The 141,271-nt window shown below is 48.1% G+C and overlaps 4 protein-coding genes across 5 annotated transcripts; all 4 read right to left on the reverse strand.

Moving 5' to 3' along the window:
• Positions 1-633: 633 nt before the first annotated feature.
• On the reverse strand, positions 634-70,843 carry ARHGEF12 (Rho guanine nucleotide exchange factor 12). Of its 2 annotated transcripts, none has more exons than XM_033081683.2 (41): positions 70,349-70,843; positions 40,016-40,039; positions 39,254-39,342; positions 37,870-37,926; positions 31,612-31,710; positions 30,916-30,965; positions 30,109-30,166; positions 29,247-29,425; positions 28,815-28,892; positions 28,553-28,672; positions 27,936-28,070; positions 26,627-26,698; positions 24,935-25,027; positions 24,213-24,323; positions 23,704-23,802; positions 23,031-23,073; positions 22,795-22,900; positions 22,190-22,327; positions 21,564-21,596; positions 20,676-20,790; positions 19,879-19,984; positions 19,024-19,236; positions 18,517-18,646; positions 18,174-18,209; positions 17,441-17,595; positions 16,770-16,916; positions 16,061-16,146; positions 15,143-15,268; positions 13,646-13,760; positions 12,639-12,739; positions 12,144-12,221; positions 10,944-11,019; positions 10,401-10,568; positions 9,841-9,928; positions 9,028-9,117; positions 8,807-8,883; positions 8,244-8,471; positions 5,332-5,796; positions 3,130-3,449; positions 2,253-2,325; positions 634-1,449 (listed from the first exon to the last, which is right to left on the reverse strand). In XM_033081683.2, exons 1-41 carry the CDS (start codon positions 70,378-70,380, stop codon positions 1,439-1,441), a joined length of 4,620 nt encoding a protein of 1,539 aa, XP_032937574.1. In that variant the 5' UTR covers positions 70,381-70,843; the 3' UTR covers positions 634-1,438. The 2 variants fall into 2 exon arrangements, with proteins under 2 accessions (XP_032937574.1, XP_032937575.1); XM_033081684.2 differs by lacking the exon at positions 70,349-70,843 and adding an exon at positions 51,695-51,874.
• A 5,640-nt stretch (positions 70,844-76,483) lies between these two features.
• Positions 76,484-82,512, reverse strand: LOC117008193 (TLC domain-containing protein 5-like). The gene is made up of 3 exons (XM_033081858.1): positions 82,420-82,512; positions 79,908-80,112; positions 76,484-79,588 (listed from the first exon to the last, which is right to left on the reverse strand). The coding sequence occupies exons 2-3, from the start codon at positions 80,104-80,106 to the stop codon at positions 79,050-79,052; spliced, it is 738 nt and encodes a 245-aa protein (XP_032937749.1). The 5' UTR covers positions 80,107-80,112; positions 82,420-82,512; the 3' UTR covers positions 76,484-79,049.
• Positions 82,513-85,730: 3,218 nt separating this feature from the next.
• LOC117008139 (TLC domain-containing protein 5-like) lies at positions 85,731-89,463 on the reverse strand. The gene is made up of 3 exons (XM_033081740.1): positions 89,409-89,463; positions 88,218-88,417; positions 85,731-87,682 (listed from the first exon to the last, which is right to left on the reverse strand). The coding sequence occupies exons 2-3, from the start codon at positions 88,411-88,413 to the stop codon at positions 87,180-87,182; spliced, it is 699 nt and encodes a 232-aa protein (XP_032937631.1). The 5' UTR covers positions 88,414-88,417; positions 89,409-89,463; the 3' UTR covers positions 85,731-87,179.
• A 3,410-nt stretch (positions 89,464-92,873) lies between these two features.
• On the reverse strand, positions 92,874-137,585 carry POU2F3 (POU class 2 homeobox 3). The gene is made up of 14 exons (XM_033081756.2): positions 137,378-137,585; positions 133,356-133,409; positions 132,701-132,769; positions 119,074-119,108; positions 106,633-106,737; positions 105,448-105,550; positions 102,273-102,355; positions 101,140-101,322; positions 100,095-100,236; positions 98,978-99,114; positions 96,695-96,856; positions 95,688-95,754; positions 94,603-94,735; positions 92,874-92,961 (listed from the first exon to the last, which is right to left on the reverse strand). Exons 1-14 carry the CDS (start codon positions 137,583-137,585, stop codon positions 92,922-92,924), a joined length of 1,521 nt encoding a protein of 506 aa, XP_032937647.2. The 3' UTR covers positions 92,874-92,921.
• Positions 137,586-141,271: the final 3,686 nt, after the last annotated feature.

Below are 141,271 nucleotides of genomic sequence, written 5' to 3' on the forward strand. Positions count from 1 at the left end.
CTCACACACCTCAGGAACAGCCCAGTGACATGGGGACAGCAAGAACTCATCATCACCCTCCTCTGATAAACAGCCAGGAAAGCAAGGAGGTGCCCAAAGGATGGAGAGGGGCAGTGCAGGGATGCAGAATTGCTGGAGATCCCTCCTGTGTGAAATCCAGCACGGGGGGAGTGGAGAATCAATGGCAAAGGGCTCAGGGCAGAGGCTGTGCCCAGGGTTCCCCCAATTCCCATCCTGGCAGCAATCCCAGCAGCAAACCCCACCAGCACAAGGTGCTCAGAGCTGCTCCAGCCCTCTGGGGTTCCAATCTCCCACATTGGCACCAATGATTTAAAAAAAAAAAGGAAAAATTCAACAAAAAAAACCATCCCCACCCCAAAAAAAACAACCCCAAACCCACCCCAAGCCCTCTGCAAGACATACTCCAGGTACTAAAACTTACTGGCCCTATAATCAGCAGTACCTGTGGCTAACTCATGGCAGCCCTTTTTCATTCAGTAGTGAAGCAGGGGCACAGCTGCCCCACATCTTTGAAACACTTCTGGGTTTGCATTTTTTCTCTTTTTTTTTCTTTTCTCTTTTTTTTTTTTTTTTTTTTTTTTTTTTTGATCCAGAGAAGAGTTACAAAAGTGCTGCAGGTCCAAGTATTTTTTTATCACTTTACAAAGGAGACAATGATCAAAGCCAACAAAGTCAAGGAAAAAAAAAAACAAAACAAAATTCAACCTCTTTCTCCTCTCCCAGCAAAGGAATGGGAAAGGGGAAAAGGAAAATTTGCCCATCTCAAGTGCCTGGCTGTTTAGTGCATGGAAAATTCCTGTTCCACATGTGGTGACATGAGCAATTCCCATGCAGTTGGTTGGATACAGACAAATCCCAGCCATCAATTCCATCCTAACACCTTCATGAGTAGCTCTTGGTAGTCTGAGTGCCAGCAGGGAGTGCAGAGTCCAGTCCAGTGAGGAAACTCCTGCACTCAGGTCCCCCCTGTCCCCTCACCACATGCAGGGGGCCAGAACTGTCACTACCCAAAAACAGAACCAAAAAAAAAAGGCAGATTAAAAAATTAAAATGTGCTTTTGATACACGGAATGAAGTCAAATAAATACATTGATTTTTTTTTTCTTTTAAATGTCTAAATACATTTTTTTTTATATCCTACACCCAAAGCTCTGTACATTTGGTTTGGTTTTTTTTTTTTCTGTTCTGAGAAAAAAAAAAAAGAATTTCTGGTAGCAAGGAGAGGAGCAGAATAGAATAGACTCCCTCACTGACAAGATAGTGCAGATGCCCCACAGGAAAAGCACCCCATGCCCACTTTTAGAGAATGGTTCCTGTTTGGATGCTCCAAACCCTCATCCCAGAGTCCACAGGGGAGACAGCAGCTGCTGTGTCCTGAATCTCTTCATCCAATCTTCAGCCACTCCTGGGAACACGACTAGCTTTTGTCTGAAGGAGGAGAAAACGGGAAAAATAAAAAAAAGGGAAAAGGTGGTGAGAGAAAGGGATGCACTGAGAGAGGATTTCTGAGCACCCCTCCAGAGCTTCACTCCCATTCCACCTCCAAACCCTGGGCAGCAGCTCAGCAGTTCTGGAGGGTCCCAGAGCCAGGCTCAGCACCCAGGGGAATTCCCAGCACTCTGGAAAAGCTTCCCCTGGGATGGAGGTGTGGGGCAGCTGGAACCAACATTTCCAGCACAAATCCCAGCCTGCCCACCCATTGCACCCAGGCTCTGCCTGCCAGGTTTTTCAGCCCACTCATGTTTTGTTAAAAATGAGTAAAAACCTTTTCTGGGCATGAGAGAAAGGCCAGTTGGATCTCTGATGCCTCAGGATTTCAGTTTTTCTATTTCTAATCCATTTGTAACCCTGCAGTTCTTCAGTGTAGAACTCTAAACTCCAGATCCAGTGTCACTGCTGCTCTCCCATTTTGGGCACACACAACAATTCCTCTCCAGGCCTGGCAATCAAGGACACCTCACTGCCTCAGGCCTGAGAGATGGAAACAAAAGTGAGCTGGGGGAGCAAACTTGGGGTCAGTGACTTCATTAGCTGGAGCTGGAATTGGAAGATGAACCCCAAAAATAAAAATGGACCAAACTTATGAAATTGTGAAAACCCATTTTCCATTCTGGGTGTAGCCCCTGGGGGGCTTTACCTGAATAATTCAATAAACAGAACTGCTTTTATTCTCTGAATAAAACCTCCAACACTGGACTTTGTGCTCTGGGTTTGATTTTGGGTGCTCCTACCTGAGTGCTCTCCTGTGGAGGCTGAGCCAGCCAGCCCCTGGCGTCGCAGAACGCTGTAATCCTCCTCAACCTCCTGCAAAACAGCAACAACAGCCCCAAAACTCAACTGGCTCTCCAGGGAACAAGCAAACAAAGAGGGTTTCAAACAGGAAAAGAGAAGTTCCACCAGTGCAAACAGCCAAGCTGGAATGAGCCCTCTCAATTCCTTTATCAGCAGCTTGATTTGCAGGCAATGTTCTGGTTTCAGTGAAATTAAAGGTTGGCTACTGGATGTTTCACACATAAAGAGAATCCCAATTGGATATCCAGAGCCTGAAAACCTCATTATTGGTCAGCATTGACACCAAGAGCAGCAGCACACAGAGATTCCACAGAATTACCAAGGCTGGAAAAGACCTTTGAGATCTGAGTCCAACCTATGCCCCAAGAGCTCCTTGTCACCAAGTGTCACATCCAGTCTGTCCTAGAACACCTCCAGGGATGGGCACTCCAGCCCTCCCACCTCTCTGTGAACAACTTCTCCCTAATCTTTTCCAGGAATCCACATTCCTCAGGGCAGTGTCCTGTTGAAAATTCCTTTTTCAGGTTTGTGCTATCTCTCAGAAATTTCTCCAGATCACAACCAAAGCATCGAGAGCCCTCCAGTGCAGCAGAACTGCTGGCCTGTTGTGAGCCACACCTCAAACAGCAAAAGAGCAGATGATTTAAAAAGGTTTCCAGGAGTAAGAGCCAGATCTGGCTGTGTTCCTGCCCACCCAAATTATTGCAAAGTTTTTTTCTAACCCCAAACTTCCCAGCTATGGAAACAGTGAAACGCTCAGGTGATGATCCAATCTCCTAATAATAAAGCCAACAAAACTAACACAGAACAACTCACCTTTAGCTTCTCCAGGGCATCCTGGATGTTGTGGATGTACTGCAGGAGCTGCACTCGGATCTGCAGGGGGAGCTGGGGGCTGCCCAGGAAGGGACAGGGCTCCTCCAGCCCCGGCCAGCGCGAGCCCAGCAGCTCCTCGGGGAACGGCGAGCTGCCCCCGTCCGAGCGGGCGTCCCTTGGGGACAGGGGCTGCTGCTGCTGCTGGGGACAGTCCAGGGGGGCTCTGCTGTGGGAGGTGCACTGCAGGACCAGGGCTGACACCTCCTCGTCCGTGGAGCTCTCCTGCACCGTTCCGTATCCGTCGAGGATCAAATAATTTCCTGCGGAGACAGCGGGGTTTGGTCACAGCATCCCCTGGGGATCCCAAAGGAGCTTCAGGGCTAGGGAGGGGGTTTGAACAGATTTCCAGAGACAGAAGTGGGCATGTCCCACAGCCCAGCTCGTGAGAAAAACCATTTGGGAAAGCTCCAAAGATTGGTGGTGATATCACACTGAAATGGGCAGGACCTGCACTCAACCATCTGGGAAAGCTCCAAAGATTGGTGGTGATACCAGACTGAGATGGACAGAACCTGCACTCAATCATTTGTGAAAACAAAGATTGGTGGTGATATCAAACTCAGCTGGTTCTGAACAGGCTCAGAGATCAAGGATGTTTTTTACATTTTACATTAAAAAAAATCCTAATTAAATGGACAGGACCTGCACTCATTGATCCTTCTGGTTCCTCTCCAGCTCAGGATATTCTCTGAGCTCATCACCTCCCTTCCTACTTGCCCAAAATCTCTGTTTCTATGATAATATCTGAAAATCCTGCCCTTGCACTAATGGCACCTGACAAATCCAGCTGCTGGATTTCCCCAACTCCACTCTCCAGCCCTGGCACTGAGGATGCTTTTAGATGGGGAGTTTAAAACAGAATTTGCTGATTGCTAAAAAGAGAAGGTAATTACAGACAGAAAATGCTTTCACAACCTGCACCCAGCAATAGGAGTCTATTTAATGAATTTTTCTGCAATATTACAGCAAAGCCAGCACAGGGGACTCAGAACTGACTAAAAACAGATCAATCTCATTTTGATGTCCCCATACAGTTAAAAAAGTAAACAGTGGAAGAGGTGACAAATAAATTAGATGCTTCAAGTTGTTGGCTCAGTTTTAATAATTTAAAATGTCTCAGTGAGAAAAATTATTTGCAATATATAATTGGAAAGCAGCATTGGGGCAGTCACAAATTGGCTTATGCACGTGGATATAATCCAATTTCTAAATAAAAGGATATTTATGGATAAGAGACTTCTGTGGGGTGTTGAATCCACCTGATAGCAGCTGCTTCTACTACAAAATGCACATGGGATAAACTTCAGCTCCTGTGCTAAGTTTGGTGTGCTCAGGTAGCTGTCAAGTAGTCCATGTGCAGAATAACAATAAAAATAATAAAATAATAAACTTTTAAGAGGTTCAGAGTGTGCTAAGGTTACAGGAGACTATTACAGTGTAAAATTAATGTCTTGAGTTTCTTTCCTGAAGCTTGCTCAGGAAAAGGGCTTTAAAAAGTGCTTTGCCTCCAGGGAAAACCTTTTCCCTGCAGGTCCCTATAGGCAGTAAAGAGATAAAATGGTCCAGGGCAGGCACAGGGGGTCAGGCTCTGCAATTCCAGCCTGGCACAGGTTGTGTCCCTGCTCCAGGACAGCAATTCCAGCCTGGCACAGGCTGTGTCCCTGCTCCAGGACAGGCACAGGGGGCTTGGTTTGTGCCTCTGCAATTCCAGTCTGGCACAGGCTGTGTCCCTGCTCCAGGACAGCAATTCCAGCCTGGCACAGGCTGTGTCCCTGCTCCAGGACAGCAATTCCAGCCTGGCACAGGCTGTGCTCCTGCTGCAGGACAGGCACAGGGGGCTTGGTTTGCCCTCTGCAATTCCAGCCTGGCACAGGCTGTGTCCCTGCTCCAGGACAGCAATTCCAGCCTGGCACAGGTTGTGTCCCTGCTCCAGGACAGGCACAGGGGGCTTGGTTTGCCCTCTGCAATTCCAGCCTGGCACAGGCTGCGCCCCCCTAGCATTTCATGAAGAATTAACCAAGCTTGTGTTTGCACATGGCTAAAACAACATGTTGAGAGCTGGGAGCTGACTGCCCTATGCCAGCTGAGCAGAAGGTCAAGGGGAAAGTGGAGCTGGCCCCTGGGTGAGTGCCCCAGGCTCACCTGAGATCCGAATCTGCACCTCCTCCTCCTCGTCCTTGCCGTGCAGCAGCTCGCTCTCGCCGGGGTTCTCGTCGCCGTGAGCCTCCCGAGCATCGAAGAAATGCTCCCCGCTCTCCTCAGCCCCCAGCCCCTCCAGCTCTGAGCTGGAGCCCTCCAGGTTCATGCTGTCCATGGGCAAAGTGCCCCTGGCACCGGGCTCTGTGCCCAGCAGCTGCACGTCCCCCGGGGCCGGGCACTCGGCTGCAGTCCGGGGGCTGTGCCCGGCCGTGGGCTCTCGAGTTCTGCCGAGGCTCCCGTCCTCCCCAGGCTGCTGCACTTTGCTGTCACAGGGCTGCAGCTCCTTCCCACTCTCTGTCTGGGCTTCCTGGGACACGGTCCTGAACCTGGGTGAGCGCTGTCTGTCCTCCAGGGTCCCCTTGTCAGCCAGGCCGAGCTGCTGCACCAAGAGCTGCCTCAGCAGCCCCACTGCAAGGACAGGAAAGGTTCAGGTGAGAACTGCACAGTGACATGGGCAGGAGCTGCACTCATCCATCTGGGAAAGCTCCAAAGATTGGTGGTGATACAGGACTCAGATGGGCAGGACCAGGACTCAATATTTTGTGAAAACTCCAAAGATTGGTGGTGATATCAGACTCATATGGACAGGATCTGCACTCATCCATCTGGGAAAGCTCCAAAGATTGGTGCTGTTATCAGACTGAGATGGGCAGGACCTGCACTCAGCCATTTGGGAAAGCTGCAAAGATTGGTGGTGATACAGGACTCAGCTGGACAGAACCTGCACTCAAACATTTGTGAAAAGAAAGATTGGTGGTGATATCACACTCAGATGGACAGGACCTGCACTCATCCATTTGTGAAAACTCCAAGGATTGGTGGTGATATCAGACTGAAATGGGCAGGACCTGCACTCAATATTTTGTGAAAACTCTAAAGATTGGTGTTGATACCAGACTGAGCTGGACAGAACCTGCACTCTACCATTTGTGAAAACAAAGATTGGTGGTGATATCACACTCAGATGGACAGGACCTGCACTCATCCATCTGTGAAAGCTCCAAAGATTGGTGGTGATATCACACTCAGCTGGTTCTGAACAGGCTCAGACATCAGGGATGGTTTTTAGACTGTACATTAAAGAAAAATCCTAATTGAATGGACAGGACCTGCAGTCATTGATCCTTCTGGTTCCTCTCCAGCTCAGGATATTCTGTGAGCTCATCACCTCCCCTCCTGCTTGCCCAAAATCTCTGTTTCTATGAAGAAGTCTGGAAATCCTGCCCTTGCATTAATGGCACCTGACAAATCCAGGCAATGCTCACAGGGTGCAGAAGGGATTAAAGCAGACACAAAGGTCACCCTCTGACAGAGGTGTGACTCCTCTCCTTGCTCTTGCTTGCAAAAACAGGGATAAAAATAAATGTATTAAGGGCTCCAGCCTCACTGCCCTGTTTTACCTTACAATATGTCAGGACATGTTGCATCTCCTTGCAGAAAAGCAAAGAAATTGTCTCCAGGAATTATCCTGAGTTTTACCCTGCAAAGAGCTCACAGCTGAGGTTACAGCAGGGGATTCCCACCTCAAGGAAACTGGGAATATTCCACTCAGGTTTGAAATGACAGAGCAAAGAAAAAGAAGGAAAAAATCTAAGAAACATTTTTTTCCTAAAATTCAATGCAAATTTATGCCTGGTTGAACTTCAACCCACATTCCTTTAGTTCCCAAATTATCCCAACCAAACACTTCATAATAGGGACATATTGTTCCAAACAAAAACGTGCTGCTGTCAAGAGCCTCAGATTGTTCCTCCTCACCACAAAATGCTCTTGCAACACCCAAAAAAAGCTGTGATGTCACCCAGCAGAGCTGTCACTCAGCTCAGGCTCTTGGCACAATGTTGGAGAGCTGCTCTTTTAACCCCCAACACTCAGGAGATGCTGCAGGGTCACTAAAACTGTCCTCACACACCCCCAGACCAAGATTATTTTAGCTGTGGTTTCTTAAAACAAGTACCAAGAATATCTGTCCAATATTCAGAACTAGAAATGAACTTTAAATCCTCTAAGAAGGAGAATAAATGGATTTAAAGATCTGAGAACTCTGAGACTGCAGAGAACTGTCCTTGCTTGGACACAGAGATGGAAGAGGCAATTTTGGCCAAGGATGAGAGAGTTTTGCATTTTGGTAAAAGCAAATATTCCACAGACTCTTCCCTCCAAGTACAACTCAGGGACTTTGTGTCCCTTCCAGAGTTGCCAAGGAGAGGTCTGTGGATTAATGAATTCATTCAAATTTTAGGGAGTTATATTTAGGAGTTGCAGTGCCAGAGCAGGTTGCAGAGCCCTGCATTCCTCCTCTGAAAGGAGAGCAGGGGAAGGGATTAAAAACCTTAAAAACAACTTCAAACAATGATCTGTCCATCAGGAAAACTTCTCAACACACACAAGTGTTGATCTAATTAGACCCAACCACCAGGAAATCTGAGCCTGGGCTTTGGATGTAAGTGAGCTTAACAATTTGCAGGATTTTACCTAATTAAAAAATAAAAAAAAAAAGGAAATTGTATTCTGGAACAAAAGCAACATCTCCAGTTCTGCTCCAGTGCTGTGGAAGTGAGTCCAGGGCTGACTGCCTTGTCTTTAAAAACTGCTGACCAGCAATGGCACTGTGCATTAAATCTGCAATAGAATTTTGCCATCAAAGCACTCCATGGATGATAAAAATTCATTCTCATCCTAATTTGACCCATAAAACCCAACAAAACAAGGAGATGCCTGAAGCCCAGGCAGGGAGCAGTGCATGGATGCAGAATTTGCTGTGTGAGATGGGCACAGGGGGAGTGGGTGATGAATGGAAATGGGAACAAAGTGCACCCCCAGCCCCACCCCAGGTGCTGCCCATGGGTACTCACAGTTCCTCAGGGCATCCTGTGCCCACTGCCCCTCTGGCACCGAGCCTGAGCTGCTGCCTGGGTGCTCAAAGCAGCCAGAGGAGTCCTTCAGGGCCAGCTCTGCCTGCTGCACCTTCTCAAACTGCCCCTCAGCCCCCAGCAGCCCTTCCACCTTGGCCTTTTCTGACATGATGGGTGAGGAGGACTGAGGGTTCAGTATCAAGGGAGATTCCAGGCCCAAATCTTTATCTAGAAGACAAAACAAAAATTCAGATAAAACAAGTATAAAACTGCAGACAATTCCACTCTGAAAAAGCTGAAATTCTTCAGCACAGCTTTGGTAAAAGGCCAGTTCTTCCCAGGGTTAAAAAATGACTCTCCCAGCAGTTTATGAATCAGAAATAGTAAAGGTGGATTTCCAAGAGGTTCAGCATCACTCCTCTGAATGGCTGGTAAAGAAAGCATCCCTTTCCCTTTCCAGGAAAAACCCAAAGCTGCCCTAGGATCCCCAAGGAACATGGCTGGGCACATCTGCTCTCTGTGCAGCAAATCTCCTGCTCCCAGCCCTTGAATTCCTTTCTCACCTGGACTTTGCAGGCTGCTGGCAGGAATGTCATGCTGCTCTTTGAGCTTCTGCTGCTCCTCTTCTTCACGCTCCTCTCTGCAGGGAGGGAAGAACAAACACATCCTTTCAGTCATGCTGATCTGCAGGAGAATCCAGGCTGTGGAGGGCAAGTTTTGAGCAGGAAAAGGGGTGCTGGAGACAGAAAAATCAGCTTTTCTCCTTCCTGCAGCTTTGACTTACTCTCCAGGGCCTGACTGAGGCAGTGGGATCACTCTCCTGCTGCTGCCCATCTTCACAGTTCCTGCCATCTGAGCTATGAGGTCCTGCCAGCTGCAGCAGAAACAGCAAATAAAACCATGCAGCAAGTCAAACCATGCAGCAAGTCAAACAGAATGAGCATTTCTCTATTTAATCCTCTTCAATCCAGTTGATATTATTACTGCTTTTTTTTTTTTCCCAAAAAAAGCCTTTTTTTAAAAGTTCTGTTACATTCAGTCCCCCCAGGAACACCCTGAAAGCTCAGCTCACCTGGATGCTCTTCAGCACAGAGAAATGATAGACAGGGCCTTAGCACTTGTCAGATCAATCAGTTATTTGATAAATAAATACATAAAAAGCATTATTTCACACATCACTGCAGTGTAATACATGCAACAGTCATGTACCCCACAAACAAATCTCTCCTTGTATATTCTTTAGGAGAAAAGAGTTTCTCCCAATAAAGCTTTTAGCCATGGAATCCAGTCCCTGCACTGATGCCAGAATGTAAATCTGCAAAGATCTCTGGTGCTGCATGTAGATGCAGGATGATTTCTGTGTCTGATTTGGCAGTCAGGCCCAAAAAACCAGAATTTTAAGGGTAAAGAAACCACATTTTGGAGGTCAGGAAAGGGTCTGGAGTGAGTCAGCTGGGAGGGATTACCCATGGATGCTTCCTGCAGAGACCACCAGGTTTCCAGCTAAGTTTGGAGAAGGAACTCAGGGAATTCATGGGGTAAAGGCCCCTCAGGTCCAACAAAGCCAGCAGCAGCTGGAACTGAGCCCAGGACTTACACATTCTTCTCAGAGACAGTCTGTGCCACCAGCTCGTAGATGTGAGCCCCCGTTGCTGACATGGAGATGACGAAGAAAGCTTTGTTATCTGCACCAACAAGGGAAAGAAAGGAGCACTCAGACAGGGCTGCCCAAAACCAGAGCATAACCCCAGCCCAAAGCAAGGAGGAAGCCCATGAGATCACTCTAGCACTGATAGACACACTGACCTTGTCCTAGCAAAGAAATGTGCCCTCAAAGGAACAAAACTCATTTCAACCCATTTTGAAAAAGCTCCATTTCTCCTCTTTTCCCTTCTAATAACTTCCAGAGTGCTTTTCCTCTAACACAATCAGAGTACTTTCATTTAGAAGTCTATTTAAAACTCAAGCTATGCCTATTACTGATGCAAAGAAGTTAAACAGCTCATCCATACTAAGCACAATGTTGGACAACCAAGAATTAAGCCTACGCAGTTTTCCGTGTTCTGCTCTGCAAATCTCCACAAAAATCATCTTCCTCAACTGAGCTAATCTTTATTTTTGGCTTCTCTTCTTGCTTTCTCAGTGGGCTGCACTGACCTGTGGCCACCTGGCGGACCAGCACAGTGTTGAGTTTGATGATGGGGCTGAAGGTGTGTTTGCTGTCAGCTGTGGATGCCAGGATCTTGCTGTGGCACTTCAGCACCAGTTTGTCATCTTGTTTCTGCAGCAGCACCAGGATGTCCTCCAGCAGCAGGGTGTACAGATCTGCCCAGAGTGCAAAAAAAAAGCCCAGAATGAGTTAAAAGATTCCAAGCAGAAAGCTGCATTTCTGATTACTCATGCAGAGGCAGCAATCAGTGCTGTGCCATCCCAGGCAAAGCTTGCAAATCTTGCTGGTGAAAACTCCAGCAGAAAGCTACAGATGGAATTGGATCAGCTCATGACTGACTGCTGTGTCCCTGCGTGGCCCTAATGATGCTCCAGCACATTTCAGAATTGACAAGAATAATTTAATCAGCTCAGAGAAGCACACAGGCATTATTAGAGGTGGCAGTAAGAAGCATAATTGGGAGCTGCAGCAGAGCTTTTCCCTGCACACTCACCCAGAGGCAGGGCAGGGAGGGGATGGCCCAGACTCACCGATGGTTTTGTCACGATTCACTTTCCAGGTCAGGGGCCCCTCATGGAGCATTTTCCTCTTTGTTAGATCCAGGTTCTGTCACCAGGGGAAAGAAAAAAAAGAAATTTCTGTAGAAGCAAGTCATGATATAACATAGGGATGCTGGAGACTCCAGTTTGGAGCTGAGCACTAAACCCAAAAGAAACACAGAGCAGGGAACCCAAAATCTGTCAGACATTCTGTTAATCGTTTTTCCACATGCCAGGTGCCACAGAGTGGGGAATTCTCCCTCCAAGTCAAGCTCCTGGGGCATCAGGATGTCACCTGTTTCCTAGGAGGAGTTTTTCCAACACCCCACACTCAGTTCCAGCATCACAGCTGATTAATGCTGCAGCACTCAATTTGCAAGTCAAGTGTGCCTACAAATTATTTACAAATCATCCCCACGATCTGACGGGACTTGTAATGTCAATGGATTCTTCAGGCACTTCAGTGCTTGTGACATTTAGATCTGCAGGCAAGCAGAAGTGACAATTTTCACAATTCACCCCTTCCAAGTCTCAGAGTCTGCAATCAATGACAGTGAGACTCCCTAGCTGCCAGGAAGTTCTTCCTTTCCTCACTGAATGCTTGCAGGTTTATTTGGGGAAGGATAAATGACACAGTTTTACAGAAAAGATTTTTTTTTTTATTCACACCAAGCAACCAGTAGGTAACCAGCTTCCAACAGAACTACAGGGATTTGCAGGAGCCATGAAACAGAATATTTTTAATACTGGACTTCAGGCTTTATTCAGCTGTGTGGATCTCCCACATTTTTGTACAAGAGCTCCTTTTAAATTCCACTGTTACACCTCAGGGCTCTCCAAGGCCTCCCCAGTTCCAACAGCATCACTTCAATGAGATAAACACCCACAATAACCTCATTACCCATCAGATATCTCTCTGGGATACAGTGCTTGAGCTTGCAGGCCATAAAGGTTTGTTGCACAGAGCTGACAAGCTTCAGCAGCACCATGATGTGCAGAACTGGGCTGTTAGAGCCACAGAAATCTTCAGGAAGGTGGCAAAACTCACATTTCTGAGACTAATTGCCTCCATTTTCATACAGAAATATTTATCTCCAAAGACCACTTGACTGTGCATCAGAAACAGCACAAAGTGAACGACAGGGCTGTAAACTCAACCCACACAGGGCTGCTTTTAATGCTGCCACTCACCCTGAACTCATCCATCATGGGATCCTCCGACTGCTTCAAGTAGGAGAGGTCGAGTCTCCGCTGGTAATCCTCCAAATGCTGCAGGAAATGCAGAAAATGGGAGCTTGGAGGGAACCTGGAGCAGCAGAACTGTCCAGGAGGGAACCTGGAGCAGCTGAACTGCCCAGGAGGGAGCTTGGAGCAGCTGAACTGCCCAGGAGGGATCTTGGAGCAGCAGAACTGCCCAGGAGGGAACCTGGAGCAGCAGAACTGCCCAGGAGGGAACCTGGAGCAGCAGAACTGCCCAGGAGGGAACCTGGAGCAGCAGAACTGCCCAGGAAGGAAAGGAGGGAACCTGGAGCAGCAGAACTGCCCAGGAGAGAACCTGGAGCAGCAGAACTGCCCAGGAGGGAGCCTGGAGCAGCAGAACTGCCCAGGGTGGAGTTTGGAGCAGCAGAACTGCCCAGGGTGAAGCTTTGCTGCTGCCCCCAGCCCTGCTCCCTCTGCCTCTCCCACCTGTCTGTTCTCTGACTCTTTCACAGCCTGGTTCACGTGGTTGAGGATCTGGCGACAGTGATCTGCTGCTTTCTTGACTTTCTCCTTCTCCTCAGGCAGCTCTGCAACAATAAAACCGAGTGGGACAGTGCTTACAGCAAAGGTTTGAGCTGTCAGCCCTCCAGGGCTGTTTGCTGCCCTCAAATCAGACAAAGAGGAGTTAAATTCACAGAGCAATCTATCAATAAAAGCACTGCACTGCAAAAGTGATAAAAATGAGATTTCTGCCCTCGAATCAGACCAAGAGGAGTTAAATTCACAGAGCAATCTATCAATAAAAGCACTGCAAAAGTGATAAAAATGAGATTTGTGACAGGAGAGAATTCGCTGTGACCTGCAGATCATTACCATAATACAATTGTTACTCTCCCTTCTTTAGGGCCTTGTGACAACTATTCTGAATAATCTGAGAAATTTCAAATCCTTCCAAAGAGCACAGGCACAGGTGAACCCATCAATCCTCAGCAGCCCAGCAGCCACAGTGAGAATTCAGTTAACAGGAACATAAACCAGTACATCAAAGATAATGGAGTATCACATGCTTTCCTAATTAGGATTACAGAGAACTTGTAGCTGCAGTCTATTTTTATGAGTAATGAAATGACTCTGCAGCAGGTATCAGATAGTAAAGCTGGGAAGGCTTTTTGTGCTGTTATTTATCACGTTTTTACCTGTTGTGCTGAAAGCATCTTCCAGTGTCACACCTCCTAATTAAACCCCACCCTCTGCAAGAGCATGAGGACATTCTGTGCTGCTTTAGAGGTTTGACAGATTCACTTATTTTACATGAATTGCCTTTTTATTTTCCTAAGGAGCAACAAACACTGGATTTTTCCTTTTATTATTATTTTTTACAGAAGGCAGCAGTGAGGTCGCAATGAAACAGAGAGAGACACATAAAATCCAAGTGTTGTTTAACACATTCACCTAAAAAAACCTGCTGCAAAAAGCCCAGGGAAAGGCTTTACCTGTGTATTTAGCAATGTTGTCCAGCAGAAGGGGGTATTTGGTCAACCTCTGCATCTCAGTGGGGATGATATCCTTGAGCTGCAGCCGCCGGCACAGGGGATTGCTCTCTGCATCCTAAATTTCAACAGCACAATATCTGCATTTGTCATTTTTATTAAGGCCATAATTACCTGAATGCACAACATCTATTCATCACTTAAACATCTATTACTTCACTTTCCAGTAATTAAATACAAGACAAGAGATGCCAAGATCTATCACCCAGACAACACATCCCCTCTCCATCTGCAATTACCCAGAGGAAAAAGCTCATCACAGCAGCAGTGCCTTCCTCCCCTCATTACTCCCCATGGGCTTGGGCCCTTCCCCAATCAATCTCAGTCAGCAGCACCCAGGGAAAGCATCAGTTTGGGCTTTCACAGCGCAGCAAAACACAGGACATTTGTCAAGATAATCTCCCCCTGTTCTCCCAGAGCTCCTCCCAGCCTGAGCTAATGGAGATCATGTTCTCCTGCAAATGCCACATGGAGCCAAGCCCCATCCTGGCAGGCAGAGCAGCTGTGCAGCATCTGTCTCCTGCCCCTGGCACTCTGATTTTGGCATCCCTGGGCAGGAGGGAGGGGGCACCTCCTGCCTGGGACACCGTGTGCTGCCCTGCATTCCATCAGGACACCCTGAGCTCCTCAAAGCTGAGGACTCCTCCCTCCAGAAACCACCAGGAGATAAATACAGTGCTGGAAATGCCCAGCTGAAGGCAGCACTAGCCATGATGTCATTAATTACTGTCATTAGTTATCAGAACTTTATCTAGGAGGAATCTCTGGGCTGTGCTGAGGCAACTCAAACCCTGGTGGAAAACGCAGAGCCTGGTGGAGAAATCTCAAAAAGTCTGGGGGGAGAAAAACTCCTAAGAGCCTGGTGGAGAAAACTCCAAAGCCTGGTGGAGAAATCTCAAGGGGTCTGGGGGAGAAAATTCAAATGGTGGGGTGGAGAAAAACTCAAAGGGTCTGGTGGAGAAATCTCAAATGGTCTGGTGGAGAAAAACTCAAAGGATCTGGGGAAGAAAACTCCAGAGCTTAGGGAAAAAAAATTCAGTCTGGTGGAAAAAAAACTCAGAGAGCCTGGTGGAGAAAAACTCCAAAGAGCCTGGTGGAGAAAAACTCCAAAGCCTGCCTGGTGGAAAAAAACTCAAAGGGTCTGGTGCAGAAAACTCAAAGAGCCTGGTGGAGAAACTCAGAGCCCTGGGGACACACTCAGGGCCCTGGGGACACACTCAGAGCCCTGGGGACACACTCAGGGCCCTGGGGACACACTCAGGGCCCTGGGGACACACTCAGGGCCATGAGGAGAAACTCAGAGCCCTGAGGAGAAACTCAGAGCCCTAGGGACACACTCAGGACCCTGGGGACACACTCAGGACCCTGGGGACACACTCAGGGCCCTGGGGACACACTCAGGGCCCTGGGGACACACTCAGGGCCCTGGGGCCAGCTCACCTGCACGAAGGTCTGGAAGCGCGAGTCCTTCTTCTGGCGGGACTTGATGACCTCCAGAGCAAAGGGCTGGTTGCTGCAGAAGGTGGCAGTGGCAAGTTTCAGCTTCTCCTCTGCTGCTCCACTAAACTGTGCCAGGAAGCCAAAAAAAGCCAAGTTTAGACAGGGGAGCTCAGCATGAGCCACCCTCAGCAGGCAGAGCCACATGGGACTGAGCTCAGCAGGGAACAAAGGAATTTTTGACAAAAATGAGGAGTCATTTCTGCCCTGCTTTAAGGCTTTGTCTTCCCTGAGGAGACCTTTACACCTCAAACTCTTCAGTTCTCCTGAATCCACCCCTCCCACATCACAGAATCCCAGACTGGTTTGGGTTGAAAGGATTTTAAAGCTTGTCCCCACCATGGGCAGGGACACCTTCCATAATCCCTAAACACCCTTGAACACTTCCAGGGATGGGGCAGCCAAATCTTCCAAATAAAGATCTCAAAAGTGAAGCCTGCACCAGCACTATAAACTCCAAATTACACATTCTAAGATTAGAAATCAGTAATTTTAACCATCTTTTAACTGCACCAAAGGTAACACCAAGCTCACATTTCAGTGTTACTGAAATAAATCGTGCCACTACATTTTTCAAAATCCCACTCTCACCTTCATGTACCCAAAAGTACCTTTCTATTCTACCCACACATCCTAAGGAAATTATTCCTGTGCCTTAAATGACTCCACTTTCCAGTCAGATGAAAATCCTCTGAGTTCTCCCTGCTTTCCTTCCCCCCTCATCCTCCAGCTCTGTTTTGGTTGCAGAACTCCCAGCCCTTCAGCTCCCATTGCTGGGAATTATCTCCTGCAACCTCTGGCTCTATTGGCCATTCTATGACACATTATTTTCAAATAGAAGAAATATTAAAAGAATTTTACCCAGGAGAGCAAATCTTCCCCAATTTGGCCAATGACAGAAGTCTCGTTCCTTTTTCGGACAGATTTCATCTGGTCATTCAGTGCAACTTAAAAACAAGGAAAAAAGGCAGATTTTATTAACTTGGCTGGCTTAATTTTCAGCATTTAACATAAAAGCTATTCCAGGAGAAGATATGAAGTAATTTTAATTGGCTAATAACCAACTTAATAAATTTAGGATATCTAATAAAATGTGACTCCTTTGCACTCGTGTCTCACCTGTCTTCAAATGATCCCTAAGAACCAAACTTATCTTTCCTGAGGCTCAATATCATTTTTCTATAAACAGGAATAATGCAGAAAACCACAGAACTGATTATGCAGTGGCTGAAATTCCCATTGTGAGCAGTCCTTTCCTTAAACACCCTTCAGAAACAAATCAACATCAATCTTTATCAATCTGTTCTCTGCTCTCTTCAGGAACAGTTGTGCCATCTCAAACACTGGCACATAAATCTCATTGCTCCTTTTATCAAGCATGAATCAACACAGATAAGGAAAGGGAACACTGGACACATGATTCCTTATCAAAACATCTTTGTGAATCAGAAATGGAACAAGGGTGAGAAAAAGCAGTGTCCTGAATTCTGCTTTTCTCATGTTCCAGAGTTGTTCTGCTTCAATTTTTCAGCCACTGAAAGCCACAATTGCAGAGTGCAGCTGCTCCTACCATGCAGCCCAAGGATATCCTCCAGGTTGGAGAAGATTTTCCTCTTGTCACTGGAGCTGAGGATGCCCTCCCTGGTGACCCTCTGGTAGAAGACGTTGTGCAGGACCTTCAGCGTGCGCACGTGGGCTCGCTCCGTGTAGAACAGCTCTGGGGACACAGGGACAGCAGGATGGCCACTGAGGAGCCAGAGGGGAGCTCACAACGGGTCCCTCAGCAGCATTTCCCTCCCTGCTCCATATTCCAGGCTCTGCTGCAATCCCATGTTTGAATTGTTTGTGAAATTCCATCTTTTACCCCACACCAACAGCGAGCTCTGAGCTCACAAATCCACGCAGACACTTCTGCAGGGGCTGCAACTCAAATCTGCTGAACTTTCCATCACCTGCTTTCCAAAAAAACAAGCTTTTCTCTTTTATTGATAGAACATATTTAAAACTGCCTTAATATTGTTTAATGATCACTTGGTATTGCTTGTTTCTCCTCTGAGGATGGATCAATCTCACCTCAGGATATTTCTCAGTAGCAAGCACAGGTTTCACACCTAAGAACTCTTCCAACCAAAAGTTCTACAACTCTCCAGCCACTCCTTCACAAAAAAGCCTAATTGGAGATTTTAAGATCAAAGGTTTCACCTCTGAGCTTGGCCAGGTAGGAAAGAACCTCCATCTCACCATTTATCACTTCTTGGCGCTTGATCTCGTAGGGTTTGAGCCCCATCAGCACCTCCCTGCTGACGAGCTGCTGCCAGTTGGGAGGGTCCATGTCCATGTCAAAGTCATAGAGCTCATCCTCACTCTGCACATCTGCAAAGCCAACACTGTCCATCCTGGTGGGAGGAGAGAAAATGTGAGCTGATTCCCATTTCAGAGAAAAGCAGAGTGCAGAAATCAGCTTTATGATGACACTGTCCCTGCCAGCTGGAGGCTGTTTGATCCTGAACCTCTGGGCACATTCTCTAATTTTGCCCTTTACAGACTGACTGCCTGTTCTGGGAGTGTTTTCATAACCCTCCTGTGAGTGACACAGATCAAACCATTTGCAGTCAGGTATCAAGGCAGTGAAAAGGGCAGGTTACAGTTTCTTGCCTGTTTATCTGCAGGTACACAACCAACAGTAAGAGGTTGAAAAGGAAATCAGGGATATCTGCCCTCCCTAACCCAACTCCCATCCATGGAAATCAGTGGATACAGCAATCACTGCACTCCACTCACAGATCAAAGGGGTTTTTTGCATATGATTCACTCCACCTGCCCCACAAATGGCTGCCAGTGTCTGACTTCGTGTTCTTAAAGAAAAAAAGATCATGCAGACAACTGTGCTGGCTCAGAACAATGAGCACTGCTGCATTCTGCTTCATAATCCAAACAAATTCAGTGAAGTTCAAACACTTCCAAGCACACTCACTTGCGAAAAGGCTTTGGCGTTCCCATGTCAACCATCCTGCAAGGAAGGAAGGAAGGAAATCATTAGGGAAGCTTGTGCCTGATTTTCTCCCTGCTCACACATTCAGCATGACTTTAGAAAGGTGATCTGAGCTCCAAACCAGAGCATTTTGTTCCCTCTCCTGACAGTTTTCCCTCACAGCACAGACCAAAGTTGTTTACCAACAATGTTTAACAAACAACATCATTATAATTTTATGCACTAAATTTCCACAGCCACTGCCACACTAATAAAGGATTCTCTTTTCCAATCCATTCCAAGATTTCCTGACTCTCTCAAGGCTCCCTCAAGCTCCCAGAGTTACCTCTCTGATTCTCCCTCCTCCTCCTGCAGGTTTTCCAGAGGAGATGGGAACTCAAAGGTGGTGTTGGGGGTACGAGGGGTGCCATCCATGGAGTCACTGGCAGGTGGAGCTTCCCCAGGCTGCTTCAAACCTGGCCACAGGATAAATGGGAAAGGTGAGGAACCAAATCAGAGGACATCAGAGAACTCCCCAGCCTCTCCAGAGCCTCTTGATTCCAACTTCAGAGCTGGAGGAACTCGATTCCCAGGCTGGGAAGAAGAAATCTCAGTGACAAAAGCTTCAGGTGACACAGGCTGGGTTTTTCCTGTTGGATGATCCAATGGCAGAACCCACTAACAACCACTGCTGCTCATGGCAACATTCCCTAATTGAGGAAAGCTGATTAAGGTGAGGAAAAGCAGCTCTAATGACATCAACGCATTTCCCAACTGGCCCAGCTCATTGCATCAGTGCTCTGCACATCCTGTGCACAGCACAGACCTTAAACCACTGCTCATGCCACCCTACCTGTGTCACTGTCCTTGCTGCCCTCTGGAGAGGCAAAGGGCCCCATAGCCAGGGGGGACATGGGGTTGGCAGGGGGGTAGGGGCCGTCGGTGCCGTCGCTGGAGGAGCCGCTCTGCCGCAGCTTGCCGGACTCGGGGGGCTCGGGGCTCACAGAGGAGGCTGTGGGGGAGTGCTTGGGGTGCCTGGGCTTCTGCATCTCCATGGCCCTGCCAACTGAGCAGACAGACTGGAATGACTTCTGCAGTGCTGGGAGAAGCAGCAATTCAGAGCCAGACGGGTTTGTGCATCTTCAACACCAGATTTTAACAACAAAGTTCAAATCGCTCAATTTTACTGAAAATCAATCACTCAATCCTAATGAAAATCACTCAATCCTAATGAAAATTACTCAATCCTACTGAAAATCACTCAATCCTACTGAAAATCACTCCATCTGACCCCAATGTGCCTCAATCCCAGCCCAAAATTCGATTCCACAGCCCCTCAGGGATGGAAGGGAATTGGGAGAAGTGAGATCCAAATTCTCCCAATGGATTTGAGAGAAGTGAGATCCAAATTCTCCCAATGGATTTGAGACAAGTGAGGTCCAAATTGTCCCAATGGATTTGAGACAAGTGGGGTCCAAATTCTCCCAATGGATTTGAGAGAAGTGAAATCCAAATTCTCCCAAGGGAATGGGGAGAAGTGGGGTCCAAATTCAGACAACTGGGATTGGGTGAGGCAGGATGGCTGGGAGGAGGTTTAGGAGGGGAGGGATGGGGGAAATAAGGGTTCCTGGCAGGAATTAGGGATTTTTCAAGGCAGCAGGGATTTTCTGTGGCTCTCAGGGCACAGGGGTTTCCTGGGCTGACGTACTTGCACTGCTGTCGTGTCGGCTTGGCCTCCTTGGGGGCCCCAGAATGTTGGGGAAGCCTCTCCTCTTCCCTTTCTCCTCTCCTTCCTTCTCTTTCTTGATGCTTTGCTGCAGGTAAAGAAGAGCAAACTCATCACTCACTGCCTCAAATCCAGCTGTTCACTGAGATTTTAATGAATTCTTTAAAGCTGCAGAAGGGAGAGGACACAACCTTCAAAAAGGTTTCACACTGTTTCACCTTTTCACAGTTGGTGCAGAACTGCTTGAAACTCTCTTAATATATCAAAGGAAGCTGAAATGCTGATGGAAATATGGAGCTACTGTGACCAGATACACCCCCATGCTGTGGGAGACAAGGGATCACACCCACAGGGATGAAGTTTTGGTGGAAATATTCATTATATAACTGGAAAAGTGGGGGTGGCAGGGAAAAGAGCGTTCCTGCATTGCAAACCAGGAGGGTTTGGGCAAATTTCTCTAGAAAAAAACCTGAAGTAAACAAGGCAGCAGCTTTAATGAGATCCTCCCATGGTTCAAAATTGTGTTGTATGAAACATTCCTCCCCCAAAGTTTTAATAACTGTGAAAAACAAGGTGAACTCAGGGGTAGAGATAAAGGAAATAATTCCAATTATTTCCAAATCTCACATCTGCCAACAGATGCTCAACAATTTCAGCCCTTAGCTTTGCTGTGCAGCTCAGCAATCCCAGCTCTTCTTGAAACAGTGGAAAAATCACAATGATTTTTAATTTTTTTCCTGCAAATCTGAGGTTTGAATTGCACACAAATCCAGCACTACCTTGATCTTTGGCAGGAATCCGATCCGGCCCCGCTTCTGCTCCAGGTTCCGAGGCTCCTTCACTTTGACCCCCAGGTGCTTCATGTAGGTGAGGATCACATACTGCATGGTGGAGCTGCCAAACACAGAAAAACCACTGAGGTTTAACAGAAATATATTGGGAAAATACTCTGAGTCAATAAAATCAAGGTCAAGTGCTGAGGTTCTATTGAGAAATTAATTTTTAAATGAAAGTATGAAATGAACGGAAATAAATTCCCATGGATAATGGGAAGGTTCAGCCAACACCAGAATTTATCTTTTTGTAAATTATGGAGTGAATAAAGATGGGTGCCCAGAGGAGCTGTGGCTGCCCCTGGATCCCTGGAAGTGCCCAAGGCAGGTTGGACAGGGCTGGGAGCACCCTGGGACAACGGAATTAAATCATCTTTAAATCATCTTCACTCCCAACCCAAATCATTCCATGACAAAAGGCACAGAAGCCCCAGGAGGTGAAAATACAATTTTGAGAATTACACAGAAGGTCCTAAAATTCTACACTAAAGCCACATTTGATGTCACATTATAGATTTGAGTTATGGCAAAAACAAGCAGCAGTAAAAGGTTACTGCAAAGAGTGGAGGAAAAGCTGCTCAGATAAAAACTGAGCAGGACAAGGCACACACAGAAAATAAATGTTAGAGCAGATTGAAGCAGTTACAGCACAAAACAAAAATAAACAGGAACTCTCAGTGACAGTAATTTTTAAGATGTGAAACACAGGCAACAAATATCAGCAGAGAAGAGGCTGCTGCTCTGAATTGCAGTGATTTGTGCCAGGGGATTGAGGAGCTGAGAACAGCCAGGAGAGGGCTGTCGTGTTCCACAGCTCAGCACAGCTCCCATTACCTCTTGTCTTCTTCCAGAGGCTGAGATGTCATCCTACAAACAAAAAAGGGTTTTAAAATGAAACTCCAAACCCAATTAACACCCGGTCCCATCCCACCAGAGCATCAGTAGTTGTGTTGAAGTGTCCTTTAGAATGTTCAGCAGTCCCAGCAGGGGAAAAAAAAATAAAATCAAGACTCGAAAATGAAGGTTCAGCTGTGGAAATTGGATTCAGCCCACATTAAAAAGGAGAAAATGGCTTGTGAAGCTGTTGTTTCTACAGGAAAAGGGCTTTGATGTAATAATGCACAAGCTGACAGTGGCAGCATCCCCTGCACTGTTCCACAGCAGCCTCCTGGCCAGAGCAGCCTTCACTCCCTGCTGCCTAATCCCACACCTTGGGGTGGAATGAGAGGCTTTCAGGAGATAAATAATTATTTGTAAGCAGCCCCATGAAAAGGAAACAATTCTTTTTGCGTTTCTCCATTTATAAATGAGGATTTATCACCCTCAGCCCTGCCTGTCCCTACCCAACAAACCTCACAGGGCAGAAACCCCAACACAGCAACACCAATCCATCCCCCAATCCTTTCACCCTGCTTTCCCCACACCATCACAGTTATTTTCTCCTCTTTGCTGTCACTTACAGGACCTCCTCGATTTTGGCAATGATCTGCTCTGCACAGCTCCTCTCCTTCTCCACGGCGTTGCGGTCGCGGAGGCGCTCGGCGTCCAGCCGGGTCAGCTCCCCCTCGGCCAGGGTCAGCCCCATGCTCCTCTTCTGCCTGCAAAAGGGCACAGAACACCCAGCCTGCAGCTGGACACTGCCCTGGGACACTCAGGGTGTCCCACACAGTCACAGAGGGGCTTTAGGGTGTTTGGTTTTTAGGGATTGAAATCATTCATTGCTGAGCTTGGTGAAAAAGCAAATTAATTATCAACTTGTACTCCATGCCTGTGACAGCTCTGTAAAGGGGATTATTCCCTGCCCAAAGGGGAGAGGGAAGGAAAAAAAAAATACAAGCTGATTATAAACACTATCAGTAAGAGATTTATAACAATACCAAGGAAAACACATTTTCACAGCTTCAAGGAATGAAGAACCCAAGCTCTAGGATTGCAAGTGATGACTTGATTTAAAGATTGGCCACAGGGTACATTTCTGGTGTATTCCTACCCAATCTAAGAGGAATTCTATGTCACTCAAATCAAATATGAATTAAATGGGAACTCCACAGGGAGCTTTTGGTACCTGAAATCTTCCAGGTTCCTCTGAACCTCTGGGCAGACTTTGTCCTGCATGGTTTGGATGAACTGGCGGTGCAGCTCTTCAGGGAGGAGCTCTGGCCTTCTCCTGTCTGTCAGGCACAAAATTCATCAATTATTCCTCTGGGAACAGTCCCCACCTTCAATAAATGACTTCATTAAAGTCATTTCCCTGAATTAAGCCACCCTCTGCCTTTCACTGCCACAAGCACACCACCCTACCTAATTCCAAGGAGATCTCATCTGGAACTGGGACTTTCAGGTTCTGCAAAAGGAAAGAAAGGCTGGGAGAACCAACAGAGAAACCAGCACCCCAGTAAAAAACACAAATCCTGCCAGGGAATTCCCTCAAAACCCAAAATCATCCAATCTGAGCTGGTTGGAAAAGGGGAGACTGCCATGAATATATTCAGGATTATTTCAGATGAATATCTGGTATATAAACCTCTGTTTCAGTTTCTGGGAGTCTAATTGATGACAGCAGAGAATTTCCTCAGCTTTCCAACAGACACAAAATTTCCCAATCCCTGGAACAGCCACATCAATACCCACAGCAATTATTAACTAAAAGCAATGTAGAAGAGCCAGAACTTGCTTACCTATCACTAAATTATTTCTCCTATCTCCACCAAATCCCCTGGGATTTATTTTGTTACCAGGCATCTGAAGTCATTAATTTTCCTGCTAACACTTCAACAAAAGCACTTAGAACTTTTATTACATTATTACACTTTATGAAGTTATTTATTAAGCATCATTCAGATTTTGATTTTTAAAACTATTTCTTTTGGAGGGATTTAACCCCCCTTAGCTTTTTGCAGCTCAGGTGAGTGGAGAAAGGTCAAAGTCAACTTGCTGGATGTGTGTGAAAATGAGGACAACAAGTGGAACCTACTGCAGCTCTGTCCAGGAAGAACTGGTAGAACTCCAGGAAAACACGGCGGGTCTCTTTGGAGTTGGTCTGTTTGTACAGGTCTGTGTAAAGGTAGCACAGCTGTGGGGAACAGGAGGCCAAGAAATGAGGTGAAAACCATGAAAACTCCCAAGTTTTCTTTGCAGTATTTCAAGGAATTCAGCAGTGCTGGGTTGAAACCTTTCCTTTCCTGGCAATGGGGGGAGAGGGAAGAGGAGCACACAGAGGTCAAACCCTCCCTGAAGACAACTAATCCCACACCTTGGGGTGGAATGAGAGGCTTTCAGGAGATAAATAATTATTTGTAAGCAGCCAGATGCAAAGGAAACAATTCTTTTGGTGTTACTCCATTTATAAATGAGGATTTATCACCCTCAGGTCTGCATTTCCCTCCTTGCCAGGTGATGGCAGTGAGTGCCACACAAAATCTGGTAAATCCTGGTGAAGATTCCCAAAATGTGAGCCAGGGGAACAATTCCAGAGCTTCTCACCAGTGCTGCAGGATCAAACTGGGACACCACGTGGTGCAGGAGAGCAGCCAGGTGAGCTGGCCGCGATTTCAGGAGCTCGATGTTCTGGAAGCAGCTGCACTGCCCATTGATCTGCAGGGACACAGGGAATTGCATCTGAATTGTGCAGGAACAAGGGAAAGGACAGCTGAAATCATCTGCAGGGACACAGGGAATTTTATCTGAATTGTGCAGGAACAAGAGAAAGGACAGCTGCAGGGACACAGGGAATTCCATCTGAATTTTTCAGGAATAAGAGAAAGGACAGCTGAAATCATCTGCAGGGACACAGGGAATTCCATCTGAATTTTTCAGGAATAAGAGAAAGGACAGCTGCAGGGACACAAGGAATTTCATCTGAATTTTTCAGGAAAAAGAGAAAGGACAGCTAAAATAATTCAAGAGTCAATGTGTAGTAGCTCTGCTGCTGTGACAATAATTCAAGATTTAAAAAAAATAAAGAAAATTAAATAAGGCAAATTAATTCCTAGTAAGCTTGGAGTTTGGAGAAGACAGAAAAATAACAGACTCAGAGATGGATATTGTCAAACTCCCCAAATGTTTCTATTTGGAAAGTTCAGCAACAACAGGAATCCCATTCCCAAATCCTTATTTCACCACACAAGAAATGAGCAGAAACAGGGGAAGATAATTCTGGATGCTGGGGAAAAAAGGCTAAAAAAGGAAAAAAAATCCATTCCCACCTGCTCCTGCTCTGTGTCAAAATCATCATCCTCTGCTCCAATGATCTGAGTCCCCACTCGGGACAGGGGACTCCCAACACTGGACTGGGAATCCTGGGGAAGAGAAGCAAGAAAAGCACAGGGTGTGATTGTCCCTCCCAGTGCAACCTGGAGATCTTCTGAGCACTTTAATTCTTCAACTCCACCTTGGATTCCCCTCCCAAAAGATTCTCCCAGGATTCAAATACAGTAATTTCATGATTATAAGCCGCACATTATAATAGAGGGTGATCAAAGGTTTCTGTTCTATCACCATCTGTTGAGGGTGGGGCAGTGATCCTGATCTCTGTGGGAGATATTCTGCTAATGGGCCATCCATTGAAACCAGCTGGGGCAGTGTTCTTTATCTCATGGGATATCTCCTGTTCATGGCCATGGTTTATAAACCAGCTGGGGCATTGTTCTTTATCTCATGGGATATCTCCTGTTCATGGCCATGTTTTATAAACCAGCTGGGGCAGTGTTCTTTATCTTTTCACAGCCCATCCTTCCTCCAGCCAGTCATTTTCTGCTCATGGCCATTGAGTCCCACTGTGGGACTGATAAAATTACTGCATCCCATTGGGAGTTGCTCCAGCCAGGGGGAAGAGCCCAACATTTCTTACCAAGATAAAAACAGAGGTTTTGGGACACTAAGGGAGCCCCTTTCTCCACTGGACTCCAGAGGAAAACCGGATTTCTCCACATCACCACTGGAGCTCCGGAGGGAAACTGCACCTTGTACAGGAGCACTGCTCCAGCTGAGCCACATCTGTCACTGCAGGAGGATGCAGCCACCATGGGATGGGACTGCTGCCAACACCCTGCCTGACGGGTGTCAGGCTGTACTCTGACTGTGTCAGGGTTTGGGGTTTGTTCTTTGTAGTGCTGTATTTCTATTTTAATTTCCCTAGTAAAGAACTGTTATTCCTAATTCCCATATCTTTGCCTGAGAGCCCCTTGATTTCAAAATGATAATAATTTGGAGGGAGGGGGTTTACATTCTCCATTCAAAGAGAAGCTCCTGCCTTTCTCAGTAGACACCTGTCCTCCAAACTAAAACAGCAACTTTTCATTCTTTGTCCATATAGAAGCCGCACCTGATTATAAGCCGCACTTTGGGTTCGGACCAAAATTTTAGTCAAAATGGTGCAGCTTATAATTGTGAAATTACTGTACTCCCAAACATCAAATCATGTGGGTCAGGAGCAGCAGCATCACCTTGGAGCACAGTAAGCACACAGAGGGGAACTGTGGCTCAGGGAGCACAGGCAGGAGAGGGGAGGGAGAATTCAGGAGCCATGCCAGGGATGATGATGTGTTCACACATCCACAAGCTGCACTTGTAGCCCTGCTGGAAATGGCAGCCCCCAAATGAGTGAACATCCTGAAGAAAGGTTGGACTCAAGGAATAAACCACGTTCAAGTGCTCTCCTCATTCCAGGCCCAGCTGTTTCACTGCTGGTTAGGTGCTGCTTGCCTCTAAATGGCCCTGCTCTTAAGCTCCATAAACATTTACTCAGCTAATTAACTTTCCCTGCACCACTTTAATTGCATTTTATTTTCTAAAGCAAAGTTCAGGCATGCTCCATTTAGAAAGTGGGGGAAAGCAGCAAGATTTTAATGGGGCTGTTAGAGGAGATGCTGGTGTGACACTTGATGGTTTGTACTCACAGTATCTTGAAGCTCAGCCTTTTCTGGGCTCTCATCTGGATAAATCCTCTCCTTCAGGCCACTGCGAGGACTCTGGGAAAGAGGGAAGTTCAGTTCTGGTAAGTCCCAGCAAATCCAGGAAAGGGAGAACTGCACAGTAAAATTTGCCAGCCACAACAGGCAAAAACTTCTCCTTTCTCACAGGAAAAGGAGGTGTGAAAAACCAGAGTAAAATCTGTGTCCTATGTGCACAGTGTAACAAAAAACCCCAAAACTCAAGTGAATGCAGAAGTTTTGGTGAGAAATCTGGAGACAGTGAGCAACAGCAGAGCTGTAAAACCCCCAGCAAGGATTTATCCTTGTTCTCTCCACCTTTTCTCACAGCTCTCTCTCTTCTCCCATCTGCCAGCAATCCTCTAGCTCAGGAAGCCCAGCAGAGCCTTATTTGCAAAAACCTCGTGCTGCTGCCTCATCTTCAGAGTGTCCCAAGGTTTTTCCAGCCAGGACACTGCTCAGGCTGCTGCTTTCCCAGCTGCAGAACTCCTTTCACTTCCAAAGGTTTCTTTCACCCCTGATCCTAGATTTTCTCAGAGCTGGATTGAAAAGCTGGAATGTTTGATGTGCCAATCACCTGCTCTGATCAAATACCATCTCCAGTGCTGACAGGATGATGATTATTAGGAAGATTATGATGAATTTTGTTGTGCATTTATTAAACACAAGTACTGAATGGGATCTGGTCAGATTTGGAGTGGAAATGTTTCAAAACAGAGTGGTGGATGCTCCCATCTCACCCACCTCCCTTTCACTTCCACCTGCTGGGACAAATTTAGCTCTGACATCCTTAAGTTAATCAACAAACTTAGGCCAAATCCAAGCAGAGAGTCTCAATTCCCCTGCACTAATCAGATAGAGACTTAATTAAGGATTAGGCAGCAAGGGAGAGCACAGGAGCACACAGATTGATAACTAATGAGTGAGCACACCAAGAGTCCTTGCTGGTGGCAGGATTGAAGCTGGCTTGGTAGAGGAAGAATTTCAGATTCCCCTTTCAGGGCAAGCTGCCTGGCTCTGAGTCACGGTGCTGCAGCTGGAATATTCCCTGCAAAGATGCTCTAATTGGCAAATGGGTTTGAGCAGGATGCTGCATCCATCTTTCTCTGTCTGGTTACAGGGATTAATGCCAGGATAATCCAATCCTGGAAAAAACCCCAACATTTATTCTCTCCCAGTCTCTAACACCAGCAGGGAAAAGGTTCTGAGCAGTGATGCAGAGTAACCCAGGACAAGACACACAAAGAAGCAGAGCCCTGGGGCTGCTCACACTCACATCAGCAATGTCACTGTTGGGTCTGGAGGGGCTGTCACCACTGAAATCCAGTTTGCTGCCACTGTCCCCACTCTCTGCCTCCCCCTCGCTGATCTGCAGCGACTCTGACACCGACCTGGAGGACAGGACTCCATCCTGCAAACATGGCACAGCACAGTGTTCAAGAGACCATCCTTCAACATCAACCCAGCTAGCTCACATTGCTCATAAAACCTTCTCAATTTATCTAGAAACAGCTGCAGTGCTTTTCTAAGAGAAAACAACCACATTTTTAACCAAAACAACCAAATTTTCAGCACTTTTAACACAAGGGAAGAGGGGGAAATGACACAGCCTACATTTTTTTTTTTTTCAAACAAAATTGTTTAAAGCTTCCAAGAATGACATCATGGGTGTACTTTGAGTTGCACTGACAGATAACAAACACATCATTGCTTGCACTTGTTCTTAAAAGCAGGTTTTTCAGAGAGGAGCTGAGAGCCTGCTGTAAAATCCTGGCTGGATGTGCAGTGCCAGCTTCAAACCTCAGCCTGCCTGCCCAAACAGCTTGTCCAGCAGTTCATGAACCCCCAGGGCTGTGCCTGGAGCACTCCCCAGCCAGGCTGGGCCTGTGTTACCTGAGAGCAGCCCGTGGCCTTGGACAGCTGCTCCTGCAGCTGAGGAATGTGTTTCTTTGCCTCCTGGATCTCCTTGAGCCCACGGGTGGAGGGGGCTCGGCTGTACTCCTCCTGCAGGAACTGCAAAACAATTCTTGGTGTCTCTTCAAAGAGCACCTGCACATCTGCACAGCCAAGGAGCTGCTACAGAGAGTCTGTTCCACACTGCTCTGCTAATAAATTGTGATTTAACTGCCCCTCTTTGCATCACTTCCCCCAGTACCTGCAGCCTCTCCTGCTCCTTCTGGAGCATCTTCCTCAGAATCTCCACCTTCTGGTTGTGGACAATGTTATTCTCCTCCTAGGAAATAGAGAGAGGTTAAGGTTGGGTTTGTTGGGGGAGCTGGACAGGTAAGGAAAATGGGCATGCACATTTTTCACCTACCTCCTAACCATGGGTTCTGAAAAGCTCTAGGAGAACCAACTCAAATTTCCAACCCCATCCTAGGCATTGTTCCCTAATACTGAACAGTCACCAACACTTGAAAAACCTCTATTTCTATTCTATCAGACTGGATATTTTTACTCACAAAATGCTTTTTCATAAGTGAATAAATACCCACTGACAGGACAAAAATCCCATTGCAAAAAACAAAAAATTCAGGCCAAAACTTGACTCCATTTGTCCTTTTGGAAAGGGATCCTCAAAGCTTACCCCCATGAGCACTGGGCTGGTGATCCTTTCTGCATTCCCTGACGTGCCAGGCGAGTGGGGGGATGCCATGATGGGAGACATATGCCCAAAAGCTGCCAGATCCACGTCAGAATCCGCCAGGGGAATCTGGGGCGACCCTGGAGGGCGCCCCTGGACAGTGAGAGCTACATAGGAACCTGCTGTGGGACACAAGGACAGGCACAGGTCACACACAGGGACATCTGTGGGACACAAGGACAGGCACAGGTCACACACAGGGACACCTCTATGTTCCTCTACAGACAGAACTCACACCATCCCTCCTCCAAACCAGTGCACCTGGGTTACAAATCCGTTTAAATTTCAGATATTCCAAAAATTTTCATGACCATCAACCCTTCTGAAAGCAAGCAATCTGATTTCCAGCCCAGCAGGTTTCATTTCCAGTGCACACACACAAAATAAACCACACCAGGCTGGAAGGAAGCAGCACCACCTCCTTCTTCAGAGAAGAAAATGCAGCAGAAAATGCAGAAAATACAGGAACCATTTCCTGTAGTGCTGTGCAGGCATCACACAGCATTTCACATCAAGTGCCAGCCCAGCTGGGGTATTTAAGGCAGAAATAAAAGATGGGCAAGGCTTGGTGGCAATCCAAACATTAGGTTAAGGAGAAGCTCCAGGAGAATGTATCAGCTTCAGGATGTCAAAATAATTTTGATTTCACTTCCCTGTTTCACACACTCCCTCGATCTGTCAGTGTGGACCTCACCCTTGTCACTTGGGTGACACTTGGAACGTCACTTGGGTGACACTTGGGCCCTTGGAATGATGCCTGTCACACACTTTCAAGGTGACACAAGAGCCACCTGCCTTTACTTACACTTGATCAGCTTGACCACCTCCAAATGGTTCGAGTGTGTTACCAGAGTCCCGTTCACCTGGGCAGGGAGGGGACAAAATTCAGTGTTTTCCTCCTGGTTTCCAAGCAATTCCACACATTCCACAGAAGAACAGCAGCATTTTCTTCTCCCCCATGTCCCTTACTGCCTCTTTCAAGGCATTACCAGATAAATTATTTATCCTTCTAAAAGTTTATCTCAGTGAGCAGAGCTCTGCAAGAAGAAAACTGTGCACACTCCAAAAGAACTCGAGCAAGAAGACAAACAAAAACAAAAACAAAAAAAAGGCAATCCATCTCTGCCTGGGCAGAAAAACAACAGGGTAGCTAATTTAATTCATTAATTTCAATGCCTGGTTGAATTCCCAGCTCCATTTGTGTCAGGAGCTGCTGCAGCATTTTGCAGTGATAGTTTAGAGTCTTTTAAGATACTGACTTGATTTCTTACTTGCTTGGGACTAAAAAAGAACAGGGATGTGGGAGCAGTTAGGGAGAAAACAACAATTCAGGCAGGCTGGTTATTTACAAGTCATTATTAACAGCTCTGCTTTCATTCTCTTCCCTGCCATTTCTGGTTTTATTGGATTTGTGATACTTGAAGCTGGCAGGATGCAGAATTTGGCCATAAAATCCTGAAATGAGGATCTGGAGGAGAGTCATCCCCAGAACAGGGATGCTTAGACTCTTCCTAATGCAAACACCACAGCAGACACAGCAATGCCATTTTTTCCACAGAAAGAGCTCATTTAAAACAAAGCACCCATGTCCCTGACAATTTCAGTGCCTTACCTTGATAATTCTATCACCTGTCTGCACTCCAGCCCGCATGGCTGCTCCATCTGCAGAGGCAAGAAATCACTTAGTTCCTCTTTCAATACAATCATTTATAGTAAAAATGGTTTTAAGACTTCTGTAAAACATGCAAAACACTGCTGCACCCAGCCAAGCTTCCTCTGCCAGTAAAATCTCTGGGCATCAGGTGTAGAACAGTTTTGCTTTCACCTGGCTCTGGATACAGCAGGACACGATCCCACCACATCCCAAGGAGTCATTTCCTCCCCTGGGCCAGCTCCAAACCCACAGGATCACAGAATGAACAGATCAGAAAAGAACTCTGAGATCATCAAATCCAACCTATGACCCAACACATCCTCATCAAACCTATGACCCAACACAGCCTCATCAACCAAACCATGGCACTGAGAGCAATATCCAGTCTTGCTTTAAACACCTCCAGGGATGGTGACTCCACCACCTCACTGTGCAGGTGATTCCATCCCCAATCACTCTTTCAGTGAAGAATTTTTTCCTGATGTCCAACCCAAACTCCCCCTGGCACAGCTAAAGGCTGAGTCCTCTCCTTCTGTCCATAAACTCCCTGACCTTGCACATCCCTCCCCAAGAAGAGTTTGGGATCTCTCTGCTGTACCCATAGCCATTTCCAGGACCCCAGGGGGAGCTGGCAGGGCTGGGGGATGCTCTCACCTTCCTTGACAGACTGCACGAACACGGGGTTGTCCCCGCTGACCGTCAGCCCGAAGCCGTTCTCATCCCTCTGGATCACCACACACCTCTGCACCAGGCCTGGGGACACAGGGCCACAGCAACACAAAGAGACACAAGCCAGGCATCAGTCCAAAAGTTTATCCTCCCAGAATCATCACAGGGCACTCAGAGGAACGGGGACAACACAGGGAAAATATAGGAGAGACAGGAACAGGGCAGCAGTCCAGAAATGGAGAGGGATGTCAAGACAGGTCAAGCTTATCGCTCCAGTTACACAAAACAGAGATGCAGACAGCTCTGGCACACCAGACAACCTGAGGGAAAAGCAGCTTTTCAAGAAGAGCAGCAGTCCCCACACCAATGAGCAGGATTTCTTGGGTCTGCATTAATGGTTCAGAGGGTGCTGGGTGCTGCTGCACCACCAAAGCTTCACAGCTGCTTCAATGAAACAGCTTCTCACAGCTCACAGCTCCTACAAGCTGCTCTAAAACAGAAGCACAAATCCCTCAGTGTGACATGAAAGGGTTGGGCTAAAACTGATTTATTGATCAGGAAATGTTCTCCCAATTCTCAGCCAAAATCTCCTCCTGGGGCACCTTCTGGCCCAGGTGAAATACTGCACAGTGCAGAACAGCAGAGGTGAAAAAGCCACACTGAACTGTCCTGAGCAGAACTTCTGAAATAAAACCAAAATCCCAGGAGATGAGCTTGAATGTGCCCCTCCTTTAATTTGCTGTGAGACATCAAAGGCAACTTGTTTTGTTTCCTGGTACACTCAGTATAATGTGAACACAAATGCTGAGATAAATTCATTTAGTAGGTGCAGCATTTGGACCAGGTGGAATGCTGGGGATGTCTTTTGTTCACCTGGAAATGAAATAAGGGAAAGTAAAAGCACAGGCAAGCAGCAGCCTGGAATTTTCCTTGCCAAGCACTTCCCTAGGAGCAGCTGCAAAAAGCCTCCCACAAGGGAGCCCTCATCCTGAAAAGTGACTTCAGGAACTCTGTAAATGCTCCTCCAATGTTCTTTTATTTCCATCACCCTTATTTCCAACAGCTTGCTTTGCTTTTCCATTTCTAAAGGCACAGCAGGCACAATTCCTACACTGGCACCTCGAGAAGGAAATCAGAGCTCTCCCAAATCAGATTCCAGCAGCTCAGTTTGGTGTGGAGGGAACCCAGGAGTTGGGAAGGTGCTGTCCCAGCCAGACTGGCTGGTCTGGAATGAGCTTGAAGGTGTGAATGGGAACAGAGCAGGAATCATTCCTGTCTCACACTGCTCTGGAGCAGCTCCCCATGGAAATGAGGAGCCTCCAGAGCCAACACTGCCTGCCCAGCCAGTCCTGCTCTGCTCCAGTGTGGAAAAACTACTCCAGGATTTCTGCAGCACCATCACATCCCAGGAATTCCCCTCCTGCCAACAAAGCAGGGGCAAAGCATGGGATGGCTGGCACCTGCAGGGCTGGGGGAGGGATGGCAGGAAAATCCCCCCACCTCTCACCCCAATGAGAAGTGAGGGTGGCTCTCCCTGCTGCTTTTACAGGACCCAGCTTCTCCAGGTCTCACTTCCCAAGAATGATGCCCGGGGCTGGGGTGTGGGACCTGCTGCTGTTGCAGGGAAGCTGCTGCTCTGCCAGCCCCATCAGTGAGCACTAAACTCAGCTTTTCATACCAGCACTGGCCTTGTTTAAAGCCACAGCAGAGCCCTGAGTCTCCCCTGCTACTGGATTTCTTTTCCTCCACAAGCAATAATCCTTGGATTTACTGAAAAACTTCCTCCTTGGATGAGCCTGATGCCAAAGCAGTGCCCATGCAACAAAACTGACCTGGCAGAGTATAAATGACTTTAATTCAAGTTTATTCAAGTTAAACTCTTTCACTCCACAAGCCTCAATTTCACCCAAGACCAACCTGTAAATTTAGAATGGAGAATCAACTGAAATGAGGACAACTGGACCTGAAATTAGTCCATGATTGCCTTTTCCTGTACTTGTTTCCTTCAGATAAGGGACAAACTCTTAACCCTTCTCCTAATCCAATACAAAAAGCTGGAATGAGGTGGAGGAGAGACCACATTTGACTGAGATAACTTCATTAAAATCACTACAAAGTGTATTTGGAATTTCCTGGAGATAACACAGTGACCTGCAGAACTGGATCAGCTCTGAGAGCATCCCCTGCCTGAACCACCCCTCCAGTGCTTTTACTCTGCTCACTTTGAAATGTCCCACCATGATATTTCACTTTTTCCAGCTGAAACTCAGTGAGTATTAAAAAGTCAACAGAATTCATCACTGACATTAATCAAAATTAAATAAATTATCATATTTTTCCCAGTTTTGCTTTCCTTAACAGATTCTTTATGTTACAAAGTGAGGTGACATCACTTAGCTATGATTTAAAATGTTTGTGTCTTGAGTGGATTCCTAAAATTCTGGAGGAAAAATAATCAAAATTCCCCCCAAACCCACTGGTGTAGCCTCAAGCCAGGAGTGCAACAAAGCAGCCAAACCTGTGCTGGAGTTAAAGAGGTTAAAAAGAAAAGTGAAAGCAGAGAGGAAAACTGCAAGGCAAGCTGAGAGCAGCTTCAGTAGGTGGCACTCGCCCCTCTGCCTTCCCCAGCCCTGCTCCAGGAGCCTCTTTGGGATGGTGGAAGGGCAAAGTCTGCACTTCTCAAGGTCACTGACACCCCAAGGCCAAAATCATTGTCTGCAAAGCCTGGCCAGACACAGCTGGGCTGTCCAGCAGCTTCTTTGGGAAGCTCATTTTTATTTTTTTCTCCTCTCTACATCCTCTTTGTAAGTTCTTTAACAAATTAGGGAATTTCTTTAGCAATAAGCAGAGCAGGGCTTCACTCTAAAAACCTGAGTGAGAGATGAGAGGTGAGGATGGATGGATGGACAGGGAAGTGGAAGCTGTCCCTGCCCAAAATCATCTTTAAGGATTCTGCCAACCCAAACCAGCCTGGGATTCCATGGGATGTGAATTCCATCTCCCAAGAGCTGAGATTTGGGATTTTGGGAACTAAAAGCTCCCCTGGGGGCATGAGGCCACCATAAGAAAATGCAGTTTAATGGAGGGATTTGAAATGAATCATTCCATAAACAAAAAAAACCCAAAACTCCTTGGGGTTTTGAGAGTGGCCAAATGTTTCACTTCATTTGGGAAGCTTTCTGTTCTATAAAATATTGTCAGAAATGCTGCTCCACAAAGATAAGCAGGATTTTTATATAGGTGAATTTCTCTGGGGAAATGGTGGCCACAACAAAGACACAAAGCTGGTAAGGACTGCAAAAAAAAAAAAAAAAAAAAACAAAAACAAACCTGGGCAGAGTAATTTTCAGTTTTAAACCATCTCATATCTGGGGTTTCAAAACAAAAACCAAAAACTTATCACAAAGTTGGAGAAAATATGTAGAAGGGATTGTGCCAAGTCCAGGCTAATGTTTAGGCCAGAAATTGATGATTGCTAAATAGAAAGGGAGATATTTTTGGAGAGCAACCAAGTTGTGAGGAAAAGGAAACAGAAACTGATAGCTCACCTACCACCCTGAAAGGAAATTTCAGTTTTGAGTTCATTTAAGAGATGAAAATGCTACTTTGAGAGAAAGAGATTAAATATCATGGGAGATGATCCTGGCACTAATTACCAAATCACAGCATAACAAACCACACTCATTCTCTCTCCTGATAATCTGGATTTTTTTGAATATACAAATGACTTTATTAATGCACTGAGAGCTTCATGCCACTATAAATTAATTTCTCTACATCAAAACAATTTCCCTCCCTGACCACTCTGCCCCCCCAAGCCACTCACACACTTGAAGAAATTCTGGCTCCTGAATTAAAACTTTCAAGAGGTGAGAACAAACAGCCCCCAAAGCCACACCTCCTGCTCCTGCTGTCATTCCAGCCTTCCCTATTATTCCCTTCCCAGTGGCCAGCCCCCATCCAGTCAGCAGAGAGGAAAATATCAGTGCAGCATTTCTACTTGGAGGGTTTGGAATAGTTTGGTCCCTTCCAAAGCAAACAGCAGAGCTGTGCACACACTGCACAGAAACCTGGGAAAAGCAGACAAAAGGCAGGGCAAGGCCACTGGAAAGGAAGGATGAGTGGGAGCTGCTCCCAGGGATCCTGGGCATGGGGACAGCACCTGCAGGAAGCCAGAGCTCACTTGGGAAGTTTTTTGTTCCTGGCACACGTGGAAAGCCAGGCTGGGACAGAGGGACAAACACAGAGGTGTCCCAGCAAACCTTTCCTGTCATTAACCCCCAGCAGCAGGCAAACATGAGCACAGGGCTCTGCCTCTGCTGACTGACCTGGCTCCAAAAGCACAAAATCATCCTCAAACCCCTGTCCTGACTAACCTGGCTCCAAAAGCACAAAATCATCCTCAAATACCTGCCCTGACTAATCTGGCTTCAAAACCACTAAATGATCCTCAAATCCCTGTCCTAACCTGGCTACAAAACCACAAAATGATCCCCAAAGCCCTCTCCTGACTGACCTGGCTCCAAAAGCACAAAATGATCCCCCAAATCCCTGCTGCTCCAGCCTTTCCTGCTCCTTCCCTGTCCCTCTGCTCCAGCCTTTCCCTCCCCCTTTCCAGCCTTTCCCTGCTCCTTTCCAGCCTTTCCCTGCTCCTTTCCAGCCTTTCCCTGCTCCTTCCCTGCTGCTCCAGCCTTTCCCTGCTCCTTCCCTGCCAGGGTGGCAGAGCAATGACAAAATCATCCTCAAATCCCTGTCCTGACTGACCTGGCTCCAAAACCACAAAATGATCCTCAAATCCCTGCTCCTCCAGCCTTTCCCTGCCCCTTTCCAGCCTTTCCCTGCTCCTTCCCTGTCCCTCCTTTCCAGCCTTTCCCTGCTCCTTTCCAGCCTTTCCCTGCTCCTTTCCAGCCTTTCCCTGCTCCTCTCCAGCCTTTCCCTGCTCCTTTCCAGCCTGTCCCTGCTCCTCCAGCCTTTCCCTGCCCCTTTCCAGCCTGTCCCTGCTCCTCCAGCCTTTCCCTGCTCCTTTCCAGCCTTTCCCTGCTCCTTCCCTGTCCCTGCTCCTTTCCAGCCTTTCCCTGCTCCATCCCTGCCAGGGTGGCAGAGCAATGACAAGCTGCAGCAAGCCAGCTCTCCCCCAGACAGCTTTCCATCCAAAGCTGTTTACAGCTCTGAAGGAACACTCTCACACCCTGAGGAACGTGACTATCATATTACTCTGCTTTTTTTTTTTAAAAAAAAAGTGTGATTCAAAATTCCAGGGGAAGTGAAGAGATCTCACAGAAAGAACAGGACACACCTCCCCAGATTGCACCAGCTTTTCCTGACATGCCTGTGTTGGTTTAAACTCTTCAGGGCTGGTGTTGTTTGGTTATTTTTTAGCGTTTCTTGCTCTGACAGCATCACTTTGTGTTCCAGAGGTGGGTTAAGAAGCTGGAGCACAGCCATGAGCGCCTGGCAGTTTTATTCCAGTGGAATGATAAACCTGATGATTCTGGAAGAGTCACTGCATCCAAAATCACACAGCAGCAATTTTCTGAACAGATTAAAATCAGAGAGTGTCACAGGCTGCTTTAAACATGAATTAAAATAAAAAAGGGCAGTAAAGGAAAAGGAAGGCAACCCATGGCTGGAGTCAAGACTTGCACACTTGGAAATAAAAAATGCAGCCACATTCAGCCCAAGCCCAAGGGGCTGAAGATGCTGACAGGATCCAAAAAACAACTTGGGAATATTTATTGCCTTCTAGATTCTAAGGTGTGAGTGCAAATATCCCCAGAGACTGGAAGGGGAGTCATTAGAGCAGGGCAGTGCCACAGAGGGGACAAACAGGCCAGGGTGTGTGGGGACAGTCCCACCCCAAACCTGATGTGGGGCATTTACTGCAGGAGTGCAGGGACAGAGAATGGGGAAGTCCACATCCTCACACCCAGTTCAATTACTCACAGACACATTTTTCCATTTCTGTCACAAGGATCTGACAGACAACACCTACAAATGATGCAGGAATGAATTTCTTGCTCCAAGCTCCAAAGGTGGCCCAGCCTTTCCTGGCAGCACAACCCCTTTGGGAGCTGGCTCCTCTCTGTCCCATCTCCCAGAGCCAGCACACTACAAGCTGAGAACTGAAGCAGGAGGGAAGGGCAGTCCCTGCTGCAGAGCCCATGCAGATCAGGGGAGGGGAGAGCCTGGGATTCACAGACAGAAAAGCAGAGCTGCCCAGGGGGAGCTGCAGGCTTGGCTTACCATACGTCTCGGATCTACTCTCCTCAGAACTAGACTTTGTCTTCTTGGAGGAGCTATCTGCACGAGAGCAGGAGAAAAGGAGAGAGAGATATAGAAAATATGGAGACCAAACATGAGGAAAAAAAAAACAAACTTCATGAAAAAAAAAAAAAAACAACAAAACAACACAGACTTGGATTTATCGGGTTAAATCGTGCAAAACACAAATAAGATGTGAACAAAACACAGGTGGAGCACTTGGAATAAGGGGTGAATAATACATGGAGACACAGGTAACAGCACACAGAATCTGTTACAGGAGCCAGGACACAACCACAGGAGCTCTCTACAGATAAAAACCAGTCCAAGCACAGCGACTCTGGCAGGGTTTCTCCCCAGAGTCAATAATCAGCACAGCATTTCAGCATCCTGAATCCACCCCTCAAAAAGAGAAGGATTTCTGCAGCTGCAGAGTTCCCCTATCAAAGCACAAGCACAGGCCAGCTAACAGCTCTCAGCACTGGAGTGACTGTCTGCAAATTCAGATTACAGGATTCCTGGAGTTTGTTTCTGGAGAAATTAAATTCCTTCTACAAAACGAGTTCACAGCCTGGGACCTCCCCCAAGCTGAAATAATTTTACATTACCCATCCCAAAGGGCAAAGGAAAAACAGATGAGAACTAAACCAGTTTTTTTTTTCCCCTTACAGGATGTTTTGAGCTGGCATTTAAAGCCCATTTTCCTTTATTTTGTGCACACTAGAAGGACTCACACAGCCAGTGGCAGGAACCATTTATAAACAAAAAAAAAACCCCACATCCCACAAGCTGTGCCCCCCTTCCCTTCACCTCCCCTGTGCTCCCCAAGCCCCAGGGAACAGCCTGAATGCACAGCCAGGAAAAATGCACCTTGCATGGGGCCTGGCAGGAATTTCATGAGCAGGCACTGGGTGAGTGTTTAGAGAGAACCAGAATCCTGTGTGCACCCTTTTCCCTAATTTAACTAAAATAAAAATAAACTCAATAAAAGTAGGATGGCAAATCCTTTAAAATGAGGTGTTCAGCTTCAAATGAGTCACAAACTCACTCTGCAAGTGGCAGAGAGGGATCAAAATCTGCTGAAGGACAAAACAAACCCCCCAAAATTAAAACCCAGCCCTGGCTGAGCCCAGACTTCACTAAAGAACTCACAGCTAAATTTTTTTTATTTTCTTTGCCTCTTTACTTTGCTGCAAGTGGAAGTTGTTATAATTATTTACTGATACACTAATCCAGGCTGATTATGAAGATGTTTAAAATTCATTTCAATGCCCACACTGCCTTTGCAGAACAACACATTAAAATCATTTTTATGCTGCTTCCCAGTGCTTTTTTTTGTTGTTGTTGTTGAATTTTAGGACTTTACCTGTGGGATCAAAGTCGTGGGTGCTGCTGCAGCGTTCAACCTTCTGCTTCTTGTCAGCTGGAGACTCTCTGCTCAGAATGCTGCCGTGTCTGGGGCACAGAAAAACACAAAATCCTCAGCCCAGAGCCCAGGGGAGCAGCCTGAGCGCTCACACAAACCTCACCCAGCTCTGCCTGCCCACCAGAAATTCAGATTAAAACCCAGGCATCGAGTTCGCGTTAAAAATTTATTCCCAGGCTGAATTGGAAGGGGAAAATGATCTCCTCTGAAATCTCTGGGAGAGGATCCAAGGTTCCAGAACACTCCTGGTAACCTCCAGAATTGGTAACAGCAAGTGCACTCTCTTTATCACTCAGCATCAGCCCATATTTTATCTTAAAAGCCAAATAAATTTAATGGGAATAAAAAAAAAGCCTCCTGAAATCTTAACTCTCCCAGCAAACTCTAAATATCTCAGCATGGCAAAATTAAAGATTTAGAAGATGCCCAGAAGGGAAGCACCTGTACATCCTGTCCCCTTCCTTCCATGGCCATCTCAAATCTCAGGTAAAATGAGCCCCCAGCCAAGGACACCAAATAAATCTAATTTTGGCACCTTCTTCCCATCTGGATATTGATTTCCTCACATCTGTAATGGCTCCTACAGCCTGTGTTTGTATATGTGTATATACATTAAACTTTTAAAAGCATTCCCCCTGCAAAAATGCTGCAGCATAATTTACAATACAGATTTTTAAAAAAAAGCAAATTTCAGGAACTCACCTCGAAGGTTTTTTGAGAGGAAACCTGAAAAGAAAAAAAAAAAATTAATGAACTTTTATTTTTCAATATTAGGTTTGATAGCAGCATTAGTGTGTTTTTTTTACAGGTATTTTACACTTCTGTGGTACCCTCAGAAAAAACAATTTCCATTTTCATGGAACTCCATGAACTTGCCATCTTTAAGACAAGTGCAACAAAGCAGAAATTAAATTACCTATTCCAGGTAGGGTTATACAGGTAACAAAAGTAACACAATGTGAAGGGAGAAAAAAATATATTTGTATTTTTAACTGAGGAAAATGCAGAATTTATGAATCCAGGATTTTTTTTTCCTTGAATTCCTGACAGAACAAGGTGGGTTCCATCCAGTTCAAATCACCAAGACTTGTACTCTGATAAAACACAATTATTTCCTTCTCACAAGCTCAGCTCCATTCCTACTCCATTTATGTTTTAGGCAAAACTCACATTTAGAGCTGTGTAAAGCAAGAACAGGTAACTTAAATCACTTTTTTTTCTAAATGAAGACTCTACAGATGGTTTATAGCTGACAATTTCCCCTATATATATATATATATATATTAGTTATTTTAATGTGTTTTCTCTCATTTATATACATTTTTCAAGAAGTGCTGGGTTGAGGGATTAGAGGGAAGAAATTCCAGCCCACACAATTCAAACATCACAGAGGTGACCAGGGTCATAAATGACCATTTATTTTTTATGTTTTTAGTTAAAACACAGAAATTTGTTCGTGACCAAGAGTCCCCAGGTCAGGATTAGAAAAGCACAAAGGGACAAGGAGCAGTTCCAAAGTCTCAGGTGGGAGGAGGTTGGGGACAAGGAGGGTTTGGGATCTTCCCAAATGGGTGAAGGATGAGAGGGAGCAGCAGCAGGAATTTCTGCAGGGAAGGGTTGGAGGTTTGGAGTCCCCATGCTGTGACATTGCTGTGACATTGCTGTGACATTGCTGGGACCCTGAGCTGAGCAATCCCCACCCAGCACACAGAACCAAACCCTTCTCCCAGCCTCTTCCACACAACCAAACCCCTGAGTGGCAGCACAGAACTGCCCCAAATGTCCCTCCTGTCACCTCCTCCTCTCACCTCCTCCCCTCTCCTTTCCTCCTGAAGCTCCAGGAGCTCCCTCCCCATGAGCTGAAGAGCAGAAGTGGCAGCACAGAGCCAGCCTAACCCCTCTCCATGTGGTCACACCCAGAGCTGGCCAGCTCCCACACGCCATCCCCTGTGCAAACATGCACTAATATGGAGCTCCACGGGCACCTGATGACACATTAGGCAAGGGAAATTAAAATCTTGTCTGCTTGTTCCTGGAAATAATTATCCACAGCAAGACACTCTCAGATAACACCACTGGATTTAGCTGAACTACAACAGCAGCTTCCAAATGAAGGGAGTAGACAGGGTCTGTGATTGCATAAACAGTAAAAAGTTAATTAATTGAAGGCAAGAGGTGGCAGTCCTTCCTCCTGCCTCCAAAATCTCTATTTTCATCTTAAAGGTCTGTAAAATCCACTCTGATTCAAATAGGAAACATGCTCTCCTTGTTCTGCTCTTGAGCATCCCATCCTCCCATTTACAGATTTCAGCCACTGAAGGAGGTGCAAGACAGCCTGAATGCCAAAGGAGAGCAAACCAAAGTCACCTCAGGGCAGCCAACCCTGCCTGAACCCCGAGCAGGCAACAGATGCAGTAATCAAAAGTTTCACTGAAAAGCAGAAAAGACAAAAAAAAAAAAAAAAATCCAGGGAAAGACAGGAAATGATGCTTAGGATGAATTACATCTCATTTTTTTATCTGATGCATAAAAAACCCTAACACCACTGGTAAGTATTTTAATGAAGCATTTTGGTGACAAACTCTGTCCTCCAGAGGTTCTTATCAGCAGCCAGAAGTGCAGGCTCTGCTCCTGCAGCTCCTGCAGAGTTTGTAAAACACCCAGTGAGTTCCCTGCTGTACCTTTTGGGCTGGTTCTGAGCCCTTTATTACCTGTGAAACACAAATGTCCCATTTTCCAAGTCCAGAAGTTGTGTAAAACCTTTCTGCTTATTATACCTAGGTTGGAAGTAGTGCTGAAAACACTGAAATTTTTTCAGTGCTTTGACTTTACCAGTGAATATAAAATTGCTGTGGGGTGGGAGCCCAAATCCCCTTTTCCTAACCCACAGCTGGATGGTACCAGGGGTCAGGATCCAGCTGCCTCTGGAGAACCCTCCTCCTTGGGAAGAGACCCAGCCCAGGGCTGTGTCCCTCAGTTCCAGGAAGGGCTGGAGCCCCTTGGCCACCCTCCAGCTTCCTGAGGTTCCTTCTTGTCCCAGAAAAGCAGGGAGGGAGGCAGGGATGGGTTGGGGAACAGAGATGGATTGGGGAGCAGATCATCCCAGCAAAATCTCTGGGTGCTGCACAATCACCACTCCACACCCTCTCCTGCCTTTCCTTTGCCTCACAGGTATTCCCTAAAATCAGTGGAGTAGGAAAGGATGGGTTTTGTCCAGCCAGGCTGAAGGTGAAGCTCTCTAGCCCCCCAAAAAAACCTCCTCTCCTGGATCTGAAACCATTCCTGGGCACTGAGTTATGAAATCACAGAAATTTGAGGTGGGAGAGTCAGCTGAGCTGAGGTTACAACACTGATCCTTGCTGGGAGCATTCAGCACCACATTCCTCCCTTTTCCCATTTCCCTGCCTCAATACCACCTGGAAGAAATTCCTCATTTCCCAAACCCTGTGTCACTACAGCAGGAAGCAGAGCAAAAATGGATAAAATCCAATCATGAGTTTATCTGTGTTCCAGTGCAACTCATCTTCACTTGGAAATAATATTAAATTTGAAAGCAGCCCTGAAAATCCCCTCATAATGCTACAGCACCCAGCACAACATAATTCAAATTAAAATATATTTCACCTCCTACTGTAAACAGCAGCAAGGAGGGTGTGGTGAACAGCTGGAGCCTTAATTCCAAAGGGAGCTGGCAAGTTTAGGCTCCACGATAAAACCCCTGTAGACATTTTGTCTGATAACTGATGAACATCAGCACATTTTCAAACGAGTTGTTCCACTCTCCCAAACACCAGCACCAATTAAAAGCCAAGTCAGATTTTGTTTTGAAAATGCTGGGTCCGAATAATTTGAGTCATTTAAATGCAGCAAATGACTGAAAGTGTGTCTTCTTAGTCATGCTGCATTAGGAAAATCTTTTTAAGTGAGGAAAATACACCTACAGGTAGTAACAGCGTGGATTAAACATTGTATTTATTTCAGGTTAGCTCACACATCTGCACCAGTGCCTAATAAACACCTTGAAGCCAAGCAGAAAAAGGAAATTTGAAGACTTAATGTGTCAAAAAACACAAGAGCAGGGAGGATTCCCAGCTTCCAGCAGGACAAAGCATTCCATTCTAGGCTGGGAGGTTGAAAATATAGCTGACCATAAATAGCACAGCATCCAGATAACCATGCTGGGGCTTTTTTTTTTGTTTTTTTTCCCTCCACTACTAAAATATTACCAGAATTTGAGTATCTGCTATCTCCAAAGCTGATCAAAGAGAAAAATATTTAGATTCAGACAAGGGCCTCAACCTTGGAAATATTTATTCATGTGCCTAACTTTAGTTCCAGAACTGCTCACATGCCTGAAATGAAGCTTGTGTGTGTTTGCACTGTGCAAGGAGAAATTACTCCAACTTGTGCCCAGATGAGTAAGAAATGTTGTGAAACCCTTGAAGAGAACAGCCAAAAACTGCTTGCTTGACAGAACTAATCTTTAATTAGGAGATGAACAGTTGCAATGGAAGCTGCTTCAGTGCTTTATTAGTTTCATTTAAATAAGATGTTGCTTGTTGCAGAAAAAACCCTCAGAATGAATTATAAATTGCAAAGAAAAGCAGCCAACACAACTGATCATGCCAAATTCAGGAGGAGAAGCAGCCCAGGGTTGATCATTGGTCCTTTTGACACATTTAGAAGGGGAAAACCAAAGGTTATCTCAAAGTGCCCCCAATAAAAATCCCAGTTTGGCTTTTTAAAATCTCATCCTAACTCAGGAGGTTTCAGTGAGAAGCCTTTGGCCACCATCAGCTCCATGGATTTTGGTGAGAAGTGATTTTAACTCACAATTCCAGAATGGTTTGGGTTGGAAGGACCTTAGAGCTCATCCTGCCATCCCTGCACTGTCCCAGGCTGCTCCCACCCCACCCAGCCTGGCCTTGGCACTGCCAGGGATGGCTGTTCAAGATTTGGGAATGCTGAGCAGGATTGTTCTCTCCTCTTGGTCAGATCCTGGAAAAACCAAAGTCTGCTTCTGGGTGACAGGTGAAAATCACTGAACACTCCCAGGACTATTCCAGGACTATTCCAGGACTATTCCTAGTGCATCCAGCTCCTTCAATACCCAATAAACTTCATTTTCAACACCCTGACTGGACCTCACTGACAGCACTCAGAGAAATTACGATTTTCTGCCTAAATCTAAGAGGTTTCAAGCGCCCTGAAAGCACAGTAAGCATTGACATAAATGATATCCTGCAAACAACTCCCAGAATTTCATCTTGGAAGAGACAGAATGGAAGAAAAACAAGGAAGGGAATCTGATTTCCAGGGTTCTAGAGGCACAGATCCACCAGAGTAGGTTTGTAAAAACTCTGACAAAGGTTTCAGGGCAGAGTGCTGACGTGAAGCAGCACCAACACAACTTTTCCATGGAGCTGAAGGTGGTTTTGTGTCCCAAGGAATAGGGAAAGGGGCAGTGGGAGAGCCAGAGGAGCTGAGCAGGGAACAAATGACAGAGAGAACAAGGATGCAGCAAGCAGAGAACAGAACTGCAGCTGGGAGCACCCCAGGCACTCGGGGACACCCTGCTCCAGCACAGCCACCTCAGCACCAACCCCTGCAAGAGCAGCTTGATCCTGGGTCACCCTTTCCACTCATCAAAGCACAGAAGCTCAGGAAACCACTGAGGGTTTTCCTTAAATAATAATAAATTTAAAAAACAACAACAACAAAACCCATGACATATTGATGGGAACAGATTGGACACATGGAGCAGGGATCTAAATGGGGAGGATTCCTGGGAGCTGTCAGAGCCTGGGGATGGATTTTAGGGACTTGCAAGGAGGCAGGAGGGAGGATTTCACCCAAATATATATATAAAAAAATAAAAAAAAACCCCACAACAACAAAACCCATTGCATATTGATGGGAACAGATTGGACAAACAGAGCAGAGAAACAGGGATCCAAACAGGGAGGATTCCTGGGAGTTGTCAGAGCCCAGGGATGGATTTTAGGGATTGCAAGGAGGCAGAAAGGAGGGTTTCCCCCAAATAAAAACAAAAAAAACCAACAACAACAACAAAAAAAACCCACCAAAAAAAACCCCAAACCAACAAAACCCATTGCATATTGATGGGAACAGATTGGACACATGGAGCAGGGAACCAGGGATCCAAACAGGGAGGATTCCTGGGAGCTGTCAGAGCCTGGGGATGGATTTTAATGACTTGCAAGGAGGCAGAAAGGAGGGTTTCCCCCAAATTAAAAAAAAAAAAAAACCAACAAAACCCATTGCATATTGACAGCATTGGACACATGGAGCAGGGAACCAGGGATCCAAACAAGGAGGATTCCTGGGAACTGTCAGGGCCTGGGGATGGATTTTAGGGACTTGCAATGAGGCAGGAAGGAGGGTTTCCCCCAAATTAAAACAACAAAAAACAACAAAACCCATTGCATATTGATGGGAACAGACTGGACACATGGAGCAGGGAAACAGAGACCCAAACAAGGAGGATTCCTGGGAGCTGTCAGAGCCTGGGAATGGATTTTAGTGACTTGCAATGAGGCAGGAAGGAGGGTTTTCCCCAAATTAAAAACCAAAAACCAACAAAACCCATTGCATAGTGATGGCATTGGACACACGGAGCAGGGAACCAGGGATCCAAACAGGGAGGATTCCTGGGAGCTGTCAGGGCCTGGGGATGGATTTTAGGGATTGCAAGGAGGCAGCAGGGAGGGAGGCACTGCAAGCTCTGTGTTATTTTTGTGGGAGTCCAAGGCAGGCAGCACAGCTGACAGTGACTCATGGAGGAATCCTCCCTGGCATTATTAACCCTGCACTGCTCACAGCTCCATGGGCAGGAGAAGGAGAATTTAGAGAAGTGACTGGAAAGCCAACACCTTGTGTGCCAAACCCTGAGCACCCCCAGCAGCCTCAGTGCTGCATTTGCTTTAATAAACATCAGCAAACGCCTCCCACTCAATATTCCATCATTTTTCAGGCCACTAATGTCTGTACCCATAACCAGAATACACCACTCAATTTTCCTTTTAGCAGAGAAAATGCAGAGTAGCCAATAGAGCCCATCAGCATATTTCCTGATGGATCAGGAGGGATCAATGCAAGGGACTGGTGCCATGGCAACCAACGTGCTGAGCAAAACACTTCAACTGGGTTAAGATGAATTTGATAAAAATCCAAGTCTGGAAGGTTGGCAAGTTCCATCTGTAAGATGGGGAGGGTCAGGACTCCAAGGGGAGAGAAAGAGAATTCCACTGGTGCCTTGCCTTCACAGGATGTTTCCTCTTTGAGCTTTAAAAAATTAAATATCTCTATTCAGATTTCTCTTTCGTTCTTGTGGTTGGCTCTGGGTGAGAGCTTCATCAGGAGGGGTGAAGAGAAGGTGGCAGCATGAGAAGGGAGCAAGAAGAGAGGAAAAAGAAAGCAGCTTGAAATTATGAAAGAAAAACAGAATGCAAAGATAAATCTCCTCCATAAAACAAACAGCAAGAATTTGGAGACTTGCCTCCACACATGGAATTTCCTGATGATACAGGAATGCATCATCACACTGTGTCCTGTAAAAATGACAAGCAGGCTACTCTGAGTTTACTACAGGCTCTTTCCTCAGTGTCCTTCCCTGTAAAACCCTGAGATGGGAAGGGCTCCATTCTCTCTGTGAGCACCAACACTCAGGAAAGGAAGAAGAAAAGCACCTCCAGAGAAGTTCCATCCACAGTTCACCCATTCAGCCCCAGCCCAAGCAAGTGCCTCAGCTATTTTCCATGACACAAGCACTTGGATTTTTCCAAGAGCTGATGTCAGGGCTTTTCATGGAGAAAGAGCTGCATTTACTGGGCAGGCAGGGAAGGAGGGCTTCCCCAGCACCATTCTCAATGTGCCCTTTGTGCTGCTCTGCTGCTCAGGCCAGGACCCTGCAAGAACTTTGAGTCCCTGCAGAAACTCTCCAGAGGGGAGGGGACACAGACATTTTCATTTCCAGGGCTGTTCTTCCACTCCTGACTGATTTCCAAGGCTCAGAAGCAGCACAGCTTTCCCTCTGGAGTTGTCACACAAGGCCATTTATTGTTTAATATCCCTACAACAAATGAAAAACGGGGAGGGGGCACTGCAGGGAACATAAATAAACCATAATTTGCTCATGTTTCCTTAATGCTGCCTTTAGATTGGGCCTAAAAGCAAGATTTGAGTAATAGGGATAAGGTTTGGCCACTGAATGTAGCTCAGAGCAAGCACAAAACCCGCTCAGAAATTGGTGGGGAGCAGAGGTTGCCAAATCCCAGGCGATTTCCTACTGGTTTCCCAACGTGACTGGTTACAAATTACTGAATCTCTCAGTTTGCACCTCTGGGAAAGGAAAAAAAAAAAAAAATGACAGCTTCAAAATGGAAAAAATTAAACACCACAAATGCTGAAAGAGGTCAAGTCTAAAAAGACTTCCAGAAAATGTTATCATCACAAAAATTCACAAAAAAATGAGTGCATGGCAGAAAATAAATAACCAGGATTCGCTTCTCTCCAAGCTTTTACTGCATGACCCATTTAACACAGATGACCAGGTACAGGAGAAAGGTCAAGCTTGTGACTTCAGAAGTTATGACCCAGTTTTCTCACTCATTTATTTATTTTGAAGTAGGCCATAGACAAATATTCCCAGGCCTAGAGAGCTCAAGCTTCCCTGAAGCAAGAAAAAGCTGAAATATGCAGTTTGGCCATATAGAAGAGCCTCAAAATATCCAATTTTCTCCATATTTTCACATCATCTTTGCATCCTGAGCTTTTGCTGTTTGGAAGAAGGGAAGGAAGAGGGGTAGAACACATTTGTTGTGATTCACTCCTCCAGCTTTCACTTCTGAAAAATCCTTTCCAACCCCTTTGCCCACAGCCTGAAAGAATCAAATCAAGCACCGGGGTTTCTTGTGCAGACAGGGCGTGGAGTCCAAATTAACCTGCCCTCCCTAAACTGCAGCTAATTACAGGGAAATGAAATGTTTGCTTTGCTTGCCAATAATTGCAATGCAGAGCTGGCTCGGTGGCAGCTCCTCCTCCACGGAGTCTGCAGCAGCTTCCCACTGAACTGCCCCAAAAAAAAAAAAAAAAAAAAAAAAAACAAATCAAAGCAGGAAGACAATTTTATTTTCCTAAGCAGACCAGAGAGACCCAAAGTGTCATGGGATTTGCTTTCACCTGACACACACACACACACCCAGGGCTGGGATCACTTGTGCAGTTTTTGCATTTCATTAGGCACCAAGCCTAGTTCCTTATTAATGCCATACCCAGCTTGTGGTTGTTATGAACCAGCAACGAGCCTGGTGTGGAAACAGTCCTTAAAAACAGCAAAAGACAGCAATTAGAAAGGGAGGAGAGGGAAAAAAAAAAAAAAAAAAAAAAGAGAAAAGAAAAACCAACCCCAACACACAGCACATGTAATACAACTGGAAATGTAGCTTTCAAAATAGCGTAACGCTGCCTCCAATTAGGCTGCTTTAAGTTTTGCAAATATATGTACAAGGTTCAGAGGCACAGAGGAGTATTTGGCCCAGAGTTCACATTTCTGGGGAGTGAGTGCAGTTGCCTGGAACAGGAACACCACACCTCCATGGCCTGGAACTGCTGAGAGTGTACTAAAGAACCTGCAATAAGAGATTTATTATTCCTCCTAGGTGTCTTTCAAAGGATGTTTTAAAGAACTGACAGGGCTGAGCTGTTGTGGTGCTCCTCAGCATTATCAGCTTTGCCTGGTTTGGTGTGTCCCTGGCCATAAAGGTGAGCAGAGGAAAGGCTGAAGAACTGGGATTGCTTAACCTGGAGAAGAAAAGGCTTTGGGGTGAGATCAGTGTGGCCTTCCAGGAGCTGCAGGAAAGATGGAGAGAGAGTCTTCCCAAGGGCAAGGGGAATGGCTTCAAACTGGCAGGTGTAAATTGGATTTTGGGCAGGAATTGTTCCCTGGGAGGGTGGCAGGGCTGGCACAGGGTGGATCCCTGGCAGTGCCCAAGGCCAGGCTGCAGCACCCTGGCACAGTGAGAGGTGTCCCTGCCATGGCACTGGATGATCTTTAAGGTCCCTGCCAGCCCAAACCACCCTGGCACTCTGATTTCCACTGAGACCTGGCAACATCAGCTCAGCAGCACCTTCCCCCATGGCTTTACACATTCCAGAGGCATTATCAGTTTGTCTGACCTACTGCACAGCCCAAAAGTTCCATTAAGTTACTCCTGTGACAAACGAGGTCAGCAGGCACCTTGCCTTAATTTACATTTCCCTTCAGCCCTCCTTAGGCTGTCTGAAAGGTTCACGTGCTTTTACTGCTCTGCAAATGTAAGCCAAGACTTGCCTGCTCATCAGAACCAGCAGTTTATGAGTTCAAAGCTAAGCAGACACTCAACCCAGAAGCATTTCCAGCCCTGCCTTCCCTTCTCCACTCAGTGATGAACCTTTGGCCAAATTACACCCATTCTGCATGGGATGTGCAGACCAGATCCACCCCTCTGACCTCTGCAGAGCTTCTAAATATCTCCCAGCTGCCATAAACTAATTTACAGTTAATATGTCTAAAACCACCCAAAGGCAAAGTGCTCCCAGTGGCTTAATTTACACCAAGGGAAAAATTGGATCCACAATTTTACAAAGGAAAGCTGCAGCATGGAGAGAATCAAGAAATCATTACCACAGTGTTGCTTAACCTGTACAGGGTATTTTTAGCTCTTCACAGCTAATTCTGCTGAAGTTTTACTCCTGTAGATGCAAACACCAAGGGCAACCAAACTATTTGAGCCTAAATTCCAAGTATGCAACTAAATGAGCATTTCACCTTGCTGGCTTCCACACCTCCCAGCAGGGTTTCTGTCCCAGCATTCACTCAGATTTTAGAAGCATCCATGGAAAGTTTCTCCACCATACATTGCAGTTCTCCAAAAAAAGAAAACGTGATGTCAGCTGAGCTATAAAGAGATTAGCAGTGCTGTACACTGGAGTTGAAGGTATCTCAGTTGTTTAAACAGCCTAAGAAAAAATAAGAGGCTTCTGGGCTATGCAAACCAATTATTTCTCCCCTGAAACGCTGCTCTGGCCCATAAAACACAAGAGAAAAGATGCACATAGCACACATTGCATGAGGAGGGAAAAAATGTACACAGGCATTTGTGGCATGCTTTGCTCCTTCCCATTTCATCTCCCCTCCATCTCAACTGCAGCATAAATCCAGAAAGGCTGACTGGGAAGCAGAACACAGGATCAGGATTTCTCAGCAACATCAACACTGTTTCTTAGACTGTAAAATGGAAGATAAAAATCCAGGAGTGAAGCTCCTTGTAAAATGGCTCAAGATCCTGAGAACAGCCTGTGAGTCAAAGCCAGAGCTATTAATAAACCTCTGGATGTGTTTGTATTAATATTTGCCTCTTGGGTCTCATAAAATAAATAAAAATACAAGCAAAAGAGGGGAAAAAAAACCCAAACAAATGTTTACTCAGGAAAGCTCCCAGCTGCTAAAAGGTGACTGCAGCAAATTCCCCAAGATATGTGGAAGGGGCATGGAAACAACCAAGGCAGCAGGAACAGCAATGCCAGATTGGAGGGAGTTGTTTCCCCACTGGGTTCAGTGACACCTTCAGCTCTTGGTGCCTCCCCCTCATCAGGCAGGATGATGAGAACTGCCAGCCCTCACTGGCTGCATTTGCATTTATATTTCAAAAAACAACAAATCTCCCAGCCTTTCTACATCACAACCTCATCTATGAGCACAAAACATTGCATTTTCTCTCCATGCTCATGGCTGTCACTGTATCAACACTGCCTCAGATCTGTCCACACCATCACTGTGACTGATACAATTCCTTTAAATTTTAGAACACTTTATAATAAAATAAAATAATAAAAACAAATAAACCAGTGAAAAATGCATTCAGAAAAATAAACCCCACCCAAAAAATTCAGAGATGGTTGCTTAAGAACCACCAGCTAATTTAACATCAACATGCATAAAATATCAGCTTATCAAAAATCCCATTCCCTGTGGCTGGTGAGGAGGGTCTCGTATGGAATTACTGGGAAATGGAAAGAAGGGAATGCTGCCAGCATCTACATCTAAAGCATCTTTCCAGGCTGTCAAAACCTTTGTTCTTGAGCTCAGACACCAAGACACAGATTTTCACAGCAAACATATTACTGGCCATTTTTACAGCAAAAATACAAAGGAGCAACTCAGGTTCACACAGCAGCTATTAAAAGAGAAAAAAAAGAAGACAAACCTCCCCCTCCCACCCTTTTTTCCAGCAGATATTAAAGGAAAAAATCCTTTCTCTGTGCTCTGCATCCAGGGAAGGTATTCCTGGCTCAGGGAATAGAACAAAGGCTCGGTATTACCTGTCAGAGTCAGCTGAGCAGGGCCATCCCAAAAGCCCAAATCCAGGGGGATGCTCTGATCCCAAATCCTCCCCAAGCAGCCTCAGACTCTTTGGAAGCTTCCCGGGCTTTCCAGGCTTCTCCTCGGGTATTCCTTGAGAATCTGCCCGATTGTTCACTGACCACTCATGGCAAGGAGGAAACTCCACCTCTTCTCTCCCACCTCCTCCCAGGCAGCATCAGCCAGGGCTGCTGATGGGCACAGGGACAGAGCATCCATGGCCAGCCCACAGCACCAGGGAGGCAGGGGAGAGACAGAGAGAGGGCTGGGATTTTAAAATCCAGCATTTCCAGCTGTCCTAGGGGGCAGAAATATATATATCTATATTTATGTGTATGCAGTGGATGGATGTGTTTGTTCTATATTGATATATATGCAGTGGATGGTTATTTGTTCTGTGTGCATCTATATGCTTGCATATATATATAAATATTATATAAAAATATAGATTTGTGTGCATTCCTGCCACAAAATCCCAGCAGGAGCTGCATCACCAGGCACAGGAACAAAGGCTTGGCAGAGGGCACTGAGATTTTTCACTAAGATTTTTTCCCCTTAATCCACTCCCAGCCTTTCCCAGGGTCACGTTTTGGCTTTTGGGGCGTTCTGCAACGCGTGGCACCTGGAAAAGCAGAGCCCAGCAGCAGGAAAACACACAAAACCAAAAGGTGCAGGAAAACACAACCTCTGGATTGCTTCAGGAGTGATGAATAAAGCAGAACGAAGCACAGAGAGAACTCAGAGCTCAGCCCAGGGGGGCTCGGAGGTTTTGGAGTGGTCAAGCCCCAGGGAAGGATTGCAGGGTGAAGGGGCTGTTTTCTTTTTCTGCCCCAATAACCTAATGAAGTTTGGGAGCAGTGCTGGCGGGATAGAAATTTCTTCACGCTACACTGTCTGTTTGTGTTTGATTAATGTAAATCTTCCCAGGGCTCCGAGCACGCCCCGGGCTCCGGCTCTCCATTAACGAGAGGCCAAACTGCCACGTCCAGACAGAGCAGGGAAAAACCAAGATCTCTATTTTAGTCCTTGCCATAAACCCCAGAGAACTCCACCAAACTCATTTTCGGTGATTTGACTTGAATTACCTTACTCCTCATTAAATTCTGCTTTTTTTTTCCCCCCCTTTCCCTATTAAAAAATGAAACTGTAGCAAACCACTTCAATATATTAATAAGAGTTATTTTCTTTTTGCATTTCCTCAGTTCTCATGACCAGATTTTTTAGCCTGTCCAAGGGATGCTGGTACCAAACATCATCTCCAAGCCACAACTGCAGCAAGGCTGCAATTACCCAGAAGAAAGGAAGCCAAAGAAATCAAGTCCTACCCCTCCATCTCCCTGCTCCATGCAATAATTTCCCAGCCAGAACTTGTATTTTCCATGCTTCTCCCCTTTCCAGTGGCATGCATTATCATTTTCAAAATAGCAAAGGGCTCCTTCTCATTGGTTCCTATTTTGAAACGTTTGCCCAGCTCCTCAATTTTCTAGGAATTTCACAAATCAGAAAATGTCAGCGCTCCAGAAGGAAATGGTAACCAGAGGGAAGGAGCAAGGCAGGCCAGGATCAGCTCAGATCCTGAACACCCCTTCCTGTCACAACCCCAGGAAGCACAGGGGGAAAATTATCAATATTGGGATTTTTAACCAATGGAAAAGGGGCTGCAAACCCCAGAGCAGGGATTCACATCCAGATTATTCATGTCTGAGTGAGAATCTCATGCACCAAACAGCCTCTGCTGAGGGGGCAAAAGAGAATTTTAAACTTGGGTCACCTTCCAAAATCAAGCATTTCCACATTTTTCTCCCTAATGCTTCTCATCATCAAGTGAAACACAGATGGGACAATCTGACAGACTAATAAACCTGAATTTACTAAACAATATTTTGGTTAAAACTGATTAAATTGATTAAAATTGATATTTCCCATTTTCTTCATTGTACAGAGCCAATTCCCATTTCCCAGCTGACTGCCTCAGTTTACCCTTACCACCAATTTAAGGTTGCAGGTTGCTTTAAAATCATAAAAACATATAAATATTACAGAGTATTATGTATTATTCTGACCTATTTGTGTCTTTTATATATTTCTGTATTTTATATATTTGTGTCATATATATACATACACATATATAAATATATATAAATATATATATATAACTATCCTTTTAATGAACTCTCCAAATCATCCATTTTAAATTTTCCTGCAAAATATTGGACTTGAAGTCATTAAAGTCAGTGAGGAAAAACCAGGAATACAAAAGGAACATGCTTCAAAGCTTTTAACTCACAAGGGACATTTTCAATTCCCTGAAACATAACAATTCTGTTACTGGCATGAGCACTTGGGAAAATAAATGTTTTTGTACCATAGAACGAGCTTGAAAGGGTCAGAAATGGATATTGCAGCTTCTCCTCACTATAAAGGCGTCAAAGAGACTTTTAAGAATCCAAATAAATTTCAGTCTATCAGGAAAAACATTTAATAACTGAAAAAAAGACTTTAGGGCACAGTGATATAAAACTTAACTGCTGCCTGCAATTTTTTATTTTTTTTTTTTTTTGCTTATGGAAATAATTAACTTTAAAAATTTACAGAATCATTTTTTATTTCTATTTTATCAAAAGTTTTTGGGAGAAAGAAGCACAATACATCCCTTTTAAGTGCAAAGCAACACAGCTGCCAGGAAACATTGTAAAAACAAGAAAGATTCAGGAATGGAAGCTTCTATCTTGCTTCCTACTCTGATTTCCCAGATTTCCTTCCCCCAGTACGCTCAGTCACAGGACATAATAAGAAAACAATTTGGAGGAGGGGAAAAAAAAATGACCATAAAAAGCAAGAAAGTCTGATGCAATCAGGTTTTTAGGAGGAATTAGAGATAGCCAAGGACTGGAAATGGAATATCACTGTTTTAAATCCACAGGGATTTTTACAGTCCTGCACAAAAGCAGGGAAGGAGGATAAGGAAAAAAATACATAATTAAAAAAGAAATCTCTCCTAAGAACATGAGAAAAATGGGGTAGGAATAAGTAGTGAACAGCTTATTTAGAGAGTTGTGTTTGTCCATTTAGAATAAAGAATAATAAAATTAAGTTAAATAAGTTTTTCTAAACCATCACACAAGTGCCAAGGCTGAATATCCCAGGTCACACTTCCCATTTGAAATCTTTCTGCTCCATCCTTCTGTGCAAGGAACAGCAATTCTGCTCCCCAATATTTTACATTGAGGAATTCCCTCCTCCTTACAAAGCTGCTCTCCTTGTCCCATCCCAGCTCTGGGCTCTGGTAAATATTTACAGAGAATTTCCAGACCTTTAGCCCAGCAAGGAGCCAGGCCTGGGAACAGCAGAGCTTCCCAGAGCTCCCCGAGGAGCAGAGCCACAGCGCTGTGGAAAGGATCCAGGAGCAGCTCAGCATCCATCCTGCCACCCAACCCTCTCAGGATGCTGCCTGGGATCTTGGAAGGTTCCAGAGGCTGCCCCTGCATCCCTGGAAGTGTCCAAGGCCAGCCTGGGATAGTGCAAGGTGTCCCTGTCCATGTGACAAAAATCATCTTTAAGGTCCCTCCAAACCCAGCCCCATCTGGGATTCCCTGCTGAGCCTCACTCGGAATTTTTGGGAAGTTCAAAGAGGCCTGGATGAAAAAAAAAAATTTAAAAAAAAAATCTGTTATTGGCAAAGAATTCCTTATAGACACCACCAGGATGTGGGATAGATGGACACATTTTTAAGCAGTGAATCCCTAACGTTGTAACACGTCACTGAATAAATAAAAAGCTTGCCAACACATTTTATTAGCCCCAAAAACTCTCAGAGAGAGAATGGCAGCCCAGCTCCCCCAACAGAATATCCAAATTTCCACAGAGCTTCATATTAGCACTGACCCTCATTCTCTCCCTTTTTTTTTGGGCTCAGAATGTTTATTTCTCCTGTTTCATGTCAGGCAACAAAACCCATCCCACAAATCCTAAACAATCAGGAACTAGCAGAAGATTGCTATGGAGTTTTTTGGGGGGCTTTTTGTTTTTGTGTTTTTTTAAGAGAATGTGTAAATATAAAGAAGAAATGTGAGAAACCTGACATATTTCAGCAAGGACTGAGCCCACTCCATGCCCTACACCTTTCAGACACATCTGAGAAACACCTGAGTGTTTTCAAGCACGAAAATCATGGCCTGCTCTGTCAGTAATCCCAAAAAAACCTCATAAAGGTGTCACAGGCACAGAACTGCACTTGAATCAAGCATGGGGAATTTTATATTTTGGTTTTTTCCATCAAAAAAGAGTCTGTGTGCTGCCTCAAAACCTTTTATTGCTCTCAGCCACTCACAAGCAGCAAAGGACAGAAATTCTCTCTCTGCCTGCTCTGGATGTGTTTTATGGAAAGCAGGAGGCAACCTGATGAACAAATGAGTTAATATTTCATTGGAGTATCCCAGCTATGCTGGGTTACATAAGAGGCAGTGGAAGTTAAAGACACAGCAGCTTCCTCCCAGGGATTTCTGCAAGTCAGAGGAGACAACTTAAGGACAGCTTAGAGCACATCAAGTTATCATTTTCCAAACCCAGGGCTTCACCCAGACAAACCCCTCATTACTGCAGCTCCTAAAATTACTGGAACTTAGCTGGAAAAGCAGAAAAGTGAGGTAGAGAAACAGGAAATTGTTTTTGCAGTAAAAAAGGAGATGGATAATTGAAGTGGGAGTGCTGTCCAGATCAGCCATTGTACCTTACATCAGAACAGAATTCTTCTTTTAAAAAATAAATGACAGAAGTCTGTGGCACCCTGTGATGTACAGAAAACATCACAGATATTTGGCACACACAGTTTATTTGGGAAGGCAATGCACGTGCCAGAATTCCTGCAAACTTTCCATTTTCACAGCATTTTGCTATATAAGAGTTAAATGTTTTGAGGATGAGGATGAGAATGCCTTAAGAAAAACCCTCAGTTTTTTAAGTACAACCATGGGCTGTAGCAGTCACTGAGTGAAACCTGAGCACAGCATCTGCACCATGCCAGGGAAAATTCAAATTAAAGTTGGCACAGAAGAAATAAAAGACTCAATCACTTGCAGAAGCACTACCCACAAAGGAAAAAGCAAAGGTGATTTAGGGGAGAAAGTGATGCAGTGAGTGGGTGGGAAAATCAACTTTATGGCTTGAGATACAACTCAATTTCTTATTTAGGATGATTCACCACCCAAATGCTGTGCTCTGGACAAAACCCACCTCCTGGGCTGCAGGCAGCTGAGCAAAAAGCCCAGATCAGCACAAGTCAGGATTAGAGTGGCAGCCCAGTTTAGAGTCAATCATTACAAGGCTGAACCACAGCTGTCTGCTCTTAATGCACGGCTGCATTAACCCTCAGCAAAGTGCACCAAAAAAATTAAATAAATAAAAAAGAGGGAGAACACTGAATCATCTGTATCATTAAAACTTGCAGCACAAAATTTTAACTCTGCACATTGGCTGCTAATAGATATTACTGGAGAGATCTAAGCCAAGAAAAGAATTACAGCAAATTATCATTTTCTACTGTGTCACACAACAAGCAGCTGAATGGTTTCTGCAGACACTAATTAAAATAAGAAAGTTCTGGTACAAATATGGAAACTGATTAAAAGACAGCTGTAAAGTCTGCTAAATCTGTGATAGAAAAATAAATCTACCAAAGCAAAACATGAAAGATCCTTTATGAAAGAGAAGCCTCTTTCAGTTTCATTGTCTGGGCTGACTTCTGGCATAGGAAAATGGGTTCTATGGAGCTGCATTGAAAAGGTCACAGAGTTTCCTTCCTTGATCTTTTACCATGAACAATTTTAGAAGGCATTAAAACATTTCAGAACAGCCTATCTAAACAAATTTTTGCTTATCCTGTCATTGAATTAGGTTCAACCAATTCCAGTAAGTCTGAGCAAAAAAAAAAAAAAGCCCCCCCAAAGCAACTCAAAAATATAATATTTATGCCAGCCACTAAATGCAAACTTGAGTCTATGCCAAAACAGCATAAATTAGATAAATAATAAGTTGAAAAGTAATTATTCTATAGCTGACAATTTGAAAAGAGAGCAGTGAGAGCTGGGAAAGTCCATTTGCTAAGACAAAATCTATTTCATTCACAGCAAACTGCCCACAGTTGTGAAAACTGTGCCATAATTCAGAGAGAGATAAAAAACACGAGACTGATTCCATGGAATTAGCTCTCAATTCCTTGTTCTGGCTCACTCCAGGGCTGGGAATTGTCAGCAATAAATACTTGCAGGCCTATAAACCTGTAAGAACTGCTCACTATTTGTCAAGAACCAGGGAGGGAGGTTTCCAAAGAATTCTGTAAGTTCTTTTAATTCACTATCAACTTCATCCCACCCCAGTTTTACAGACCAAAACATGAACAGATTCAAGGACAGGATCAACATCACAGTGTTGACCCCAGCAGTGAGTCAGGACTGGTTTTATCTTTATTCTGTCCCACACCTGCAGCCTTACAGTCCCAAATTCAAACAGCAGGGAAGAAAAACCCAAGTAAAAATGCAAGACAGCAATAGCTGTACTCACTGCCCAGCCTCTGAAAAGGCAGAAATCCATTTTTTAATGAATTACAACACACTTTTATTTTCCCACTGCTTCAGTGCAACAAAGAACACACAAATTTAGAGCTCCCAGTGTTTCCAGGGGCTGTTCATGAGCCAAACACCAATTTATCTCACCCAAAATTCACTTTATTCACTGTGCCTTTTCCAGGGTTCCCCCTTCCCCTAAATCCCAGCACCAAAGGCACACACAGGGAGGAAAGGAAGGTTTCAAACCTTGCCAGGAAGTTTTATTGTTTAACTCCAACCCTGCATCTGCTCTGATTTGAGATTGCAAAGCAGGAATGTTCACACAGCTCATTGCACCTCCTTGGTGGGCCTGGCAGCTGATTCACCTGAATTTTTTATTATTTACTCATAAGATATTTGCACTGTGCTGGACATGAGGTGCTTCCTGCTCCTCTGGAGGGCAGAAATCAGGCAAATTTTAACCCAGTGGTTGCTTCCCAGGTAACATTTGACAGCAGCATGAAGTGTTATTATTTCTGTTTGAGCAGAGTATCCACACAGTTTACCTACAGAAAGCTGAACAAAAAAGAAAGCTGCTGTTATCAGCTAGATCAGAGTCACCCATGCCTGGAAAAAAACCACAACTCCAAATGCCAGAACAACCCTTCCTTTCCAATTTCCTCTGTCTCAACCAGATACATTCACCACCCATCAGCTGTCCACAGACATCTCACAAAATGTTGTGTAATCACCAGAACCAACAGCTGAGCTTAAGGAATTGAGATGTCCAAGCCACCACAATGCAATAAACCTGTAAATGTAAGAATTCAGCAGTGGTCAGCAGCACAATGTCAGTGCTGGGTGCATTAAAGGAAAGGAAATGCAGTTTTCTCTCAGTTCAGGAACTCCTCCCAAGGTATTTTCTGCAGCAGGGAAAGCACCAGGATGCCAGAGAAGGGTTTTAATCTAAAGCAAACATCTCCACGTGATGGAAAAGGGGAGAGGGGGAGAGCCCAGGCAGCTCCTGATCCTACAGGACAAAATTCATTTGCTGCTGGGGCATTTCCACCTGCACATTTTCATGGAATTGGGAAACAGATCCACCAACCCCAGCACAACAGAAAATTCCCCAAAATCCCACAGGGAATGAGCTCCCCAGATATTCAAGAGGGCTCCTCACTGCCATACAGCTCTTCATTGCATTTTACATTTATTCTGATTTTACTGGCAAAGTGATCCCAATAACTCTGAGGAAAAGATGAAGAGATTCCACATTTAAATTTATGACTTAAATAAACAAGTCACAGTCCTTGTTTGAAGTGTCCAGAGTCCCTCTGTGCTCATCCCCACAGCCAATTACAAACTATCTTTTTTTATTTAACAAAAAGAAAAAAAAAAAAGAATAACAAGCCCCACCTCATTATTTGCATGTTCTTTGTTATTTTTCTCCCTCTTTGAAATGCTCTTTTGGGGCAAGCTTTTTGATCTAAAAGGCAGTTAATTAAAAAAAGAAAACAAAATAAAAGGAAAACCCTAAATCCTTATGTATACTCTATAGCAACATTTATTTGAGGTGAATATATTCCCCATAATTATATATATTCCCATGGATTGTGCCTGGATTACCAGAGACAGAACACAGCCAGATTCCTCAATAAAATAAAATAAAAAAAAAAAAGAGAAACCAATTTATTTCAAGTATAAACTTCAAGTTTCTTGAGATGTTTGCTGATCAAATCCCATCAGAATTCCAAGAATCAATCTGGAGCTCTGAAGGAGCCATTTTCTCTGGATATGGAGAGCGACAGATGGAGCAAAATTTTCAGCACATTCTGAGTTGCTGTGATGTTCCTGTCATTGAGGAGGCTCAGCACAGCTACCAGGCCAGCACGATTATAAAAACAGATATTAATTTTGAAAATTAAAAAAAATAATAAGGCAGTGGGAAGGGACAGGTTCTTTTTATCTGGCTGAATTCCAGGGAGTGGATTTAGAGTTTTGCAAGCAGCCCAAAACTCAATCCTGCTGCAAAGCTGCCTCCTCTCCCCCTCCCAGCTAAGTTTAATTTAATTCTCTGCTTGTGGGAGAGGGAAGAGCCTCCCCCAGAATGCCTGAGCAGCACCCAGGGACTGTCCCCTCCTCCCAGAGCCCTGCTGACCTCCCTGCCAGCAAAGAAAGGTTTTCCTGCCCTAAACCTGGGATTTTCCTGCCCTAAACCTGGGATTTTCCTGCCTTACATACAGGGCCAGGTGCCCCAGGACAGCAGGGCATGGGGTGAGCAGGTGCAGCCACCAAAAACAAGGCTGGATGTCACTGTGAGTGTGAGAGCTGATAATGAGCCTGCTGAAAGGGAAAGGGAGAGGAGGTCAGGGATTGCTGTGCCATACATACAGCTGAAGTTGCACTGGTTAACATCCAAAGCAAACACCACTGCAGCGTTTACAGCCAGCACCAACATTCCTGCATCTTTCCAGACTGCAAGGAACGAGTTCATTCTCACAGCAATTCCCATCATGTGAGTATAAAACTTGGGGCTTTCAGTTGTACTCATAGGGGCTGCTGAGCTTGGCAAAAAAAATTTACCAATTTTCAAATTCTCATATCAAATCACCCAGCATGAAGTATCCAAACCTGTGCTCCAGAGATCAGATATCCAGATAGAAAACCCAGATATTTCCAGGGAATGGTGATCTAGAGAGCTCTGCTCTTTTACATCATTATTCCCAAATCATTGCAAGGCATTTGCTTTTACTGCTGACGGTTTGAGGCAGAGCAGCACCTGCAGAGGTGCACGTTTGGGCAGCCTTTGAGACATCTCCCAACCAAAGCAAACCCCACAGGAGCATCCTCCCATCCAAGCCAGCCCCACAGGAGCATCCCCCACCAAAGCCAACCCCACAGGAGCATCTCCTACCAAAGAAAACCTCACAGGAGCATCTCCCACCAAAGCCAGCCCCACAGGAGCATCTCCTACCAAAGCCAACCCCACAGGAGCATCTCCTACCAAAGAAAACCCCACAGGAGCATCTCCCACCAAAGTAAACCCCACAGGAGCATCTCCTACCAAAGTCAGCCCCACAGGAGCATCCTCTGACCAAAGCCAACCCCACAGGAGCATCCTTCCACCCAAGCCAGCCCCACAGGAGCATCTCCCATCAAAACCAGCCTCACAACATCATCCCCCACCAAAGCCAGCCCCACAGGAGCATCTCCCACCAAAGCAAACCCCACAGGAGCATCTCCCACCAAAGCAAACCCCACAGGAGCATCTCCCACCCAAGCCAGCCCCACAGGAGCATCTCCCACCAAAGAAAACCTCACAGGAGCATCTCCTACCAAAGAAAACCCCACAGGAGCATCCTCCCATCCAAGCCAGCCCCACAACATCATCCCCCATCCAAGCCAACCCCATTACAGCATCCCCCACTAAAGAAAGCCCCACAGGAGCATCCTCCACCCAAGCCAGTCCAACAACAGCATCCCCCACCCAAGCCAACCCCATTACAGCATCCCCCACCCAAGCAGCCCCCCAGGAGCTGAGCAGGGCTCTCAGTGCAGGATGCCCAGAGCACCTTCCCCAGGCTGAGGCTGCTGGGTTTGCTCAGATCAGATCTGTGCCCACAGGAACCACTTCCGCTCCCCAAACCGCAGCGCCTGTGCAGGGCAAACCACAACCTATCATTTAGTGCCTCCTGACAGGCTGCAGGAGCAAACTGCCAGCTGGAGAGCTGCACTCCAGCACCAGGGATCTCTTTTAGCCTTGGCACACCAGGATTCCCCCCATCCTCACTTTTAGGAAGTCCACATTATATAAATTCGCTCTCCTCCACTGCAGCTCCCCCTGGATATTTGCCAGAGCTGATGCTGCTGCCTCAGTCAGGATGGAGTGTGCAGCAGCAGGGAAAATCCCTCTTTTAAATCCCCAGAACAGCAGCTCACTTTTGGCTGAGGTCACTGCCTCATTTAGGACATCACACAATTACAATTTTTTTCCAAAGCGGAAAAACAAAACCCCATCGACACAGAGCACCGAGTTGAGCTCTTGCTTGTGAGCCCCAGCTTTGAAAGGCACTCACCAGAAGAACAGCAATTACCAGCACACAGCCCAAACAGTGCCACACAGACTCAGAGCAGCTCCCCAAGAGCCAGACAGGCTCTCCCAGCCCTGCACAGCTCCCTCAGCTGCAGCCCTGCCTGGCCCTGGAGCTGCCCTGTGCTCCCTGTGCAGGCAGGAAACCTCTCTCCTATCTGGCAGCTGCCACCAGCTCTCCCATTTCTCTCCCTCTCACTCATTTCCTATTGATTTCTCCTGTCTTGCACTGCAGCTTTTTCCTATTTCCTTTCTCTGCTCGCTCGTTCTGGCTTCCCTCCTTTAATTCTCTCCTCTTCCACGCTTTCCATCACTTTTCTGGCAGCTTTGATCTCTGAACCCTCTTTTGCATCTGGGCACAGCAGAGAGGCAGAGGTGCCCCTGTGGCACAGAGCACTGAGAGGAGAAGCCTTGTCTGAAGTGCTGCCAAGAAGCTGCACCAACAGCCACTATCATAACAGGCTAGAAAAGACTTCCAAGCAGCCATCAGATGCTCCAGGTGAGGCTGCAGGTTGGAGCTTGTGTGTTGATGGGAGTGGTGGACTCCCAGTGCTTTGCCTGTCTCACGTCAGTCTGGTGCTTTATTAAACACATGGGGCTTTTCCTCCACGCTGGGAAATGCTTGCTCAGGTCAATCCAGGTCCCACCTCAGTTTTCCAGCCCCTCTCCAGCACTGCAGCTCACTCAAGACTCTAGAAAAGAGAATTTACCTCTTCTTCAAAACTCTAGAAAAGAGAATTTACCTCCTCTTAGGTGACTGATGCCATTTGGGAAGTCACCCCAGACTGCATGTGACATCACAAACCAGGATTCACAGCCTGCAAATAAATTCAGGACCAGCTTCTCACACAAACAGGAGTAAACTGTGCTGCTACTCAATGAGGAACAGCACCTGAATAAAATTCAGGTTCCCACCAATAACCCTGAAAATCTCCAGAACACATTTCAAGAGGAGTAAAACCAGTTTGAGTTTTGCCCTGGCAGCCACAGTTCTTGTGCCAACTGAGAGCAACCAAGAACTGCCAGAACATGGAGATTCTCTCTTGGGCTTTTTTAGTATCAACATTTCAACTCCTTTGCACCACCAAGAGAGGCCCTGCTGCTTAATCCACACAGTTCAACTTTTACCCAGCCCTGCTCCCTGCCCATAAAAGGTTTTTTTTTTTGGCAGAACTGAGCCCCGAGTGCCACGTCCAGGCCAGCACACACTTGTGACCGTGCCCCTCCTGCCAGGACATCTGACAGCATCCCAGGGACTGACAGCACACTGATCCACATCACACAATCATTCCCAGTGCAGAAACCCATCCTGTGATCATTTCCAAGGTGGAATCTCCTCTCATTGCTTTCCCTGTGCCACAGCAATTCCATGAAACGCTTTTGCCACCGAACATCCCAGCCCAGACCTTTCAGCGTTGTCAAAACAGAGCTTAAAATAGCCCCACAGGATCCCATTTTAGTGTTTGCCAACAAATGTAAACAGCAATGCTTCTTATTTACCATCAGGCTCTGCAAGAAAGGGTTCCTGCCCGTGGGCCTCAGAAGTCAAACAGACACAACACTGAAAATCCTCAAGGAAAGGATGCAGGGTGATAACAAAACATCCAGACCATTTGTGAATGTCACAGGCTGCACACTGTTTGTTTGGCTTTTACTATTTATACTTATGCTTACATTTGAAACATAAGGACGCTGTTTTTTCCTGTCATTTTAATGTATTTATTTTTACATGTTTTCTTTTCAAAGAAAAACGAGTAAACCTTGCTTCTTCCTGTCTTTTTCTAAGTGTGCTGTTACTATTTTGTATGTATCCTGCCTTGTATTTTATCCCTTTTACATTCTTAATCAAACACTGCACGTTTTACATCCCTTTTTATTTTACTAATTCCCTTGCTGCTGCTTCTCCTGTCCTTATTTTAAGCCCTTTCTTCTGATGTTGAGATATTACCAACATCCAGCCTCCTGACCCTTCGTTTCATCAAGCTGAGACATGAACTAAGACTTTTATTCTTTAAACCTAATAATTATCCAGTGCAGGCCCACAGAGCACAGCATCACCTACCTGAAAATATGCATTTAAGTCTATTTTCTTTTAGTGCTATTGACATCTCTTACACAGGAAAACCTGCTTATCTCAAAGCAGATAAAATATCAGAGGGAGTGCTTAGGCAGAGGAATATCTGGAATGCTACAAGAAGCATTTTTACAGCAATCCATCCACTAGAGACTCAAGGATAATACAAATGGGATTCATTAATAAATCTCCAACTGCTAATTTTCAGAGGGAAGGAAGAGGTATTTGAGGAGAAACTGGAGGGTAAAGGCTCAAGGCAAGAGGCTGAGCTTATCTTTCAAGCAGCACAGCCAACATACCTCCCTGGTGACCCAAAGGACCACCTCGAGGTGGAGTGCAGAATTCAGTCTCCAGACCAAAACAAACACTCTGCAGAACTGCAAATTACAGCCCAGGGCTGGCCAGGTGGGGCTGAGAATCACAACCATGAGAGGTAAAGGATTCTACTCAAAACAACAGTTTAATATTAAAAATCCTGCTGGTTGTACTCCAAAGGTTCTTGGGAAAACAGAAGCAGTCACTGAAGCTACTCAAATTCTTCAGACACAAATTCACTGGGAGACCTCACTGCAGGAAATAACCAAATAATTCTGGTCTAGCCATGAAATGTGGATAATAACTGGTACAGGTGTCTGTACCACCTTCCCCAGGCAAATTCATCAATGCTCAACCTCAGGAGGGACTGCCAAAATCTCCTAAATCACTACTTCTACAAGGAAACACCACTTCTACACTAATCCTGACTTCTACAAAGTCACCACTTTTATAACAAGGTCCAGAGCAGTTGTGAGAGTGAACAGAAGAGTCTTTGATTTCCAGCTGACTGTGGTGACTGGTGTCACCCTGCAGGACCAAGGAACTCCCCTCCCACACAGGTCATGGAAGCCAAAAGTCACCAGTGAACACCCACAGCCCCACCAGTGACCTCAGCCAACTCCTGCTCCCAGGGCAAGCTGCACTTTCCTTCTCAACCATCTCCACTGGGTCATTTCTTTGCTGCTCAATTCCTGTAGATTGTGGAGCAGAATTTTGAAAATCTAAAATTGAAGGAGCCAACATCCCAGTGCCTTTCCTAATCCATCCATTTGAAATGTTAAAATGCCATTAACAGGAGTTCTGTGCACAGGGAGAATTATACAATTGGGCTCACAGATGAAATATCATTCCTGCCTCCACCCAAATAATCACAACGCCCACAGCTCTGCTCAAAACTAGAAAATCAAGCTCACCTCAGCTCCTGTCTCCAGTAAAAGCCCTAATAAACTATGCAGGATGAAGTGGTAGCATTTGTGTCCCAGCCAGCAGTAAACACCCCAGACAGTCCTCTCTTCTGCCAGCCTCAAGAGCAGCAAAATAAAACATGAATTTATGCACAGACTCTGTCAACTGCTAATTTCCAAACACAGCAAAGGCACAAGGATGAAAAGCCCCGCTCCAAGACTATTATTCTTTTTAATCCTTAGATGTCCTGCTGAAGCCCATTTTCCATAAATAATGGATTTTACAAACTCTACTAATTAAAAAAAACGCATGATAATGACATCTAACTAGTCAGTGACACTAAGGTGTGACTTTTTGTGCAGTTCCTACCCTGCTGGAAGAAATAAAAACCATTTTTCCCCACCATGCAGTCAAAGAACTCCCAATTACTACAGGGACTCCCAAAGAGCCAAAGACAAGGGAAAGTGCATCTGAAGCAGATAAGAAACAATTAGAGTCTATTTTAATACCAAGTCAGGAGCAAATCACCAATTAAAACTTCTCAAGGGTAATTATGTGTAAATTTTACCTCTGCTGTTTTCCAATCATAGCAACAGAAACTACAGCACGGTTATAAATAAAACTCATTTGCAAGCAACTGCAGAGAAGAGTCACCAGTTCCTCAGCGAGGTCCTGCGAAAGCAAGAGCCTCCTTTTCTTTTATTGGCCTTTAATAAACAGAAAGAAACATCAAGCAAGTCCTGCAGCCGTGCAATTGCTCAACCCTGAAGTGTGTTTGGAACGGTGACAGGAAGAAAAATACAGTTAACTGCGAGAGTGAAAAAAAATTAATGGCACACAAATGTTTCTTTAGTGTCATAACAGGATACAGCCGAGCTCGGGCCGGGCTTTGGTGGCCAAGCAGAGGCTGGAAATGGCCGAATTTTGGAATTTCAGCGTGGCCTTGGGAAGAATAAAGGCCTTATCTCAGCCGGCCATGTGTGGCCGGCCATGCAGAGCTCACAGCAACGCCCAGAGCTGGCAGTGTCCGGCCAGGAGAGCTGCACAGGCAGGGAACACTCCAGCAGGAACAGGAAAACTCCTCCAACAAACCCTGCCAGCCCTCCAAGTCTGCTATCCCCCCCGCCAAAAACAGCACCCTGCAGCAAAAATCCAACCCTGCACCAGTGGGTGGCCAAAAATAGATTTTTTAATTTTTTTTTTCCAGGCTAAAAGATATGGGGAATCTCTCCTAAATGCAGAGCTGGATGAAGCTGTCACCTGAGTGGTTTTAGATACCTTTGGGATAAGAAAGGTGCCCTCCATGTGCAGATTTCTTTTCCAACAATCAAGTCGAGCCAGATGAGCAGCTCAGGGATGTCTACCTCAAAGACTCACTAAGCTCAGCAAGATAAATGCCACCTTAGGAGGCCTCTGAACAAATACAGAGGATTAAATTAAGAGGGTGCAAATGTTTACAAACATAAAGGAGCAGAGCAGTAAGGCTGGAGATGAAGAGTTTGATACAGTCCAATGGGCACCAGGACTATGAAAAAAAAAAAAAAAAGCAGCTGACAAAGTAAAAGAACATCCTGAGGGAAAGAAGGGGAAGTTAAATCAGTGTTTCAGACTCTCAAGGCACCATGGTTATCCTGGAGAATGTTTTTGATGTGTTTTTAAGCCTCAAGTGCTATGTTAGGAGATCATTTTTTGTCTCCTGCACTCTTTAGGTGCTCCCCCAAATGCTGATGGGGAGCAGAGTGTGTCAGGAGTCAGGAGCTCCTCCACCAACTCTGAACATTGCACTCTCAGGAGCCTCCACATCTGCTCTGCCTTTTTTGTTTAATGCCTGGTATTCCCCCACTCCCCCAGGCACTCACTTTGCTCCAGACTGAAGGCACTTGAAGAAAAAGACACCAGAAATCGATGCTGCTTTGGGAGTTCTGATAACAGAGTCTGAGCATAACCACCACCAAAATTAACTGGGGTAAGGTTTAGTCCACAGACAGAATGAGCCCAGACACATCCAGATATGAGCTGGCCTGACTGTGTTTCAGCAGTGCCAGACACTAAAATCCATTCAACTTCCTTGGGAAAGAGAACAAAAATAAAAGAAGGGGAGAAAAAAAAAAAAAAAGAAAAAGAAAAAAATAGGAGAGGAGTTAATAAAAACATCACTTATCATCCTGGCTTCAGACAGGACTAGAAATGACCATTCATACATTCCTAATTTATATATTTCATGGTAATCATGGTTTCATCAACAAAAACAAGAGATATAAAGCATGTCAAGGATGAGACAAGTGCAACAACCTGGGCAAGGGAAATGTGACAGCTGTCAAATCATTATCTCCTTAAACTGAAGGGTACCAAAGGAAATATCTGCTGTCTGTAATGTGGATTTAGGCAGCTCTATATATGCAAAATGCAAATATGTAAAGCTAATATGGAAAAAAATCCAGGCCCAAGCTACCCTATTATATTCCTAATACCATCTGGCACAGATGCAAGCTGGGTTTTCCTAGTTTAAGGCAATTCCCATCTCAACCCCACCAAGGAAGGTGATTGACAAACACAAAGAGAATTGAACATGTCAGATGATTTATACCACGTACATCTAATGGCAGTGGAAGCATCAACATTATTTATATTGCACCTGCTTTACATTCCAAGCTTAAGAGGAGAAGAGACTCCCTGAAGGGGAAGGGGAATGTTCTGCAGGGACAAGAAGGATAAAAACACAAGGCTGGGAATGCAGAGAAGGGCAGAGCAAACATCACCTCCATGTCTGGGGCTGTGCTGAAAGGTTCAGCCAGGGAACAAACCAGAGAATCATCAGAGAACCCCAGAATGGTTTGGGTTGGGAAGGACCTTAAATCCCATCTCAATCCCATCCCCTTGCCATGGCAAGGACACCTTCCACCATCCCAGGCTGCTCCACCTGGCCTTGGACACTTGCAGGGATCCAGGGGCACCCTGTCACCCCCCTCCCAGGGAACAATTCTGCCCTAAAAACCAACATAACCCTACTGTGAGTTTGAAACCATTCCTCTTATCCTGTCACTCCAGGTCTTTTACAATAATCTCTCTCCATCTTCCCTGTAGGCTCCTCCAGGTCCTGGCAGGGCACAATTAGGTCACCCCAAAGCTCCTGTTCTCCTGGCTGAACCATGACTTTGTACCCCACAGCTGGGGCTGTGTCAGGCCAGAGGTGAAAGACAGTGACAAGAAGAGATCCAGTTTCCCCACATTCCCCCAGAAATCCCAGAGCTGTGGAGACAGCTCCTCACCTGACATTAAAAGCCTTTTGATCCAAAACCTTAATGGAACACCAAACAGAAACATCCTCCTGACATGACTGAGAGCAAAAGGAAATGAGACTTTTTTTCTTTTTTTATTTGGCTGCTCCAATTCAATAATGGAAAGTATTTTGTTTTACTAACAAGTAAATTAAATTCCCTGTTCTCGTGCTTTGCCTTTCCATGCATCACTCAGTTGCCTCCTGGTATGAAAATCCTGTCGTTCTTTTTGATATCATGCAACTGCCACAAGACATATGGCCTGAAGTACGTAACAAAATCCTCACAAATCCACTGAAATGCCTTTTTACTGTCATTGCCTTGCCTGGCACAGAGCAAAACATCCTGCAACTCAAGAACCATTCATGCACTGCAAAAGAGAAAATTCTGCTAGTACAAACGACTGAATTAATTGCCAGGATTTAACACTCTGTGAACAGCTGTAAACACAGATTGTACACAAGTCTGAGCTCTGCCTTTGCACTGTGAAGTCACCAAAAGCCTGGCTTGAAGTGAGAACCACACTGAGTCTCTTCTCTGCCTAAAATTGGTGAGCTCAGGCAGCCCAAGGCATCATTGCCCCATCCCAGCTGCTGTGCCAGAACTGCTTGGTCATGAAAGGCCAAAGCGGGGCCTTTGCCACAAACTTTCACACCTTAACCACCAAAGCGACACAGCAAAGATACAATAAAACAAAACGTGCTTTCCACCGCTTGTCAAAAAGTATCTTTTCTTCGCATTAAAAAAAAAAAAAACCAAAACAAAACAAAACTGACGACACGTAATACTCGTTAATATGTTTCCTACTTGACTTTTTTTTTTTTTCCTTCATCTGAAACACCCCAGTAGAAACAAGAGAAGCCCAAAGCCGAGCAGCTCAGAGGCTGAGCAGGTACCCAGGGGTTGAGCAGGTACCCAGGGGCTCAGCAGGGACCCAGGGGCAGGTTCCAGCTCAGGTAGACACCAGCAGTCATTCCTGCTTGTCAACTCTCCCTGCTCACCTGGAGTGACCTCTCTGCAGCACTTGACCCAAGGAGACCCAAGTGCATCCTCAGCAGGGTTCCTGAGCTCAGCCTTGAGCTGGATCCCAAATTCTGGTGGCTTCTCCAGCGCCTTGCTTTCGGGGTTCCCCGCAGCACCAGCCTATCCTGAGAGCTGAATTACCAACCCTGGCTCCTACAAAGTCAGCCTGGCAGGCCTGAAAGCTGTTGGACTTGAAATACTCTGCTTTCAAAGTTAACCCAGTTGCTTTGACAGTCAAGACACCCTCGGTTCCCAGAACTTCTGATTTAATCCTGCTTTTCTGATCCCGTCTGTCACTGAAGGTACACGAGCTCTGCGAATATTCACGCTTCAAAAATAAGAAAAATATTTTTTTAAAAAATCAAGGAATCTCATTTTATACTGACCTGTCCGTGATTGTGGACTGTGTGCCACTCATTGGAGCCTTTGGCAAGAAGTCGTATTATCCAATTTACATTTTACTCTTATTGCAGGGATATGAACGAGGCTTTGCCCCTTACATGCACCGAGGTTCAGGATCCAGCCTTGCTCCAGAAGAGGCATGCACAGAGGACAAACTCAGTTCAAGGGCAGGAGAAGGGAACGAGAAAAAAAAGAAAAACCACCAAAAAAAAAAAACCAACAACCAAACCCAATCCAAAACAACTCCAAAACTCTTCTTGCAGTCACCCAGAATATCCAAAACCACGGAAGTGGGGCGGCGGGGGGGGGGGGATCAAAACTCCAACAAGAAAAAACTCCGACAACAACCAGAAAAAAAAAAAAAAAAAAAAAAGAAACAACAAAACAATCTCGGTGGTGAAGAAAAAAAGGGTTCAAAAAGAAGCAGCGGGCGGTGTCCCCGGCGCGGGGCCGTGCCCGTCCCCGCCGGGCTCAGCGCTCGGGGGGCGGGCGGCGCTCCCCGCCCGCGGCCGGGCCCATCCCCGACCCCCGCCCGTGCAGCGCCCGCAGGGGTCGGGCAGGGCGGCCGCTCTAGGCCCGGGGCTCCATCCCCCGCCGCTCCGCTCCGCTCTGGCTCCGGCCCGGCCCCCGGCTGGCTGCGCTGCGCTCCCCGCGATGCCGCCGCGCTGCTCGCCCGGCCCGGTGCGGCCCCGCTGCGCTGCGCCGAGAGGCGGGAGCGCCGCGTCCGGGGGAGCCTGCGCCGAGCCGGGCCGGGCCGGGCTCGCCCCTCCCCGGCGCCTCGGGGGGGGCTCCTACCTCCGGCCGCCCCGCCCCGCCGCCGGATCCCTCCGCCGGCCGCCCTCCTCTTCCTCCTCTTCCTCCTCCTTCCCTTCTCCTTCTCGTCTTTCCCCTCCTTCTCGTCTTTCCCCTCCTTCTCCTCCGCCTTCTCCTCCTCCTCCTTCTCTCCCTCGCAGCCCTTCCCCCGGTCCCTGCCGAGGCCTTTTCCCTTCGGGAAGCCTTTTCCAGACCCGCGGGCTGTTTCCTTCCCTTCCCGTCTCCGCTCGGTCGCAGCCGCTCCTCCCTAACCCGTGTCCCTGCCGAGGACCTGCCCCTGCATCCCTCACCCGAGATTTCCCTTTTTACTTCTACCCCTTTTTCCCTCTACCCTTTTTTCCCTTTTTCCCTTTCCCTCCTTTTTCCATTTTTCCCTTTTTCCATTTTTCCCTTTTTCCCCTCTTCCCTTTTTTCCCCTCTTCCCCTTTTTCCCTTTCCCCCCTTTCCCGTTTTTTCCCTTTTTCCATTTTTCCCTCTTCCCCTTTTCCCCCTCTACCCTTTTTTCCCTTTTTCCCTTTCCCTCCTTTTTCCATTTTTCCCTTTTTCCATTTTTCCCTTTTTCCCCTCTTCCCTTTTTTCCCCTCTTCCCCTTTTTCCCTTCCCCCCTTTCCCGTTTTTTCCCTTTTTCCATTTTTCCCTCTTCCCCTTTTCCCCCTCTACCCTTTTTTCCCTTTTTCCCTTTCCCTCCTTTTTCCATTTTTCCCTTTTTCCATTTTTCCCTTTTTCCCCTCTTCCCTTTTTTCCCCTCTTCCCCTTTTTCCCTTTCCCCCCTTTCCCGTTTTTTCCCTTTTTCCATTTTTCCCTCTTCCCCTTTTCCCCCTCTTCCCCTTTTTCCCCTCTTCCCCCTTTTCCTCTCTTCCCTTTTTTCCCTTTTCCCCTTTTCCCCTCTTTTCCCTTCTCGGTCCCCATCCCCAGCCATCCCCTGCCAGCCTTTGCCAGCGCTCAGAGCGGGGAGCACCCGCGCCTCCATCTCCATGGAAAATATGACACCGGCGAAACTTAGAGCAGAAAGAAAATAAATAAACAGCAAATTGAAAGAGTGGAGCTGTGCAGCAGGAGCCTCGGGCAGTCCCTGGCTGTGCTGTTTGCTCCCAGGCCTTCCGTGGCTCCCTTGTCCGGTTCCCTGCATTTCCCACGCACGTTTCATCAGGAATTTTTCTCACTGGTTGAGGTCAACATAAATCCGAGAGCAGATCCCTCCCTGCACGTACACTCCAGAAACACAGCGGCCAAGGGCCTGCTCCTGCTGCCTTTTGAAACCTCCAGGATGAAAAGATGAGCCACACAGGGTATTTGGGCACTGAAATTTCAGCAGGTGTGGATTCCTCTCTGCTCAGCCCGAACACAAACCCATCCCTGCTGTTTGTGCCATGTCTGAGAAAGAAATGCATGCACAGAATCCAAGAATGGTTTGGGTTAGAAGGGCCCTTGATGATTTTGTTCCAACCTTCCAGTATCCCAGCCTGGCCTTGCACAATTCCAGGCATCCAGCTGGATCTGGCAACCACATCATTCTCACAAGCAATTATTTTTTTCCTAATATCCCACCTAAACATACTCTCTGTCAGGGTGAAGCCATTCCCCCTTATTCTGTCACTACAAACCACCTGGAAATAACATCTATACCTGAGAACTTCAGGAAATTTCCATGCTGCCCCTCCAGAAATTAAAGCTGGTGAGCAGCACGGATGTGCAATGAAAATCAGGATATCTCCACTGCCAGCAATTCCTGCCCCCTCTCCACAAAGAAACTTGTGGAACATCAGCCTCCCCCAGCAAACACCAGCAGACTAAAATAACCTTATTAGCTAATCCCAATCATCTAGGACACCACGCTTCTTCCCTTTAATTAATCTTGCCGGGATATACTTCAAAGCTGGGCCACTGGAGTGGGGAAGAGGCAGGAAAACAGGCTCTGGGGAGCTGGGAGCAGTCCCTGGCTGGCACACAGGACCATACCTTGCCCGAAGCTACATCCAGGCCAGTGCTGCTCTGGAACACGGAGCTTTTCCTGCTCGGAGCGGGGATCAGGAAGCCAGCAGACTGTCTGAGAGCCTGAAGAATTTCTTGTTTTGATCAAGTTCAGAGCAAAGAGGGGAAGCGTGGGATGAAATCATTTTCTACATGATACTTCACATATATACGCAGGGCATTTCTACTTCCTTTTTTGGTTTCCTTTTGGGGAAAATAGAGGCTTGGGAAAGAGAAAAAAAAAAGTGTGGGAGTGCAAGACAAGCAGCCACGTCTGCCTCTCCTTCTGCAGCTGTGTGCAGCACAGTCATCAGTGGTGATGAAGTGACTGAATGCCTCCATATATCTGTATTTATTTATTATATATCTCTTTATTGCATCTTCTCTGCAATAAATCCCTCCCTGCTTTTAACTTTGGGAACATCGAGTACTGTGCCTGGAGAGGGGAAGGCTCCTGGGAGATCTGATTCATGGCAGGCCCAGCATTTGAATATTGGGCCTCGATGCTTTTTTATTACTTTAATTATATTTTATTGTGCATGACAACGTAACGAGAACAATTAGCTGGAGGAAATCCTAAGACATAGATTCTGAAACTGCAACTGCTTCTCTTTTCTGCAAATTCTGATTTTTTTTTTGGTGGGAGCTGCATACTTAGATAAAGATAGATGCCTATTTATGATAATTCCATTTTACAGCCTGAAATATGGGGTGGGGAAATCAATAACCAATACACTGTGCCCATTAAAATAGATTGGTTTTTTTGGTAGCTCTGAAGTTGTCACTTGGCCTGAATTTACACACAGAACCCATGGCAGGAGGGTTGGAGCAAGATGATCTTTGAGGTCCCTTCCAACAAAAAACTATTTTGTGATTCCCTAATTAACCTCCTCAATCTGTTGTTTTGGGTTTTTTTTTTCAGTCCAGAGCAGAGCTAAGCAGAACCCTGAAGTGGAGGAGCTGAATTCCTATGGAGTAAAACTCCTTATTTTGCTTTAAAATAAATTCAGATCCTTGGAGGTGCTTTATAGGGGCTGCTGTAAAAGCAGATTTCTACAGAAAGTGTTGAGCGAGGATCCTTTGGCCAAACCTTTCCCTTTGCCAGCCTCGCACCGAGGAGCTGTTGCCATCTGCTGGGAAAGCCTCGAATGGCTCCTCTAACCTGAGCTCCCGGCAGGTAAAAGGTGAGGAATTTGGAAAAAAAAAGGAACTTTGGGATCCTGCAGCTCTGGAATGCCCCGAAGGGATTTGAACCGCTGTGAGCTCAGTGTAAACAGAGAGAAAAATCAGCAAAAAGTGATGCTTTTAAATTTAAGTGTGGACAAACAGTGCCTGGAAGCATTTTTCTGTCAGAAAAAAATTCAGTTTGTGTTTCAGATGGGATGATCAGCTGAGTTTTGCTGAGCTCCACCACAAAAATCGTGAAGACTCTTTTGCTCCTTACAAGTAATCAATTTAAAGCCAGTGAGAGAATGCTCAGGTATTTTGAACTGTTATTTACACTCACCACAAATTGCTCAGCCAGCTCCAGTTTTTCTGCTGCTTTTGGAAGCCACCTGCCAAACCTTTACACCTTGGAGGGGAAAAACACAGGGGAAACGATTCCCAAGTTCACTTCCCAAATGTGCCTAGAAATTTGTGACTCCTAAAGAAGAGAATCCCAGAAAACACAAATAAATTTGTGCTGTGCTCCACATTTCTGTGCAATTTCCAAAATTTCCAACCTTTTTTTTTAATTTTTTTTTTCCCACCTTAAAATGGCCACCAGGTTTGCTCCCTACACCCCCAGCTTGTCCTGCACTCTGGAAATGCTGGAAATGCACCCGGGGTTGGTCTTGGGACACGATGCTTTGCTGATTATGAGACACAGAGAGCCTAATCTAGCAGAGCTTCTACACTGACAGCTTATTACAGTTCCTAAATCTGGATAATCCATGGGGCAGTCAGCATTTTTATAGCACTAAGCTTCCCTTCCATACCAGCACAATGAAAGCAGCAACCTCTGTAAGGACAGATGAAACTGCTGGACATTGTGCCCTGAGTTTCCTTCTCTTTCTCCATCCTCTGGAAAGAGGTAAAATCTGGAAAAATAGAGAATGTGATTTCTCTTCACATTTGAGGGTTGTGGCAGATCTCAATCTTCTGACACAAGGCAGTTCAAACAACACAAGCACTGCTGAAAATCTGTGTTTTGTAACAGCTGCAGAAGCTGAGACTTTCTTCTTGCCATGCAAAATTATCTACCTGTAGACCTTTATTACTTTCTCCATGTACCTTGATCTGTTATATTCCTTCTTTTAGTAATTTTGTAAGATAATTTTACTTTGTCAACTTAGCAGCTGCCAAAGTGCCCCTGGAACTTGAGGCAAACAGGGCACTGATTTCTTTGGACATGGCAGACTCCATGGTATTCATGTAATAGCAGATTTCAAAGACTTCAAATGCTGCTTTTACATCAGTGCCTGGACTACTGCTGCAAGGGAATAAAGCCGTGAATATCAAAAAATTGCAATTTTTTCGAGTACAAATAAGGAGTTCAGCTACAAAGAGAGGGCACAGGACTGAAAGGGGAGGTTAATTTTACAAAGCTACACCACAGGGCCAGCAGGAGAAGCAAAAGGCAGGCAGCAGGGTTGCCTGGAAAGAAATAATAAGATGATAAAAAAATGAAATTAATTGGGTGTAAAGGGGCAGACAAAGCACTTCTGACCACTGACAATGCCAGGTTTTGTCACTTCTGAGGACCCAAGACCTGTGAGACACCTGCAGCTCTAAAGCAAAGCTACAGAACTCTGCTCTGCTTTCTTCTCTGCTTCTGGAGCTGCCTCAGAGGTTCCATTTCAGAAATTCCTGCAGGACCTGGGACCCCTCCACCCCCAGGCTGGGCTCTGCAAACAGAAAAACATCTCCAGAGGGCTCAGTGCAGCTCAGCAGCTGCTCCCCAGCGTTGGAGGGTTTTAAGCTGGACTTAAGGGTTACATGCAAACAACTAAATTGGCTTAACTATTTATAGAAGCCAAGACTTTTGGCATGCTGGATCTCTGGCTGTGGCCATCAGCAAGCACAGTGGCTGTTTACCAACACAACCCCACTTTCCTATGCAATCATAATAATTATTGATATTTAAATAATTTAGATATTAATTCATGATTGAGAAGAGCTCTCGGTGTGGAAACACAGGAGCAACTTCTCCCATGGCATCCAGGGCATGGAAAACAAAGGGAATATTTTTGCTCCATCCTGCTGAATCACTGAATCTTTGAGGCTGGAGAAGCCCTCCAAAATCATCAGTGCAACCTGGGACTTAAGAGCAGCAGCCAAACAAAGAAAACCAATTCCTCATATAATTAAATAATCTTTATTTTTATAAAACATATTACAAAGCATCTACACCATTCACTGGTGGAACATTAGTTGCTATTACACAGTAATTCAGACACAAGTTATTATTTCACACTAGTTCTGCAGTTTCCTCTCACAGTTTGTTCTAGCCACTATGGACTAGCCTGAGGACAGGTCCCACCCTGTGCTTGCAATTTGTACTTTTGGGTCTGTGATTCTATGCTGGAGCCCACTAAATGGGCTGTGAGGCCTTGCTCTGCCTCATAAAGCCATTCCTAATTGCCCTTTTGGTTTTTTTGTTTGCCTTCTAAAGCCTCAGAGCTGAGCAACCGAATTTCCCCCATTCAGAAAAGGGCACCACTCAATCATTACATTCCAAACCTCTCCAAGCAGGTGATTCCCAGATTCTGCAGTCAGTGCCACCCTCATCCCCCTGGGCAGCTGAGGGCTGTGACCCCACAAAGCTGCACCCAGCCCTGAGCAAAGCCCAAAGCAGCAGGGCTGCTCTGCAAACCCTCACTGGAGTGACCTCACCTCCAGCACCTACCTTCACCACTTCTCCAGGAGCTGAAATCCCTCATTCCCTGCTCAGTGATGCCTGAGACTCTTTTGGCTGCAGATTCCTGACCAGGGAAAACCCAGCAGCCAGCTTTTCCTCAGCTTGGGGCTCCCTGTGCAGGTGCAGCAGCACAGCTGACCTTTATGTGCACATCCAGCCCAGTCCCTGTGACTCCTGCCCTTGAGCACCTTTGCCAAACACCTCCTCCTGATTTTGGGATGCTGGCAAGCACTCAGTTCAGGTGCCAAAGCTCTGCTGATGGCTCATAGTTGCAACTTTTATACAGCTCAGCATGACACAAACCACTGAGAATTCATCCCAGGTGGCTTGGTGCTAAATGCAAACACCCTACGAGGTAGGTAAGACTGCACCCACTTCCCAAAGTGGGTTAAGTTGAGGCAAAAAGGCTCCTGGATGTGCTCAACAGAGCTGGGAAAAAGAACCAGCAAGCCCCAACCAGCCCTTCTGGTCTCCTTTCAAGGCCTGAATGAGTCAAGTTTCCTTTCCAGGACCAGCTCATCAGTTGGCTCTGCTCATCTCAAGGGGTTTTTTGGGGGTTTCTTCAGGTCTTTGGCTGCAGCAGGCAAGGCTCAAGCAGAAGGGGGCACCTGAGCTGCACTGGAGGCTCAAAGGAAAAGCTCAGTATCATAGCAAAGGAACAGCTTAAGAGCATGCAATGAAATAAACTCCAGAAGCTGCAAACTGGGCATGGGGTTTCCCTGCTTATTTTTCTCCCAGTCTGGTTTTTTGGGGTTTTTGTTGTTTTGGTTTTTAATTTTTTTTGCTTAAAAAGATCAGATTCTGGGTCTCTCCTTTCATTACAAAGTCATAAAATAAATCTCTCTGACTCTCTAAATGTTCACTTTTATAAAGTGACTCAGACTCAGTCAGGGGGAAATCAAAGCCCAGGGGTCAAGGCATTAATTCAGATGAAAGAGAGCCAGGGTCAGTCTGTGGCTTCCACAGGGCAGATTCTGGGCAACCAGAAATCCCAATTTGGATTTGGGGCACAGCAGAGGAAATGTTGGTGCTCTGGAGACAAAATCAGGGCTTGGCTCATCAGCAAGAAAACCCTGATTGGCAAATCCTGATGGGGCTTCTCAAAATGGAGTGTGCTGGTTACCCAAGGAGCTAAAAGCAGTGTTTGTAGGGGAGTTCTAACAGTCAGGGAAGAAGAGGGAAAAATCTGGAAAAATTTTCCCTTCTGGGTCTGTGTCTTTGGGTATTCACAGAGCACCTAGTCCTGTATGGCGCCAGTGCTGACTAGAGCTTCTGGACACTACAGAAAATAAGTTATCAATATGTTAATAAATAAGTTATTAAAAGGAGTTAGAAAGGGTAGGAAACAGCTACCTACCTAAAATACTGATTATTCTAGAGTCTTGCTCTAGCTCGACCACCCAAGGGAAATGAAGGGATAATGACCCCAGTGCAGATAACAACCATCACTTCGCATTTACATAGCACCTCTCGAGTGAAAATCTGAAAGTGCATAACAGATGGAGCAGCTCCATCACCCCCAAGTCACAGAGGGGGAATTAGGCACAGAGTTAGAGCTGTGTGACTTGCCCAAGGTCACACAGCGAGGTGGTGGAAGAGCCAGGAACCTTGGATGCAACACTAGAACATTTCTTCCTACCAGCATGAAGAGTCACTCTAGCTGCCTAGACTGCACAGCACACCGGACATGGAGACCTAGTGTTAGCTCCTCCTCCCCTCCAGCATCCTGAAGGAGCTGGCTACACACATCACTAATTACACCTGCACTGCTGGACTAGCTGAGTCTATAAAATTAGCCCTTCTTTCACTCCTGATTCAGGCTGTGCTTACACACACACACACCGAGTGCTGCAGAGCCAGCGAACCCATGGCATAGCTCCATGGATTTCAGTGGAGTTAGGCCAGGGATAAATTTGGCTCCAGCACTGCTAATGTGCATTGGCTCCTCTCCCACATTTCAGGCACCACTCCCCTCCTCTCCAACCCCAGGAACCCTTCTCTCAGCAACCTTTGAGATGCCCGTTGGTTTTGCCGCCCAGCTCGCGGCTCCGGCGGCTCCTCCACGCCTGGTACTTCCTCATGCTCTTCCTGCGGGCGAAGCGGCAGATGCTGACCATGAACACCCAGCTCACCACGTACATCACCACCCCTCCCAGCTTGATGTACCAGCGCGGCCGCGGCGACGCCAGCTCGCAGTACATCAGCCAGGCGCCCACGCCGATGCGCACGCCGGTGAAGAGCACCACGAAGAGAAAATCCACCAGGTCGCCCGTGAAGGTGTGGTAGCGGCCCAGCTCCTTGAGGAACCAGCGGGCCTGCAGCAGCGGGTTGGTGATCTCGCTGCCGAAAATGACGGCGTTGACGTCGGCGCCCGACTCGCCCAGCGCCAGCGAGGCGGCGATGCCCACGATGCTCACCAGGTGATGCGCCAGCATCAGCGCGCCCTCCGTCTGGAAGTACACGCACCAGCACAGGTCGAAGATGAAGTAGCCCAAGCTAAGGCACAGCACGTGCACCTGGAGGGTGGTGTTGGGTAAGCCTGGAATGTAAAAGCAGAGTTTTGGAGAGGCAGGGCAGGGGGTTCACCTCTGGTTTGCGCTGTCACAGCCCGGCCACGGAGGTCACAATGCCACAGTTGTTAATCCGGCAGCTGCGCACACGTAATGGGCACACAAAAGGTCACACGCTCTGCCAAAGTGCAGCTGGGGAGGGCATGGCACCAGCAAAATGCAGTGCCAGGCTCTCCATCCCTCTGGGGCTTTCCACCACAGAGATATCACTGCAGGCATCATCCCTGGAGCGGGCTGGGGCGGTGCAGAGCCCCTGGGGGAGGTGGCATCGCGGATTTCCTCACTCACCTGGGTGGCTCAGGGGCCAGGGGCCATCGATGAAGCCGATGTAAGCAGACAGCAGGGTGGCCAGGATGCCGTGGGTCAGCGTGACCAGCCTGCAGCTCCACTCCAGGTTGCGGTGCCGGTAGCGGCGGCAGAACCACTTGTAGAGGCAGAACCAGCCCAGCAGGCTGCAGGCTGCACGCAGGGGCAGCGGGAACAGCATCCTGTCCTGGAAATCGGGACACAAGGCGTCAGAAGGACAAAGGGAGCAGGAGGTCCAGCCTGTGGCAGTGTCAGCACAACCCAGGCTTTGCTCTGTGACCATCCCAGCCCTGGTGTGCAGTGCTGCTTCCTGATGGGGCTGCTTGCTCCTGACACATTTTGTCTCTGTGAAAATTTTCCTCACTGAAGACTTCATTTCATCCTTACTGGCACCAAAACCTCCAAATCTTTTGGATGCAAAAGAAAAAGAATCTATGCCTATAAAGAATTTCAGCAGTATTTTTGTTATAAATCTTCCCTCACACACTGTGCAATAATCTCTCAAACAAGCAGAAGACAAATTGCCAGAACAAAATTACACAGCACATAAACACTTGTGGACTTTGCTAAAACCCTCCAAATACACATTGCTCATTCACATAATGCCTTCCCATGAAATGTGTGTCTCACCACTCCTGAGCATTCAGGGAAGTGCAGCAAAAGAAGCTGAGTCAGGCTTTGGGATACAGGAGTTTCCAGTTGCACCGCTGGTACCTGCTGCCCAACTCTGGCCTCGCTCCCAGGGCTGGGGAGCACCAGAGGGACTTCACGGGATGAGGAGTCAGAGCTGCAAAGCCCAACCTTCCTGTTTGGCCAGTTGGAGCATTCCCAGGAATGACTGGAGGCTGGGTAAACAAAACCATTATGTTTTAATGGGCCTTGGGAACACGGGGAGATGAAATAGGGATGGGATTAACTGCTCTGAGCTGGCATTTCCATTCACATCCCTGCTGCTCGAGGTCCAGACTCAGAGCAGGTAAAGGAGGGATAATTCCCACGTGACAAAAGGGATTGACCAGCTGGAGAAGGCTGGTGGAAAGAAGAGGAATGAGTTGTAAAAATACTGAAGATTTTTCCACACCTACTCATGACAAAGATGTGTCTCTATATCCTGGGAAAACAATCACAGACTGTCCTGAGCTGGGACTCACAGGGACCATCCAGTGCAGCTCCTGGCCCTGCACAGACACCCCCAAATCCCACCCTGGGCATCCCTGAGAGCTCCTGGAGCTGTGGCAGCCTCAGGGCCGTGCCCATGGCCTGGGGAGCCTGGGCAGTGCCAGCATCCTCTGGGGAAGAACATTTCCCTGAACTCCATCCCAAACCTCTCCTGACCCAGCTCCAGCCCTTCCCTTGGCAACAAAGCTGGGAGCTTTCTTCCAACTGCACATCAAAAATCAACATTGAGTGGCTTTAACTCAGAGAGAGTAACTATTCATTAGATACTGGGAAGAAACTTTTCCCTGGGAGGGTGGGCAGGCCCTGGCAGAGATTCCCAGAGCAGCTGGGATGCCCCTGGATCCCTGGCAGTGTCCAAGGCCAGCCTGGATGGGGCTGGGAGCACTCTGGAATTGTGGAAGGTGTCCCTGTCTGTGGCAGGGGATGGAATGAGATGATCTTTAAGGTCTCTTCCAGCCCAAACCATCCTTTGATTTACCTTTAGCATATGCACACTAGAAAGGCCAATTAAAAAGCAGCAATAATCACAGAGCAATACATAACAAACAGTTCTATATAATATACATATAAACAGCAAATAAACAAATGACATGTAATCATATATAGAATTATGCATTTCCCTATATATTACTGCACCTATTATATATATGTATATATTTTTATATTGTATATATTATTTATATATTATTATTATTTATTATTTATTATACATATATTTATATACATTTTGTATTATGTATCTATTATACATAATAGATACCATATATTATGTATCTATTAGATGTAACAGATACCATATATTATGCATCTATTACATTTTATATTATGTGTACTATGTATTGATTTTATTATTCGATATTATGTACATTATTTTATATTATGTATCTATTCTATTTCTATTTCTATTTCTATTTCTATTTCTATTTCTATTTATATTTATATTTATATTTATATTCTAATTCTACTCTATTTCTATTTCTATTCTATTTATATCCCCGGTAGCAATCAGGCCCTAACTGAAAGCAGCCTCTACAACAACCACACGTGCCTAAAAACCCGAAGAGCCCGAAAGCGATTAAAAACCAGATGGGCACGTCCAGCCAAGCCCCGTTATCCCGTTATGCACATTTTCCCAGCCCAGCCGGGAAGATGGAGGAGCTCAGGGCTCGTACCGAGAGCACAGAGCGCAGCCCGGGCACCCCCGCCCGTCCTCCCGCATCCCGGCCCCGAGCCCACCCCGCTGTGCCATCGCTGCGTGGGGACAGAGGTGGGGACAGCGGTGGGGACAGCGACAGGACCCTTCCCCAGCACCCACCTGCCGGGCCGCGCTGCCGGAGCCGCCCCGGATCGCGGAGCCAGAGACAGCGGCCGAGGGGCACCTGGCGGCCGGGAGGAGAGACGGCAGGGATGGGATGGGGATGGGGATGGGGAGGAGGGACGGGAGGGATGGGGATGGGGAGGAGAGATGGCAGGGATAAGGATGGGGATGGGGAGGAGGGACGGCAGGGATGGGGATGGGGATGGGGAGGAGAGACGGCAGGGATGGGGATGGGGAGGAGGGACAGGAGGGATGGGATGGGGATGGGGAGGGATGGGAGGGATGGGGATGGGGATGGGGAGGAGAGATGGCAGGGATGGGGATGGGGATGGGAATGGGGAATGGGGAATGGGGAATGGGGAATGGGGAATGAGGAATGGGGAATGGGGAATGGGGAGGAGAGATGGCAGGGATGGGGATGCGGATGGGGAGGAGGAGGAGAGATGGCAGGGATGGGGATGGGGAGGAGGAGGAGGGACGGCAAGGATGGGGACGGGGAGGAGGAGGAGGGACGGGAGGGATGGGGATGCGGATGGGGATGGGATGATGAGGATGATGAGGATGATGAGGATGAGAAAGAGGGGATAGGGGTGGCAGGATGGCAGCGAAGCCGACCCGCAGCGCATCGCTGTGAAGCCGCCCCGCTCCCTGCGGTCCCTGTTCCCCCAGGGAATGGCCGGAGATGGAGAGGATCAGCAGGATCGTGAGCCCAGCTCCTGTTCCTGCACAGACACCCCCCAATCCCACCCTGTGTCCCAAAGCTCCTGGAGCTCTGCAGCCTTGGTGCTGTGACCATTCCCTGTGCCCACCACTCTCTTTTCCAAATATCCAACTTCAATCTCCCCTTAGAGCTCCAGCCCTTCCCTGGGTCACAGAGCTGCCCCTGCAGACCCCAAATTGTCTCCTGCAGGTGAAACCAGCCCTCAGCCACTCCTCCAGAGCCTTCACCCCCTTCCAGACCAGGTCATGTCCCCACAGGGCACACGGAGCTGTAGCCCAAGGACACACAAATCACTCCCACACTCACCCGTGTGTGCCAGAGATACACCAAGCACTCCCGGCCTCTGCTCTCCTCACTCCCCATGTGAATATTCTGTAGAGCCGTGTCAGGTCCAAGGTGACATCCCCGAGGGGTTTTGTCCCCCAGGATGAGCAGCACACCCTGCCCTGGACATCCCCGAGGGGTTTTGTCCCCCAGGATGAGCAGCACACCCTGCCCTGGACATCCCCTCCATCCCTGCTAATGCAGCAGTCACAAAGCCCAGCAATTTTTTCTCCCTGCCCGTTCCCTCTCCTGCCTTCCACATCCCAAATTCAGGGTTTAAGCAGGACACATAAAGCAGCTACAGAAGTTCCTCCACCTTTTAAGTTATAACCAAAACAAGCTCTCACACCCAAAAACGCGGGGTTGTTTTTTACCTTTTGAAATGCGGTGGGAGTGGCTTGAGCTGCCTCTTACAGTGCCCATAATAAGGATTTTCAGCTGGGTATTCCACAAGATACAGATCTTATTTTTCCAATTCAGGCCAGGTGCAGGTTCCTGCTGCTACAAAATGCTCCTGCTATTTCAGCACATCCTCATGAGCATTAATAGTGCATTTGCTCCTCTGATAAATCTCATTTTGCTTCCTTTGCTGACCCTCCAGTAGCCTCAGTAACCCCTGAGATGGAGCTGGTTTGAGACTCAGTTTGGGATGAAGAAAAGTGTGGACAGACAGGAAATTATGGGGCTGATGTTTTCACATTTAGGAACTTGGTTAGATGAAATATTAGGAAAAAAATCTTGGCTGTGAGGAGCTGGGATGGAATTCCCAGAGAAGCTGTGCCTGGAAGTGTCCAAGGCCAGGTTGGATGGGGCTTGGAGCAACCTGGGAGAGAAGCAGGGGGTTTTTGGAATAAGATGAGATGATCTTTAAGATCCCTTCCAACCCAAACCATTCTGAGATCCTACAAGCAGCCAGAAAGAAAAATAGAGATGTCCACAGAGAGTCCTAACAAGGTACAGATCATTTAATGCAGGAGGTGGGACACAGAAGCTGTGGCTTGTTTTTTTTATTTGTAGCACGAACTTTGCACGGTGAGGTGCAAGGCAGCAAGTGAAACATCTGCCTGTGGATTGTACCAGAAGTGCAGCTTTGTACACCAATTTTCCTGTTTGCTTTGTGCAGACTCAGCCATTTCAATGGGCTGTGTTGCACTGGCTCGTTCGGCCTGCAAATGAACAGAGTTCAGCAAAACAGCTCAGGGCAGGAACCTCTGCAAACACTTTCTGCACACTGCTGCCTCATTCAGTACAGCCACAGCCTCCCCCAGCTGCACATCCTTCCCTCTGTTCTCCTGGACCTGCTCTAACCAGAGCTTGCAGCACTGAAAAGCATCCCAGAATGTATTTATTATCTTACCCACACTGGGAAACTCCTTGTCCACAATTAGAGTGGGAATAAACAAGAACTGGAAACCTGGGAGTTCAACAGGCTCTGTTTTTGTTGCTGTAAAACCCTCAAGGATGTTTGACAGATAAAAAGCAGGCACCTCCATGGAAGGAAAAAAAAAATCATATTATTTAAAATACAGTGAGATAGTGGAGCTGGATGATTTTTTTTTTTCTAGCTTCACATTAGAGGGTTTAACTCTACAATTATCCTTGAGTGAGATTTGGCAGATGAGACCCTGAGGGCACTTCTTTAGCATCAAAGCTCCCCAGGTAACTCTGGTTGCACAGGAGCAATCTGGGTGCACTGGGATACTGTCCCTCAGCTGAAGGATGAAGTTTTCCTCACTGGAAGCCAATCCAGGCTCTCCTCTGACAGCACAGTCCAGCAGGAGCAGCTTCCCAACCAGGAACAGCCACTCAGAGGTGACTTAGGACATCTTATAACCCCCAAGATGTTCTAATGATTGTGATTCTTTCTCCAAAAAACCCACAGACAAGTTACCCTGCCACCCTTGTGAACTGGGCATTGTGAAACCCAGCAGCAGAGAAGAAATGAAAGCACCCTGGGATGCAGGAGGCCGTGGCCAGAATTGAAATTATTCTTGTGTCCTCCAAGAATAACTGAGCTGGGTGGCTCCCAAGCTCTCTGCAGCACTGATTCATTGGCAAAGCAGGTTATGGGTGCACTGCTCACAAAGCTGAGCCTCAGCTGAGCCCTTCACAGCTCCAGAGCTCCTGGGCTCATTTCCTCAGCACCTCCCTCCTTCCTGAGCTGCACAAAGGGACTTTGGCATCCTCAGCCCTCCCTCAACCCCTTTTCCTTGCTCCTGCTGCCTCCTCAAGACCCAGAACAAAAGAACATCACAGCAATCAGTTCTTTTTCAAAAGAGAACGTGACTTTATTAGCAGTTTTTGGAGGAACACAGCGAGCCTGGCAGGTGCCCACACCTCAGGAGGCCACTCTGGCTCCTGCTTTCCTAAAAAATATTGGCCCAGGAACTTGCCTGGGTTCACAGCTGCAATGCTTTCAGTGGGTGTGTCCAAAGTGAGGTTATTTCTTAATCTCTCCAGACACCTTGAGGAGCCCCAGCCAAAGCTGGTATCTGCCCTGAACAGAGCCAAATTCAGTGAGATAAAGGCAGAGGAGGAGCTGCATCCCCACTGCTCCCCTCCCTCTCCTCAGCTCTCTGTGAGGCTTTTAGAGGAGACTAAATCTGAACTGAGCCTTGAACAGAGGGAAATTCACATTAAAACCCCAGGGAAAATGTCAGAATACGATTCTGAGAGGTAAAGAAAATGAGAGAACTGTTCCATGCTCGAAGGCCTGCAGGTGTGGAGCAGATGTCACACTGAGATCTGCCTAAACATTGCTGTCACCCCTGGAAATAATCACATATTTGACTTATTGGCTATGAATTCAGCTTAAGTGGTTTGCAAATGAGCCAACCCAGAACAGAAAGAGCATCCAGGCAGGTTCTTCACTATCCTCCCTCTCCCACAAAAAGTCTGTTTGTTCTTTCAAGCAATCCCAGTCTAAGCTAACACCTGCTCATGGAGTTTATTGGTACAAGTTTAATTCCTAACTCTTGTTTGTGAGGGCCTGAGTCAGTCCTAGAGAAATCACTCTGCTCTGAGATCAGCACCTGCCTGAATGGAACCACTAAAAAAAAAAAGAGTAAAGGAAATGTGTCATTAAAAACAAGGAGGTAAAACATTGCCTCACCTTGAGTGCCATCACTTCACACTCTCAGAGGACAACTCCACTACACCCCTGCAAGCACTTCAGTCCTGTTCAGAGTCTTTCACTCGAGTATTTAGCCAAGCACATTGTCCAAATCCAGGGTTATTAAAGAGGGTGAGGCTCAGGAAATCTTTGCCAGGTCACACCCCTTACCCAGTCCCACTGGCAGGAAAATGGGATTTTTCATATTTGATTTTCTCTACACTGTCAAATAACTCTGCATTGGAAATGAGGCCAGAACGTGCAGACTGTGCCATCACTGGTTGCAGACTGATCATCTCTGCAGACTGTGCCATCACTGGTTGCAGACTGATCATCTCTGGCATTGCCACCCTCCTTGGGGCTGTGGAAATCAGGGAATCAGCATCAGGCTCCTCAGGTTTCCACTCAAATCCCTCTTCTCTCAGCTTTTCCATGTTTCCAGCACCAATCCATCTCCTCCAGGGGCAGCACAAAGTCAATTCTGTGTCATTTTAGGACTTCTTTTCACAGGAACAAGCTCCAGCAGCCAGGCCCCAAACCCAGGGCATTTTCCTCTACAACCCATTAACGAGCAGCCAAGAAGTTTCCCCGGGCGCACTCCTACTCCTGCAAAGATTGTGAATCCAGGGAAGGACTTTTTTTCCACATTTTCCTCCTGACAAAGCGACAGATTTCAACCATGAACCCCAAGGACACCAGGTACATGGCCAAGCCCCCAGCCTTGAGGAGCCAGTTGGGTTTGGGGGACGTCACCATCCCGTACACGATCCACGCTCCCGCCCCGATGCGCAGCAGCAGGAAGAGCAGCACGAAGAGAAAATCCACCACTTTCCCCAGGGAGGTGTGGTAAGAGCCCATTTCCCTCAGGAACCAGCGGGTCTGGAGCAGGGGGTTGGTGATTTCACTGACAAACACCACGGCGTTCACCTCCGTGGCCGATGTGCCCAGCCCCAGCACCAGGATCATGCCGCAGATGCTCAGGGTGTGGTGCAGCAGCATCAGGTCCCCCTCTGTCTGGAAGTACAGGCACCAGCCCAGGTCGAAGATGAAGTAGCCCAAGGTCAGGCAAAGCACGTGGATCTGGAGAGGGGTGTTTGGTGAACCTGGAATGGGAGATGTGCATAAGCCTGAGTCTTATTTAATATTTTTCTATTTTACAGACCTGTACAAGTTGCTTCTCTCCTCCTAAATTTCCAGCCTTATCCAAGTGCCAGGAATTAGGGATATTTGGTTTTGTTTCCCCTTCACACCTCAGCCTGCCCAGCAGACACATCTCATGCTGCTTTCCTTCTCCTTCCAGCTTTTTAGAAAAGCTCCATCAGCAGCACAGTCTGAGATTTAACAGCCAGCAAAACCCTGCAGCCGAGTGTCAGGAGTTATTACACACTTCAAGATGGGAAAGCACTTTGTTCTTCATGATGCTGCAATAAACTCAAGCTGACAACCTGAAAACTTCCAATTTGTACATGGACAAGCCCAAAAAAAAAAAGAAAAAAGAAAAGAACGAAAGGATGAAGAGTGAGAAGTGGTGTTAAAGAAGCAGTGGAATTAAATGAAATTTAGCCCCTGTAAGAGGAGAGGAAATCAGCCCCTGCCTCCAGCTGTGACAGGTGAGCACAGGTGAGGTTCCAAACATACCTGCGTGGGTCAGGGGCCAGGGGCCGTCCAGGAACAGGACATAGCCGGACAGGAGGGTGACAAGGAGCCCGTGCAGGAGGGTGACCAGGCGACAGCTCCACTTGCAGGAGCGCTGCCTGTTCCAGCGGCAGAAGCAGCTGTAGAGACACAGCCAGGTGACAAAGCTGCAGGTCACCTCCAGGACGATGGGAAGCATCCTGCTGCACACGGAGGGACAGCGTCAGGAGGGGGCAGCCCCAGAAAGCCGCGATCATCCCGACCATCCTCCGGATCACCCCGGCACATCCATGGAAATCCCGGATAGGATGGGGGAAAAAACCCCAAAGGACCGAAAGGAGTAAAACAAACCTTGTACCCCTCCTGAAAGGAGCAAAACAAACCTTGAACCCATCCTGAAAGGAACCAAATAAACCTGGAGCCCCTCCTGAAAGGAACCAAACAAACCTTGCACCCCTCCCGAAAGGAGCAAAATAAACCTTGTACCCCTCCTGAAACGAGCCACACAAACCTTGTATCCCTCCTGAAAGGAGCAAAATAAAACTTGCACTCCTCCTGAAAGGAGCAAAATAAAACTTGTACCCCTCCTGAAAGGAGCAAAATAAAACTTGAACCCCTCCCAAAAGGAGCAAAATAAAACTTGAAACCCTCCCGAAAGGAGCAAAATAAAACTTGAAACCCTCCAGAAAGGAGCAAAATAAACCTTGTACCCCTCCCAAAAGAAGCAAACCAAACCTTCTACCCATCCTGAAAGGAACAAAATAAACCTTGAACCCTCCCAAAAGGAGCAAAATAAACCTTGTACCCCTCCTGAAAGGAGCCAAACAAACCTTGAACCCCTCCCAAAAGGAGCAAAATAAACCTTGAACTCCTCCCAAAAGGAGCAAAACAAACCTTGAACCCCTTCCTAAAGGAGCCAAACAAACCTTGAACCCCTCCCGAAAGGAGCCACACAAACCTTGAACCCCTCCCGAAAGCAGCCACACAAACCCTGAGCCCCTCCCGTGCGCACCGCGCTCCCTCTGCGCCTTTTCCAAAATCCAAACCCGAACGGAAAAACCGCAATCCCAACCCTCCGGCTGCCCAAACGCCTCTGCCCCTCGGGGACCAGGACACCGGGGGGGACCAGACACCATCCCCAGCCCCACCCGGGTGTGTGTGGGTACCCCCAACCCGCAAACCCCAAATCCTCACCCCGCTGCGGCTCTGCGCTCCGGGACTGCGCCCGGCTGGGGCTGCCCGGGCGGGGAGGCGGTGCTGGCGTTCCTGGAGCGTTTTATCGTCCCTTCCTTGCCCTGCCCAGCCCTGCCCAGCCCTGCCCAGCCCTGCCCAGCCCGGCCCGGCCCCCGCAGCATCCCCCGAGGATGCTCCGCTGCATCCCCGCCGGCTCAGCCCCGCTTTGCCCGGCCCGGGGCGGACGGGGATGCTCGGAGCGGAGCTAGAGCCCCGGAGCAGGGCCAGAACCGGGGCAGGGAAGGGGGGACAGGGCGGGGGAAGCGGGGACAGGGCTCAGTCCCTCCGCCCAGCCTCGGCTTTCCCGGCTGGAGCCGTCCCGGAGCGCGCCCTGAATTTATTTTGGTGTTTTCCTCCCTGTTGATGGAGAATAAAGGTGGATCAGAGGGGAGGTGATGGTATCTTTATTTTTTTTTTTCTATTCTTTTGCCGAGTTTCCTGGAGTCTTTTTTCAATCTTTGTGGGTACAAGAAGCCCCTCGGTGCTGAGTTCAAGGAGGGGAGGCTGGGACGGGAGCCGGAGCTCGGACAGGGCTGGGGTGGTGCCGGACACTCGGGGCTCAGCGAGATGTGACACAGAACGTGCAGAACAGGATGGGTGAGCCCGGAGCTGAGCTGGGGCCAAGTTCAGGGCTAGCAGTGAGTAACCAGGACAGGGCTGTGCTTCCTCCAAGCCTGCTCGGTGTCAGCACTGTGTCATTCCTGACTCAGGCTGCTTTCAAATCGGGTACTGTGGCACCCAAACAATCCAAATTTTCTGCAGCCAGAGCTCTACACTGAGAGTGAAACCACAGAGAGCACAAGAGCCTTCCCAGAAAGATGCTCCTATGTTAAACATTCAAATATCCTTTTAACTGGATTGTACAATATAGGTTGCTCTTCTATTTGAGCTAAAACTTGCTGATTTTTGTCTCCTTTCCCAGCATTTTGAAGCAGGCAGGGACCCCCAGCACAGAAAGGGAATCCCACTGTTTGAGTGTTAATCCCTGCTGGGATCTGTAAAGCTGAGCCTGAATTTAAGCTGAAATATTTTATTGGACTGTTAGGATCCATGCTAATTCTACCAGAGCTGGAAATTCCAAGGCTGGGAGCATCAGGTACGATGAGGGAACTTGGTGGCATCATTTGGGCACTGAGAAATGCTCAAAACCTCCCTTCAGGATACAGGGAAACCTAGGAAAGACAAGGAATATCCTCCCAACTGGCACTCCCTCTTCTCACAGATGGAAATCAGAGGAGGAAATAAATGAATAAATAATAAAAGAAATTAAACACCACCAACAATTTGCTATTTTTCCAACCCTCCCCAGCCTTGCTTGACCTTGGGCACTGCTGAATGTCAATTGATGAGGCAGCCCAGCTCCTGGTGTGCAGCTGGAATTGTCACAGCAGCTCTGCTGGGACAGGGAGCACAGGGGTGGCTCAGGCACAGGAGCAGCTCTGGGGACAGCTCAGCTGCTCAGGAGGTCACTGAGTTGTCACAGGGAGCAATTTGTCCCTGCATTGCTCCTCTGGGGCTGTGGCAGGTGACTCCTGCTCCTGGAAAGCTGGAATTTCCTGCTCTGTTGATTTAAAATCCCTGAGATGCTCTCCTGTGAGGCTGGGGGTGAAATTCTTTCCCTTCCAGCTGGAGCTTTCTGTGGAGCAAACAAACTGCTGGTGTTTGTTTTCCCACTCAGGGCCAGTTTATCAATAAATCCCAGAGATTTGTCACTGTGTTTACAAACTTTGTGCAGATGAACCCTCAGGATGGATTTGCACAACACCTGGCACAGCTTGGCCTTGATCTCAGCAGAAATATTCACGTGCAGGTGCTGTTATTCAGCTTTTTAATACGTTGGTGATTTCCCTCCCAGTTTTCAGGAGCATTATTCCAAAATTCATGCAGGTGGGAGCAAATAACTTGGAGAAATTCCTGAGAACCAAATGGAATAATTTGGAACAGAAGTCAGATTTGGATCTTTATGTATTTTCTCAAAGCTCTAAGAGCATATGGATGTACGGTAAATTGTAAATAGATTATTGGAAATAACTGATTGAACTTTAATTTTGGTTCCTTTTGAACAAACCTCACCAACCTCTGCCAGTCTGGACCAAGCCACCTGACTCTGAAGGCAAAATAAAAATTACAGCTCAGCTCCCAGGAGTTAATTCAGGAATTCCTGGGTAAAAGGTGCAGGCTGAGGTTATGAAGACAATCAGTGCTCACTGTTGAAATAATTGCTGATAATCTATGAAATAATCTGAAATTTTCACAGTAGAAAGGAGCTGGAAACTCCAACCCTGCTGAGGTTTGGGTTAATAAATGTCCTCAGAGAATCTGCTGGGATGTTCATCATTCCCCATATTCTGGTGTCTGGCACAAATTGAGCACTGGGAGAAGGAAATTGGATTTTTATCACCATTGCCTATCAGGGATCAAGTCCTTTCCCCAAGGTCTTGCAGGAAATAAAATAAGACAGAGTGGCCCAAAGGTTCAGATCAGTTTTAAATTTGTCCTTATCTGCTAATCTTTAAATATCCATATCAGCCAAAATTAATTAAAAACAAGAGTGGAATTGTAACCACAATTTTCCTGGTGACAGGCTGTGAAAATTAACTTTTCCTTTGGAATCTCATGGAATTCTCAAACACTGGCGCACACCAATCTCAAACAACGCTGCGTGAACAGAAAAACAGAGAAGAGAAAATGAATTCCTTACAGAAGGCACCTCAATAATAGCTTGGTACTATTTGGTATCAGATAAAACCCCAAAAAAAGAGGAAAAGAAATTAAAAAGAGAAGGTCAAGACTCATCTAAAAAAAATCAAAATTCCCCCAAGGTTTTCTGCAATAACAAGACGTGGACACAAGTTTTGCAAAAGACAAATTTTTTTTTGGTCGTTTGGTTGTGTTGTTGTTTTTTTTTTTTTTTTTAAAGGAAAAAATAAGAAGACTCTAAAATACTTAATTAAAAAAAAAAAAAAAAGGAAGGAAAAAAAAAAAAACAAACAAAAAGCACCTTTAGAAAGGGAGCAGGAGGCGCAAAGCGAACGGATGGGGAGCCCGGGGAACGCCAAGGCTCCCACCCAGCCACGGGGCTGCGGTGAAATGAACTCAAACCTCGGCTCAGTTTGGGGGCTGTGCGTGACAGGAACAGCAGGAGGGACCCTCCTTCCTTGTGGGGACAACGGGGACAGGTGGGGACAGGGGGGACAGAGCAGAGTCCTGACACAGGAGCCCTGCCGGGGATGCAAGCGGAGCGGCCATGCGAGGACAGCGGGCACTGTGGGGGGCTCAGGGAGGGGGACAGTGGCACTGTGGGGATGTGGGGACAAGGACAATGTCCCAGAGGGGTCGGGGAAGGGCTGGGCTGCAGTTTGAGTCCCTGCTCAGCCCCGCTGCCGGGGGCTCCTGGCGCGGCCGGCGGCGGAAGGCACTGGAAGGCGCCGAGCGTGGTCCTGGGGCAGAGCTGCTCTCCCCTCTCAGCAGCTCTCAGTGGAGGTAGGTGGGCTGGTTCCATCGGTACCACGAGCTGGTGGGGGGGGAAATTGATAAAATATAAAATATATTATATAATAAAATATAAAATATAAAATATAAAGGTATTGGGGTTTGTATAAACCAGAGTACTAAGGGTTGAAGTGAAGCATAGAGAGAAGAAAATGGGATTAAATCATTGTTTTAAATCCCCCTGTTATGAATGTTATGTTTCTAAATAATTTGCATCTACTACCAGTTTGTAAAATCAGACTTTCCAACAGTCCAATAGATTTTGTAAAATCAAACTTCTTGCCTTTGTTTTATCAATGATTGCCTATCTACAAACACCAGAATTTCCCAATTTCTGCTGCTTTTATCTACCAAGACCAGATGATATCTATGGGACTCACTTTATAGATGTTTATTCCACCACCACTGGCAAAATTATAACAGCAAAATACCAAAAATTATTGATTACAAAAGAGAAGAAGAAGCTGCAAACCAAAGTTGGACAGAGCATGGAGTGGGCAGTGACCCCTCACCTTCCCCAGCACTGCTTTGCTCTGTCTGTGTAAAATAAATCAACCTCAATTTTGCTGAATATCGAGATTTTGTGTTTCTCATTTATAACACTGGTGACAGGGAACAACAAAAGTTTCACCTGGCAGCAAAAAACCATCCTGATTTCCTGCTGGAGCCCACTCTGGCTCAGCACATCCTGCAGGGCTGGCAGTTTCTAAACAAGATCATCCTCGGGTGCTACCTGGCTTTTTTGGGGGGTTTTTTTAGTTGTTTTTTTCTTAAATCACAAGAGATTGTGTTGGAAAAAAAGTTACATTTCATTTTAATGTTTCCACAAAAACAAAGATGATAAAAGTGTTTCAGTTAGAGGGAAATGATGAATCCAGGAAGTAGAAATAATTTCTCCCTCCTTTTTTTTTTTTGTGTCATAACATTTTGAAAAACACCTTATTTTACTATTAGGGAAAAAAATAACCTCACTCCAAGCAACAAATTCTACATTTCAGGGTCAAAATAAAAGGAGGGGGGTTCATGGCACAGGGTGACCCCTCCTAACTCAGCATCCTCGAGGTGATGCAGCAGAAATCACAAGTGCAGAGGGAAAAAACCAGCAGGGCTCTGAGCCTCCCTTCTGCTTTAATGCTTCTGCAGCCTCTAAAGGCAGGGCAGAGGTAAAAATTAATCTTTGTTTTGCCACTGTGGAAGAGCTGCTCACAGCAGAGCTCTGTGGGTGGCACTGCAGGAGAGCAAATTGGCAGTGGAGGGGTTTATCCAAGCAGGAACAGCAAAATGAACCTGCCTCTGCTTCCTTCACACAGGAGCCAGGTGAGGACAGCATTTCTAATCATTTTGGGATGCTTTTTTAATTTTATTTTTTTTAAACCAGCGCAGTCATTCAGGCAAAACTTGACTGACTATTCATTTTCAAGCAGAAAAACAACCACATCCTGAGAATGACAGAACATGCTGAGCTGGAAGGGACCCAGATCACCAAATCCAACTTTGTCCCTGCACAGGACACCCCAGCAATGCCACCCTGTCCCTGAAAGCTCACACATGAAGCTCCACACAGGAGCTGCAATCTCTAAGAGCTCTCCTGGAGATCCCAGCGTTTCCCCCAATGCCCTGGGTTGGTTTGAGGATATTTTTTTTTTTTTTGGGGTTGCCTTACCCTGAAGAGTTGAAGCCAGAGGAGTTCATGGCAGCTTTGGAGTTGCTCTGGGCTGTGCCAGGGCTGCTGGCATGGAGGGCACTGCCAGGGGACGAGGGCCTGCTGGAGTTCCCTGGGGAGCACGAGGATGTCACTGCGTGGGAGAGAGCGCCCTGAGCCTGGCAGCCCCTCCTCCTGCCACCAAATCCCTGTGCCCACCCCGTGGCTCCTCTGCCTCCCTGCCCTGGGGCAGGTGGGGACCACAGGAATGCTCCTTGCCCCAATTTCTGGGAATCCCAGGGGCTCAAGGAGATCTGACTCTAACCCACCCTTTATGTGACTCTGATTCCCTGCTAAAGAGGAGGTGGCAGACCCCAGGAATGCTCCTTGGAGAAGATGGGGGACCCCAGGAATGTCCCCTGGATAAGGTGAGGGACCCCAGGAATGTCCCCTGGAGAAGGTGGGGGACCCCAGGAACATCCCCTGTCCCCATATCTGGGAATCCCAGGTCTCCACAGAGACGTGACACTGACCCACCCTTTATCTGGCTCTGGTTCCCTGCCCTGGAGAAGGTGAGGGACCCCAGGAATGTTCCCTTGATAAGGTGGGGACCCCAGGAATGTCCCCTGTCCCCATATCTGGGAATCCCAGTTCCCCAAGGAGATCTGACTCAAAACCACATTTTATCTGGCTCTGGTTTCCTGCCCTAGGGGATGAGAGGCACCCCAGGAATATTCCCTGGAGAAAGTGAGGGACCCCAGGAATATCCCCTGGATAAGGTGAGGGACCCCAGGAATGTTCCCTGTCCCCATATCTGGGAATCCCATGTCCCCAAGGAGATCTGACTCTAACCCACCCTTTTATTTGCACCTGGCTCAACCCTAAACAGCCCAGCCCAGGATTATGCTGGAAATGTAATTTTGCCCAACGTTTCCCATGTTTTATCCCACCCAATCCCAGCACTTTCCCTGGCCAGAGCCAAGGGTCTGGTGAAGATCATCCTGCAGCTGTGACCCAGAAATGGAGGGACAGGGAGGGGAGGGCAGAGGAGGGAGGGGAGGGAGGGGAGGGAGGGGAGGGAGGGGAGGGAGGGCTCCCAGTCTCACCAGTCCCGGGCATGGTGCTGTGCACTGGGTTGACGGAGAGGGGCCCCAAGGACCCTGAGGTAGAGACCTGGGCAGGAGCAGAGGCAGGCAGTGAGAATTTGGGAGGGGATAAATCCCACCCTGCCCCTCACACACCACCCACAGCTGGGGCTCTCATGGCTGTTTCCATTCACCATTCCCATATCCAAGGCCATGGGAAGAAATCAGAATTAGCATTGCATGTGCCTGACACCCTCCACACCCATCTAAATGTATGGATCAGCCATGGAAAAACCTGAAATGATCACATTTTCTGGAAGTGTCAACATAAAATTGTAGGAGCCACTGCCCTTTGGATGTTCCTTGGGTATCCTCAGCTCCCTCTGGTTTTGGGCACCAAAAAATCCCAATCTCCTTTAGGGAGCTTAATTCTCAGATGACAATTGGCAATTTGGGAGCTGCCATCCAAATTAGCATTTCATCCTGAAGGCAGCACTTTGTCCAGGGAGGCTGATGAGCAAGGGCTCACTTTGGACAGCACTCACAGGGGAATTATTCACCTGCTGTGGGATCCAAATATTTGTTTTGGGGCTAAACTTCCTGTGATGTTTCCCTGCCTTCTGATGGAGATTTCAAGATAAAATTCAGGCCTCCCACTCCTGAGGAGTTTTCTGCCACCTTTAAATGGCAAAGTCACCAAGCAACTCTTAAATGAAGCAGCAGAAATGCAGCTAAATTGGTATCAGTGTATGTCATCCTCATACCCCATTAATTTTGGAAAGATTTTCTTTATCAGTCTCAAGGGGAAAAGCTTTGGGACAGCATTGTGATTTGAATAAATTACCCTACAATTAAACCAATCAATCCCTCCTAGGAAATTTGTCTTTTCTTTCTGCAGCTTTCAACAACTAGAATCGTCGCTTAATTAATTGTTATCACTTTAGCTGATTGGTTTTTGATGGATGGAATAATAATAATGAATGTTCTGGATCAGATTCCACTCAGGGGCTGAATGCCAAGTCCCTCACCAGTCTGGAGTTGTAGATGGGTGATTTGATGGGGGATGGCATGGGGCAGCTGATCCGCTTCTCCTTCTGCCGCCGGTTGCAGAACCAGACCCGAACCACCTCCTTCTCCATGGAGAGCTGCTCTGCTATCAAGGAGATCTCCTCTGAGCTGGGCTTGGGGTTCTGCTGAGAGAGGCACGAGGTTAAAAAGCCCCAAAAAAGCACAAGGAAATGTTGGAAATGTGTTTGGGGTTCTGCTGAGAGAGGCACGAGGTTAAAAAGCCCCAAAAAGCACAAGGAAATCTTGGAAATGTGTTTGGGGCTCTGCTGAGAGGCAGGAGATTAAAAGAGCCCCAAAAAGCACAAAGAAATTTTGGAAATGTGTTCGGGGTTCTGCTGAGAGAGGCAGGAGGTTAAAAAACTCTAAAAAATCACAAGTGAATGTCTGAACTGGGCTTGGGGTTCTGCTGAGAGGCAGGAGGTTAAAAAATCCCAAAAAGCACAAGAAAATCTCTGAATGGGGCTTGGGCTTCTGCTGAGAGGCAGGAGGTTAAAAAAGCTCTAAAAAAAGCACAAGGAAATCTTGGAAATGTGTTTGGGGTTCTGCTGAGAGGCAGGAGGTTAAAAAAGCCCCAAAAGCACAAGGAAATCTCTGAATGGGGCTTGGGGTTCTGTTGAGAGAGGCAGGAGGTTAAAAATGCTCTAAAAAATCACAAGTGAATGTCTGAACTGGGGTTGGGGTTCTGTTGAAAGGCAAGAGGTTAAAAAACCCCAAAAGCATCAGGGAATCTTGGAAATGTGTTTGGGGTTCTGCTGAGAGGCAGGAGGTTAAAAAGCCCCAAAAGCACAAAGAAATCTCTGAACTGGGCTTGGGGTTCTGCTGAGAGGCAAGAGGCTAAAAAACCCCCAAAAGCACAAGGAAATCTCTGGATGGGGCTTGGGCTTCTGCTGAGAGGTAGGAGGTTAAAAAAGCTCTAAAAAAAGCACAAGGAAATCTTGGAAATGTGTTTGGGGCTCTGCTGAGAGGCAGGAGGTTAAAAAGCCCCAAAACAGCACAAAGAAGTCTTGTAACTGGACTTTGTGCTCTGTTGAGAGGCAGGAGATTAAAAAACCCAAAAAAGCACAAGGAAATATTGGAAATGTGTTTGGGGTTCTGCTGTGAGGCAGGAGGTTAAAAAGCCCCAAAAGCATCAGGGTTTGCTGGGAGGACAAGGGTGGGGCTGGCTGAGTGCTGGGGAGGGGACAGGAACTCCATCTGAGGGTAAATATTTGGGTGAGAGATTTGTTCTGTGACCCACAAAGTGCCTCTGGTTCCACATGAGCTGTGCCAGAGCCGGGGGGATGAGTCACAGCTCCTGCTCAAATCACTTCCCTCTTGCACCTCAACAGCACCAAAATCACCAAAATCACCTGGATCTTGTCACTGTGCAGGGACAGCAGCTCTGGGTGCTTTCCCAAAGTCACTGCCTCTCTGCAACCCCAAATAACAGAGAAAGAACAGAGCCCACCCTGCCCCCCGAGTCAGTGATTTCCTCTCTCTCAGCTCTGTGGGCTTTGCTCAGAGTTAAAGCTCAGAAATGTCAAAGATCTCTGGCACAGAGATGCCAAGGTAATATTCCCATGACAGAAAATGTCTTCTACCAGCTAAAAATGAGCTGCTAAAATGATCTGATGATGCCTGAGCACGTTTAGATATGAGGGAGAAACCAAGAAAAAACAAGGTGAGAGACAGTTTTGATTTGAGAAGTTTCCAATGCACACTTCAGTGCTGTTGATTAAAGTTCTGTTTGATTCTTCTTGAAATTCTTGGAGCTTAAAAAGTAGAAGGGCTCCACTTCTGAATGGGTTTGAGAAAAATATTTGGAGCAACAAGTTCTGGGGTCTCACAAGAGCTGTTTAATGGGGCAAGGTGAGCACAGAGCTCCTGGGACACATCTGCAACTCAAAAAACAAAGAGCTGGGTACAGAGATCAGCTTTGGCTCATGGGGGATAATGGGGAAATGGGGTGCTAAAATTGTAACTCCCTTAGAACAACATTCAGCAAGGAAATAAATGGGAATTTCTTTGGGTTTAACACTTTACCTGCTAACACCTTCAAGCATTTTTTAACCTCCTGACAAATAACAGGGAATTTCTTTGGGTGTAACTTTTCCTGCTGCTTCTTCAAGCATTTTCTATCCTGCTGTCAAATAAACACCCTCAAAAAAATCCCTTTTTTTGAGAGGACTCAGTGCTCAGAGCCTGGCAAATGCCAGGCTTGGGGAGAGCTCCCAAGAGATGGAAAGATTTTAATTTCCCCTCACATCTTGGAATCTCTTCTCCAGCGTGGAGCGGATGTTGGTCTCGATGCTGGTCCTCTTCTTCCTTTTCCGCCCGAACATCTCGTTCACTGAGGGGTAGGAGTTGGGGGTGCTCATGGAGGAATCCAAAGGAGCAGATTCTGGGGGGAAAAAAGAGATATCCAAGGAGACAATGAGTTCTTTTCATCCCCAGATATTCTCTGTAAAACAAAGGTGCCTTCTAAAATACACAAATTGTTCTGACATTGTGGATCCTCCCTCTGATGATTAAAATTGCTCCAAATCCATCAATGAGCTTGTCCAAATCACAGAAGAAAAATGTTTTAACCCACACACCTTATTTCCTTTGTGAGCCTCATTTCCAGCCTGCTCTGATAGTGACCAGGAATATCCCAATAATTTATTTTCACACAGAAAAGGAAGCTGCCCAAGCCATGGCTCAGACATCCTGTGAGGTCAGCACAGGACAGCACCCCAAATCCTGTTGCCCCTGGGGATTCCCCTCTCAGTGAATTCCTTCCTTTTCCTCCTGCCCTTCTGTGCTGAGCCCTGAGCACCTCAGCAGCTCCTCCCCTCCTCTTCTAGCTAGCACAGGGAGGGGGTGAAGGGATTGGAGGCTCCTGGCTGTGTGGCTTTTCTTTTTTTGGTCCCTGGTGGTGTTTGCCAGGACCAGAGAGTGCTAATATCATTTAACTATCTCTCAGAAAAGCTCACATTTCATCAGCAGAGAAAGACCTGAGGCCTTACTTGTGTTCCACAAGAATTTTTATTTCATGCCAAGGGTGGTCAAGCAGGATTCTCTCAGAATCATATTTATAGGTTCAGGGAGGATTCAAACTACAGCCAATAAAAGTTCATACAAAGAACAGCATCCAATCTAAGTGAGAAGTTCTAAAGGTGAACTGACCAATTACACAAACTAATTTCTGACCAATTATCTTCCAAGGTGTTAGAGAGTGACCAAATTCTTAAGGAATTTGGCTCAGCCTTGGTACCTAGGAGACCTTATCTATTATAGCAAGTTCCAGGGGCCAGGGGAAGATGGCTTTGGAGGAATTGGATCATCCACATGGCTGGATCCTCTCCTGCTTGGTGGCATTTCTGCCTTGCTGTCACCCACCTGCATCACTGAGCCACTTCTCCAGCAGGGGCTTGAGCTTGCACATGTTCTTGAAGCTGAGGTTGAGAGCCTCGAAGCGGGAGATGGTGGTCTGGCTGAAATCATTGCCGTAGAGCTTCCCCATGGCCAGCCCAACGTCACCCTGCCAGGACACCAGAGCACAGTGAGCACAGGGAAACCCCTCCCAGCTGTCACAGGAGCACAGGGAAACCCCTCCCAGCTGTCACAGCCCCGCTGAAATCACAGCCACAGGGGTAACCAGGCTGGAAAAAACCTTTGAGATCATCTGTGACCCAGCATGGAGGGGCCAAGCTGAGTTAGCAGAAGAAACAGCAATTGAAGAATTTCCAGAAATTCCAGAATTCCCCAGAATTTCCTTCCACAGGCAGGAAGAAGACAAGGCTGTTAGCATGGAAACTGATTTTAAAAGATACAGGAAGGATTTTTGTAGTTAGACTGCAAAAGTAAATGTGTGTACGTGCCTTATTAACTTCTTACAAAACTTTTGCCAAATACATTAAGGTTAATTGCTTTGCACCAATGAATATAATGTCACTGTGATGTAGTCAGTGACTTCAGATCAGACTTTGTAGAGAGTATAGAAACTAGAGAGCACACAGAATGAAGGAAACTGGAGAGCACACAGAATAAAGGAAACATCACTGTTATTCTGTTCAAGTGTGTGTGTCACATCCAACCCTCAGTGAGAGCCCAAAATCTCCTCACCAACTCAACCATGGCCCTCAGTGCCACATCCTTTAAACAGTGACCCCACCACCTCCCTGGGCAGAGGATTCCAGTCCCCAATCACTCTTTCAGTGAAGAATTTATTCCTAATGTAGCCTAAACTCCCCCTCAGGCTGCTTCCAGCATAGCTTCACTCTTGTTTCCATGGTCTGCCAGGGAAAGGGGATTTTCTTCTCCCCAGCAATCTGTCCCCACTCCTGAATACTGGGGAAGGTGCAGATATCGAGGTTATGCTGTGTATCTGGAAAGGAATGCTGCAAAATAACCCAAATTTACCTAATCCAGCCTTCCCTCTCACCTGTGTGAAGCCCAGCTTGATCCTCCTTTGTTTGAAAGTCTTGGCAAACTTCTCCAGCTCCTCCAGGTCGCTGGGCTCCTCAGAAGCTCCTGCTGGGGTCAGGTGCTTTGCCACTTGCAGGTGCTGGGGGACGTCCAGGTGGGGCTCAACCGAGGAGCCAGGGAGGCCAGAGCGCCCCACAGCCTGTGAAAGCACAAAGAGAGATGTTTAGGGTGACACAGAGAGAGTTTTCTGTGCCTTCCCCCCCACAGCCTGTGCACACACCCAGAGAGATGCTCAGGGTGACACAGAGAGAGTTTGCTGTGCCTTCCCCCCCACAGCCTGTGCACACACCCAGAGAGATGCTCAGGGTCACACAGAGAGAGTTTTCTGTGCCTTTTCTCCTCCCTGTGCCTTCTCCCCTCCCAGCCTGTGCTCACACTCAAAGAGATTCTCAGGGTGACACAGAGAGAGCCACACTGCTTTCTGTGCCTTCTCCCCTCCCTGTCTGTGCTCAAACCCAAAGAGAGATGTTTAGGGTCACACAGAGAGAGTTTTCTGTGCCTTCTCCCCTCCCAGCCTGTGCTCACACCCAAAGAGATGCTCAGGGTCACACAGAGAGAGCCACACTGCTTTCTGTCCCTTCTCCCCTCCAAGCCTGTGCACACACCCAAAGAGATGTTTAGGGTGACACAGAGAGAGTTTTCTGTGCCTTCCCCGCTCCCAGCCTGTGCACACACCAAAGAGATGCTCAGGGTGACACAGAGAGAGCCACACTGCTTTCTGTGTCTTCTCCCCTCCAAGCCTGTGCACACACCCAAAGAGATGTTTAGGGTGACACAGAGAGAGTTTTCTGTGCCTTCCCCGCTCCCAGCCTGTGCACACACCAAAGAGATGCTCAGGGTGACACAGAGAGAGCCACACTGCTTTCTGTGTCTTCTCCCCTCCCTGTGCCTGTGCACACACCCAGAGAGAGATGTTTAGGGTCACACAGAGAGAGTTTGCTGTGCCTTCCCCCCTCCCTGTGCCTTGTCCCCTCCCAGCCTGTGCACACACCCAAGAGATGCTCAGGCTCACACAGAGAGAGTTTTCTGTGCCTTCCCCCCTCCCAGATGTGCAGGAGGAGTTGGGCACACTCTCAGCTGGGTTCTTACCTGGGAGGCCAGGCTGGGTCCGGGCTGGGAGAGGAGGAGGCTGCCCTGCTGCTGAGGGAAGGAGAGGAGGTTTGGCTGCAAAGCTGTGGAGAACAAAAAAAACAATGTACATCTGGTCAGGGAACACCCCCAGGAAAGCTCAGAGTGGGAAGCTCCATTTGTCATTTCTTGCCCAAAGAATTTCAGCCCTTAGGAATGTGTGTGGCTCTGAGGTGGATTGTGAGAAATAAAAGTTTCTTCTCATGTTCAGCCTGCAAGGGATTATTACAATAATGATAAAGTGAAATGTCTCATTTGCTGATGCCTGTGTGCCACTCATCACACTCAGGCATTTTAGAGACCTCTAATTTTGATTTTAGGTGCCAAGCAGCAGAAAACTTCCTACATCCTTCATGGGGATCTCTCTCAGTGCTTAATCATTGTAGCTCTTAGAAAAATGGACATCTTATTTCCAATAGAAGCCCTTGTGACTCCAACTTTCAGCCACTTGATCTTGTTAAAAAACCCTGATCCTCTCCAGTTAATCTTGTGAGCCCTCTCACTCTGCTCTCAATTCTACATTTCATTTTCAAATGTCATTTGGAAGCCATCTGACCCTTTCTTTCCTACCCTACTGTATTTCAAATAAATTGAATTTCTTTCAGAACACTGGAGCTGACACGAAGTGATGAAAGGAGAAAAGGAGGGAAATCCATAAACCCAACAAAAACTGGGATTTATGGGGGCTGTGTAATTGTTTAGTTGACAAACTGCCAAGTACAAGCCTATATCTCTTAGGGGGAATGTCCTACAGGATTAGGTTGTGTTGTTCCCTAGAAATTTAGTTGCTATCAAGCCCATTGTGAGTGAAACCTATAGAATTTAGTGAGGATTTATAACCTTGCTCAGAGCAGTCAATATATTTAATTGATTATAACTGACAATTACAGGGAAACCCATAGAAATGTATGGACTTCTGCTAATAAAAGGGAAAACAGATAATCTCCAGAATCAATCACTCCCTCTCTCTCTCTTTCTGCCTTTTCTTATTTAATTTAGATCTGATGTGCACAATCCAATTTATTGACTTAGGCTGGGGTTGGAATAAACCTTTCCTAACGCTGGAACAACTCAGAATTTCAAATCTGGGCTGGTAATGAGGTGCACATTTTCACCAGTGCAGGTAATTAATCACTGCAATGGCTTTGCCTTGGGACATGGCAGATGCTCTGTCATTTGGAGCCTTTAAAATCATGATTGAACACCTCAGCTCCCAGGGAAATGAAGGGCTGGATTCAGGAATCACCGGTCTGACAGCTGGGATGAAGATTTCAGCAGCAATATTTAGCTGCCAGGATTCCCAAAATCTCTGTGGCTGTTCCTTCCCACCTTGACAGAGCTCTCCCACCCCTGACTGGCGTGTGTCAGGATTTGGGCTGCACAGGGAACGAGGAATAAGAGCTGGGAATTTATCTGACAGCTTCAAAATTCCAAACTAAATTCATATCCCTGTGGGAAAGGTTCACCCCCCAAGCCACAAAATCCATTTATGGACCCACAGTCCCACATCTCAGGGCATTCCCTGATGGCCCCAGGGACAATTCTGGAATATTTCCTGCCTTCCTTCAGTCCACTTGAGCCAAATTCCACAAAGCCAAGCTGAGCCTTCACTTTCACTCCCCCCTGGCTGTGCATGCACGTGGCAAAAGGATCATTCAAACCTGGCAATCAGCCATCAAATGGAAATATCCTGCACAGAAATCCAGAATACAGAAATCCTGGTCAGAATATCCAGTCCTGCTCAAGCCTGGAACTGGAAGGGGTGACAACCAAATATATCTGCCAAAAAAAGTCACTGAACAGATAAATTCTAATCTGTCAAAGGCAGCAAGTTCTGCTTTGCAGTAAGAGGTGTTTATTATTCATGAATAAAAGCAGGCAGCAAGAAATAGATTGTCCTGACTGTATTTCAAACAAACCAATTCAAAAATTGTTTGTAAATATACATCAAGTGTCTTTATCCATCACTCAGGGCCATTTGGCAGAGAGGAGAATTTATATGTTGTCAGGAAGAAATAAATTCCCCACTTGCTTTTGGAGTGTGTGAACCAGTGGGTTCAAGCTGCAGAGATTTAAGGTTATAATCCTGAATTTTAGTTCGTGTGGAGGGAGCTCTGTGCTGGGATAAATCAGGAAGAAAAGGATCCAAGTCCCCCTTGGATCTGCCAGGTCATGAATTAAATCCTGAAACACTCCTGGGGTGGGAGAAATGCTGTAAAAAATGGGGGTAAAACCAGAATTACTCAGGGACTTTCTCAAGCACTGAGTGACCCCTCAGTGCTTTCCTGGAGCTGATTTCTCCGTGTTCCAGGAGCAGGGAGACCTTTCCTGCCCTGTGGAACACCCAAACCTCTCACTCCCATCCCAGAGCTGCCTAAGCTGGACCAGTTCTGCTCCTCCCCCGGATTTACCCTCCCTCCAAGCAATCAGCCCGAGCTCTGATGAGCTTTTTGGAATTAATGAGGAGTGGGAGGGATAGGGGCGGGTTGGTTGTGTTTCCCAGCTCCCCGAATTCCAGGCTGGCATCCCTGCCTGGCCCCAAGGTGGCACTGCTGGAGCGCTCAAGGCTCAGGTGCCAGCAGCATCTCCAGCCTGGATGCTCCCACCAGGATTTGGGATCGTCCCCAGTGTGGGAACATCAAAAAAACCCAACATCCACAGCAAAGGGAGGTTTTCCTAAATATTTATCCATCCCTGATGCCTCAGGATTTTGGTTTTTCATCTATTTGTGACCCTGAAGTTCTTCAGTGTAGAGCTCTAAACTCCATATCCAGTGTCACTGCTGCTCTCCCATTTTGGGCACACACAACAATTCCTCTCCAGGCCTGGCAATCAAGGACACCTCACTGCCTCAGGCCTGAGAGATGGAAACAAAAGTGAGCTGGGGGAGCAAACTTGGGGTCAATGACTTCATTGGCTGGAGCTGGAATTGGAAGATGAACCCCAAAAATACAAAAGAACCAAACTTATCAAAGTGTGCAAACCTGTGAGCCATTGTCCATTTTGGGGGGCTTTGTCTGCCCTGAATGTACCTGAATAATTCAATAAACAGAAATGCTTTTATTCTCTGAATTTTGCCTGGCCTTGTTTTTAGGTAAGCCTGGAAAAGGCATCACCTCAGCTTTCTTTCTCTTACCTTGTTGTCCTGCCTGGGACTGGGACAGGAGGAACTGGGGGACTGACTGCATGTGCCCAGGAAGCAACACCAGCTGCTGCAGGGTGTGCAGAGAGCTCATGTCCTACAGAGAAAAAAGCAAAGGGAACAATAAAACTCAAGGATTTATGCTCCTCACACAACATCTCCTCATGGATTTGGGGCTGGAGGACTGCAGGGCCAGAAGTTTCAGAGGTAGGAGAAGATTTTGTGCATACAGAGATATCCATGTGGAGAACTGTCTGCTTTTCCTTGGGAAAGTTAACTCTTGATGACATTTTTGAGCTGCAGACCTAAAGGTTTCAGGTGTAGGGGAAAAATTCTCACTGGATTTGGGGATTTTGGGGGCTGGAGGGCTGCAGGTCCAAAAGTTTCAAGTATAGGAGAGGAATTTGGTGCATCCAGAGACATCCATGTGGAGAACTCTCTGCTTTTCTCTGGAAAAGTAAACTCTTGATAAAGACATTTTTGAGGCAATCAAACTGTGGTTGTTAGATCAATGAAACCTCCTGGATTTCAGTTTTTCAGATAAAGTGTTTCCAGAGTGAACTGCCTCAAATCACACAGCAAACTGCAGCAGGCTATCCCAGCTGCCCAGCACTGCTTCCCACAGGACTGTTCTGAGGATTGGGGGAATTGAAGAATCCCTAAATTGTACAATGGATCTGAATACCCTGTGAAAGAATGAGGGAAGGGATTACTGAGCATCTCCCACTAGAATTAAACAAAAGTGCTGAACTCCAAATTTTTTTACCTCAGGAAAAAAAAAAAATCCCCTTGAGGAATTAATTTCTTTCCTGGTGTAAATCAATTTGAGGCAACAACAGGCTCAGATTAGGAGTTAATCTGGTCTAGAATCCTATCTCCAACAATGGCATTAACCAGACACTCATGAATGAGGAAGAACATTATCAAACACTTCCCCATGGTGCTGTCTCAGCCTCCAATTATTTCCATTCCAAGAGATTTCCTGACCAAACCTTGCTTAGCAAATCCCTTCCCAGCAGTGTCCAGCTCACCCTGGAGTCCACGAGGAAAAGCTGAGGAGGAAGATGAGGATTCACTTTTCCAGTTCACCCTCTCAGGTTCTTTTTGCCCCAAAGGGATTTGGGGAGGGGGTGAGGAGCAGCCCCTGTTTGGGATCCTGGGGGATCCAGGATCACTCACCCCTGCAATTTGGCTCCCTGGCATCATGGATGATCCCTGCACGAGGTGCCCCGAGCGAGGGGGGATGGCAGATTGCAAGGAGTCGCTGAGATCCTCGGTTTTAATCTGAAAAAATAAAACAAAACCAAAGGAATTGTGGAATGAGGGAGCAGGGATGAGCAGTGGGATCCAGAGGTTGGAAGAGGCTCCTCTCAGAGAATTTTCAGCTGTTCCCATGGCTGGAAATCAGGGTCATTCCACACTCCTGCTCTCCACTCCATCCCATCCTGCTCTGCCAAGCCCAGAGCCCCCCTTTAATTTACTCAATTAAAACAGGAAACAACCAATTTCAAGCAGCTTTTCAAAGTTTAAAGCCTTTTGTGGAGTTTTAATGAAGACAAGAAACAATTTCCCTTCCCAGATCACAACTCAAGCCCCCATAGGAGGGCTGGACATGGAAAACCTCTCATTTTTCCCTGCATGAAACAGAGAATGGCACAAGGGGATGGGAAAGGACAGGTCATGGAGGAAAAGACCTCAAAAAAGCAGAGCAATCTCCCAAGCCTGAAAACGCAGCACTCCAGGCACCAAATGCATTTGTTCCATTTCTACCAAAAAACAACAAGAAATTGCAAGGAAAATTCTCCTTCCACAGTTACAAGCTGTGGAAAAATAACTGAAAAACTTCACAGGTGTCCAGTGGGCTTCTGGAGCTACTTTAATGTTCAAGCAAAGTTCTTGTCCACAAGCAAACAATGATTTTTAAATCCACATTTTTAGGAAAAGTGCACCCAGGGACTAGAACTGAATCCTTGCTTCTGGTTTATTCCACAATCTCCATGCTCATTTCTAGCATTGCTAATACAGTTTAAAAATTAATTTATTAAGAAGTAATAATAATAATAATAGTCTGTTCCAATTATTGTAGTAGGTGAAATATTTTGGTAGTGCTGACTGGGACAGGAGGGAAGAGAGGATTCTGGAAGTTTTTAGGTTAATTCCTGAAAGGTGAGTGAGGACTGTCCATGCACAGGGGACAGATAAAAGGTGCAGAACTCTGCTCCAAGAACAGGCTGACCCAAACCTTTCCTCAGCACGAAAACACCTTGAACAAGGATTATTCCTTCTCACAGCAAGAAGAGAATCTAATTCCCCAAAACTGGAAAAACCAGGAGGACTCTACAAAGGACACAGCTTGAAACTCCTGAAGATTCACCCTGGCTCCAAGGACTGAACATGCCCAGCTCCCACCAGATCCCTCCCAAACCCCTAAAGATGATCCCTTATAAACTCCACAACCCCCAAGGATGATTCCTTATAAAATCCACATCCCCTAAAGATGATTCCTTATAAACCCCACATCCCCCAAAGATGATTCCTTATAAACTCCACATCCCCCAAGGATGATCCCTTATAAACTCCACATCCCCCAAAGATGATCCCTCCCAAATCCCCCAAAGATGATTCCTTATAAACCCCACATCCCCCAAAGATGAGGAGGGTCTTTGCCCCACTGATGGTGCCTCAAGGCCCTGCAACCTCCTGCCAGCAGAGGGGGACAAGAAATCCAGCTCTACAAACACCATCCCAAGAGAATATTTTGGGGTTGAAGGAGCTTTTCTCCCCATTCGAGCAAAGCAAAGAAACGCAAGGAATCATTTCGGTTGGAACGGTACAATCATCGAGCCCAAGCTTTGATGGATCCCCATGAGAGGAGAAAAGGGGAAAATGGGATCACAGGAGGCTCAGCAGCTCCAGAAAAGGGAGCTGCAAGGTTCCCCTCTCGTTTTGGAAGGTGCTGCTTGGAAGGTGATTACAACACCCCCTTTCATTAGCACTCGAGCTCTGGACACCGCCGAAACTCGTTTTGCAATAATCCCAGCTCCTTGCAACAAGAGGTAGACATGCTATGAATTCCAGCTCTTTCCTACCTTTCAGGTTGGCATGATCATCCCTCTTAGACTGGCAGGGCAAAAAAAAAAAAATTAAAAAAAAAAATATCAGGTGGAAAGATCTTCTCGATCGCTATCGACAGCGGTAAGTCACCAAATGACAGGAAAAAGGCTCAGGAGGACACCAAGTTACCTCTGAGCCATCCAGTCACTCCAGGCACGTGGATTTGTGGATGTTCTTAGCATTAAAAACAATCCATCAGAGGCAAAAAGAGAAAAAAAAAATTAAAAATAATAATTAATGCTTGTCTGCTTCATCCAAGGCTGAGCAGTCCCAAGAAATTAAAGTTTTTGGCGTCTCAGAGAGCCGGGCTGTGGATCCTGCCTGAGCTGTGATCCCGCCAGCAGTGGGGTGTTGAAGAGGCACGAGCCATTTCCAAACTGAAATCAATTTTTGCAGCTGCCAAGCGGGACGAGCTGGCGTTGCTCCAGGGAGAAAGGGGTGTGTAGCCGCATCCCGGCATGGCTGGATGTGAGAACGGGAGGTGGGTTTGGCAAAGGACCGGTTCCCCATTTAAAAACAACAACATCTCCCACTGCTCCTTCTTCCCCCAGCCCTGGAATTCTCCCTCCTGCGCAGTGGGCGGGATCCTGGGGTTTGTTCTTGACAAATCCTTCTCCCCCTCGCACCTATTTCCATCGGGTTTAGGCTCAAATTTACCTCGCCCTCCTCTTCCTCTCCCCGACAGGCCTGCAGCTGGCTAATTGTTCATTAGCAGGAGCTATCCAAAACTTTGGGCATGGTTTATGCAAATCCTGCTCCTTCGTTTTTTCCCTGGCTAAACCGGCAATATTGCCAAGTGTGCATTTAAAAAAAAAAAAAAAAAAAAAAAAGAAAACCAAAAAAACCCCAAAAAACCACACACATTGTGGGCGAGGCCACTCAATATCATGAGACTCCCTTAAAATAATGTGAATTTCAAATTAATAAAATGAGGGGAGGGGTTGCCTTTCTCCTTTCCCAGTGCATCTGCCTCGGATTTGCAGAAAATTCCTGCAAATAGGGGAAGAGTTTTCCTTGAGGAACCAAAATAATAAAAAAAATAAAGGTTGAAATAATGAATTCCTTGGAGAATCATCTTGTGGGGGTATTTGATGGGAGCTCTGCTGGAATATTGCAAGTGAGAAACAGTGACTTGGGGAAAAGCAGGAGCAGATCCCACTGGGATTGCTCAGGATTTTGGTTTTATAGGATGATCATGGATGGGGAAAGAGGAACGAGAACTCATGGAGAGACTTCACTCCCATCGAATTTTACTCCAAAAAAACCCAGCATTTAAAGAAAACACCCTTTTTGAAAACAGAATGGAAGCTCCATTGCCCATGGGGCGATCTTCCAACCCGAAGCATTCCAAAAAAACGAGCAGGGCAAAGAGCACATCCCCACGGCTGGGGTGAGGAGTGGGGGCTCTTGGCTGTGAATCCCCAGCACCTTCCTCACCTGGAGCCCCAGGGGAGGCCCAGGGCAGGGCTGGGAGCAGGTAACGGCAGCTGGAGCACGGGAGCTGCTCGGGGCCAGGGCAGCAATCACACTTGCAAATCTCAAGTGGATGTTTGGATGTTTTCACAGCCTCGAAACAGGGTCAGCCCCCGAGCAAGCCGAGTGAAAAACACAGGAAGGGTGACTGGCTGGAAAAGAGAGAGTCCCTTCCGTAGTTGGCTTGAACAGCTGCAAGGATGGATGGTTTCTTACCTATCTCTGGCCTAAACACGAAAACAAAAAGCAAAACAAACTAAGAAACACATTGAGGGTGATGGAAAATGATCAAAGCTCCGGAGCCTGCTTGCGTAACTGATTTGTGGAAGGTGTTTCATAAACATTTCATAAGAAGGAGAATTATGAAGAAAACATCTCCCAACCTGCCTGCAATTACTGCACAAACTCTTCCTTACCAGTAGGAAGAAGGGGAGAGGAAAAAAAAAAAAAAGAAAAAAAAAAGTACATCTGTTTTGTAACTGATCTGTGAACTTCTGGCAACGTTCGGCTCATGAAAACATCCTGCAGACATCTTGCAGAGCTGTGGAGAGCTGGGGAATTGGGAAGATTCTCCTGAGCAGCTCTGCTTGCTGTGTTCCCTTCAGCTTGGTCAGCCTTGGGTTCCACAGTGGGATCCCACTGGCTGGGCTGGAGCCCTCCATGGGTAATCCCAGTTTAGGGATAATCTCAATCCCTAATCTATCTATCAAAGCAGCTCCAAAATCCTCCTTGGGATGAGCTGCTGCTGTGGCACAGGCAGTGCTCCATCATCCTCCTCACTCAGCAATTCAGAGCCTCCAATCCTCTCCCCAAACCCAGCTCTGGGTCTCTGCTGTGCCAGCCCTCCCCAGCACCAGTTATCAGGCAGGAACCACATTAGTGGGAGATGGAACACAACCCTATTTGTTGTGAAGCTCCTACTTAGCCAGTGACCTCTTTGAAACACATTTATCTGCCTCCACATCTGCCTTATCTCACCGAGTTGAGGAGTTTGACTCACTCCACAGCACAGGGGAGAGGAGGATCAGGTGCACACAGAGGGTCTGGAGCACCTGGCCCCAGCTCAGCTCTGAGTCACCCCAAAGCGCTCTGCAGCGCAGCAGGGCTGCCTCAAGCTGCCCCAAAACCCTTTGCCTCGAGCCCAGGGAGGAGGTTTGGAGCTGGAAAGAGGCACCAAGCTGGATCCAAGGCTCCTGCAGCTCCCTGAGCCTTCCCACCTTGCGATGGCGTAAGGGAATTACCCGCACACGTGGGGCCCATAAAATAAAAAGCACACTAATAATAAATTATGGCAATAATAATAATAATAATGGGGTTGCAATTACTATTTCCACATGTACTATCCTGCATGTACAGCAGGGCTTAACAGACACCTGGAAAGGAGGCAGAAAACCTTGATGTCAATGCCACGATATTCACCCTGTAACATTCCTGTCCCACTGAAGGGTGGGAATTTTTGGAAGCTGTCAGCGTGACAGAAAGGAATTCAGAGTGGGATTAACTCCTGTGCTAAAGCTCAGCCATGCTGGAAAATTCAAATCCCAAACCTCAGCACACCTGCATCACCCTACACGAGGCCTTTGAGTTTATTAATTGAGGTTTGATCTGATAGGGTTTATCCTCAGCTTCAGCTTGGGGTGTAAATGGCTGAGCTGGAGTCAAAGCAGGGGTGGGAAGTCAAAACTTCAGGAACAACCAAAGCTGCACAGGAGAAAATAAAGAGAACCACACGCAGCTTTTGTGGGCTGACATGGCTCTTCCCTGGAATTTTTGCTTCCAAACAAACAGGGAAGAGAGAGAAATCCCCCCCTTGCTGTGCTGAACCTCAAATGATCACCTGTGGCACAGGAGCTGGGCAAGGCAGAGGTGGGGAGAGCACCTGCCCTGCCTGGCCACGCTCAGGGACACCTGCTCAGGTGGGAGTGTCCTGCCAGGGCTGCTCCCAGCCCCTCTCTGTGAGCACAGAGCCCCAGGGGGCTCTCAGGAGCTGCTCTGTGCTCAGAACCTCCTGCAAACACACTGAAAAACCAGCTCAGAGCCCCTTCCCTCTCACCAGAGATATTCAGGTATGTGGTACCTTCCCAGCCAAGGCTTGTGGGCATCCCAAACTGGAGCACTGACCAGCAGCCAGGGGGAGATGCTCTTTTCTTGCTCAGAGTGGCCAGAGCCTCCACTCAAAGCATGGCAATGATTTTCCCACCGTCAAGGCTGTGATTTCCCCCCTGTGTCCCTCCCAGGACTCTCCCTGCCCCTCCTCACCCCCTGCCCCAGCCCTCCCGTGGGTTGCACATTGCTCCCTGCTCCTCTCTCTCTCTCCATTTCACTTGCCCAACTCCCAAACCTCTCCAGAACTCCACCTCTGCCTACACCTCCGTGCTTATCTGCTCTGCTCCCACCCTGGGCTGCATCCCTGCCCCTTTCCTTATCACCCTGATTTCACACACACCACTCCATGCCTTCTCCCCTGCCCTCCTGCAAGCTCACACAGGTCCCCTGGAGCCTGAGCACGTTCCTGTTCCACTCCAAAGTTGCCTTATTGGGATTTTCTGGGCTGAGAATCTGCCCTGCATGAAAAATGTCCTTTTTTTTTTTTTTTTTTTTTTTTTTTTTTTTTCCATGCATCCCTTGCCTATGGGGAGGAATCTCTGTTTGTTCAGGACTCTCTGTGCCTTCTGGCAGTGACAAATGCCAACACCTGGCACTGTGTGGATATCCCTGGATTAGTCATCCATGGGAGGGTGTCCACACAGCCCAGGTAGCCCTTGGTAGGGATGTACATCCCACTTTTAGGAGGGATTGATTTGGAATCAGACTGGGGCTGGCTCCATCCCAGCTCCAGGAGTCTCTCCTGTTGGTCCTGGGCACTTTTGGCACCAGGAACTGGGACAGGAGAAGAGCAGCTGGAGGGATTACATTAAAAACAGCAAGAAGAGCAATTAAAAGAGAAAGGGAGAGTGAGGGAAATGGGGGAACAACACACTGGGTTTCATTTTGGGTGGGGGATGAAGCCCAAGGGTTGGGGGAGCTCTCTGCTCCCAAGCCATGTAAAATTCCCTGGGCTGGGGAAGCAGGCAGGAATTTATCCCTGCTGGATAAACCCCTGATCCCACATGGAGCAGCTCAGCACCTCTGGGGAGGCACAAAGTGCCCTCTGAGCCCCAAAATTAGAGGCCTTGCTCTGAACCCATGTGCTTGCCCTGGTGCAGGAGGGGTGCAGGACCCTCCTGGCTGGGTGTGCAGGTTTGGGATGAATTCTTGGAGCTCACAGAGTCCCCTCCTCATTAGTGGTGACATCCAGCCCTCAAAAAGGTGCTGGGCTGGCAGGGACAGCCCTGCCTTGGGCTGAGTTTCTGCTGTGCAAAACAAGTTCTGTGACCCTGCAGCCAGACCCGTGGAGCTGGGGCTCATCCCTTGTGAGCACAGAAAGCCTTTCCCGAAGGATGAGCAGGGAATTTGCACAGAGATCTCTGTCTCTCCCTCTCAGACAGGTCTGGAACAGCTGCACGAGGTGTTTTGCCAAGGAAACAGGTGTAGGAATCGTGTTGTAAATGAAGTTTGCCCTTTAAAAGCAGGGGAGCAGGAGGCTGGGCATGGGCTGCAGCTGGATGTGAAGGAACAGATAAAATCCAGCCAGCTCTGGGTTGTTGTCAACAAATTAATTCAGTGGTTTCAGTCCACCTCTTGAGAAAAACAATTAAAAAGGCCAAATCCTTGCTCCTAATTGCATCCCCCTTTCCCTCCCAAGTTCCCCTGGCCTGTTGTGGAGTTCATTCCCAGCGAGCTCACCCAGAACAAACCCAGCCTGAAGAAGGGGTTCCTCTGCATATCTGTCCTAAGCAAAGCAGGGCCAGATTTAGACACTGAGGACTTTCCCTGGAGCCAGGGCTTTCTCTGATGCTTTCCCAAAGGGCTGCATTTCAATGAGGAACCTGCACACAAACAAATTTATGCAATCAGCCTGTCCCTAGGACAGAGCAGGGAGACTTCAAAAGGGAAAGGCCAGGGCAGAGCTGAGCTTAGATGCAGTGTCAGGCGAGGCAGGTACAAGGCCAGCCCTGATTTCCAGCCAGGGGAGGCTCAAGAGATGAAAAGCAGATGCAAGACTTAGGCTGATCCCCTGGGGCAACGGGGAGAAGAGAGAGTGAAATCTGAATTGATCCCCAGAGGGGAGAAGGAAGCAGGATGTGAACCTCCCCTTGAGAGGAGGGCAAAACAGGACTGGGATGGAAATCTGGAGGGCAGACTGAAACCTGAGCTACCCACGGGGAAAAGCCAAGCAGGAACAGCGATGACATCCAGGGAGCACATGAGATTAGGGGGAGGTGGGAACGTGGAGAGGAATGAGAAACGATGAGAGAGATCCCCGGGGGGAGGGAAGCCCTGGTGGAGCAAAATTAAATGTGCAGCGAGTTTTGCATCCCAGATATTAATAACAAACTACCCAGAGAGCTGGGCCCTTCTCTGCACCTTCAAAAGGATGGAGGGGAGGAAGAACTCGTCTGTGGTTGAGCACAAGACGATGAATCAGAGGATGGGAGTCCATAACCCAGCTCTGCCAGGGAGCAGCCCCTGGATTTTCAATCCACCCCAATGTCCAGGGGCAACTGGCCCATGAAGCATCCCCTGCTCCCAGCTGCAATCTCAGAGCTCAGCATCTTTGGGAAGGGCCAGGCTGTGTCTGCAGGCACCTCCCCACCTTCCAGGGGCACCAAGGGATGCTAAATCCATTAGCAAAGAGCCTTCAGACGTGTGGGTGGAAGGTACCAAACAAGGTCAGGCTGTTCATTAATGGCACTGAAAAGGAGCCACCAGGGATTTCACATCTCAGGCGCAGTTTGCCCACTTTGAATTTCTCACATCATGTGCCTACAGGACATCAGCTGAGATAACTCACCCTGGTGCCTCAAAGCAGCTGCTGGAAATCCCACACAAACCTCAAAAATTAAAGTTTCTTTGGGCAAGGAGTGTCAGATATGAACAGAGCAGGGAGAGGAGTTGGACAAGGAGGTTCTGAGGGAAGGGAGCCCCTTCAGCACCTCTTGTGAGAGAGCAGAGCAGTAACACAGGAAGCTGGATCTGGCTGTAGAAAGGAGGAATTTTCCAACAGACCCAGCTGAAAAGGCTTTCCAGGAAGAAATCCAAGTCCTTACTACATCCCCTGCTTGGTGTAAAGCAAGGACAGCAAGGAATAAAGAAGCAGCAGCAGAAGTGAAGCTGGGCCCTGCTCAGGCAGCTCAGTGCCTGCCTGTCTGTCTCAAACACTGCCAGATCTGCCAGGCAGATCACCCTCAGAGTGATGGTAATGACAGGCCTGATAAACAAATGACAGCCTGTCCTGCAAGGGTCAGCCTTTGGCTGGAATGAAGAGTGCCTGGCACATTTGGATGGGGAGCAGATCCTGCCCAGCTCTGCTGGCACACAGACCTGTCAGATTTATTGCAGGAGGGACATTTCCCTCCCAGCTCCAGACAGAGGCTCTGGAAGAAGGAGAGCTCATCCTGCATTCCTCCCTGGACCAACAAGGTCCTGCCATCCCTTCCCAGCTGGAAAAGCACTCCTGGCTGCAGCAGCTGTGCATCCTCCTCCTCCAGCTGTGCATGGATGCACATCATGGGAGCTGGGCTCAACCCTCACACCACTCACACAAGCCCTGGCACCTCCCAAAACCAGCAGCCCTCCATCCATGTGTGGATTCCAGCAGGCAGCATTATCCCAGGGCTCAGCTCCAGACACCTGGCTCTCCAGAGCAGCTACACAAACAAACAATGCAGAATTTCCTAAAGGCTGAACGGGGAATTAAACCCAGCCAGAGCTGGAGACCGCAGCACCTGGGCAAGATCACCAGAGCAGCCAGGAAAATCTCCCATCCCAGCGCTCCCACTGGAGGCAAACTGGGCTTGGGTTTTGCCAGGAAAAGGCAGAGTCACTCAGATCTGTCCCTGCCACGCTCTGGCCACCATCCCAGCCCATCAGGAGGCTCTGCCAGCACCGAAGGTGAAAGTTGATTACTGTGCCTTTGCATTTCCCTCGCCATAAACAGGAAACAACCAGCATCAGACTCGCTAAATAAAAAAGCCAAACCAGATAGGCAAGGCTGAAGATGCTGCTTTTTCCATCCACACCCTTTCCCCTCTCATTCACATACAAATTACTGCTGCATCCAGGTGGGAGGAGAGCTTGAAGAGGGGAGGGAAAGGTGGAGGGGGGAGAGAAGAAATGTTTGCCAAATAGGCTGAGGGATCAGAGCAGCTTTCTCATAAAGCTCAGGGCTGACCCACAAAGTGCTCCAAAACCTCAAACTCCGCCAGGGTTCGCCGTGTGCAGGGTGAGAGCAGCCCCAGCAGGAGTTGGGAGGCAGGGAAGGGGTCTAACCAGGTCACTCCACCCTTCCCATCCCGCCTGCAGCACCAGGCAGGGAAGCAGACCTGAAATGTAGGCCAGCTACAAAGGCTGGGGGAGAGGCTTCAACGATGTGAGATTTATGATCTTCAAAGTGATTAGAGCCCAGCGCTCCAAATAAAGGCAAAGAGAGCTCCTGTAGTCGGTTTGGAGTTGGGTTTCAAACCATCCTGCCCTGGCTTCGGTTTGAAAACTTGAATTGCAAGCTAACGAAAAAAGGGGGGAAAAAGAAACCACCCAAAACCAACCTCAAACCCCAAACCAAATTAAAAAACCCACCAACCTCCACCCCTAATGAAAGAGCACAGCACCTGATTTTACATGAAAACACTTTGATATTTCCAGCTCTCCTCTTTTCCTTTTTTTTCTAGTCATTTGAAATATATTTGCTGAATTGAGGATGAATTCACCAAGAGCTGAGGTCAACCCTAAATGTGAGTGTGGAGCCCGTGTGTGCTCGGGCTCCTGCTCATTTAAGAGAATAATTTCAAATAATAATTATATTTTTAAATAACAATACTTTCAAATCGTAATTGTTATTTTAAATAATAATGATGATTTAAAATCTCTCTGCCCATGGCCTTGGGAGGGCCAAGAGAGGGAGACAAAGAGCCACTGGCACAGGTCTGTGTCCACTCAGGGACTGCTCCTGGTATCACTGCAAACCCCTCCGGAGGACTCTGGGCCATCAGAGCAGATTAGAAATAAAATAAAACAACAAAACGAGCTCTTTTGCTTTTTAAACCTTGCTAAATCCCCAGCTAAGTTGGCAGTTCAGTTACACAGACAAGCTGGAATAAATTAATTGGATTTTGTGATGCCCTTTTGGTGGGAGGAAGAAAATAAAAGTGGAAATGCTGCAAAAAAAAAAAAATCATAAAACCAAATTTTCTTTTTAGGAGCTTCCCCATCAGCACCAGGAGGAATGCAGAGGATGGAGGGCCAGATCAGCAGGGTGTAAATCAGCATTGCTCCTCCACTAACCCCAGCCCAGCTCTGCTGCTGCCATAGGAGTTTGCAGCAGGTAATGCTCTCCTGCTCACTTCTACCTGCAAGGAATTTCCTTTTATCAGCCCTGGGGAGCAGATTGGATTGGAGTGTGGAGACACAGGGCTTTTTGTTTGCAGCTGGGGATTCCAAAATGCTGGAAGATGGCTGAGCGTGTTAAGACACCTTTGGGAGCAAAGGGAGACCCACCCAAAGCTGGAGCAGCCAAAGCAAACAAACAAACAGCAGCGTGGCTGACATTTGTCACCACGGGGAGCTGAGGGACAAAAGGGCACGTGGGGAAGGTGCAGCTGCTCCCAGGGAGCCTTTGGGAAGGGTTGGAGCCCTCGGGTTTGGGGAATGCACTTTGGAAGTGGGGAGGTTGCTGTGCCAACATCGGCCTCAAGTCTGTGCAAGGAGTTTCAGCCCCTTGTGCATTCCTGGCTGCAGCTGCCATCCAAGCTGCAATCCTGCAGCAGAGCTCTGCTCGGCCCTGCACACTCCCCTCTGCCTGCCCAGGGCTCAGCCCAGCTCTGCTGGCCACAGCCAGCCTCAGCTCTGGCCTCTGAGAGCATTTCCCTAAAATCTCACAATGGTTTGGGCTGGAAAGAACCTTAAAGCTCATCCAGTGCCACCCCAGCCATGGCAGGGACATCTCCCCTGTCCCAGGTGCTCCAGCCCCAATGTCCTGGGACATTCCAGGGATCCAGGGGCAGCCACAGCTGCTCTGGGCACCCTGTGCCAGCCCTGCCCACCCTGCCAGCAGAGTAGGACACCAGAGGGTTGTCCCCTCCTGTGTCTGAGCTCCAGAGGATTGTCACCTCCTGTGTCTGGGCTCCAGAGGGTTGTCACCTCCTGTGTCTGGACTCCAGAGGGTTGTCCCCTCCTGTGTCTGGACTCCAGAGGGTTGTCCCCTCCTGTGCCTGGGCTCCAGAGGGTTGTCACCTCCTGTGTCTGAGCTCCAGAGGGTTGTCACCTCCTGTGTCTGGGCTCCAGAGGGTTGTCACCTCCTGAAGGGACCCTCAGGGATTTTTGCAGCCACACAGGAAGATCTGCAGGCACCCTCTGAATGTTTTTAGGGGGAGAAGAGCACACCCAGCAGGGACTGGCCCCTCAGCTGCTCCTCTGCACTTTGGGGTTTGCTTGCCCCAGAGTTTTATCTGCTGTCCCTTTCCCTGCTGCCTCACAGACAGGAGTTTGACCTGTGCACTCCAAGACCTCAAATCACCTCATTTTGTGCTGGTTCTCACTCCTGAGTCAGCCCTGTACCATGGTCTGCCAGTGCCAGTGTCACAGCACTGGGGCTTTGGGGAGGGATTTGTACCCTTGCCACCACAACTGAGCTGCTTTTTGTTTCTAAATGATGACATAAAAAATGGTAAAAGCCAGAAAACCCCTCAAGCAAATGGTCATTTAAAGGAACTCTGTAATTAGCTGAACTTCTATGAATTAGGGAGAGGGAAACCAGAGGTGCAATCTGTCATTGCATCCCACAAGGGAACTGGGAAGAAGTTCTGTGGTCTGTTTAATGGCAGCTTCTGACCTAACAGTTTTTATCTCTTCACAGGAGCTGCAGCATGATGAGCAAGGTAAAAAAAGCCATTCCAGAAAGGAGGAGAATCCCTGGGAGGCCAGGGAGGATCTTACCTGCCTGTTAAAGTCCAGCCCATTCTGTTCATTCCCTACAACAAAACAAAGAGAAAAACATCTCAGTTTTAATGACAGCCAGCACTGGTGGGAGCTTTGCAGAACTTTGAACGCACAAAACTAAAAAATTGGCCCTGGGAGAGCAAGGAGAGGAGGAGGAAGGTGCAAAATGAAGGGTGAAGGCTTCTGCAGCATTTATTGGTGCCAGCCCTTGCTGAGGGTAATGGAAGTGTTCCTGGCCAAGGGTGGGGGAAATCTCTGAGCACGAGGGAGATTCCAGCAGAGGTGAGCTGGGGGGACATCACAAATCTCAAATCACAAATCTCAGGGGAATGCAGGGCTAGCTGTGGCCAGCAAACAGGAGCTCCAGGAGCCACATGGCACTGGGTAATCAGGGATATCTGGAGGAACACAGGGTGCCGTGGGGTTGTGCTCGAGAGGCGTCTCCTTGATTCCAAAAGAGATTGGCAGGCACAGGGGGAAAAATCAGACAGGTTCCAGCCTGAAGGTACCGCACAGGCCCTCACTCATTCCCCTTTGATGATAAACACAACCCCCCCCCACCATCACACCTGCCAAATTCATCAAGAACATCACAGAGCAAAGGTTGTGCTCTCCACAGATCTGAATGCTTTAAGGGATTCCACGAAGCTCTGGAGCTGCAGAGGCAACCCCAAGACACCCCTTCCCTTTGCAACACATTCCCCAAGCCATTCCCTGGGTTTGTGATAAAGAGCCTGGAACTGTTCACGTCCCACCAGCACAAACCCCCAGGCTCCTGCTCCTGCTGGTTTTTTTTTTCCAGGATAACGTTCCCCATGAAGCAGAGCCCTGTGATCTGATCAAGCTCCAACACATCGTGTTTTCCAGCAGTTCAGGGCTCCTGCAAAGAGCTGGGGAGAGGCTGTGCAGGCAGGAGGGCAAACCCAGCTCTCCCATGGCCTTTCCTCCCTAAGCAAGCCTTTATCCCATCCCAGCACACATTTCTGCATTCCCAGGTGAATCAGCGTGGATCCTGAGGGGGAGTGTGCTTGGTACAATTATCCATGGATGGCAAAACATTGGAGAGTCGGGGATAACAGAGCTTTGTGGCTGCTCTCTGCTGTCTAGCAACAGCCCTGGAGATTTAATCTGTGACATTTGAAAAGCACTGACTGTGGAAACAGAACTGTGGGGCTGCAATCGAGCAGGGCCACGGCAGAATGAGCTGCTGCCCCCTCAATGTGACATCTCCTCACCCTCTGCACCTCAGCCAGCCCTGAGCTGTTCCCTCAATTTGAGATCTCAACATTCACATCCCAACCAGCTCTGAGCTGTTCCCTCAATTTGAGATCTCAACATTCACATCCCAACCAACTCTGAGCTTCTCCCTCAATTTGAGATCTCCATCTCCTCACCCTCTGCACCCCAACCAGCCCTGAGCTGTTCCCTAAATTTGAGATCTCCTCAACATTCACATCCCAACCAACTCTGAGCTTCTCCCTCAATTTGAGATCTCCATCTCCTCACCCTCTGCACCCCAGCCAGCTCTGAGCTGTTCCCTAAATTTGAGATCTCCTCAACGTCCACATCCCAACTAGCTCTGAGCTTCTCCCTCAATTTGACATCTCCATCTCCTCACACTCTGCACCCCAACCAGCTCTGAGCTATTCCCTCAGTTTGAGATCTCCTCACCCTCTGCACCCCAACCAGCTCTGAACTTCCCCCCAAATTCTGAGCTTCTCCCTCAATCTGACATCTCCATCTCCTCATCCTCTGCACCCCAACCAGCTCTGAGCTTCCCCCCAAATCTCAGATCTCCATCTCCACACCATCCCCACCCCAGCTCTGACCCCTCATCCCTAGCCTGGCTGTATTTCTGCCCTGCTCTTCCTGCCTTCCTCCCAGCCTGCTGTCTCCCAGCTTTTCCCCTCCCCACTCTCAGTCCTTTATCACTTTTCCCTGTGTAATTCCCTCTCTCCAGCCCACCCTGCTCCCTGTCCAGCTCTCTCCAGCTGCTCCCTCCCCAGCAATGGGTTCATTCATTGCGTTCCAGCCCCATTCCAGCCCCAAGAGCCAAGGAGGGCACATCCAGCGATGGGAATGCTGATAGTGTTAATGGATGATCACAATCAGCATCCACACACCTGAGCAGGACCGCGGGAGCATCTTCAAGGCCTGCAATTTCTACCTTTGAAACCCCCACAGGCATCTGGGGGGTGTTTGATGCGATCTGGAGGCAGCAGCTGAAGGGAAGCAAAGCCAGGAGGGAAGGAGGAAATAAAAGTTCCCAGCTGCTAAAATAGAACAGGAAGGAAAAGGTAATCTCCTGGTTTCTTGGAGACAGGAGTTTCACTCACGTTCAGGTGGTGATGAGGCAAGACCCAAAGAGCTGCAGGGGAATCCCTGGGTCCCGGTGACGATGGCTGAGTCACCACCACTCACCCCAAAACTTGGAACCAGAGAGGCACAGCTGGAACAGAGCTTCCCTGCACAGCCCCACGTCCTCCAGCTCAGCCTTCCCCTCCTCTCCCCATCCCTGGCTTCTCCCTCCTTCCAGCTGACACGCCTGCACCTTTTCTTTGTCCCTTCCTCTGAGTCCCTGCAGATCAACAGGGGGGATTTGGGAGCACCCCAGCCAGGAATCCTGTGCCAGCTGAGCAAATCCTGCAGGAGGCTGGCACTCATGGGTGTCTGAGCTGCCCCAGGCTGCCTGGGCAGACACAAGGAGAAGCAGGCACCTCCAGAGGCCATTGCTGCACTATCTCAGGCACCCATCTCCCCATCTGAATGGCCCTCTGGAGATGACTATTCCTCCTGACTGACTCCAAAGGGACCCAGGGGCAACCAGTTCAGCCTTAGATGTCCAAGAGGGAGAGATTTAAAACTGGGAGGGGTGATTTCTGCTCCCAGTGGTTATGTAAATGGGAGCTGGTTACACAAATCTCTGCAGGACCAACCAGTGTTTGGGCACAGATTTATTTGCAAACAAATCTGGCCTTTTTCTTTTTTTTTTTTTTGTTTCAGTAAATGTAAAACTCAAGTGATGGCAGCTGCCAGCCAAGGTTGGGGTGTGATAGGGACAACTCTCCTCTTTCAGTTGAGCTGTAACTTTCCTACAAATGCTTTATAAAAATAGCCTCAGTTTCCTCCCAGTTTCTGTCAACATCAGGACTCACTGCAGTAGTCATTTCTCTCCTTAAAGGAATGAGCTGTTCAAACAATCTGCACTTAAGATTTAATCTTTCCTAGCTCCGGGAGATAAAAAGAAAGAAAAGTGTAAGTGGCAGCAGATTCTCTCTCCTGCTGCAAACTGCCAGAACTCCTCTCATTTTAATGGAGCTTCAGCCCAGCCAACAACTTGATTTTTTACTGCACGAGCCAGACACAATGGGATCCAGAATCTGCTAGATCAGTCCTCCCCTTCCTGAAATTCCACGGGGCTGGGGAAGCCCTGGGATTTCAATGGGGAAAGGCTGCTTGGAGCAGCTCAATTCCCAGCCCATCAGCAAGGCTTCACCCCGCTGTTCTGGCTGTTTGGAGCAGCAGCGATAAGCTGAGCTGGCTCCCTGGGCTGTGCTGCTCTCCTTGGTTCACCTGGCAGCTGTTTTGCATAGCCCTGGCATCAGCTCTGGTGCGAGTTTGCCTGGGGAGGTTTCTCTGGGGATGGGAGCAGCGCAGCAGTTCCGGGCAGTTCCCCCCACCCGCTGCCATTCCCCCCTGGAAAACACCAGGAACCCAGCAGGAGCTGCAGAGCCAGTCCAGCCCTGCAGGATAAAAGCACCTTAATGGGGGGAAAGTAAAATCAGGGTGGCCTTCATCTTCACCTGGGCTGGTGTCACCTCCAGGGAGTGACACTGCTCACCTGGCCTCAGCAGCAGGGCTCAGCCCTGTTCCCAGCCAGCCCAGAGTGAGCTCAGCCCAGCTCTGGAGGTGATCCCAGCTCAGTGTGAGCTCAGCCCAGCTCTGGAGATGATCCCAGCCTGCCCAGAGTGAGCTCAGCCCAGCTCTGGGGGTGATCCCAGCCAGCCCAGAGTGAGCTCAGTCCAGATCTGGAGGGACAGGGGATGAGGAGGGGATCCCAGCCCAGCTCTGGAGGGGATCCCAGCCTGCCCAGTGTGAGCTCAGCCCAGATCTGGAGGGGATCCCAGCCCAATGTGAGCTCAGCCCAGATCTGGAGGGGATCCCAGCCTGCCCAGAGTGATCCCAGCCCAGATCTGGAGGGGATCCCAGCCTGCCCAGAGTGATCCCAGCCCAGATCTGGAGGGGATCCCAGCCTGCCCAGAGTGAGCTCAGCCCAGATCTGGAGGGACAAGGGGATGAGGAGGTGATCCCAGCCCAGTGTGAGCTCAGCCCAGCTCTGGAGGGGATCCCAGCCTGCCCAGAGTGAGCTCAGCCCAGATCTGGAGGGGATCCCAGCCTGCCCAGAGTGAGCTCAGCCCAGCTCTGGAAGGACACGGGATGAGAAGGTGATCCCAGCTCTGGAGGTGATCTCAGCCCAATGTGAGCTCAGCCCAGATCTGGAGGTGATCTCAGCCCAATGTGAGCTCAGCCCAGATCTGGAGGGGATCCCAGCCAGCCCAGTGTGAGCTCAGCTCAGCTCTGGAGGAATAAGGGGGATGAGGAGGTCATCCCAGCCCAGCTCTGGAGGGGATCCCAACCTGCCCAGTGTGAGCTCAGCCCAGCTCTGGAGGGACAGGGGGATGAGGAGGTGATCCCAGCTCAGCTCAGCCCAGCTCTGGAGGGACAGGGGATGAGGAGGTGATCCCACCTCAGCCCAGAGTGAGCTCAGCTCGGCTCTGGAGGGGATCCCAACCTGCCCAGTGTGAGCTCAGCCCAGCTCTGGAGGGACAGGGGATGAGGAGGTGATCCCAGCCAGCCCAGTGTGAGCTCAGCCCAGCTCTGGATGTGATCTCAGCTCAGCCCAGCTCTGCAGGGACAGGAGGATGAGGAGGTGATCCCAGCCTTGAGCAGGTGTTGGGGAATTCCCACAGGGAATCAGTTTGCTGCTGCACATTCGGGAGGGAAATGGGGAACAGTGCCAGGCAGACAGCAGGCAGGGGGTTCGGCTGCCTGGGCTGAGATCTCTGAAATTTTAGGTGCCTCACTGAGAGCCAATTGCTCCAGGCTCCCTTTGCAGCCATGCAGAGGAAGCAGGAGCTTCCAGAGGGCAATTCCTCTCGCCCCCGAGATAGATGGCACAGGGATGAATCACCCTCTGGAGCTCCTGCTCCCAGCAGGGACTGCCTGGGGTGAGCAGGTCAGGCTGCAGCCTCAGAGGATCGAATATCTGAAATTAAGATTAATCTCACCTATCCCGGAGATTCTAGCACTGCATCTGATGCAGCACAATGCCACAGGAGATTGGCCTGGTGCCCCTTTCAAGGGGCATTTCTGATAAATTCACTGCTCAAATCTCACACCTCAAACAAGGTGTGAAGTGAAGAGATTGCCCAAGCGCTGGTAAAGTGGCAATTACTGTAACTATAACCAGCACTTGTCTCACAGGCTGTAAATGAAGCCAAATGCTCACCTGCACTGAAGGAATGAGCAAAACAAGACATTCAGCATGAAACACTCCTCAGGATTCCCATTGACTTTGGAAATTCAGGCAAAAACCAAGGCATGGCCTTGCTCCCAGCAGCCACACCAGTGACCTGTCCTTGAATGCTGGGAGCTCCTTAAATCACCTTTTCCCCATGGAGTGGCCACACCTGATTCCCTCCAGCAGCTGAGCTGGCCCCAGACAATTCCCTGCATTGCCTCACACCCTGCTGGGATGCTTGGTGCTCCCAAGAAACAATTCCCTGCATTGCCTCACACCCTGCTGGGATGCTTGGTGCTCCCAAGAGACAATTCCCTGCATTCCCTCACACCCTGCTGGGATGCTTGGTGCTCCCAAGAGACAATTCCCTGCATTCCAACATTCCCTGCTGGGATGCTTGATTCTCCCAAGAAACAATTCCCTGCATTGCCTCACACCTTGCTGGGATGCTTGGTGCTCCCAAGAGACAATTCCCTGCATTCCCACATTCCCTGCTGGGATGCTTGGTGCTCCCAAGAGACAATTCCCTGCATTCCCACATTCCCTGCTGGGATGCTTGGTGCTCCCAAGAGACAATTCCCTGCATTGCCTCACATCCTGATGGGATGCTTGGTGCTCCCAAGAAACAATTCCCTGCATTCCCACATTACCTGCTGGGATGCTTGGTGCTCTCAAGGCACTTTAAAAACTCTTTTTAAAGTGTGAGCAGGATGGGGAGTTTTTCAGGCAGCCAGGTAGGGCTGCAGCTTTAATCTGAAGGCACAAAACCCCCAGAGCATCTCCGTGGAGCATCTCCATGGGAAAGCCAAGGCTGGTGAGCAAAAGTGAATCTTGTGCTGACTCAGACAGCTCCAGACTCCAGGGGAAGCTTTCACTGAACACTCCAGTGCTTCATTAGGCTGGAAAGCCCTGGGTTATAAAAATGCCTTCCCTCTGTCAGTGCCTCAGAGAATCCCCATCCCTGGTCCCTGTGCAGCCCCTCTGTGCAGGGCAGGGCGAGGGGAGAGCAGGACAGCGAGTGTGGGAGAGCTGGGCACCTTCCAGAAGGAAACCCGAGGGCAGCAGTTGTTCCCACGGAAAACATTTCACCTGCAGGTGCTGGGAGAGGGCAAGTCTCTTCTCCTAGACCAGAGGCAAGAGGCAGATCAGACCAGCTCTTCCTTTGCCCCTCTAATTCAAGTCAAACCAGCCTTTTGTTCCCCTTTCCCCTCCCCATCCTTTTTTATCCTCTTCCATAATGGGATGTTTAAGAAAAAAAAATAAAATAACCCAACCTCAAACCCTAATCACCTTCATTTGAATTTCAAATATCCCCCTCCTGGCCTCCCCCACGCCCCAACTGACTCGGAGCTGGGAATATGGAAATTTCTCCTGCTTGCCTTAAATGTGGCTGTGCTATGAAAATCATCAGCCTTATGCAAATCCCGAGCAGCCCCAATTGCCATAGCAACCAGCTGTTTCCAGCCCAACTGCTGCAGCTCTCATTTACCCGGGACTTGTCCTGGGGCTGTGCATGGCTGCAGGGGGAAGAGACCAGAGAAATCCTGGAGGCTTTGAGGAAAGTTTCACCAGGGAGAGCCAGCCTTGGGGAGCAAAGGCGTAGCCCAGGACTGAGCTCAGCGTGGGGCCAAGTTTCCTCAAAAGACTTTGGCCTGGCAAGCTGCTTCCAGCCCGAGCTGAGGAGGGAACAACAAAAGGCAGAAGGGAAAAAAAAAAAAAAAAGTTCCCAGAAAGAAAAAAAAAAAAAGAAAAAAAATAAATAAAAAAATCTGGGAGGCAGCACAGGCTGAGCACCCCCCCAGCCCCATCTGCCATCCCTTACCTGTGCTGGTTCCTCTCACCTGAGTCAGGGGCTGACACTGAGGCCAGAAAGCTCCAAACTTATCCCAGCATGGTTCATCACCTTCCCAAGAGGCTCTAGCCCATGGCAGAGCCACAAAGAGCCTCCCTGCCCAGCCCAGCAGAGGTCAGGGCTCTGTCCTGCCCTTCCTGGCACAGCAGCACCTGCACACAGCTCACACCTGACAGGGTGTGAGAAAGAGCAGGACTCTCACCTGGGAGCTCAGGGCTTCACCCAGTCTGTGCCACAGGCACACTGAGGCCAAGTCTCTGATTTTCCATCTGCCCTGACACGGATTTAATGCAAAAATCGCTGGCACTGGGAGGGGATTTGGCTGGGCTGGAAGTTTGGTGTCCAGTTTCAGAGCTGCTCTGTGCTGCATTTCCAGGAACCCCAGGTGTGCTGTGGCTCCTGCTGAGGGTGGGGATGAAGGGGACAATGGCATCCCCAGGGATGGATGGCACTGCAGGGTCTCAGAAGGGACACAGGAGCAGATGTGTCACAGCCCCTCAGCCTGGGTATTCTCAGGGTTTAAAGGGAAGGGTCTTCCTTGCTCCCAGAGGGAAGATGCCTGAGTGAGTGCTCTCTGCAGGGGACACTGAGGAGTCTGAGGGCAGCTCCAGTCTCTGCTCTCTGGGACCCAGGCAGGGCTGGAGCAGGGTCAGGGGGTTGGGATGGAGCTCAGGGAAAGGTTCTTCCCTCAGAGGGTGCTGGCACTGCCCAGGCTCCCCAGGGAATGGGCACAGCCCGAGGCTGCCACAGCTCCAGGAGGGGCTGGACACTGCTGCAGGGATTTTGGGATGTCTGAGCAGGGCCAGGAGCTGCACTGGCTGATCCTGTGGGTCCCTCCCGGCTCAGGACATGCTGTGATGCTAAAGCAGTGAGAAAACTCACTGAGATAACCCTGCTGCCATGGGCACCAAGAGCCCAGAGCTCCACCAACCCAGCCAGATGTGTGCATCCCCTCCCCTCCAGCTGCCAGGCTCAGCCACAGGACCACAGAACCACAGAACCACAGGATCAGAGAACCAGAGAATCACAGGACCACACAATCACAGAGGATCACAGGATCACAGTCACAGAATCACAGAATCACAGAACCACACAATCAGAGAACCAGAGAATCACAGGATCACAGAGTCACAGGATCACACAGGATCCTGGAATCAGTCACAGGGTCACAAGATCACAGGATCACAAAATCACAGGATCAGTCACAGAGTCACAGAATCACACAACCACAGGATCACAGTCACAGAATCACAGAATCACAGGATCAGACTCAAAGTCACAGAACCACAGAATCACAGAATCACCAGGCTGGAAGATGCCTCCAAAACCATCAAGTCCAACCCACACCCCAACACCTGCACTAACCCATGGCATCCAGACCACATCCAATCCTTTTTAAACACATCCAGGGATGGCCACTCCACACTCCACCAGGCAGACAATCCCAATACTCCATCACTCTTCCAGTAAAAAACTTCTTCCTGACATCCCACCCGAATTTCCCCTGGCATAGCCAATCCCCCCACCCCATGGGGGTGCCCAGCACATCCCCTGCCCTGCTGGCAGCTCCCTGGGTTCAGGGTGGGGAGGGAAGATGCTCGAGGTGCCTGCAGCTATTCCCTTCCCCGTGGTTGTGTTTGAAGCGCTTCCAGTCACAGAATCACAGGATCAGTCACAGAATCACAGAGGATCACAGGATCAGACTCAAAGTCACAGGATCACAGAATCACAGAGTCACAGAGTCACAGGATCACAAAATCACAGGATCACAGGATCACAGACGATCACAGGATCACAGAATCAGAGTCACAGGATCAGAGTCACAGGATCACAGAATCACAGAATCACAGGATCAGTCACAGAATCACAGGATCAGACTCAAAGTCACAGGATCACAGAATCACAGAGTCACAGAGTCACAGGATCACAGGATCACAGAGGATCACAGCATCACAGAATCAGAGTCACAGGATCACAGAGTCACAGAACCACAGGATCACCAGGCTGGAAGAGACCTCCAAAACCATCAAGTCCAACCTGCACTAACCCATGGCACCCAGACCACATCCAATCCTTTTCAAACACATCCAGGGATGGCCACTCCACACCCCACCCAGGCTGACAGTACCATCACTGTCCCAAGAGTGACTCCATCACTCTTCCAGTAAAATCTTCTTCCTGACATCCCACCTGAATTTCCCCTGGCGCAGCCAATCCCCCACCCCATGGGGGTGCCCAGCACATCCCCTGCCCTGCTGGCAGCTCCCCGGGTTCAGGGTGGGGAGGGAAGATGCTCGGGGTGCCTGCAGCTATTCCCTTCCCCGTGGTTGTGTTTGAAGCGCTTCCCTATCGCCCTTTTTGTAAAAGCTTTGGCTTCCCCCCCATAGCCTCAACAGATGAAATCAAAGGGAAGTAGCTCTGCTTGGTGTAACCTGTTTTGATGGAGGAGATAACCGGGGAACAAGTGTCTGACACAAACAAACAGACAGACAGGGGCAAGTCCCACCTCAGCGTTCTGTTGCATCAGATAGCGAGGGCTTAGATAAACCACAAGAAGGGGGAGATCTCTGCCCCCGGGGCTGCAGGACCAGGGGCGACACTCGGCACTGCCAAGCCCCCACAGTTCCCATCAAAAAAATCAGCGAGGAGCTCTGGCATGGCTTTCATCAGTTTAGAAAAGATGAAAAGAGCTCCGAGCCAAGCGGAGCTCGCTGCTCTTCATTACCCCCCATGGAGGCTCGCCTGGGAGCCCAGCCCTGGTGCCAAGGCTTGGAAGCACCAGGGAAAAGGGAAAAGGACCCAAAAAGCAGGGATAATTCCTGATCAGCCTGCCCAGCATCCCTCCTGCCTGCTCCCCTTTTCCCTTTTTTATAAAAAAAATAAAAGGACCCAAAAATCAGAGGAATAATCCCTAATCAGCATGCCCAGCATCCCTCGTGCCTGCTCCTCTTTCCACTTTTTTATAAAAAGCAAAAGACCCAAAAACCAGAGGAATAATCCTTGATCAGCCTGCCCAACATCCCTTGTACCTGCTTCTCTTTCCCCTTTTTTATATAAAAAAAAAAAGAAAAGGACCCAAAACCCAGAGGAATAACCCTTGATCAGCCTGCCCAGCACCCCTCGTGCCTGCTCCTCTTTCCCCTTTTTTATATCTATAAAAAAAAGAAAAGGACCCAAAAAACAGGGATAATTCCTGATCAGCCTGCCCAGCATCCCTCCTGCCTGCTCCTCTTTCCCCTTTTTTTTATAAAAAAAAAAAAGAAAAGGACCCAAAAACCAGAGGGATAATGCCTGATCAGCATGCCCAGCATCTCTCGTGCCTGCTCCCCTTGCCCCTTTTTTATATTAAAAAAAAAAAGACCCCAAAAACAGGGATAATCCTTGATCAGCCTGCCCAGCATCCCTTGTGCCTGCTCCTCTTTCCCCTTTTTTATTAAAAAAAAAAGAAAAAGACCCAAAAGCCAGAGGAATAATCCTTGATCAGCCTGCCCAGCATCCCTCCTGCATGTTCCTCTTTCCCCCTTTTTAATAAAAAAAAAGGACCCAAAAAACAGGGATAACCCCTGATCAGCCTGCCCAGCATCCATCGTGCCTGCTCCCCTTTCCCCTTTTTTATATATAAAAAAAAAAAAAAAATTCAGAGCTGATTTATATTCAGATTCGGGCTGGGCAGGGAGAACCCTTAGAAATTATATATTTTTAATAATAATTAGTAAAATGGCATCATTTCACTGTAACTTGATTTGGGATCCAAACCCCACAAGTTTCTGGAGAATATATATTTTTTAAAACAACCTTGAAAGATTTTCTATGAAATTGGTGTGGATGAAATGAAAAGGAAAAAAAGAAAGAAAGAAAGAAAAAAAAAAAGCACTGAGCTCTCCAAACCTCCTACGGAAGATTTTAACAATTTTCTCAAAAAAGAAAACCCCCCACAATTATTTCAAGCACTTTCAAAGTAAAACAATGCCCCAAATTACCCTTTCTTTTTTTTTTTTTTTCCCCCCTTCTAAGCCTGGAATTGGCGGGGATATGAAAGGATGAGATTATGCTGCTGCTCCTGACACTTCCCATCAGATCTTTAGGCATCAGTTTTAGATCAAGGGCTTGGTTTACAAAAGCATTTTGGTTCTTAATTCCTTCATTTTTCTTTTTTTTTTTTTTCCTAAATACTTGGAGCCAGCCCGCATCTTTTGGTGATGAAAAAAAAAAAAATCCCTGCACCTAGGAGGATTTCTAGGTCTAATATTGTTAATTTGGTAAGAGACCTCTCCTGCGGATTGCCCTAATTCAGTAGGAAATGGGAAATTCAATTAATGAGTCATCAGAAAACACACGGAGCCTTTCCCCACATGAAGCAGGCAACCAAAACACGCCGCTATTTAGGAGCTGCAGTAAATAAATATTCCTCTAACAATGCACCAAAACTTCCCGGGAAGCTCGGCACAAAGGGAGCTTTGTTGTTTATAAACAGCAAGGGCTGCGAGAAGCCAGGGCGATATTTGGGTGAAGTCCCCGCAGCTCCACCTGGGACAGGTGAGGGAGGAGGTGATGCCACCCCCAAAAAATCTCCCAACCCTCTGCAGTGTCTCCTTGCCCAGAAGAACCCGAACACACCAAAAAAAAAAAAAAAAAAAGGAATTTAAACAGGTTCTTTGTGCCACTCTTTGCAAATGAAGGCGATTTACTCGTCCTGATTTCCCTGCTTGATTTGAAGGCTCCGCTGCCGAGAACATTTTTTTGTTATTTTCAAACAAATTGACTTCGCTGCTCTGCTTTCTTTTCTCAATTACCACTAAAAAGAGGCGCTGCAGCTCACGCTAATGGCTGTCTGGGATGCTTAAGCTGAAAAAAAAAACCCGTATTTTATCCAACCAAATGTGCTGCCAGCTTCTGCTTTAACACTTCTGACTCCAACAGCAGCAGCCAGAGCCTCCCGCTTAATTTAATAACAGCAATGCCCGAATTAAATCCCCATTTTCCTTAATCTTGATTAATCCTGCCACCATCAGTGAGCACCAAATATTTCAGGGGGTTCCAGCCCCAATGCAAAGCCCTGTAACAGCTCCCAGGATTTTTTTGGGGATGTGTTTGTTGTTCCTTTACCCCAAATCCCAGTTTGGGGTGATTTGAGAGCCCTGAGCTGGCCAAAGTCACTCAGAGTTCATGGATGTGAGTGGAACCAGACTGGATCTCTATTTTAGATTATGTCAAATAACCCAGCTTAACAGCCAAGAGCACAGAGGATTTCTAAATCAGGGGGTGGAGTTATCCCTTAAAATCCAGAGCTCTCCTGCTTACCCAAAACCTCTTTGTTTTTTTTTCGAAGTTATCTCTAATTTTGTAAGAGGAAAATCATTCCATGCAGAGTTTTCACCTGCTCTTGCACATCCCCTAGGCCCAAGCTTAGTGCTCTTCATTACTCAGAGAATATTTGATTATTCTACATTTTCTCCACCAGTTTTGTTTCCAAGGGTTTTGATTTCTAAGTCTAGAACACAGCTTTTAATAATCTTAATTTGCTGTACTTAGTGGGTGCTAGAATGATTTCTTATTGCTGCTCATTTGCCTAAAAAGGGATGTGACCCTTGGGGAAATTACAGGGCTCAGGCCTTGCATTTAAATCTCACTTCAGGCATCCCAAAAACACAAACCTGATTTTTCAGGTGCCTGTTACACCTCGTGGTGGGCAGAAATCAGTGCTCACAGCATCCCCTGGCATCCTCAAAGGATCACCCTGAGCCTCAGCTCGTCACATCCAAGGAACTCGAGCTCCTTGGAGGAGCTGGAGCAGCGTCAGGTGCGAGCTGAGAAACCCAATCACGCCTCTCCATCCTTTTTTTGCTGGGATTGCCGAGCTGGATTTGATTATTCCCGAAGTCCCTCCCATTTTTACACACACACAGAGCCCCACAAGGGCTGTTCTCCCTGAGGAAGAGCTCCCTGTGTGCTTCAGAGCCAGGACTGCTCCAAAGCCATCCCTGCTGTGGCAGAGCCAATTTCCACGTCAAACCCTCTGGGGACATCAGGGAGGCACTCAGGGATTCGCTGCTGTCACACAGGAGGGATCTTGGCTGGCTGATCAAGATACCAACGCAATCCTAGCCCAGAGCACATTCCTGATCAACTCAAGGCTGCAAGAGCCCAGAAAAAGCATGGGGAGAAACTTCCAGCACCCACATCCTCCTTTTTTTTTTTTTTCTTTTTTTCTTTTTCTTTTCTTTCCCCTTGCCACCCCAGACCCTCCTTACCTGGCTCCACCTGGTCAGGCTCGTGCCGGGTGTCTGTGGAATCTGCAGCATCCCCGCTCATCTTGATCTCTGGAAAAGGAGGCACAAACTGATTTTAATAACAGGTCACAGTCCCAGGCAACAGGCACATGTGGCTTCCACTAAACAGCACAAATGAATGTGTGTAATTATAATAAACCATCAGACTTTCAAATTTCTGATTCCTCAACATCCAGGCACTAGAATATTCATCAGCTCTGAGGATGCACTTTCCCTCCTGTTGCTCTTTGCAGCCCCCCTCAGTGCTGTGCCCCCTCCCCGGTTTGCTGGGGGGTTTTTCACCCTGCTCACCCACAGATAAAGGGGTGGATTCAGCACTGGATTCAGGCAGGCTTCCCAAACCTGCTGTGGTGGTCTGGCAGTGACACCACCCTGCCACACCTGCAGGGATGGGATCCCTCCAGCTTTGTCCCAAATCCATTCCCTGTCCTTCAAGACGGCTCCAACTCAACTTGTTTTTTCCCACTGCCTCTATCTGCACTTTATTTATCTTCTTTTCTGTCACATGCAGGTGCTCATAGCCCTCAAAATCCACCCAGGATCTGCCTTGCCCCAGAGTGGTGTCCCCAACCCCTCCTGCTCCATCCTCACCCACGCCAAGAAATTTGTGATTTACCCTTGAAGTGATGACTGCCACCACACCCGGGGCCACTTTCTCCTTCGGGGACAGCTGCAAGAAAAGGTGGGAATGGTCAACTTCACACCAGGCTGCTCATCCCCCCTAAAAAAGGCCAAGGACACCGAAGGGGGAATATCTATTCAAATTCAGATGGACACCCCCCAGCTGTTCCACCCATTCCATGCGAATTTTAACTGTTTCCACACTAAAATAAGGTTAAAAACGAGATAATTTTTTTTATTATTTGAGCGATTTGCATGTGCTTCCTGCAGCCAATCCCGGCCACAGACTCTTCCCATTTGCATCGGGGAATAACAACAGCGGGGAAGCTGGGCCAGTGTTTGCTGTGGTTTTGCCGGGGTAGGGAAGGCAGGTGGAAGCCACCTAAAAGCATCATGCAAACCTTTTCCTCTTCCCCATATCCACCTTTTGTTATTCCCAAACAGACGAGAGCAGCCCCGTTGGATTTTTATCCCGTTTCCCTCTCTTGCTCGCACCAAAACAGGCAGGGCTTTGTGTGTGTGCAGGTTTTTTCTTTTCCCATATTCAAAGTTTCCCTCGTGTGCAAACAGCAGATAATCTGCTTTTTTGGCCAAGATTTCATAGCTTTGATCAAGTTGAAAGTCTGAAACTTTCTCCAGCAAATGAATAAAGGTAGGAAAAAAAAAAAATCAGGATTTTATACCAGAGCTCAGAAACTTTCACATACTTCAGAAACTTCCTTTCCTTAAATTATATTAAGGAGGGAGAGGGGGAAAAGGAGGGAGAAAAGAGTTGTGGGATTTTTTTTTCCCCCTTCAAATAAACCTTGTGCAATTAAGACATGAACGTTTAGTGGGGCTTCTAAGCATTTCTACTGCAGGAAGAGTAATTACCATCAGCTATAAACATCTTCTTGTCTTGTACCACTGCCAAGGGACCCTAACTTAGGCAATCTACAAAGCACAAAGTTTTGCTGGCTGCCAAAAAGTATTAAAAAAAAAAAAAAGAAGTCAAGTTCTCATAAAATAGAGGAAGAAAAAAAAAAATCTAAAGCCTGCAGAAGTTTGGTGCTTGCTTTGGTGAGAAAGCTTGAAAGCTTGTAAAAAAAATGAAATTATGGAAAGAAAATATTGAATGAGAGAGAGAGAGAGATGGAGCAGTTTGGACAGAGCTGAGGGAGGACAGGGACAGAAGCAGAGCATGAAAAGCTCTGCCAGGAGTGACCCCCACACCCCTGTGCCATTAACACTGGGGTGGGTGGGGAGGGAAGGAGGAATTGCTGCTGCAACTCGATTGCATATCATGTTATCCACCAGGTAAATCCCCTCCTCCTGCAGCTGGGAGATAAGGAGATGCCCTGGGATTCCCATGCACAGGAGTTTTATTTTCAGTGAGATTCAAATCCCCCCTGTGAATGTGCACATGGTATTACAGTTTGAATAAAAAGAATTTAAAAAAAAAGAAAAAGAAAGAAAGAAAAAAAAGAAAAAGGAAAAATAAGCAGAAAGAACAGAAAGAAAAGAAAAACTGCCTGGTGATCTGAGAGGTTTAAGGTTTAGGACAGATTTTGTGTCCCCAACAATGCAGCACCAGCACCCTCCAAGGGATCTTTGGGAACAAGGAGCACACACAGAGCAATAAATTTCTAATCTAATTGTAGCCAACACCTTTCCATGGCCACTCCAGACCCTTCCACTACAACCAGAGCGATGCAAACCCAGCTTTAACCCCTGCTCCATCCTAAAAAACACCTTCAGACAGGGCAGGCTGGCAGTGCAGCTCCTTCCACACCGCTTTGCCAGCTTAGCAATACACACAGGATAATCAGGCTTGGAAAACAAAAAGAAAAAAATAAAAAAAACCTCTCTGGGAAAAATAACCCGGCTTAGGACTGCCTAACTCTAAACCACAGCTCTATTAGGAGCCGCCACTGTGGCCTGGGCCATATTAAAAATGTGCTGCTGTGCCCCAGCTCCCAAGCAGAGCTGGGGTAGGGGCAGGCTGGGTGGTTCAGCCAGACCAAAGGAGCTCTGCCAGTGCAGACACTTCTCTGGGGATATATCTGCATCTCTATTTGTGCCGAAACAAACGGTGTCAGCAAATAAAGCGTTTCCCAAGCCCTCATTCCCCGTAGCTGTTCGGGCTTGGTGAAGGGTGAACCAGCCTGATGGCTTTTTCCAAGTGGAATCCCATCGTGGAGGAGGGGGAGCTCGGCTTGGCTGGGAGCATCACCTGCTGTTTTCTGGGCTGTAGGTGCCTGAGCCCCTCTGGAGGCTGCAGGGAGGTGAAATATCCAAAATGCCTGGGGAGGGGGTGGTGGCAGCCACCAGGGAAGTGTCTCTCAGCAGAGAGGAGGGTGTGTGGAGCCTGGGCAGCCCCCCCAGGGGTTGTGTCTTCTCCTAAAATCATCAAAGTTGGAAAAGATAAAAGCTGGGGTTAAAGCTGAGCACAGCTCTGCAAGCAGAGGGGTCTCAAAGCTGCTCAGGGACCCCAAAACTGAGCTGAAAAAAAAACCCCCTCCCACCTGCATTGCTTCTTTCCCTGCAAAAAGTCTCCTGCCTTTCTGGCAGCACGGGGGGATGGTTTGGGGGAGTGGAAGCACCCACAGCTCCAAATCCAGGCTGGGAGCGATGCCACCGGCTCTGACAGAGGGCACAGTATCGATCTGGGCGATCTTCTCATGAAGAAAGAGTCGCCCACAAGCCCGGCAGATGGGTGGATGGGTGGATGGGAGGATGGGAGGATGGGTGGATGGGAGGATGGGTGGATGGGTGGATGGGTGGATGGGTGGATGGGAGGATGGGTGGATGGGTGGATGGGTGGATGGGTGGATGGGTGGATGGGTGGATGGGTGGATTGGAGGATGGGCGGATGGGTGGATTGGAGCCTGCGGGGGACGCGTCCCCAAGAGGCACCAACACAAGCACACCCAGAGCAGGTGCTCCGACCAGTCGGGCTCACACGAGCCCAGACCACGAGCCCTCCCTCGGTGGCAGCCTCTCCTCATGGCCAGGGCTCCCCAGCCCACTGGGGCTGGCCACAGAGGCATCCCAGAGTTTGGGATACAGCTGTGGAGGGAAGGCTTTGGCCAGCTCTGCCACGCTGGTGACACTGGTGAGGTGGTGGCATTGCTGCACCTTGCCCTGCAGGCCTGTCTGCGAGCCCACGGGCAGGAAGGGCTTGTGGAGGGGTTCCCAGGTGTCCCCTGAGCAGCAGGACACCCACAGGGGTATCCCAGGGAATGAGCCCTGCACACACTGATGGATGCATCCTCCCCTCCCCTCCAGCAGAGCACAAAGCCTTGACCCAAAGTCACTAACGGGGCACGTGGCTCCTGTATCCCAAAATCTCACTGCCTGCCCCAGCCAGGACGGGGTGTGGGGGTCTGGCAGCCACCACGCTGCTCCAACCCAGCATCGCCCCAGCTCGGTGAGCCCAGGGATGCGGTGCAGGGAGAGCCGGGGCTCGGCACAGCTCCGGGGGATGTGAGAGAGCTGGAGCTGCACCCCTGGACCAGACCCTGAAAGGAGCTCCTGGATATCGCTGCTCATTCATTCCTCCCTCCAGTCCCTCCTCATTCATTTCTCCCTCCTTTCCCTCTTTGCCATGAACTTTTCTCCCCTCTTTGCCATGAACTTTTCTCCTTTCAGCCCGTGTCCCGTCTCTCTCTCTCACACCTCCCTCCACCCTTGCCGCATCCCTCCGTGGGTTTATCCCTTCTCCCTCCTTCCCAGCTTTATCCCAGTGACAGCACGCCCAGGTCAGGCACTAAATTCTCATTTTCCAGGCACCAGGAGCCCTCAGCTCCGTGACCCGCCGGGGCTGGCAGCGGCAGCGCTGCTCCCACATTGTGGGCATGGCTTGGCAGCCCCTACACAGACCGGGGCAGCATCCATCCCCCGCCAGCACCGCGGGCACTTCACCACGCTCCCCAGCAGGGCAAAGAGGAGGGAAAAGAGCGAGGAGAGGTGACGGCAATCAGAGCAAGCCCGCTTCCCGGCCGAGCCCACGGCCCCGCTGCGCTCCGTGCCCTTTACCTGCGTGCACGGACTCCAGGTTCACCATCCTGCCGGCGGGGGGAAATCCGCGGTGTGCCCAGCCTCCTGCCGTCAGCCCCAGGTTGCCAGGGGCTGCCAGTTTGCCCTCCCTCCTCTGCCACCCGCTGCCTCTCGAACCGGCCGTGGGTCCGCTGCCGAAGGGACCTAGAGCTCCATTGCCTGTTGCCATGCAGGGCCAGGTGAGCATGCGGCGCGGTGCCACGCCTCGCCCCACCTCCGGCTCCCTCGGGTGCCCTGACACCCAGCAGCTTGGCGTCAGGCCCATGCAAACGCTGCCATTTGCATATTAGTAACTGGGGAATGGATGAGTCCCTGCAGCGCTGCCAGGCTGCGGGGTGGGGTGGGAAGGAGGGCAGGAAGGAAGGAGCTGAGCTCCGCCCGGCTGGGGCAGCACCCCCAGCACCTGCCCCAAAGCTCTGCTGACCCCTGAGCTCCTCTGGGTGGGCAGCACCTGCCCCAAAGCTCTGCTGACCCCCAAGCTCCTTCCAGGTGGGCAGCACCTGCCCCAAAGCTCTGCTGATCCCCGAGCTCCTCTGGGTGGGCAAGCACCTGCCCCAAAGCTCTGCTGACCCCTGAGCTCCTCTGGGTGGGCAGCACCTGCCCCAAAGCTCTGCTGACCCCTGAGCTCCTCTGGGTGGGCAGCACCTGCCCCAAAGCTCTGCTGACCCCTGAGCTCCTCTGGGTGGGGCAGCACCTGCCCCAAAGCTCTGCTGACCCCTGAGCTCCTCTGGGTGGGCAGCACCCCCAGCACCCACCCCAAAGCTCTGCTGACCCCTCTTTGGGCTCTGAGCTCCTCCAGGTGGGCAGCACTCCGAGGGAAGGGCTTGGAGCACTTTGGGGTCATCGTGGGAGCCGCCCGTGGCATTGGGGCTGTGTCCTCCCAGCCTGGGCTGCACCTCGATGCTGAGTGAAACAGCACCAAAGGGAAAGTTAAAAGCGTCACAGAAACCTGGCTTGGCTGGTGATAAGAGCAGGGTTAGGGCTGGCACATGGAGACCCTGCCTGGCATGTGCTCTGTCCCCTAAGGACAGGGGACCAGTGGCAGCCAGCCTCCTCTTCCTCATCCCTGCTGCTTCCAGCATTTACCAACGACCCTGCCTGACATGTGCTGCATCTCTGTCCCCTAAGGACAGGGGACAAGTGGCAGCCAGCCTCCTCTTCCTCATCCCTGCTGTTTCCAGCATTTACCAACGACCCTGCCTGACATGTGCTGCATCTCTGTCCCCTAAGGACAGGGGACAAGTGGCAGCCAGCCTCCTCCTCCTCATCCCTGCTGCTTCCAGCATTTACCAACTTCCAGAGAAGCCAGGCAAGAAAAAATTCCCCTAACGCTGGCTTCTTCTGCAGAAAAGCAGGCAGAGCCCCAGCCCACGCTCCGTGCTGTGACAGCGACAGAGCCACCCCGAGAGCCAGGCTGTGCCACCCTGGTGACCCCAGCAGCCCTGGGGACAGCCGTGTGACAGAGCCGAGCTGCAGCGCTGCTCCGAGCCCTGCTGAAAGCGTTAACGCTCAATTAGTAGCTGCCAGGTACAAGCTATCACACATTCATCTCTCCCCGGGTAATTCGCGTTCCAGGGCTCTCGGCTTTCCCACATGCCGCTCTCCCTCCCTGGAAAGACAGGTTTCTCCGAAGGGATGGGTGGGCGGGCAGCATCTCCAGCCTCGCCTCCCAGCCGGGCCGGAGCGCTGGGGCTGGAGCGGCCGTGGCCAGCGAGGGCATCCCCGGGGGATGGAGAGAGGGAGGAGGAACCCAGCGAAACCCTAACCAGGAAAAAGTGGAGGGGAGCTGGGGGTTCCCGGCTCACTCTGACATTTATTTCCAGCACAGGGGATTTGAGCCTCCAGGAAGCAGCGAGGTGGCCCCGACACGGAGCTCCTGTCGCCGAGCCCGTCCAGCCACTCAGCCGTGAGCCCTGCGGCGTTCCTGGGCAGCTGCCGCCCTCTTTTCGAGTGTTTTTCTCTGGGTTTTTCCCCATCCCCAAGGCTGACGTGATCGGGTGTCTTCGCTGCGTCAAAACAGGAATTTATTTGCTGGTGGCTCCCAGCCAGCTTGAAAGGCTGGCGACCACGGCAGCTCTGCTTCCCCCACATCAGAGCGCCTTTTGTTCACCAACCGGGAGTTTCTCTTCTCTCTCTGCTCTTCCTGGCGCTTTTCTCGTTCTCCCGAGGTGGCATCTCCGGCCGGGCAGGAATCCCGGGCATCCTCCGGGCAGGGATGCTGTCCTGACCACGGGCAGGGCACCAGTGCCCTCTCCTGGCCCCAGACACAGCTGGGAATCACTCGTTCTGGCTGTTATTTTGTGCTCAATGAAAGAGCGGGGAAATACTTTAATATTTAGGTGTTTTTCTCCCCAAATAGCCGCGGCAGCCAAGCCCATCCCCTTCGGTGATGTGCCGGACAGAACACATCCTCCCCGTGAAAGACGGGATGGATCACAGCATCACCACTTCTTTTTGCCGTGGAAATGAGATTATCAGGCAAGGCAGGATTGGTTTTACTCTGATCGCTGCTAAAATCACTCCCAGACACACCAAACGCGCTGCTCTTTTTTTTTTCTTTTTTTCCTGTGGTCATCAATGACCTATCCACTCCCCTCCCTCACTGCAGGCTCCGTGTTCTTCCTCTCCTGCTGCCGAGGTTCGTTCCCCTCTTGGAGGGAGAAAAGCTCTGCAGGTATCACCTGATTTATGGGAGACGGCCTTGGGACGGGCCCTGGAAGCACAAACTGCTACAAAAATCCCCAATGTGCTCTTCGGGCAGGGCTGGGGACATCCTGAGGTCCTGCAGGGACCCGCTGGACCACGAGCATCCCTGTCCCGACATCCCGACATCCCGACATCCCGAACCCGGCCGGGCACAGCCGCGCTCCGCCAGCACCCACTGCTGGAAATGAGGGAACTGCCAGCGGCCTGCCGGCCACTCCAGAGCCTCGGAATTTGGAAATAAAGCCCTTGGGGGCTCGCTGGGATGTGCCCGAGGCTCCCAGAGCGAGCCCGGCTCTGTCCCGACATCCCTGTGCAGGCGGCAGCAATCCCTGGAATCCAACCCCACCCTGTCACAGCCCGGCCAGAACTGGGTTTGACCCCAAGAAAGGCACAAACAGAGAACAGAGAACAAATCCCCGCTCCCCCATGCCCGGAAAAGGGGGAATTGTTGGTGGGAGAAATGCTGGAAGTGCTCGCCCCATCCCTGCATTCCCCACACTAGAGGGAATCAGAGCTCCACGTTTGTGCCTCCAGCAGCCAGCGGCAGCTCTAAAAGTGAGCTCTAGATGTAGAGGAATTCACCAGGAAATCACAGGAATTCACCAGGAATTCACTAGTAAATCATAGGAATTCACCAGGAAATCACCAGGAAATCACCAGGAATTCACTAGGAAATCACTCAGGAATTCACCAGGAATTCAGGAAATCACAGGGATTCACCAGGAAATCACAGGGATTCACCAGAAATTCAGGAAATCACATGAATTCACCAGGAATTCCGCCAGGAAATCACAGGAATTCACCAGGAAATCACAGGAACTCACCAGGAAATCACATAGGAGTTCACCAGGATTTCACCAGGAAATCACAGGAAATCACACAGGAATTCACCAGGAATTTGCCAGGAAATCACAGGAATTCACCAGGAATTCACCAGGAAATCACAGGAATTCACCAGGAAATCACACAGGAATTCACCAGGAATTTGCCAGGAAATCACAGGAATTCACCAGGAATTCACCAGGAAATCACAGGAATTCACCAGGAAATCACACAGGAATTCACCAGGAATTCAGGAAATCACAGGAATCCACCACAGGGCAGCCCCCAGCCCCTGCCTCTCCTGATGGTTTTATCCAGCAGAGCTTGAACTCAAAGCTCCCACAA

Source organism: Catharus ustulatus, chromosome 28, assembly GCF_009819885.2.
Source record: "Catharus ustulatus isolate bCatUst1 chromosome 28, bCatUst1.pri.v2, whole genome shotgun sequence".
NCBI lineage: Eukaryota > Metazoa > Chordata > Aves > Passeriformes > Turdidae > Catharus > Catharus ustulatus.

What these genes read in the sequence shown, in the direction of transcription:
- ARHGEF12 (XM_033081683.2), bottom strand. Translation starts at nt 70,380, where the DNA reads ATGAGTGGCACACAGTCCACAATCACGGACAG. An exon ending in AGGCTGAGCTTCAAGATACT is followed by an intron (nt 25,028 to 26,626) that starts GTGAGTACAAAC and finishes TCTCTTCCCCAG; the next exon opens with GATTCCCAGTCCAGTGTTGG. An exon ending in TCTTCCTGGACAGAGCTGCA is followed by an intron (nt 23,074 to 23,703) that starts GTAGGTTCCACT and finishes TTCCTTTTGCAG; the next exon opens with AACCTGAAAGTCCCAGTTCC.
- LOC117008193 (XM_033081858.1), bottom strand. Translation starts at nt 80,106, where the DNA reads ATGCTGTTCCCGCTGCCCCTGCGTGCAGCCTGCAGCCTGCTGGGCTGG. An exon ending in CTGGCCCCTGAGCCACCCAG is followed by an intron (nt 79,589 to 79,907) that starts GTGAGTGAGGAA and finishes TTTACATTCCAG; the next exon opens with GCTTACCCAACACCACCCTC.
- LOC117008139 (XM_033081740.1), bottom strand. Translation starts at nt 88,413, where the DNA reads ATGCTTCCCATCGTCCTGGAGGTGACCTGCAGCTTTGTCACCTGGCTG. An exon ending in CTGGCCCCTGACCCACGCAG is followed by an intron (nt 87,683 to 88,217) that starts GTATGTTTGGAA and finishes CTCCCATTCCAG; the next exon opens with GTTCACCAAACACCCCTCTC.
- POU2F3 (XM_033081756.2), bottom strand. Translation starts at nt 137,585, where the DNA reads ATGCTCACCTGGCCCTGCATGGCAACAGGCAATGGAGCTCTAGGTCCC. An exon ending in TCAAGCTGGGCTTCACACAG is followed by an intron (nt 100,237 to 101,139) that starts GTGAGAGGGAAG and finishes GTGTCCTGGCAG; the next exon opens with GGTGACGTTGGGCTGGCCAT. An exon ending in GAAGTGGCTCAGTGATGCAG is followed by an intron (nt 99,115 to 100,094) that starts GTGGGTGACAGC and finishes TTTTCCCCCCAG; the next exon opens with AATCTGCTCCTTTGGATTCC.